Raw genomic sequence first — 143,169 nt, 5'->3', positions numbered from 1 at the left:
TTTACTGAAGTTTACTAAAGACCGGTCTACTTCAGTAAGTCTGGGCCATTCATTAGCTGTCTAGGTGAGGCCGACGGACACCAACATTTGAGAACGGCTGTTTTTCGACAACCAGAATGCCTGTAGCTGAGCAATCCTAAGATCATTACATGCACAATTAGTTTCTCTGATGGTAATGTGACACCTGGTTGCCAAGGTGACTGGCCTGGTTTGATGCCCTTCCCACTGGTTGGAATGCTGTAGAAATCCTACCCATCTTTCAGGGCCTACACGCATGACAATTTGTCTGCGAAGCGTCTCTAACCACCTCTACTGGATTGGGACTCTTGCATGGCTGTAAACACCTGCACTGACTCCTGCAGCACCTCGCCCCACACTCCCATTAGTGTTAAAGCTAAAACCAGAGACTGCATTTCCCATTTTTGTATTTGTCTTCCTTTCCTCTGAACCCTCCCTCCAATGACATGGATCTCTGTCCTCACCTTTGCCTACGTTGCAGCCCTTATTTGTTACTCGAGGCACGAGTATTCACGCCTTCATTAATGGGGTAAGTGAGCGAGGTGTTCCCGGGGGGCAGTGAGCTCTGGGTAGTGACTGCAGCTGGTTACATGTGCCGCATGGATGCAGGGATGCGGTCTTGCTCACACTACGTCCACCATACGCGGCACGCAGCACGTGTCCATATGTTGCTGTCGGTGAAAGACACAAGTGAAAGGGAACAAGAGTCAAGGCACAGAGAACTTTCATGGCGAGACAAGGATTTGAGAGCTGTTCAGTAAGCACTGTGATGCAACTTTTCAGCAGGGAAAATGTGTGATGATGATGAAGATTTTTAACACAGGGGCTGTGGCAAAAGCAGGGAGATGCTGGCCTGAAGAGGGAAGGGATCCTCCTGACAGTCCCATCAGGAGGATGTCATATAATCGAGGTTGGAGCAGATATGAAGGTATAAAACACAGGCTAATCATTTTATTGAGCATTTACTTTGTATTACTTATAATGCGAAGTACATACATGATCTTTTATCTTTATAAATGTGCCATGTGGTAGATATTCTCACTTTATAAATAATGAAATCTAGGCTCAAAGACATTAAGCCCCTTGTCAAAAGTCGCACATGGGAGCCAGAACTTGAACCCAAGACGGTCCCGCTCCAAAATCTTACTGCAGTAATCGCAGTGATGTGGTGGGAACACACAGCAGGTTCTGGAGATACTTCTATTCTGGGGAGAACTGACCCACTGGAATTACCGATTCAGGTTTGGGGAGACCAGAATGAGGCAGGAAGAAACAACATTTTGTAGCATGCCCTAATGATACGCCTGACCACGCCATGTCATTATGTGGTGAAGGCTGAAGTGACGGTCTGCGTACTCAGCATCTTCGTTGCAAACTCTTAGGAGGAATGTCTCAGGAGAAGCACACAGAATCCCCTGGTTACCTGTAATTCTGGCCCACATCTCCTCCTTTCCTTCTGGCTCCTGAAGTGCAATTTTCTGGTAGCTTGGGCATATTATAAAATAAAGGTGAGTGGCCAGGAAAAGACTTTCTGCTGATGTTTGGTGTGGGAGGTGGGTGCAGATGTCATCTTTTGTGGCTCAGTTTTCTGAGTCCATTAAATGCCCTGTTTTAAGAAAAGCGTAGTAAATACTTGTGCCTACCAGTACATTTTCAAATCATGAAATTAGAGCTGCTCTTAAGATCAATCAATAATAGAGAATTTGTTCAGAATGCGAAAAACTGAAAAAGCTCTACTTAATACCCACACGGTCCAAATCCATTCAGTTCTATCACAGCGGGAGAAGGCATGACATAATTCCAGATACGAATGAAAGTGGATTGAATTTTCTGAAAACTATAATCTGGCTCTAATTTAAAAAATATTACCTCAGTCGGTGGGCTTTTAGTTTTTTAAGCTCCTAGGCAACAGTGGCACAAATGATTGTGTTGTTTTTTTTGACATCTACCTTACTTAGGCCCGTCAAACGGCTCCGGACATGGCAGTGCCCCAGTCTCCGCACAGCCCCAAACCTAAATTGGAAGGAAATGGTTACTGCTGGTCCAGGAGATTCTGGATCCTTTCCAATGTGCTTGATTTTGTCATCACTTTTATTTTTAAAAATGGTTTTCGTTATTCTGAAAAAAAGATCTTAGAAAATATGTAAAAGCATAAAGAAAAAAGTCTCCTATAATCTCATCATTCGGTGCCAGCCGCTGGTAACCTGCTCTAACTCTGGAGTGCAAATATATGCATGCACTCACTCAACTTTGTGAGAGGACATCAAGTCCAGTCTTTCGTGGTCAGACTGCAGGAAAGTATTAAGAGATGCAGGAAAGGGGGCATGCTGAAGGGTGTGCTATGTGAGGCCAGGTGAGCCAATAGGAAATTGTATTGTTTCACTGGGAGGGCCCTCAGGGATGGGTTTGCCATCAGTGGTGGGCCAGTCAGGGTGTTGACGTGGCCTCCCTGCAAGCCAGGACTGACAGTAGGGCCGGAGAGCTGGGCCTGCTCATGGCAGCAGGGATGAGGTCGTATGACCACTAGCTGTCAATGATGTTGAACTTCCAGAAGCCAGGGGCCACGATTACTTGTGAGGTCAGCAAGGTTGCAAAGGCAATCACCAACGCGGCTTGGCCTTGAGGGAACTGTGGTCCCCAGGGGCATATAGTTGTGCCCCACATGCTAAATGCAGAGAAAGGCAAGAATACACGGGCAGGAGACTGAGGTCTGCCCCCACCCCACTACCACCAATAACAGTATCTTCCTCTGCATTTGGACTCAATCTGGTTCTCACACCTGGAACCTGTTCACTGATGAGGTGGGCAGTGAACCATTGCCAGCTAAAATACTAGATACCCAGTTAAGTTCGAATTTCAGATAAACAACGAATGATGTTTTAATGTAAGTATATCCCAGGCAATACTTGGGACATACTTATGCTAAGTTTTTTAAAATTATGTATCTAAAACTCAAGTTTAATTAAGTTCTTATATTTTTATTACTTAATATGGCAATCCTAGTTCTGGAGAAAGGATCCTGATGCCATAAAGAATTTACACTATGATGATTCTTCTGATATTTCCTCAAAGGGACCTATGTCTATTTACTTGGGTGCTGGTGCACGGATGTTCTGAGGACTATTCGACATAGGACTTGAGTTGACGTTTATACTCATAGACCAGAAGTTTCTCTGTGGCTTCCTACTGGGTAATGAGTGAAGTAGTAGCCAGGTTTCAGCTTAGAGTGGGTCTACTGAGCCCAGGACTTGGGGGACTGGTGATCATTTCCTTGGCTCAGGAACACACAAAAGGGATTGACATACGTAGCAGTTGGAGTAGCTAGCATAGTAGGCCTCGGCCTGTGGTGGGGGAGGCCTCTAAAAGTGCATGCATTCCTTCCTACCCTCTATGTTCTGCCAAGATAGTAATGAATTAAAAAAAAGTGTTATATCTCACATCTCAAGAGATGGGACAGACATTAGCCCCACCCTTAAGGATCATAAGGAAGCATGGGTGGTGGTCCCCATCACCCATCTGTTTATTTCACCTGTCTCTGTCCTGCAGAGAGATTACACAAGCTCTCCTAAGTATTAGCCTCTATTGAGGCTGCTGTGCTGGGTATGGATTCATTGGTAGAACATGTTAATAAGATCTCGGGCACATGGTATGCACACAGTGATTTGGCAAATACTTTCTTTTCTTCCTTCCTTTTTTTTTGTTAATGTTTTTATTTATTTTTGAGAGACAGAGAGAGACAGAGTGTGAGCAGGGAAGGGGCAGAGAGGGAGACACAGAATCTGAAGCAGGCTTTAGGCTCTGAGCTGTCAGCACAGAGCCCAACGTGGGCCTCAAACTCATGAACCATGAGATCATGACCTGAGCCAAAGTTGGACGCTCAACCAACTGAGCTCCCAGACGACCCTTGGCTAACACTTTCTTTGCTGCTCCAAGCAGAAAAAAAAAGTATTAGAAACTATTGGCATTCCCATGGAACATGCAGAAATGCACATGACAGTTTTGCTCTAGGGCTCTCTGTCAAAATACAGTCAGAAGAGATCTGGACCATCTGAACATCCCACAGAACATCACATTGATGACCTCATCTTGATTAAGTCAGACAAACAAGACATGGCTAGCAGGAGACCATGGTAAGACACTTTCATTCCAGAGCATGGGAGACAAACCTTTCAAAGACTCAGGAACCTGCCACGCAGGGAAATCTCTTAGAGTTCCAGTGGTCAGAGTCATGCTGGGACAGCTACTCGAGTGAAAGATAATTTGCTCCATCTTGCATCCTCTACTACAAAGAAAGAAGCACAGTATCTCTAAGGTCTCTCTGGGCTTTGAAAGCAGCACATTCTGTACCTAAGACTTGTATTCTAGACCATATGCTGCATCGTCCAGAAGGCTGACAGATTTGAGTAGCGCCCAGGCAGGAAGAGTTTCTGCATAAGGACTGGGCTGTAGTGCAATTAGCGCTTCCAGGCTATTTGGCTGACGGGATGATGTGGAGATGCCAGCTGTGGGCAGAGAGGTAGTGTGCAGTTTATGGCAACCCCCAGTGGGAGAATTAAATGCAAGCCCCTGGGTTTCCGTGGCAGAACCATGCCTTCTGTAGCAGAGATGTTTATGCCTTCCAAGAGACAGATCCTGGTGTGTTGTGTTACTAGACCTTGGCAAAGTAGAAACACTTGCCTGTTTTCACCAAATGACCATACTTCCAGAAGTAGCCATTATAATCTGATTCTCTTAGACGCAGCAAGTCGTAAGATTGATTTCCATCCTAAGATGGAAATGGCACGTCTGGGATTGAGCCTCAGCTGAACCAGAGCACATGAGTCAGTTGCAAGAGCAAGTAGTTTTTGGAGGTCACCGAGAGGACATGACCACCGGTTGACCTGGAAGCTGAACCTGGCAATCAGAGGATCCTCACCCCTGCTCCTATCCTTGGAATGTACATCCTGCCCACTGTTTCCACAGTGGGAGCCATTTTCAAGGACTCAGCTTTGAGATAGCAACGTGTTGAGATTTCTGGGACTGAATACATGACTGAACTCATTCAAGACCTCTATACAAACCATTAAGACGTGTAGGTGTGGAGAGTTACTCATTTTGCAGCTGCCCAAGACAAGGCTTGTATGCAAGCTCCCTTGGTTGTTAAAACTGCCACTTATCAATTTGGAGTGGCCTGCCTCTTTCTTTGGTCTCTCCTTGCCCTCCAAGCATGGGGGCCAGTTTGCAAACCAACAGTATCCCAGACCCCCTTGCCACTTTCAAGGTTGGTATTAGCATCATTCGTCAGCTTGCACCTATGGCCACCAGGGGAGTCACATACGCAAGCTAAAAGAGCTGGTTTATGGACTGGTTGGGTTGGTATGTGAGTGAGATCCAAAAATGAATACCTGGTACACCGTAGCCTTACTTAAGTGTGGATCTGCAAGACCGTGGTAGGGAAAATTTTCCTAATCGTGGAGTTTTGAGTATTGGACTTGATTGTTGCTATTGTGTAGAATAAGGGGCCTGAGGTGAGAAAAGGAGGGTGTGTATGAGTGCGAGTGTGTGTGTGTGTGTGTGTGTGTGCATGCACACATGCATAAAAACACATACATCCTCTCAGGTAGTGGTGAGTGGTCTGGCTGGTTGGTCAGAAGCCAGAAAGGGAAACAGCTGAAAGACTGAACACAAGAAAGCTTGTGAGAGGCTTGTGAAGGGACGTGTGGGAGTAGAGCTGAAGTGTGAAGGGTTTTACATCACGGGTAATGTCCTCCAGAAAACAAGTGCCCACCGTGGAAAAGACACTGAATAACAACACAGATAAAATGTTTTGATCAGTCGACATTAGCTCGCCTTGCCATTGGTCCCTCTGTACTGGAGTGGAGTGGTCATGGGGACAGGGATGGATGGCGTGACTCCCATTTATCAGTTGCCCCATGAATAGAGCAAATGGTGGCAGCCATGGAGTTCCGTGGCTTGGATATTCCTTTAAGAAGAAACCTGCTGACCAGCTGTGAGGAGTGCAGGTAGCTGATGGTCTTCACTGGCAGCACCTTCTGGATGCATCACAGCATCTGGATGGCAACCACCCCCTCTTCCCAGGCAGCTCAGGCACTGGCTGAGCCCCGCGGGAGTAACAGTACCCTTTCTGCCCAACACGGGACTCTTCTACCAGCCATCTTTGCTCTAGAGCTCAAAGGGGGCCAAGCGAGAGTTTTGCAGAGGTGCACCTCCGGCTAGGGCCTCTCTGCTCAATCCGCCTGGCTTCTCCCTTTCTTTTCACGAGTCCAAATGCTAGCATCACAGTCTGCTCCTGCTCCCTTTTCCATTTATTTTTCATAGACGCCTCCACCACCTCCTCCTCCACCTCCTTCTGGGCATCTGCTTCCTAGAGGACCCAACAGATGCAGAGGCATTTCTGCTCTCCTTTGTTGTAATAATGAATGTACCTTTAATTTTCAAAGTATGTGTTTGAATAATTCTCTTCCCTGCTGTTTGCTTCTTGGTGTTGAATAGTTTATTATGTGGTACTCATCTCACCTGAATGTACTTGAGTGCTCACACAAATCATTCACAAAGATATATTTTAGTGTGTCAAGAATAAGGTCTTAGTATAACAATTCCACAAAGGAGTGGCTAATGATATAATCTGTACTAGTTAAATGTGCCTCCATTCCATGATGTATAGCACAGGTAGTACAGACAGATCTGTTGAGAAGCAATACTCCCTCACCAAAGAAATAAAGTCACAAGATTTGTTATTTATAGATCTCAGATATGGGTGAGGGGAACTTCGGGAATGATCTGGGGGACAGCAGTCCTCTGTTCCAGGCCATGGGTCAGGAGATGGTAGAAAGCAGGGTAGCAAGTACCTCTTACTTATAAGGTGGTTGGGCAGAGGACACTACCTTTTCACAGGCTCAGTGCTAAGCAGTTATTTCAAAAGGTGCCCTGAAATCAGTAATCAAAAAACTCTTCCAACAAACAAAAGTCTAGGACCAGATAGATTTTACTAAACATTTAAAGAAGTTAATACCTATTCTTCTCAAACTCTTCTAGAAAGTAGAAGAGGGAGGAAAGCTTTCAAATTCATTCTACAAGGCCAGTAATACCCTGACTTCAAGATCAGATAGACATTACATAAAAAAGAAAACTATAGGCCAATATCCCTGATGAGCATAAATGCGAAACTCAACAAAATATTAGCAAACTGAATCCAACAATACATTAAAAGAATCAGTCATCTCGATCAAGAGGGAGTTGTTCCAGGGTACAAGATGGTTCAATATTTGCAAACCAATCAACGTGATACATCACATTAACAAAATGAAGGATAAAAACCATATGATCATTTTGATCCAGGAAAAGCATTTGACAAAATTCAACATCCATTTATGAAAGAAGTTCTCAACAAAGTGGGCTTAGAGGAAACAGATCTCAACATAATAAAGGCCATATATCACAAACCCACAGCTAATATCATACTTAGTGGGAAAAAGCTGAGAGCTTTACCTCTGATACCACAATTAAGACAAGGATGTCTACTCTCACCACCTGTATTGAAGTCCTAGACTCAGCAATCAGACAAGCAAAAGAAATAAAAGGCAACAAAATTGGTTAGGAAGAATTTAAACTGTCACTATTGGCAGATGACATGATAAAACACATAGAAAACCTAAAAAACACACTAAAAAACTATTAGAACTAATGAAATAATGCAGTAAAATTGCAGGATACAAAATTAACATAGAGAAATATGTTGAGTTTCAATATAATAATAACAAAGTAGCAGAAAGAGAAATTAAGAAAACAACCCCATAATTGTACCAAAAAGAATAAAATACCTAGGAATAAATTTAACCAAGAAGGTAAATGGTCTGTATTCTGAAAAATATAAAACTTTAATGAAAGAAATTAAAGATGAAAAAAATGGAGAGATATACCATTGCCATGCCCATGGAGTGGAAAAATTAATATTGTCAAAATGTCCATATTACCCCAAGCAATCTACAGATTCAATGCAGTCCCTGTCAAAATACCAACAGCATTTTTCACAGAGCTAGAAAAAATAATACTAAAATTTGTAAGGAACCATAAAAGACTTTGAATAGCCAAAGTAATCTTGAGAAAAATCTTGGGAGGTATCTCAGTCCCAAATTTCAAGCTATGAAAAGCTATAGTACGGTGCTGGCACAAACACAGATATATAGATCAATGGAACAAGATAGCCCAGAAATAAACCCATGCTTAGATGGTCAATTAATCTATGAAAAAGAAGGCAAGAATATCTAATGGGGAAAAGACAGTCTCTTCAACAAAATGTGTGGGAAAACTGGACAGCAGCATGCAAAAGAATGAAACTGGACCACCTTCTTACACCATACACAAAAATAAATTCAAAATGGATTAAAGACCTAAAGTTAGACCTGAGACCGTAAATATCCCAGACAAGAACACAGGCAATAATTTCTTTGACATTGGCCAAAGAAACATATTTGTAGGTATGTCTCCTTTTTAAAAATTTTTAATGTTTTATTTTATTTTTGACAGAGAGAGACAGAGACAGAGCTCGAGTGGGGGAAGGGCAGAGTGTGAGGGAGACACAGCATCTGAAGCAGGCTCCAGGCTCTGAGCTGTCAGTACAGAGCCTGATGTGGGACTCGAACCCATGAGCTGTGAGATCACGACCTGAGCTGAAGTTGGATGCTTAACTGACCGAGCTACCCAGGCGCCCCTAAATATGTCTCTTAATGCAAGAGAAACAAAAGCAAAAATAATCTATTGGGATGACATGAATATAAAAACCCTTTGTACAGTGCAGGAAATCATCCACAAAACAAAAGAGCAACCTATTGAATGGGAGAAAATATTTGCAAACGATATATCTAATAAGGGGTTAATATCCAAAATATATAAAGAACTTCTACAACTCAACATCAAAAAACCCAGACAATCTTATTAAAAACTGGGCAGAGGACCTGAATAGACATTTTTCTAAACAAAATACACAGATGGCCAACAGACACATGAAAATATGCTCAACATCACTCATCATCAGGGAAATGCAAATCAAAATCACAATGAGATAGCACCTGATTATCTGTCAGAATGGCTACAGCCCAAAAGACAAGAAACAACGAGTGCTGGCAAGGATGTGGAGAAAAAGGAACCTGTGCACTGTTGGTGGGAGTGTAAACTGGCAGGGCCACTGTGGAAAACGGTATGTAGTTTCCTTAAAAAATTAAAAAGAGAAGTACCATATTATCCAGTAATTCCACCACTGTGCATTTACCCAAAGAATATGAAGACATTAATTCAAAAAGATGCATGCACCCTTATGTTCATTGCAGCATTATTTACAACAGCCAAGACATGGAAGAGACCTAAGTGCCCACTGATAGACGAACGGATGAAGAAGATATGGTACACACACACACAGGAACACTACTCAGCCACAAAAAAGAATGAGGTCTTGCCATTAGTGACAACATGGATGGACTTGGAAGGTATTATGCTAAGTGAGCTAAGTCAGAGAAAGGCAAATATCATATTATTTCACTTATATGTGGAATGTAAAAAACAGAAAATGAACAAGCAAACAAATAAACAAACAAATAAACAGAAATAGACCCATAAATACAGAGAACAAAGTGATGGTAGCCAGAGGGGAGAGGTAGGGGGATGGGCAGAATGGGTGGAGGGAAGGGGGAGACACAGGCTGCCAGTGATGGGAGAACAAGTCACCGGGATGAAACGTGACCTCACGGGGAGGACACCAGTGCTGTGTGGTAGTGGTCCGAGTAGCCTTATGTTAGTGACAGGCCGTGTGAGCAGGGCGCAGCGTGTGGAGCTGTGTGTGCCTGAAACTCGTGCGACATAACCCGACTGTGCCTCAGGAAGACAAAGAAAGAAACTGAAAAAGGCCCGGGAAAGCAAAGCAGGGACCGGTGGCAGGGACCCTCAGCTCGGCGGTCATGGATGTCCAGACTCGGGCGCCAGCAGGTTGTCACACCACGATGCACACCTGGAGTTTTTCTCTGCACAGATGTGTCAGGTGGTAGAAATATCCAGTAACTGCAGAGCACACTGTGGAAACTTGACCTGCAGCTTGAATGTACTTGTAAAGGGTGGGCTGTATGTGCCTGGACGGTAGGTGTTCGGTACCTATTTGCTGAACGAACGAAGGGATAAATAACTGGTATACATCTACTAGCTGAACAGTTGTTTAGAAGTGTTAGTGTAGAATTGATTGACGTTATTTTAATTATTTTAGTGAAGTTATGTAGTAATTATAAACTATTATTAAAAAGCATGGCAATTCTTGGCATAATTCTCTGAGCAGCCCTTTGCACACAAATCTGTGGTCTCTGGTTCCAATTACCACCTCTTTGGCATATTTTCAGGCCCCGTGGGGGTTTCCTATGACTTCCTGTTAGCGTGGGACCCAGGGTACCAAAGTGGCCTCACTGAGCTCCCGGCAGCCTGTCCGGCCTTTGCAAGCAGCCTCCTGCCCCCGAGGACCCTACTTCCAGCATGCCGACCATGTTCTGCTGCCTGCACGTGACTTCCTGCTGATCGGAACATTCCAGTGTGCCGGCTGTCAGTGAGCTGAGGTGGGATGTCCTGGTGGCAGGGTTCTGAGGCCTGTGCCAAAGAAACTTCAGGGAAGTTCGGTGGGAACGGGACGCTGTGGCGTCACATGTGGGTTCTTAGGGCGGACGACACGTGCCAGGGGTCACGCCCTGAAATGGAACAAGAGAGAAGGCCACGCTGGGCCCGGGGAGAAGTGAGGCTTGCGTCCCACGTGTGCGAGGCCCAGGCCGGCGGGGCGTGGGCGCTGCTGGCACCAGTACCGTTGTCAGTGTGGCCCACTCAGCCATGGGCGGCAGGATGCCCGGGAGGGACAGGACTTGGGGCAAGCCAGTCCTTCAGGCCCTGCCTGGGCTTCGGAGAGCCGGGAGCCTGTCTGCAGACCACTCCTCATAGGTGGGGAGCAAGTCCTTTCTGGAAGGGAGGCTGGGTGGGCTTTCTTTGTGGCCGCAGCACCTGGTGTGTAGAGGGCCTCTTCTCCTTTTTTTTTTTTTTAAAGTAAAATCTGTTGTCTTATTGTATGTAAACTGTAAGTGTGCAATTTAATGCGCTTTGATATATGTAAGCAACCATGTAATAAAACTGTTCCAATTAAGGCAGAGGACACGCTCATCACCCAATATAAAATTCCCTCTTTTCCTCTTCCTGGTCCATCTTGTCTCTCTTGTGCACTGTGTCTTTAGTTGGATATGGTGTGTGTGTGTGTGTGTGTGTGTGTGTGTGTGTGTGTGTGTGTGTGTGATTTTAGAGACTGAGAGAGCAAGAGAGTGTATGTGAGCAGGGGAAGGGCATACAGAAAGAGAGAATCCCAAGCAGGCTCCACACTCAGCACAGAGCCCGAGGCAGGGCTCAATCCCATGACCCTGGGATCATGACCTGAGCTGAAACCAAGAGCTGGACATTCAATCAACTGAACTAGACAGGCGCCCCCCGATAGGCTGTTTTTGAAGTTCATACACATCTATGTTTTGGTAGTTTGTTCATTATTGTTGCTGGGCAGTTTTCCATGGAATGAATGCATTAAAATCTGTCCAACTCTACATCTGGTACAATATGTGAGTTGTTTCCTGGCTTTGTTCTGTTTTATTTTGTTTGACTCTTATGGAGAAAATAGTTATAAATAGACTTGAGATTTGTGTTTTTGTGGACAGATGTTTTCATTTCTCTTGGGTAAATGTGATACATACACACAATGGAATAGTATTCAGCCATAAAAAAGAAGAAAATCTTGTCATTTGGCAAAACCTGGATGGACCTTGAGGGCATCATACTGAGTGAAATAAGTCAGATAGAGAAAGACAAATACCACATGATCTTACTTATGTGTGGCCTCTAACTCAGAGACAAAGAGAACAGACTGGGAGTTGCTGGAGATGGGCTGGGGTGGGTGAGATGGGTGAAGGTCAAATGGTACAAAGGTTGGGGTAGAACACACTCCCTTTCCATAAGCTACTGATACAACATTTAATTGTCAGGATGAGGCCAGACGAGGAAGGATGTCCGATGTTGCGTGATGCTCACGTCCCTCCCTACACCCCCAATAAATATTCGTTTTACAAAAATAGCTACTGGCTCACAAACTATAGTTTGTTGACCCTGGCTGCAGGCAACACATACATTTGATTAAAAAGTTAAATATTAATCTTCAAATCTAAGTTATAATATGTTGCTTTTATTTTTCCTCTTCGAACAATTTTAACTGACACACAACATAGAAAAAACTATGTAAACACCAACATAACTATTTCCCTTAAATCTCTCCCTGTAGCTCTGGTGCTTCACTCACCTGCTCTCTGGGGAGGACAGCCCGCCCTTTTACCTCGTATGCTGATTCTGTACACAACGGGGTACGAATGAATAATCTGACTAAATCTATCCCTAAAAGTCTCTTGTTGCTATTTTCTCCCAAACAGCTGTGGGTCTTCAAATCACATGTTCACGGCATCTTTCAACCTCCCATTTCTGAATACAGGCAAAATCGTTGTGTCTGATCTGAGAATCGCGGCTCTGTGAGTCAACACTGCGTTCTAAAGGACTCATTCCACCCTTTCCAGGTCTTCTTCCACCATCTTTTCAAGCAGGCAGAAGTCATTTGAGGGAGGCACGTCCAGGCTGAGTGAGGTTTTGGCAGATGGGGGGAAAGGGAGGAGACTGGATTCCCTACCTTTTAATTTTTGTAACAAAGGAAACCTAGGCCCCGGGGGAGGTTAAGAAGTTTGCTCAAAGAAGATGAAGATACTTCCTGATTTCTCCTGTTTTGTGTCTTGTTCCTATACTGAATTTATTATGTTTGGGTTCTAACTGATATATATCTATATTTTTAATTTTTTTTTAATGTTTATTTATTTTGGTGAGAGAAAGAGACACACACAGAATGCGAGTGGGGAGGGGCAGAGAGAGGGGGAGACACAGAATCCGAAGTGGGCTCCAGGCTCTGAGCTGTCAGCACAGAGCCTGACATGGGGCTCAAACCCACAAACTGTGAGATCGTGACCTGAGCTGAAGCTGGACACTCAACTGACTGAGCCACCCAGATGCCTATATGTGTATATATATATATAGGCATAATATATGATAATATATAATATATATGTATGCATATATATATATTAATGGGAATGAGAAGCTGGAGGAAGAACATTTCTCTAAATGTTGGTGCACAGCTTCAGATATCTGTGGTTGGAGAAGTGCTTTACTGTGATGAAGGGGTAACGTGACCTTCCCGATACGAGTGCATTTGTGGCTAGTCCTCTGTTGTAGTATAAAGTTCATGCGTCCTCTCAGTTCCAAAATGCAGTGATCCAAAGACAGAAAGGACAAAAACATTTTAGTATTGTCTTAAAATAGAAGTTAATTTCATTCTTTTTTTGAAGCTTAAAATAGTATGTAATTACAGTCCAATCCATGCTAATTAAGAAACACTGGCCACAAGGATCTAGCTATCTACTACTAGCAAATTTAATAATAGAAGAGCAGAATTTTTGAGTAGAAGAGACTCCATAGATCATTTGTGTCAGGGGCTCTTATCCTTTTAGGATTATGGGTCACGCTATATACCTTATACTTTTGGATTCTATTCTCCAGGCGATATGTTCACATTTTTACAGTGTATGTGTGAGTCTTTGTCTATTTTACTCACCTTAGGGACAGCTGAACTTATTCATAGATCTCTCCCTTTGCTTCTAAGAATATCTGACACATTCATGATTTTGTAAAATAGTATTTGAAAGGCTTTTGAGAAGCAATTTATTGACATATGGGGGGCCTGTCCTTAAACCATTCAAATAACTTTTAGGCTATAAATACAGAGAACAAACTGGTGGCTGCTGGAGCAGAGGGGGTGCAGGGTGGGCAAAATGGTGAAGGGTTTCGGGTGGGAGACACAGGCTTCCAGTTATGGAAGTAGATCATAGGAATAAGAGGCACAGCACGGGGGACACATTTCATATGGTAAGAGTTGGGATGGTCACAGGTGGGGACATGTGTAGCAAGCACAGCATGGTGGACGGACTGGCCGGGTCACTGCGTCATGCACCTGAAACTGCCATGACATTATGGCAACTATACTCAAAAAACCCCCACGAAACAACCAAAGCCAAATAACTTCTCTCCTTCTTTACCAATATGTTATAAGAGAAAGAATGCAGTAATATGAGTCAGAATCAGCTGATCCTTCAAGTCACCCTGGGGGCCTCATCATCGTCATATGGGAGCATCACCCCAAACCCGCATCTGAATTTACACATGGAGCTGTCGGTAGTCTCTAACAACGTCCCTCCTCTGCCCCACAGGTTTGCCGGACACGAAATCTATCCACAGCTCAGACAACCAAACGAACCGTTGAAGCGTGTGTGGAACCGATTTGTCACGCTGTGTGTGCTTTGGAATTCTCATCAGGGCAGACTGTTTCCTCGCCTAAATTCCTGCACCTCCCGAGTGAGCGGCAGGTGTGGACGCAGATGCAGGCGGGTGGGCGCAGGATCTGCTCTTCACCATCACCCTGACCCCCACCCTGACCCTCCAGATCAGCTGACGCGGGGGCAGCAGGGGCTGTGGATCCAGCGGACCCTCGAAGGTGGAGAGTCAGGTGTCCCACGAGTGGGGAGGGTCCCGCAAGGAGGGCGCGCCCACGGGCGGAGACATAGGTGCACTGACGGGTGGCACCGTCTTCCTCCTGGAGTCCAGTTGCCCAGGACTTACCTGAATTCCAAAGACTGCTGGCCTCTGCTCTTTCTGCAGGCCGATCATAGCAGCTAACGTCTCAAAACTGCCGCTTCTGTTTCACCCAAGGCCCCAGTTTTGTTCAGGAATTAGTGCAGGAGGATCGTGTCATTGGGATCTCTTCCAGGTCAGAAGCACCACAAGCATATACACCTGGAAATTACAGGGGCCACAATAAGTCCTTTATTTTCTTTATTGTATTTTTTTAAATTCTTTTTTTTAAGTTTATTTATTTGAGAGAGAGAGACCGTGCACGTGAGCAGGGGAGGGGCAGAGAGGGAGACAGAGAATCCCAAGCAGGCTCCACCCTGTCAGCACAGAGCCTGGCGTGGCGCTTGAACTCACAAACCGTGATATCATGACCTCGGCCAAAATCAAGAGTGGGACGCTTGACGGACTGAGCCACCCAGGTGCCCCTCTGTATCCTATTCTTTATATACACCACAGAGAAATTAAGGTAGTGAAGGTTTTGAATTTTTGAGGCAAACATTACATTCTTGTGTCCTGGTCCTATCATTGGTTGTGAAAACTTCCATCACTGTGGGTTTCCTATTTGGGTAAATTTTGCATATGTTCTTTAAAAATATCAATTCCAGGGGCACCTGGGTGTCTCAGGGGGTTGAGTGTCCAACTTTAGCTCAGGTCATGATCTTATGGTTTGTGAGTTCAAGCCCAGCGCCAGGCTCTGGGTTGACAGCTTGGAGCCTGGAGCCTGCAGCCTGCTTCGGGTTCTGGGTCTCCCTCTCTCTCTGCCCCTCCCCAGTTCACACTCTGTCTTTCTCTCAAAAATAAACATTAAAAAAAGTAAAATATCAATTCCATTTCTTTTTCTGGCTTCATATCGAACAGTTTCACATTACATGGAACTCACTTGTGGAAAACACTAAAAACTGCTGCTTTGTGCAACTAAAATTCACAATGGGACTAGTGATGCTTTTATCAGGTATTTTAGACATTATTCAAATGTCAAACTAAAAAATGACAAAGGACTGGCAAAGGTACACTAAAAATATAAATATTTATAGTCTCTTCTTTGTGTAGGCCCTAAGCTCTTTGGTCACATTCTATAATGTCATTTTTTTTTTTTTTCAAATTATGTCACTTTTCTCTGATTCTCCCCTGCTCCTGGGAGGCAGGGGGTTCTCTGTCATCTCAACCCATGGTGCAGTCACTGCCCATAATAGGGAAGGAGGGAGGGAGGGATGGACAGATGGATGGGCGAATGGATGGATGGGTAAATGAATAAGAGAAATAAAGGGTGAGAAGGAAGAATTAATCTGCCTAACAAAATTAACTTTTGGAGAACTTTATTTTATCGATGTTTGCAAATACGTGGTGCCTTGAATATTGCAATTTCTCATATTGACTATTTTAATAAATGATTTAAGAATCCTTAGATTGCAAGGTACAAAGACATGCTTGAATTGCCTTGAAGATAAGGATATTTGTTTTCAGAATATTAAGTGGAAAACTTTCAAATATCTAAAGGAGTTATAGTATCTTTTAACTTGAAATTTAGAAATACCCAAATAAATGAAGTCATAAAATATAGATGTTTTTATATATTTAACCAATTATTACCCCAAACCCATTATTATTATTTCAGAATTCTTGAGTTTCTGTTTCCTCATCTAGAGAATGTTCCTCATCTAGAGAATGCCAGTCTCAGTGAGGTTCAAATGAGAACTTTTACTTAAAAAAACAACTCAGTGACTAAGTGGTAAACTATAATATTAGTTTTCTTTTACATTCCTCGACTTCAAAAAATAAAAATAATTATGTTTTTTGCCTGTGCAAAATTATGTGATTTGACGCTCACAAGAATAAATTATGTGAATGGATTGTGGAAATGTAAAAGCTTCATGAATACTTGAGTGGTACTCAAGGTAATAGTTAAGCAAACAGGACCCCGAAACTTCAGAAGTGATGCTCTTTTTTTTTTAAACTAAATCAAGGATATGAATTCATTTGAGTGCTCAAAAATGAGGATTAAACTCAGTTACATACAAACATAAAAATTAAATATAGTCTACAATGAAATATTTAAAATAAGTCACTAATGAACTTAATTTAAAAATAGATGGAAAACTGTCATTAATGCTTGTAGGCATTTCCTTAGTCTTTGATTTCTTAATAGGAAGTTGTCTTTCATTGCTTAGTTCAGAACAAACAGAAAATTCCATTTCCAATAGTGAGTTTTTATAAATAGCTTTATAATTGTTTCCAGTTTATATTTTTAAAAAGGCCCACTAGAATAATGTGCATTATTTGTGTAATTATTTCATGTCTGTGGCATTTTTGTAAAGTGAAGAATACTTAACGAGCACCAAGGAGTGCCTAGAATAAAGATGGCAGAGCCAGAGATAATCTTTTGCTTTAGAGATCACCTTTTTCAAACTTTTCGAATCATCTCTCTGAAACAATTATAGCTGAGGTGTCTGAGAATCTAGGGCTGTCTGAGTAATTACACAACCACAGAGCAGTTATGGAAACTGTAAACAGAACTCAGATGGTAGAATCCAGTTCTGAGGTCATCTTAAATCACGAAGAACTTGCAGTAATTTAAGCTCTGTGTCCTGGTCAGAGTCCTGGGCCAGCCCTGATGCTCCAACCCAGAGGGGACATGCCTCCATGCTCCTGGGCGGGTTCTATTCCCATGCTGCAAACGGTGGTGCCAGCCAGGTCTTCATGTACAACATTTGAGGACACAGCAATGAAAGGAAATTAGGTTTATATTCTTTAATTTGTAGGTATTGGAATATTTGCCTTCTTATGAGCAGAAGCATTGTCTACTGGACACCAAATAAACACAATCCCACATATTTTGTTCATTTATTTTTAGTGAGAAGATAATGTATCTGGCAGAATCCTAATAGTCAAGGGTTTCGTTCAATAAAGTGATGTGACTGTCTTTATCTTTTTATTTTGAATGTTTTATTATTTATTTATTTATTTTGAGAGAGAGAGAGAAAGCGCACACGCACGAGCAGGGGAGGGGCAGAGAGAGGGAGAGGGTATCCCAAGCAGGCTCTGCACTGTCAGCGCAGAGCCCCACAAGGGGCTCGATCCCACGAACCGAACTGCGAGATCATGACCTGAGCTGAAGCCAAGAGTCAGACGCTCAACCAACTGAGCCACCTAGGCGCCCCTGATGTGACTCTCTTTAAAGATTGGTTAGCTCCTATTCACCCTTGGATATTTTCACAGGGAAAAAAAAAAGCTTTTGTTTGTTAAATGGAGTTAAATTGTCTTGTTGAGTATTTCCACTGATCAACTTAGTTTTTTTTTTCCTGTTGTTTGTGAACAGAGTTACCAACCTGACATTACCTGGTCCAAACAATTAATTTATATGTGAAAATAAAATTAACCTTATTTATTCATTCATTTATTTTATTTATTTATTTATTTATTTAAGTTTTTTTTAATGTTTATTTATTTTTGAGAGAGAGAGTGACAGAGCATGAATGGGAGAGGGGCAGAGAGAGAGGGAGACACAGAATCCAAAGCAGGCTCCAGGCTCTGAGTTGTCAGCACAGAGTCCAATGTGGGGCTCGAGCCCACCAACCATAAGATCATGACCCGGTAACAATTTTTCCTAGATTCTGAATTCTGCTTTGTTGATTTGCATATTTATCTTCAGGCAAATTCCATACACTCTTGAGTCTGTGACTTTGTAATAAATTTTTAAATTTGGCACTGTAAAAAAATTTTTTTTGTTTTTCTTCACGTAAAACTTAATGCAAGTAAGTGTTAAAAATGTGGACAAGTAAAAAGAGTGTTAAAAAATTTTTAGTGTCTAAGTAGAGACTGGATGCTTATGGACTTTCACATGTCCCTATCACATTTTTAAAAAATTAATAATTTTGGGGCGCCTGGGTGGCGCAGTCAGTTAAGCGTCCGACTTCAGCCAGGTCACGATCTCGCGGTCCGTGAGTTCGAGCCCCGCGTCAGGCTCTGGGCTGATGGCTCGGAGCCTGGAGCCTGTTTCCGATTCTGTGTCTCCCTCTCTCTCTGACCCTCCCCCGTTCATGCTCTGTCTCTCTCTGTCCCAAAATAAATAAAAAACGTTGAAAAAAATTAATAATTTAGAGCATACTATTTAAATTTGTGTTTTAAAATGTAACACTCTCTCTTAAATATCTTTCTAAGCTAATTAAAAATTCTTCTACAATATTTAAACGCCAATATTAATGTACCAGCAATCTTTAAAGATTAAATCATTAGACACTCAGGTTTCTCCATTGTTTTAAAAGTAAACACTTCTCTGACAAATATCCAAGTTGCTACATGTCTGAAGATACATTCATGTTGATTTCCTCAGAATAAATTCCAAGAATGGATTTTCTGGGTCAAAAAGAATATGCTTTTTAGAAAGCTTTTGACTTATACGGTCAAACTCCCCTCCAGGAATGTTATAACCCGAATCCTCTTTAAATAAAACCAGATGAAACCTATCACTTTTATGTGGCTCTGATGGTGGTGTTGTTTAGTCAAAAACAGCAGCAGGAAGTTTCCACTGTTAGGAAAGGAAAGACAACCGCCACAGACCCAAGAGTGGAAAGGTTATTTTCGGAAGTAAGCCAAGGTTTCTCTCGTGGCCTGGAGCAGGTGGGGGCGGAGGGTGGCCACAGGTGAGACGTTGCTTCTCCAAGATTCTCTCACAGCCCTGCTTCTCCCTCATCTTCAGTTCTTCAGTTCATGCTCCTTCAGCTCATCTTCTTCACTTCATACTCCTCGTCGCTCCTATTCAGATAGTCTCTGCTTTGGGAACGGCACCAGTGACACTGGCTGGTTACCCACTCAGGGTCTTTCCAACGTGAAGCTCATGACACTGTAAGCTGACCTGGTACCCGGGGTTAGCACTAGGCACTTTACCACTGTCCCAGCAGCTGACCAATTACAGGATTCCTGACAGCATCTTGTATTTTGAAAGAATGAATTTGTAATCACCTAATATCAATTTCTCTTACCATCGTCAGGCCATCAGAGGAGACATTTTTCTTTTCCATTTAACTGGTAACTTCTCATCACAAACAAATCATCAATTTTAGAGAGTGATGTCATAAATACAGTAGTCTATTATTTAAGCCTCCTGTAATTCCCAAAGCAAGGTCCCTGGACCATCAGCAGCAGCATCTCCTGGGCACCTGCTAGGAATGTAAATTCTCAGGCCCCATCCCACTCCTAGTGAATCAGAAACTCTGGGCTTAGGGTTCATTGCTCTGTTGGAACAAGCCCTCCAGATAACCCTGATGATGCAGGCTGACGTGGGAGAGCCACCTGGCAAATACAATACTCTGAAGTGAAGTCAGAATGAATTTGGAAGAATGTAATTTAGTAGTAGGGAAGACTTCTTCCTCATCTCTCCATGTATTTGAATTAGTTGTGATATCCAAAGCCTCACTGCTCCCTAAAATATGTGTGGGATCAACCTCTTCTCCCTGGAACATAATAGGAACATTACTACTTCTAAAATTACTGGAAAAGTCATGTTTCTTAGGAACATTGTGATGTTGTGCTCCTCACTGAGCTGAGGGCTGCTGAGAGGATGTTTTCTGTTACTTCTCTCCGTTTTCCCCAGGGGCTCAACGTATCCTCTCCACCAGATTTCTGGTTGCTCTGAGTACAAGTCTGACATCCTCACTCATTCAAATTTTTCACTCGCAACAACATACAGTACCGTGAGAAACTTCCTCCGTTAGTGTTTTCTTGTAAGTGCTATCCAGTTAAGTCAGTGGAATGAGTTTTTGATTTATGAGAGAATCTTTGCTTGTGTTAAAAAACAAGGTTAAATACCTCTTGGAAAAGTGAAGTTGCTGCTAACATTTATAAGGTGCTGTGTAGCTCACGGACTGTAAGGGAACAAAAGTCAATGTGTGTGAGACATAAGGTGTATTTGGATGCTGCTCTTTACTCCTGAATCAGGAGAAAGGGTCCCAGGAAAAATCAACCACCCAAGAGAACAAGGCCTTTTCTATCAGCCGATTTTCCTAAGTAGGACTCTGCTGGTGATCACAGAGGAAGACATAGAAGGCATAGGCTTCGGGCAGCAGAAACATGAAGGCCGGTTATGTGAGGCAGGTCCCAGACCCTGCTTGTTGCCTGAACGTCTCTGGGTATTGGGGGTGTTCTGACGCTGACCTCGTTCTTTCCAGCTGTGTGGTCAGAGCTGCTCTTCCTACACCTGGACCTGAGCACCGGGCAGTGGGGCTGTGGTTGCCAGAGGGACAGAAATGGGAAAACGCGAAGAAAAGCGAGAGACGCAGAAAAGATGGTTTACTGCTCATGCCTTCCCATGACATGTTGTTTCTCTGTTGTTTATAAATGAGATTAACAACTCAAGGTGAATGAAATAAAACAGAGTAAAAAATCATGCTGTTTCATTTAACACACTATCATTTTACTTTTCTCATGGGGGAGCATATTGTCTCTTCATAAATGTGCACATTATCGAGCTAAATTTACCCATGATCACACACTATCAGCCTAAAATTGGTCTAAGTCTACTAAAGGGTGAATTAAACTATACAAAAGGTTTAATAAGAGGTTTAAATAAGAGGAACAAACTTATTTATTTTTGAGAGAGAGACAGAGAGACAAAGCTCAAGCAGGGGAGGGACAGAGAGGGAGACACAGAAACTGAAGCAGGCTCCAGGCTCTGAGCTGTCAGCACAGAGCCAGACGTGGGGCTTGAACCGCACACTATGAGATCGTGACCTGAGCCAAAGTTGGATGCTTAACCAACTGAGCCACCCAGGTGTACCTATGTATTGTACTTTATTTATCATAGACAAACATGGATTCCATTATTGGGGCTGGTTTTTGTAATCAGATTAGAATGTGAAGTCATGCATTCAACAAAAATTTAACAAGTATGGATGTACAGGGAGAAAGAAGTGAATTTGAAACTAAGAATCCATTACAATACCTATTGTTTTACTGAAAAAAGAGAAGAATTTATTGTTTCCTTAGTTATGATTCTCAGACTTGGAGTCGATTTCACCAGTCAGGGAAGGACTGAACCCAAATGGTACGAGACACCGGCACTGGTAGCGGGTATGCGGAGAGAGCACAGGTCTGGTAACAGTGCTTTGCTCGTGGGCAACACTGATTTCATTGTAAACGTAATATACATTGTGTAAAATGATTGATATGATCTCACAGAAATCATATGATGCCAGGGGTACATAAAGCATTACACTTACAGGGATAGGAAACCACAGCTGAAAATAATGTTGAGAGAAACTCATATTCTGAGACTACATTAATGACACCACTTAAAACAGGTCTTGATACACTGATACTGGGACCTACTGGGTGGTATCAAATTAGAAATTCCCCATTAGTTTATTAAAGAGTCTCTATTTGCTGAAGAACTGCTCACTCATATTTAAAAGAAATTGTTTTAATGTTTTATTTATTTATTTATTTATTTATTTATTTATTTATTTATTAAAAAAATTTTTTTTAACGTTTATTTATTTTTGAGACAGAGAGAGACAGAGCATGAACAGGGGAGGGTCAGAGAGAGGGAGACACAGAATCCGAAACAGGCTCCAGGCTCTGAGCTGTCAGCACAGAGCCCCATGCGGGGCTCGAACTGACAGACCGCGATATCATGACCTGATCCAAAGTGGGCCGCTTAACCGACTGAGCCACCCAGGCGTCCCTGTTTGTTTTATTTTTGAGAGAGAGAGAGACAAAGCTCAAGCAGGGGAGGGGCAGAGAGAGAGGGAGACACAGAATCCAAAGCAGGCTCCAGGCTCTGAGTTGACAGCACAGAACCTGATGTGGGTCTTGAACCAACAAACTGTGGGATAATGACTACACTTAACCAACACTTAACTGACACTTAACCAACTGAGCCACCCAGGCGCCCCTACTCACTCATATTTTTTTTTTTTTTAATTATTTTTACTTGAGAGAGACAGAGAGAGAGAGACAGAGAGAGAGAGAGAGGGAAAGAGAAAGAATCCCAAGCAGGCTCCATGCTCAGAGCAGAGCCCAACTTGGGGCTCGATCCCATGACCCTGGGATCATGACCTGAGCTGAAATCAACCAAATGAGCCTGGACACAACCAAATGAGCCACCCAGGTACATTAAAAACATTTTTTTTTCATATTTTTTGTGTGAAAATATGCAGACTGAGCTTCTTTTACATTATTGTCTCTGAATAGCAATCTGTAATAGTTATATAAAACTCTAGGATTGATTTGGTAATTATCTACTGCGGCTTGGCAGACCTGGGGTAAAGGGAAAGGAAACTAGTATTTATTGACCAAAAAAGCTTCCCAGTAAGGTTCTCACCACATTCAGCTCTTAAAGCAGTATTAGGTCAATGTTTACTTGTGATGCAGGAAGTTGCCTATGAGATTGCACTGAAGTTGTGAGACCGTCTACAGTAAGATGGGCACTGTTATTCCTCCTGAGAGATGAGTGCTAAGATGATCATTTTTATTCTAACGATTTCAATATGTGACCCTTTCTATGAAATAATTAATAATTTATGAATACATAGACTTAAAAATATTCCTGGAGGATAACACAGCTGTTACCTTTGGGGGCTGTCATGAGGGAAAGAGTGAGAGAGGGTGAGGTCATATGTCCAGGGTAACGTCTGGCATACAGTAGGGCTCCAAGAATTCTTTCCTTTTCTTTGCTCTGGGGGCAGAGACCCCTCCTTCCTTTGCCCTGGGGGCACGTACCACTCCTTCTCTGACTCCACTTTTGTACAAGTTTTCTATGAACACTTGTTCATTTATTGATTATTGAAAATATGTTTTAACAAGTTTTTCATTGCAAGTGTTCATTAGGAATTGGAAGAACTTGAAGTCATGCAGGGCCTGATGTAAAATGATTGCCAAGTGTAGTCTGACAACCGAGATGGTTTAGATATTTGCAGAACTATTTAGCATCTGAAGACTTGGCCAAAAACTAACGCCATAAGCTCATGGTATTTATGCAGTTGTATTAGTTATTGTGAGAATAAAGTGCCTTCTCCACCCCCCCCATCTTTAATACAGTCTCACGATCTTCTCTTCATATTTTCTACTGAGAAACTCAGCTAATCCACATCCACTAAAGACACGCAAACAGAAACACGTAACCAAATATACTTATGAATTGCATACATAAACTGGATATATACAAATTAAGTGTACACTAATATATACACTAATTAAATAGTATTATATGTATAAACTCTAATATGCCCTAAATAAACCAAATATATAACATCATAGTAAGCTACCTAAAGCAATCTCTACACTCATATCCATACCTGTATCAATAGCTCCATTATAACCGTGTTGACCAGGTGCTAGAATTCATGCTAGGTTTGTAAGAAGAATAAAATACAGTTTCTGCCATCATCAACATAACATTTTACGTGGTGGAGCAGATAAAGAAATACGTATTATAGGGTTTACATTGACAAAACAGAACTCTAACGCAGAGAAATAATAGTGGCCAGAAGAGCCCGTCCGTGTGTGGGGTGTGTGGATGAGATCTTGTGCACAGGTGACAGTGCACCTGTACGATCAAGAGGAACTAGGAGGTGGCACGGCCGAGTGTGACTGCGGGCAGAGCCAAGCAGTTTGGGTTGGGCGGTTGTAACAGTAGAAGCTGAGCGTGAAGACGAACGGAGGAGCCGTCTCCACTAAGCTGAGAGTGAAGATGAAGGGAGGAGAGGTCTACACTAAGCTGAGGGACTTTGGAACTTTATTCCAGAAGCAAATGAGAGATGATCGCTTTTCTTTTGGAAATCTCAATTGGAAACTGGAAGAGACAGAAGCAAGCTGACTTCATTACAGGTAAGACGATTATGCACAGAAGTCCACACCAGTGTTTCTCAAACTCTACTGTGTGCACAGCTGGCCTGGGGGTGTGGGCACAGTATGGATCCTGATGAGTCTGTCTGGGAGGCTGGAGCCTTTCCCAGCTGTCCAGGCTTCGGGTCTGCAGACCCCCCTTGCAGTAGTGAGGCCCAGGAGAGACACTAATCCCGACAGGAAGGGTCTGAGCAGACAGCACATGGGGACAGGGGATAGCTGGGGAGGAGGGGAGAGGGCTGGGGGCCATAGCCTCTGGGGCAGCCGGGCAGGGGGTTACTGGCAGGCTCTGGGGAACATGGGACAGCTGAGGGAGGGCTGGGGGCCAGCAGCCTCTGGGGGCAGCCAGGGGGGCAGGTGGGTGGGCTGAGGGCCAGCAGGCTCTGGGCGGCAGGCTGCACAGGCAAAGGCAGCAGGGCATCTTTGAGGAAGAATTAATTTGGAGACAATTATCAAAATTCATGGTGGGAGCAGTTTCACATAACCAGTGACTCACAGTGATTTTGCCTGTCCTAAGATAGCATGGTGAAGATTAATAAATTCATTTCCCGAAACACATGAGTGTTCTGTGGGGTAGGGTACTGTCCCCAGTGACAGACTGTTACTAATCTTGTCCCACAGGCCTTGTGTTCTCAACGTTAGGCTTTGATCTGCTTTTTGTTGATAGCGATTTTCTCATCCTTTGAACAAAGTCTTCCCATGACCCTGTGCGCTCAGATGGCTCTCCACCAGCCGTCTCTCCTCCTCTCCACCCATCAAAATAAACCCAGATTTTAGCATCTCCTTCCAATTCCTCAGTCCCCTGTTGACATGGAGACATCCTGAACCGGCCAGCCCTCCCCCTACTGAGGGCGACCCCTCACGGGTGCTTCCCCCCTTCAGGGATTTGCCTTGTCCCCTTCTTTTATGTCAAATATCTCCCCACATAGAGACTCTTGCTGTCCCCACTTGAGCTCAAATGTCTTTATAGTGATGTCCTGCTCCCTCCCTCCCCGAGGCGGTCTTGCTGTCCTGACACGCCCTCCCTCGCTGCCTCCACTAGACCCTGGTGCTGACTTCCACCCCTCCCCAAAATGGCTTCCCTGAAAGGACTCTTGCCTCGTCACCCTCACCGATGATCTGTGAGACGGACACCTGGCATCCTGTTTTCCTCCAGCCTCATTCTCTCATCCTCAGGCCTCCTCTCCCCTGAGAGCCTCCTTCCCTTGGCTTCTGTGAGACCACTTTCTCCTGTTGCTCTTCTGACTCTGTGGAAGTCCCTCCTCAGACCCCTTCATTTCCCATTTAGTCTCTAAAATTTGCTTTTTCTATGCATAAAATGTATAATATGAGGATTACATTTATTCCAGGGTCCCCAGTAGTGATTGTGTGGGACATACACGGCAGAGCATTTTGACACAGTTTGGATTCAGCGACTAGTTGTGGTAAAGGTAATGTGAGTGGTGGGGATTCAGACTCTGGACTCAGACTTCCTATGTTCAAATCCCGTCTGTGTACTTTCCAGCTTTGTGACTTTGGGAAAATTCCATAAGCTCTCTGTTCATTTCCTCATTTGTAAGACGGAGACCACAGTAGTACCTCCTTCAAAAAACTGTTAGGGTTCAATGATGTATGTGCTTGAGGAACTTAGTACAGTGCTCGGAAGTAATAAGTTCCAATTATTATTGTCTGTTAATAACAAATCTTATTATTCAATTTTGTCATAAAATGACCCTACACCAACTTTTACTTTCTACTTGTCATCTGATGACCCCAAGCCTTCCCAACCTTTTGTTTTTAATTTTAATTTTTTTCTTTGAGTAGCTTCAATTAATCTTTTAAAAAGGATTTAAGTACTGTGAGCCCATTTTTTACTGGTAGTCTGTACATCACTTGCTCAGGACCCCTTGTGCCCAGTGAAGCATTTCTGCATTTTCACATTTTGAAACCACTCAATGTGAGCGTGAGTGCAGGTGGGGACAGCCCCGGGGCTGGGAACCAGGAGCCCGAGATTCACTCATGTCCTGACTCCTCCACCTGCTCATCATGTGGCTTTGCTCAAAACCTAGCCCTCTGAACTTTAGTTTCTACAACTGAAAAAGGAAAATATCTGCTTAAAGTTTAATATGCATAGAAAAACATCCAAAAGTATGAATGGCAAAAATTTGTAGAGTACACATTTAGGAAGCACTCTGCAGATGTGAAATGTAGTCAGACTGCTTTAGTTACAATCTTCCTCAGTGTTTCAGTGATGTAAATTGTGGTTATTGTCATAAAATGAGCTTATGTGCTGTCGGGCTTCAGGTCCTCCCTCCATCTGCACTCCCGGTTTCAAGTCTGTGATTGCCCAGCTGTATTCCAATGGTTTTGGGGTCTTTCATGTCAAGTTTCAAAACTTTTCAGATAAAATGATTTTACCTCCTATCTTAATGGCCCATTGAAAGAATATCAAAACAAACAGTAACTGTCCTTGGAGACATATGTAACAACAACAAAACAGCCAGGAGCTGCGAGTGTCGCCTCTTTAAGCAAAAACAAAACTATGTCTCTTCTCGGTTCTAGCAGAATACTTTAAAGTTGGAAGAAAAATTGACATGAAAAATAAGACAGGCTAGTTGTTGATGCAAGAACATTTTTGATGAGCACACTGGCTGTAAGAGGACAATAGTGGCTGATGAGTTCCCACCTGGTGTCTAAGCCGACTGTAATTGCGTTGGCTCTAAGGATGTGCTTATGGTTGGCTCAAATTTGGATTGTACATGACTGCCACTTTTTTGTGTTATGCATAATCAAGTGAATGAACAAGGAAGAATATGAAATCCACTTAACACATGCAGTTTAACCAGGAGGAAGATGATTCTGCCAGCACTAAAATTTATCTCTAACGGGTTTTCAATCAGCTAAAGTGGGAAGCTAATAATTTTGTATCAATTTACACTCTTCTTCCATGAGAAATGAGTTTGGGGTGGCTGGAGACCCTCTAACTTAGCATCCACAACTTGCCTGTGCAGAAACTTATGCATATGTATTTCATGTTCAATTTTTTTGATGCAGGAAGAATGTCATGAGCTTTAAATGGGTCACGGTTTTCTTCTGCTTTTTTCCCCCCTTGGCTTGTAATTTACTAAAATAGTAGGATGTTTTGCAAAGATCATGAAATAGAATTTTTTTGGTTTTAGTCACATATTTCTAGTGTCCTTTTTTTGCAGAAAATCTTAAGTGTTCTTTCCCCAGCTGGAAGTGATATCTCTCATATACTTTTATTTTTGGCATGTTTCACTTCCTGTTTTAGCTCATAGATACCTAAATGTGTTTTATTTTTCCTATTAGAATGTAAAACAGCCTTGAGAAAAGGTGCTTTATAGATTGCATTTCCAGTATCTTGAATGGGTACTTAAGAAAATAAAACATATAAGTAAATCAATAAATATCTACTTTGAGTAACAATAACAATAAAATCCATAGTCCCTAAAAGTAGACAGAGATGCAGTGGAAAACATTCCTGAGTTGAGTAAAACACCCAACTCTGCTGTCTTCTGTCTACTGAGGAGGCTATGAGGTGGTGACTTGAGGCAACTGCTCATTCTAAGTGTTTTCATCTGTAAAATGAGAATACGTCCATCTCACAGAACTAATGAGAGGCTCTAAGTTACGAAAAATACGTAAAGGTATTTTGTGAATTCCAAAGCGCTAAATGTAAGAAACCAAACCATATTTGCAGGGGAATCTGGGGTTTTTAAAAGCTAATTCTCACATTTAACTTGGTTTGCAGTCCTCAGGAGAAATTAATGAGCTGTACGTACGTTAAGTGTATGGAAGAATGTCTGCCTCATAGTATGTGCTCAGGACACATCTGCTGAACTGAGTTAGTGTTAACCTCAATTACCCGAAGGGGTTCCCTTAGAGAGCGGAGGGGGTGGTGTGCCGACCTGGCACACAGGAATAGGAAGCTAACAGTTAGCCCTGTGACTTGGTGATCGCTATTGGATTTGTACTCAGATTACGAGTCTACAGAGCTTTGGGTCCACGGCCGAAGAGAGCTGTTGTTTGAAAGAGCTGCTGAGGGTTTTACCTGGAGGAATCGGCAGGGACTCTTTCCTGAATTGCTCAACAGAAGTAGCACTTAGAAATTCCCTCTGAGATACCAGCTGCCAGAAATCTAAGAGCTGTCCAGAGGCAAGAAATACCTAAAATTTAGAGCGGTAAAGTGGTAAAGTGGATGTTGAAGCAGATGTCATTAGTGGTTTCTGCCAAAGGGAGGGGTAGCAGTTGCTAAGATCTATTCCTTTATCTTATTCAAAACAGTTGATTGAATGCCTACTTCGTGACAGCCACTATTTAGACAGAGGGATTCAGGTGAAGGTGAGGAGGATGAAAATCCCTATCACAGATAATAAAACTTCTTAGTAGTAGCTGGGGGAAGGTACTCTCCCCAGAGCTGGTGTCAGTGGACAGCTCACTGGTGGTAGCAGGTACACCCCAGGACCCGTGAGCAGCTGCCCTACAGAAGCGCCTAGGGACTGAAACCAGAAGTCTCCCCACCATCCTGATGTGAAACATCCTAACCGAGGGGGGCGGGGAATAATGATCATGGAGCTCTAAAAATAAACGTTTATTTTCCTAAAAGGGAAGTTATGGCTTGATCCCGTCAATTTACATTGATTAATGTCCCACATCTGGGTGCAGTTCTCTCTTACATTACAGATCACTTTCAAGCTTATACTGCAGCTAACTTTTCTTAAAGAGAAGGCAGACTAGAACTAAGCGTTGTTGCTGGAAAACCTGTAAAAAAAGATACTCATGCTTTAAGAAGACGTCTAAAATAGTCTCTCAAAAGTTGGGTGACTCATTAGCAACATTCTCTTCCCATGGCCTCCTGCCATATCATGTTGACCTGCAGTGGCCTCCCTTGTACTTTTAGACATCAGCATTTAGTATTTATTGTGGTACCTTGAAATGATGCCAAAAGATCAAAGAGGGCATGAAAATATTTATAGGATGGAAATGCATGCTATAGACTCTAGAGTATCACTCTAAGAACTTGAATATGTTTGGGAAAAATGAGAGAATTGAGGCTAACTAAAAAAAAATAAGAGTTTTCCTTTAAAAATTTGTCATTCAGAATGGTTTACTTCCATTTTATGGACTTACTGGTTATAGCTTCAGATGAAAAGCAGGGACTCTGAGGTCAGCCTGCTTGGGTTTCAACGTCATTTTTGGTATTTACCTTATAGTTTGATCTGTTGTGAGAATCAAGTAAAATAATGCATGTAAAGCATTTAGTAGAGTGTCGTGCCTACATCCTAATAATCATATATAAATGCATATTTTTTGCGATGTTATCATTCCTAGTCATTTACATCTAAGCATACATTTGTTAATTCCCTACCAGATACTTCAGGGAATGGATCATTCAGGGTTATACTATCCTGCCCAGGGAACAATATTCTGCCAGTGATTGGCTGGTGGGGGGTGGTGGTGTTTAAAGGTTTGACCTCTTGGTCTCATTTTAGGACAGTTCTGAAAAGCCCTTCTAGGTTCAGAACAACCTGTCAGATTAGCTAAAGTCTCGTCTGTGACATGACTGACAATGGACCACCAGAAACCTAACCAAGTAAGATAACCTTAGGCAGCTGCTGTGCTGAACGTGGTATCTTTGCTAGAGCAGATTCATTGCTCTGCCTACATGGTGTGTGAGCCATTGATACAGTAAATGCATTCTGTTGCTTACTCATCAAGAAGGAAGATTAGAAACAGATGATATCACAAGAGAGGGTTAGCAGTATATAATATCTTACCCAAGGCTACATTAATTCTACTATTAGTCATAATTTAGTCCAAAGAGACATGGATTATCTGGACATTCTGCAGAAGACCACTGCTTCCCTATATTAATAATGTTATGCTAATGGGATCAGATGAACAAGAATTGGCAAGTATTCTGAAAGCTTTGGAAAAATATTTCTGCTCCAGAAGGCAGGAAAAACCACACGTGTTTTTCTAGAGAAATTCAGGGACATGACACATTAGTAGAGTTTTTAGGGATCTAGTGGTCCAGGTTTACCTTCATGTGCCTTCCAGAATATGGGACAGTTATGTCACCTTGTACTTCCTACTCCCACAAAGTTTGGTAGGGCTCTTTGGATTTTGTAGTCAACACATTCTCCACTAGGTGTTACTTTAATGCTCAATGTATTTAGTGAAATGAAAGGATTCTCTCCCTGAGAGGGACTCAGGTCAAGGTCAAGAAAGGACACTGTAGCTGGTCTAGTTTGCAGTACGAGCAGTTCTGCTACTTGGGCCACATGACACAGCAGATCCCACACTTCCAGAGGTATCTGGTAAAGAAAGATGGTGTTTGGAGTTTCTGGAAGACCAAATAGAGAAACGCATGCAGACCTATACAGTTCTGGAGTAAGGACAAGCCTTATAGAGCTCACAACTACCACACACCATTCAAACAGCTCCTGGTTCCTGGGCTCTAAAACAAATTGAGCATCGCACCCTGGGGTGTAAGTGGCCATGAGTCCAGCAGTGCCCATCATGATTTGGATGCTGCCAGATACACCAAGTCGTAAGATCAGGGGAATTGAGAAGCCTTCTGTGGTAAGATGGCAGTGGTACATCTTAGGGCCTGTGCACAAGACACAGGTAGGCTTACATGAACAAGTGGCCCGGACACTGATCACGTATCACCACTGATGCTTTTTTTCAGCCTAAATTTATATATGGAGGGTGGGGGGAGGGTTCCCTGTGACAAGATGATGAAGGAAAAGAGGTGGAACCAGTGTCACTGAATGCCTGTGTAATTCTCACAAAAATTTACGTGATTAAAAACTACAAACTCAGAATAAAGGATGAGTGGCAACATATTTTATTTTTATATTTACTAAAAGTAATTGCAGTATAGAGCCTCATGTACTCAGAGGCACCAAAGCTCGTGAATAGATAATAATGGTGATTTTCCGTAAAGTGGATGAATGGACCTTAAAAAAAATGGTTGCTGATTACCTGACTTGTGCCATATAAAATATATTTCCTGTTGCTAGGTGTCAGATGAGATAGACTATATGGCCAGCGATGTGTGCTATTTTAGGTGTTTGCCAATTATTTAAAAGCAGACTAGTAATGCAACTGAATTGGGATAGATGAAGGCAACACCAATCTGGATGTGGAAAAAAGGGACAAAGAGAATTATGATGTTTTAAATTCAGTTAATATAAACTCACAAGGAAGCTTCATGTGGTAGGGGCTACAAAAAGATTACACAATGATTCCTGTCTCAACGATATGATAATCATTGTGTGCTTGACATCCTTATCTTAAAGTCTAGAAGTTATTTATAGCAGAGCACTTATCATGTAAATGGTTCCCTCTCACCTCTCCATCTACAAATGCCAACTGTCCCTGCCGGTTGGGTCATTCACCTTATTTTCCAGAGTCTGTCCTTTTAGCTCTGGGAACTCCTATTTGTTCACTTTCTTCTGTTGGCTTAATTCAGGAAATCTGCAAACTGATAATTCTCCATCATACTCAGCTTCTCCTATTTGCTACAATAAATGCAAATAGATAATTAAGAATTGGCTCCCAAGCCAAGGACACAGTGCTCCCATCAGGTGTGAAACATGGCAAGACTTAACTTCCTGTGGAGCCTCCTGTAATCCTTATACTCCAGGATGTCAATTCATTTCTACTTTTTCCTTGGTACTGCCATTATTTTTTTCATGTTTCATGATGTTTTATTTAGAGAAGCAAGTGTGAAGAGTCAAAAGGCATCTGGTTCTCAAGCTTCTGGCAAAGGCTTGAGGCTGAAATGTAAATTCTGTACTTTGCTTGTGGGTCAGCCAACTCAGACTCTCCAGGCCCTCACGGGTTGGTCATTTAAAGGCCACATGCCATCTTGTGAGACTATCTATTTTCTGTCCAGCATGACTTTCTTCCCCCCTTTCTTGCTCCCATCTGAATCCCAAGGTCAGGGAGTGTGGCCTGGATCAGGGATGACCTTCCTATGATAGTCAGGTCTGGTAATGGTTTCCCTACTCTTTCAGATGAAAATAATAATTGGTGATTGTGACCTTTGTAAAGATAATGTTTCTGTTAGAGGGTCAGCCCCAAATCTTTTATTGCTAAGTGTTTTCACTCATGGTGTTCTTACCAGGAGCAGCTAATGGCCTGTCACCGACTGTCACTGTGGTCCCTTTCTAAATCCCTTGGTCTCCAGAAGCCATCATGAGTTATCTTCAGAAAATTGTAGGGATAAAAACCTTCCATGTGTAAAAATACTCACGGGAGGTGACACAAATGCAAACCACAATGGCAGGAATTCTAGGTTTTCAGCGTGCCCACAGCCAGACACAGCTTCAGAGTTACTCAAAACATTGATGAGAATGTATTTTAATACTCCAGGCTAACTACTGTAGGTAGATCTGGTCACCAAATAGCCAAGCAAAAGATGTAATAATTCTGCAAAACCTGCGTGTCTTTTGCATTCCTGCCTCTGCCCTATCCTCACCCCCTCCTCTTTTCCTTGTCACTTGTACTGAGGAGAATGTCAAGGCAGGGAAATTAAGCTCAGGTTATGAGGAAGCAGGGGCAAAACAGAATTTGGCTTTCTCTGGTGGCATCCTGATCCTGAATCAAAGACCCTGCTGTCCACTTAGTCCTTTGGAACTCCTGTGGAGCCTTCACCGGGCTCACCCAACCATCACCAAAACTTAGAGGTCCATCTCCTACTGAACACTGGCCCCTTCCCTCCCTTGCTTCTCTCACTATTCTTTCAGTCTTTGCTGTCAACAACATTCTTTACAAAATGGTGTTTCCTAAATCTAGAATACCCTTCCTTCATCACTTGATTAGGGTTTCCTTCTCCCATGAGTAGCCACTCTTGGGGGCAGGGGCTGTGAATGAGTATGTCACTTCTTGCCTGAGTCTGTAAGAATGACTGGGTACTTCCCAGCAGGTATTTGCAACAGGTCAGAGGCATAGGTGAGCACTGAGCAGTGTGGGAGGCTTAGGAGGTTACTGCCATTCTTTCATGGAGGCTGGACCAATGAGCGGATGGACACGTTTAGAGGACAACAAGGAGCTCTGGGCAGGAATCTATCTAGTTTGGGGAAATGGCAGAAATAAAGTTGGAGTAGATTCTGTAATCATTTATGCCATGCCAAACACGTTTACTTTTTCCTAATTAAAACTCAGTGTTTGTCCATCATCTTTAACTGTGTTTCTCAATCTTGAGTAATACAGAAATTCATTTATAGGGAAATATTTTTCAATGACTTCCACTGTTGATTTAAGTAATATGGTATTTCTTAAATATGTACACACATGAAATTATAATCCCTTCCTACTTGAGCTTTTTTAGGACTATCAAACACAAATTTACAAATTAAAACAAAACTACAAGTTTTATAAAAGTTAAATTAATGAGAGGAATTTAAAGCAGTAGGTGGTCATTGTAAAAGTAAATTGCTACTTTAAGCTTAATAGTAGAAAGATGTACTTGCTGGAATCTCTCTATGTATATATGTATTTATTCATTTTTTGAACCTCAACGGACCATTCTTTTATCATCACCATTGCTGGTGACATTAATATCCTTTTTAGCAAGGCTCTGGCTCCTGATACATTATTCTGTTGGGCCAATCAATGGAATATTATATACGTATAAAAACCAAGTAAGTAAGAAGAAAATTAAAAAAAAATAATAACCATTTACAGAACATTTTTTCTGCATATTTAACCATCAGTTATTTAGAACAAGTCAGGATCTTCCCAAGCAGCTGCTTTAAGAGATTATGCCACTCAGTGCTATAGAGCAGGTATATTTGTGTTCAGAAATCTCTACTACCACAAGCCACATGGCAGACTGAGTCCAAGACTTTCAACTGAATCACAGTAAAACCCTTGTCCATACCCTGTAACATGACTGGTACTTATTCATGAATAACATACTGAGTGTGGCAAGGTTTTTCCCTCATTAGATCCTAATAATCAGATAAATTACTATGGGGCACCTGGGTGGCTCAGTTGGTTATGTGTCTGACTTCTGATTTCGGCTCAGGTCATGATCTCACAGTTTGTGAGTTCGAGCCCCACATCAGGCTCCTCACTGACCGTGTGGAGCCTACTTGGGATTCTCTCTCCCTCTCTCTCTCTGCCCCACCCCCACTTGCATGTACACACTCTCTCTCTCAAAATAAGTAAACAAACAAAAAGATTAAATATATTACTATGACATACCATGACCATTTCCTGTTAAAATATCAACTTATTAAGGAGTTTAGTTAAAATGATTTTCAATACAAAGTATCTTAATGCAACAAGATCACTTCAGAAAGTAATAAAAAGTATAAATGTACAATGGCTTAAGTGGAAAAATTAGATTAGTTTGTCAGTCTCTGTTTCTCCAGGTATATTTTAAGCATTTTGAGATTAAGGATAGTGATTTTCACCAATCTTGAATTCAAGCACTCAGCGAATACTTAGTGAAAGCCAATTATTCATCAAATTTATAATATAGAAATATCACCCTAAAACAAACTAGACACTTGGAAGAGGGTGCAGTAGGAGGACCCTAAGTTCACCTCGTCCTGTGGATACGACTAGACGACACGCCCATCAGGGTGCATAACCTGGACGATAACCAAAGACCCGGCAGAGCAAATTCTACAACTAAAGGTAGAGAACGTTTGGTTTTGAAAGTGAGGGGGCTGAATTTTGTGCGTTCTTACACCAGCAGGACTTAACATCTGGAACTTAAAAAACTCAGTGGGTTTGGCTCTGGGAGAACCCAGAGGGTCTTAGGAAGCTGATCCCCCATCCTTAGAGACAGCACAACAAACAGTCTCTGGAGATACAGCATAGAAACCTCAGTTTGAAAAATGCCTGAGGCAGATGAGAGGGAGAGTGATTTACTCACTTCAGAGCACGTCTAGGAGAGACCCTCTGGGAGCAAGGGAGCTGGCAGGTGCCATTTCCCCCCCACCTCCCATCATAAACATGCAGCTACCTGCAGGAACCAGCAGCGCCAACGCTCACTACCTAACTTGATAACACCAAGCCCCAACCTCTGTGCTTCGGTGGATCTGCCCTTTCAGTCAGGCTTGTCTCGGTCCCAGGGCTGCAGGTCCTATCCTCCAGAAGACCTGCATAAACCTGGCCAAAGCACATCTCCTGACTGGTGCCTTTCGCAGGGCCTTGGTTCTGGCAGTAGCTGTGGTGGCAGGTCTCATTGCACAAGCAGACCAGAACACACCTTGTTAAAACACATCGCACCCAGCTGGGGACCAAACATTGCCCACAAAAGGCAAAGAAAGCCTCTAAAGACAGCTAGCCTGAAGGAAAAAAGAGGCCAGGACTCAACAGCAGAACACACGCAACACATATAGGAGACACTACCTGAAGCTCCAGGTTCTGGGGAACAAGGGACACTGCACTGCAGGGCACTACAGGCCTTCTTTTCCTAAGACCATTACTTTCAAGAGCAGGAAATTAGCTGACCTTAACACACAGAAACAGATACAGAAAGTTACACAAAATGAGGAGACAGAGGACTATGTCCCAAATGAAAGAACAGGACAAAACCATAGCAAGAGACCTAAGCACAACAGATATAAGTAATGTGCCTGATAGAATTTAAAATAATGATCATAAATATACTCACTGGACTGGAGAAAAAAGGGGAGGACATCAGTGAGACCCTTAACAGAGAGGTAAAAAAGAACCAATCAGAGATGAAGAACACAACACATGAAATTAAAAACACTTGATGGAATAAATAGCAGGCTAGAGGAAGCAGAGGAAATGTATTAATGACCTAGGAGACAGTAATGGCAAGTATTCAAGCTCAGCAGGTGAGAAAGAAAAAAATACGCAAACTGAGAACAGTTTCAGGGAACTCAGTGACTCCATAAAGCACAATAACACCCACATTACAGGGATCCCAGGAAAAGAAGAGAGAGAAAAGGGGGAAGAAAATGTATTTGAAGAAATAATAGCTGGAAACTTCTGTAATCTAGGGAAGGAAACAGACATCCAGATCCAGGAGGCACAGAGATATCCCCAACCAAATCAACCCAAGGAAGTCCACAGCAAGACACACAGTAATTAAAATGGCAAAAAGTAGTGATAAAGAAAAGAATTTAACAGCAGCAAGAGACAAGAAGACAGATACATATAAGGGAAACCCCACACCATGCTATCAGTGGATTTTTCAGTAGAAACATCATAGGCCAGAAGGGAGTGGCAGGATATATTCAAAGTGTTGAAAGGGAAAAATCTACAGCCAAGAGTACTCTGTCCAGCAAGGCTAGCATTCAGAATAGAAGGAGAGATAAAGAGTTTCCCAGACAAACAAATACTAAAGGAGTTTATGACCACTAACTAGCCCTACAAGAAATATGAAAGGGGATTCTTTGAGTGGAAAAGAAAGACCATAAGTGAGAGTATGAAAAGTAGAAGCACAAAAGTATAAAAATAAGTATTCCTGAAAAAAATCAGAGGATCCATAAAATAAAAGGATGTAAAATATGACACCATATACCTAAATTGTGGGGGGGGTGGGGTGGGGAATAATAAGTGGGTTAAACTTAAGTGACCATCAAATACAGTTTGCTATATGTAGAAGAAGTTATATACAAACCTGATGGTAACCACAAACCAAAAACCAGTAATAGATATGCAAAGAATAAAGAGAAAGGAATCCAAGTATACCACTAAAGGAAGCCAACAAACCATGAAAGAGAGCAAGACAAGACAGGGTCAGAGAAAAACTACAAAAACAACCATGAATATATAACAAAATGGCAATAAATATAGCTGTCAACAATTACTTCGAATGTAAATGGACTAAACACTCAAAAGACACAGGGTGACAGAGTGGATAAAAAAAATAACACCCATCTATACGCTGCCTGCAAGAGATTCACTTCAGACCTAAAGACGCCTGCAGATTGGAAGTGAGGGGATGGAAAAAACATCTACGATGCAAATGGAAATGAAAAGAAAGCCAGGGTAGCAACACTTATATTGGGCAAGCTAGACATTAAAACAAAGACTGTAACAAGAGACAAAGAAGGACATTATATTTTAATGAAGGGGACAATCCAACAAGAAGATCTAATATATGTAAATATTTATGCACCTAACAGAAGCACCCAAATACATAAAATAGTCAATAACAAACATAAATGAAATATTTGATAGTTATGCCACTACAGTAGAGGATTTAGCACCCCATTTACATCAATGGACAGATCATCTGAACAGAAAATCAACAAAGAAACAACGGATTTGAAAGACACTCTGGACCAGATGGATTTAACAGATACATTCAGAACATTTCATCATAAGACAGCAGAATACACATTCTTTTCAAGTGCACGTGGAACATTCTCCAGAAAGATCACATATTAGGCCTCAAAACAAATCTCAACAAATTGAAAAAGATCAAAGTTATATCATACATCTTTTCTGACCATGATGATGTGAAACTAGAAATCAACCACAAGAAAAATCTGGAAAGAGCACAAATACATGGAGATTATAAACAGCATGCTATTGAACAATGAATGGTTCAACCAGGAAATCAAAGAAGAAATAGAAGCTTACATGGAGACAAATGAAAATAAAAATACAATCATCTAAAACCTTTGGGATGCAGAAGTAGTTCTAAGAGGGAAGCATACAGCAATACAGACCTATCTGAAAAAGCAAGAAAAGTCTCAAATAAACAACATAACCTTACACCTAAAGAAGCTAGAAAAAAGAACAAACAAAATGTAAAACCAGCAGAAGGAGGGAAATATTAAAAAAATTAGAGCAGAAATAAATGGAACAGAAACTTAAAAAAAATACAACATATCAATGAGAGCAGGAAACTGTTCTTTGAAAAGACTGACAAAATGAAGATGTATTCATTTTTGGTTCTTTCAGGTGCTCCAAGGATGTTAAGCTGGAGATATCCTACTCTGATCCCTATGACACATGTATAGATCCACGTAGGAGTAGGAGAGACACCTGGCTTGACTTTGCTTAACAAATTTCAGCTCTTTGGAAGTGTAAATTTCCCTAAATGTACATATAATTTTTACTTTCCTTTCGCACATTAAGTTTTTGGGCACACTTTTTGAAAAGGAGACAGCTTATGTAGACTTAGAATTTGTTGCTGCAAATTTGTTGACAGAAAACAGAGGAAAAGTGCATTTATCAGAGGAGTACACATATAGTAGGAAGAGAAAAACATTTAAGAATGGAACTTGGGGAATTCCCCTTCATTCTTTAAACTTAAAAAAAATCGTATTTTTTTTTCAGTGAAGAAAATTTGGAAAATAGCAGAAGGTAGGAAAAATTACCTATATATCTACAACCTCAAACACAACCATTTTAACGTGACTTTGTATAGGGGCACCTGGGTGGCTCAGTAGGTTAAGTGTCTCACTTTAGCTCAGGTCATGATCTCGCAGTTCCTGGGTTTGAGCCCCATGTCAGTCTCTGTGCTGACAGCTCAGAGCCTGGAGTCTGCTTCAGATTCTGTGTGTGTGTCTCTCTCTGTGCCCTTCCCCCTCCCCCACTCATGCTCTGTCTCTTTCTCTCTCAAAACTAAATAACATTAAAACATTTTTAAGTAGCTTCTAGCATTTTCTTCTAGCACTTTCCCCCTACATTGAAAGATTTTTTTGATAATTAACTCCATATGGAGTGTGGGCAGTAATATGTAAGGGACAGATGGAGGAAGGGAAACCTCTGAAGACAACAGGGAGGTTGCGAGAGCAGAAGCAGGTAAAGAACTGGTAGAGAGTGTCACTGGAGAAGCTAAGGAAAAAATTTCGGCTGGTCAATACTGCCAGGACTGCTACTGAAAATGCTTTTATTGGATAAGTAGGAAGTCTTCAGTGATCTTAGGTAGAGCAATTTTACGTAAAAGATGACTGTAAGGCTCCATTTAGAGTCACTTAAATCTGCAGCCTATCTTCATTAAAATAAATATACCTTCAGCACATACTGTTTTGTTCAGTCATAAAATGCACGAACATCCAAAGAGACTAAAGGCCTACTGAAGAACCCATAAACAAAAACTATAGAGAAGATGAATACATTACAAATCTTTGCCAGAAAAAAAACCAAAAACACCGCAAATAATACATAATACTAGTTAACCATTTCATGCCTACCATTGCCTCAATTTTTCTGGGTATTATTTTAAGTTTCTGTATATGTTCTCAAGGGAGAACACCATTTTGTGGACATAGTGGTTCTGAAGGAGAGCTCCGCAGATCCTTTGTTCATCATGTAAATCACACGAAACCAGGAATAATGTTTTTCATGGCAAATCAAACTGTCAGATTAAAAAAAAACACTAATGTATAATTTTAAAGTGCATTAACACATAGGAATTTTGTTACAAGGCACAGACTGATGAGCTTTTCGATTCCACTCTTCAAAGTGTGGAAAACTTTAATTTATTAATTTGATTAACATGTTCTCATCTCTTTGGGTTAAAAAAACCCTTGATAACAAGCTAAGAACCTCAACTACAGGATTTCATTACCTCTTTGACTCTTGCTTTGAAGATATACTAATTGCTTCTTGTCCTTTTCTTGTTTAAAAAAGACCAAGGACACTTTTATAAGTGAGTGCATTTTACTCATTTTTTCATAATCCATATTTTATTATCATATGCACTGTGCAGATTTATTCCCCTGGCCATACTAGGGAGTATTCCAACCTCCATATCACTATGACCCCAACATCTCTCTCAGATGGAAAAAAGACAATTGGACAGGTTATTAATTGTGCATGACTCAGAAACAAAACAAAAACCAAAAGATGTTTGTGATGCTTGTTACTTTTCCCTAAATAACGTTTTCTTGGTACATACATTTTTCCAACTATTTGTTTTATTATATATTTTGAAAATACTTCAACCATTTGAAGCAAAATTGGAAAACATGTTGTTTTCTCAAATGTAGGTATGTGAGTCTAAGGTGCTTGGACTGGCTGGAGTGGAGGAAAAGCATAGATATGTAGTATGAACTTGCCTTTTTATGAAATTGATGACTTTTTTGCCTTGATGACACATTTATAATTTTGTCATTTATGTTATTTTTAGAAAACAATAGGAGCTGGAAAACTATTAAGAATATGGAGACTCATGACTAAGGTGGTGGTCTGTGGGCCTATCAAGGAAGATGATATCAGGGTATTTTGGGAATGCATCCCACTTGTCTAGCTTCAAGAAGGCTACAGAAGTAAAAGGTTATAATAGGGTTATAATAGGTTTTTTTTTTTTTCCTTCCCTTCCCTCCCCTCCCCTTCCCTTTCTTTTCCTTTCTTTCTGCCTTCAATGACTCAATCTTTAAAGAGTACTACCCTACTATCATTTGAGAGTTTTAGGTACATACATTATTTTATAAAAAACAAAAATAAATTTTAGAAATAAGTTCTCTAGAAGTTGAGGAAAGAGAGATCAGTGCATATGAGAGTGTTTCTCAAACTTCATTACGATGGCTTATCTTCACTTGGACCTAGATTCCAGAGGGATGAGTAGACGGATTGGTGAGAGGGAGGTAGGGCACACAGGCTGAAAACAGACTCTGCTGACTCACTGCTCCTCTCTCACCCATTGCTGCTGACCATGGGCAGCTGGTCGATGTCCTGTCATGTTAAAGTGGGCAGAGTGTTTTTCTGCCATCATCCCAAGCCCTGACTGTGGGTTTTTGTTCCAAGAAAGTGGTGGGATTTTGAGTGTGGAAGTGACACAAGCCTATATATAAATGGAACAGTGTTAAAGAGGTGGAAGCCCATGGCATTGAAATTGCTTTTGCTCTTCGGGTATGTGCATTTTCACAAATGATGCTGACATCTATTACAAACATTTCTAAATACATATTTAAATATATTTTGTATAAATAGATATGGTCAAGACATTGTGATTATCGAGACATATGTGAAAGTTATTATCTGGTGGCTGGTGATAATACTTACCAGTTTTTTTACCTCTCTGAAAGTTTCTATAAATCAAGGATGAAATTTTTAAAAACTACCAGGGAAAGTGATGTCAGCAAAGAAGACAGAGTGGGTAACTCCAAAAGCCCATCCCTCATGGAAATAACAAAAAATAAAGCAAAAACTGTCAGAAGCAATTCTGTCAGAACTCTGGAAAACAGCCAAAGGTTGACAGAAAGCAAGCAAATGTGGTACAAAAAAGGTGGTGGTGGGGAGGGCAACTTACACATAAGGAAAACTTTGTGGAATTTTGCTTGCTCTTGCCTGACTTCCCTTCCTGGCCTAGTGATGATCTTGAAGATAGAAGCCTGAGTTCCCAGGGTAGACCCCGGTCTCTGGTTCTGGAAGGAGCAGAAAAGATAATATCCTCAAAGAACTGTGTTTTGTCTGTTTTGACCCATCTGGAGACCACCTGAAGGGCTGGTGTAGGGTGGTTGCTTCTGTTCCACCTGACTTCGAGCTCTGTCACAGTGAAAGAGTGGCTATGTAGAGGGCATTCCTTGGAAACACTGTAAGGCAAATGAACAATGTGCTACTTCTGGGGCAAGAGACTGCATTTGAGGCAAAACACACAAACAAACAAACCAAAACAAAACCCCTGACACTCCAACAGTCTAGAAAGAGAAACTGGGGAGAGAGTTTCTTTGGGAGATTAGGGTATTGCAAAGTGTCTGCATACACCAGGGAATCTAGAAAGCCATGTGCACGCCCAGGGCAGAATGCACGCCCAGAAAGACCAGAGAACACCCGGAGCTTTCATCTCTCACAAAGTGCAGGCTAATGCAGAGCTGTAAATAGCCTGGCTACGCACTAAACTTAGACAACTAATCTGCAAACATTGGGAGAGGCTCTTTTTTCTTTCATTTCCTTTCCTATCTCTTTCAGCCTTTACCTTTCCTTCCTGTCATTTAGGTATTCGAGACAACCTCTACAACACTAGCTGACTATAAGCCAAAAGAACAGAGAGACTTCTGAGACTACACCCAACAAAGAATACAGACTTTACAAAAATAGTTTAGAAAAATAATAAACAAACCACTACAACCACAACAAGCAAAAATAAAATAAAATAAATTACCTGAGGAGGGGGAAGAATCTGATTTCTAGTTATCATAATATTCAAATATCCAGTTTTTCACAAAAATATGCGGTATGCAGAGAAAAGTAGAAAAGTATAGCCTATTCATGGAGGAAATCAACAGAGACTGTCCTTTAGGAAGCACAGACAGTGGACATATGAAGCAAAGATTTTAAACCAACTGACTTATTAGGCTAAAAGAGTTAAAGGAAACCATGGGCAAAGAGATAGAGGAAACCAGTAAAATGATGTCTCAACAAATAGAGAATATCAATAAAGATACAGAAAATATAAAAAGGACCCCAACAGAAATTCTGGACCTAAAAAGTACAGAAACATAAATGAAAAATTCAATAGTAGGTTTCAATAGCATATTTGAGTAGGTAGAAGAAAGAACCAACAAACTTGAAGACAGATCAACTAAAATTATCCAGGGTGGGGAGAAGAAAGAAGGAATGGAGAAAGATAGGCCTTTTGGATATCATCAAGCATGCAAACATACTCATCATAGGAGTCCCAAGAGACAGGACATAGAGAAGGGGACAGAAAGAATATCTGAAGTATAATGGTCCCTAACTCCCCCAATTTGAACAAAAATCTGCATATCCAAGAAGCTCAACAAACTCCAAGGAGGACAAACACAAGGATAACCATACTGAGACACATCAAACTGCTGAAAGTCAAAGGCAGAGAGTTTTGAAAGCAATGAGATAAGAAAGGCATTATGTATGAGTGATTCTCAAGATTAACAGCTGATTTCTCAGCACAATCCATGGAATCTGAAGGCATGGAATGACATATATAAAGTGCTGAAAGAAAAAAAAAACCTGCAAACCAAAAATTGTATATCCAGCAAAACTATACTTGAAAAATGAAGGAGAAACTAGGACATTTCTCAATAAACAAAAGCTGAAGTGGTTCATCACTAGTAGACCTGCCCTATCAGAATACTAAAGGGAGTTCTTCAGATGAAAATGAACCTGAAGCCATACAAAGAAATAAGGAACACTGGTAAAATCAAATACATAGGTAAATACAAGAGACAGCATAACTGTTTTATTGTATTTTTGGTTTGTAACTCTGTTTTCCCCCTGTATGACTTAAAAGACAAATGCATAAGACATAAATTATCATCTATGCTAATGGTTACACGACATACAAAGATTAATTCATGATGACAATGCCATAAAGGGGTGGGATAGAGCTGTATAGAGCCAGAGTTATAGCAGCAGAGAATAACCAGTAAGAAAATAACTAGAAATTATATAGAAAATAAAATAATCAAAATGATACATTATGAAAAACAACTAAACACAAAAGAAGGCAATAATGAAGGAACTAAGGAACAAAAGATGAAATATAGAAAACAAACAGAAAAATGTCAGAAGTCCTTCCTTGGTAGTAACCACTTTAAATGTAAATGGACTAACTCCAATTAAAAGTCAAAGATTGGCAGAATGGGTTAAAAATATTATCCAGCTATATCCTATCCTGCCTTAGATCCAGCATTAATACCAAAGCCAGATGATGGCATCATTAGAAAAGAAAACTAGAGACCAACATTCCTTATGAACATATGGGTAAAAATCCTCAATAAAGTTGAATCAAGCAGCATGTTACAATCATTATACACTGTGACCAAATGAGATGTATTCAAAATTCAAGTGAGGCTCAATATATGAAAATCAATATATCACATTAATACAATTAAGAAAAAAAACACCACATGGTCACCTCAATTCATGTAAGAAAACATTTTACAAAATTCAGCAGCATTCCATGATAAAGATAGCCTGACCAACTTGGAGGAAGGAAAATTCCTCAATCTCACAAAGAGAATTTATAGAAAATCCACAGCTAACATACTGAATGGTTAGAGTCTGAAAGCAGTCCTCATAAGATGAGGAAGAAGACAAGAATGCCCATGTTTGCCACTTCAGCATGGCATTATACTGGACATTCTAGCCAGAGCAGTTAGGCAAGCAAAAGAAAAAAAGACATACAAATCGGAGAGGAAGAAGTAAGGCTACCTTTCTCCACAGATGACATGATCTTATATATATAAAATCCTAAATACTCTACAAAATACAATTACAGCTAATAAACAAATTCTAAAAAAACTGCAGATCAGTACACAAAAATCAGTTTTATTTCCATACACTAGCAACGAATTATCCAAAGACAAAATTAAGAAAACTTTCACTTACAATAGCATCCAAAATAAATAGGTATAAGTAAATATAATCAAGGTTAAAGACCTAAATAAATGGAGACAACTTATGTTAATGGATTGGAAGACTTAATATAATTAGAATAGCAGTATTACCCAATGTGATCTACAGATTCAATGTAATCTCTATCAGAATTCCAATAGCCTTTTTTTCTCTCAAGAAATAGGAAAGCCAAATTTCAAATTCATATGGTATTGAAAGGAGCCAAAACAATTTTGAAAAAGAACAAAGTTGGAGGACTCCCACTACCTGATTTCAAAACTTAATAAAAAGCTACTGTAATCAAAACGGTGTGGTGCTGACATAAAGATAGACATGAAGATCTATGGAACAGGATAAAAAGCCCAGAGATAAATCTTCACATATACAATTAATTGACTTGCAACAGCAGTGCCAAGACCACTGTAAAGGAAACGGATAGTTCCCTCAATAGATGACGCTGGGACAACCGGGTAGTCATGTGTTGAGGAATGAAGTTGCACCCCTACCTCATACTATATAAAATAACTCAAAAGGGATAAACAACCTAAATGTAGGAGCTAATGTTATAAAACTCTTAGAAGAAGAGGTAAACTTCATGACCATGGATTTGGCAATGAATTCTTAGATAATTCAAAAGCATAAACAACAAAAGAAAAAGCAAATACATTAAATGCCATGAAAATTAAAAACTTTTGTTTTTAATGCATGAAAGGGCATTATCAAGAAAGTGAAAAGATAACTTTGGGCAAAGAAGCCGAATAGACATATATCTAAAGAAAATACATGAATGGCCAACAAGTATATGACAAGATGCTTAACATCATTAGTCATTAGGTAAATGCAAACTAAAACCACAATGAAATATCACTTCACACCCACTGGGTTGGCTATACTACTACTACAAAAGATGAAATTAACAAATGTTGACAAGGATGTGGAGAAATTGGAACCTGTGCACACTGCTAGTAGGAATGTAAAATGGTGCGGCCACTGTGGAAAATCATTTAGTGGTTTCTGAAAAAGTTAAACATAGAATTACCATATGACACAGCAACGCCACCCTTAGGCATATTCACCACCCCAAAATTGAAAAGAGGTACTCAAACAAAATCTTGTACAGGAATCTTCACAGCAGTACTTTTCACAATAGCCAAGAGGTGGAAAGAATCAAAATGTCCATTAGTGGATGAATGGATAACCAACGTGGTATGTACATACAATGGGTTATTATTTGGCAATAAAAAAGAATGAAGTATCTGTATATGTTATGATGTAGGTGAATCTAAGAACCATCGTGCTTAAGTGAAAGAAGCCAGACACAGAAGGTCTTAGAATGCATGGCTCCATTTACATGAACTATCCAGAACAGGTAAATCCACAGAGACAATAAATAGGTTGATGGTTGCCAGGGGCTGGGGGAAGGGAAGAACAAGGAGTGCTTGCTTACTGGGTTCGGGGTTTTCTTTTTGGCTGATGAAATGTTTTGGAACTTGGAATGGGTAGGCACACAATGTTGTGAATGCACTAAATGCCATTTCAAAATGGATTTTATGTTATGAAAATTTCACCTCAATAAAAAAGCACTGGACCCTGTGTTTCAGGCAAAATGAAAAAAGAAAATAGGGAAATTGAATTATTTTGATTAGCACTGTAATTAAAATTATGCTATTCAGATAAAGGGCACATGTGGTCATTCTGTTATTATTTCTTACGACTTTATTGAATGTCTAATTATCTCAAAAGTTTAATTAAAAAGACTGTTGGAGTTTGTTGAAAAGCTGAGAGATGGTTTTATACTTAGAGATATAATCAGTAGATACTCAGGACATAGTCCATTTATCTATTTTCTATTTGTTTAATGGGCACATACTACTCAATATATATTAGGCACAGTGCTAAGTGCTTTACAAATATTAACTCAGTGAATTGCTATTTCTAATAGCCACTTCCTGGAGCAGGTCCCCAGTGCCTGCAACAGCGCTCAGCAGTGGTAAGCTGGTAAGCGCTAAACTGACAAAGTGCTTAATGGTTAGATGACACTTTTTCCAAGTTGCTCTGTCTTTGACTCAGTATCTAAATTTCACGTCTAGATGACACTAGACTTGAAGGTATTTGTTGTCTTTGGCCTCTCCTGAAAGCGGAGCCTGAGACCAGAAGCTGGGAGCAGGTCCTCTGACTGGGAGGGCGCCCATGAGCTAGGCAGAGAGGAAGACCCACATCATGAGGAGTCCCTGAAGTCGAGGCCGGAGCAGTTTTGCAAAAACGTCTGAGAAACATAGGGAATGCTGCCTGGGACTGTGCATCTAAAGGGCCTTTCTCTGCCTGGTCCCACGCCCCGCTGGTTAGCATGGCTCTGGACATCACTGCCGCACGCTCCTGGGCTGTGCTGTGCAGGGCTGAGCAAGCTCTTTGCCTCTGAAGAGGCCTTGGTGTGCACAAGTGGAGATGAGATGCCTTAGATGGGGTGCTGGCAGCTGGCCCAGACCGGTCATCCCAGCTGCAGCTGTGGGGACGAGACACAGGGCAGTGGCATCTGCTATACCTGATGGGTAGAGTTTTCAATTTAGTGAAGAGTTTTTAAAGGATGATCGAAGGAAACACCATAAATTAAATACACAAATATAGCTATTACGAACTGAGCCGTGAGATATCTAGAAGCCAGCGTTCATTTTCAGAGAAAAGATCACAGCCTCGGAGGGTCGAAATATTCATGGTGAGGGCCACCACATGTACGCACCATGTACCCATGGGTCATGAAACCTGCTGCTGTCAGCCACCTTCTCCCCCGCCCCCAGACTCAAGCTCACGGCTGACTCACGTGTCTGTGTTTATTGAAAGGCAGCTCAAACATTCCCATAAATGGTCTGTGCTTCTCGAGAAAAAGGCTTTTCTTTCACTATCATTGGTGGTGGTATTGTGATTGCTCAAAGTTTAATGGAAGGATTATGATGGTTTATACTCTGATATCATTACTGGGCTGTGACCCACCTGGAGTTTGTAACACCACATTCTCTCAGAAATCAGTCACAGGACATGGGATTATTGAAAGAAAATGAACACACGTCTTTATCAAAGGGCATATCAGTGCAGATGGAAAGCTGTGTCTATTTTTGAACGTGAGCCTTTTTCCCACTTATTTTTAATCACAGAGTACTTCTCCCTGAATATAAAAAGTAGAAAGTAATTAATTTTCCGTAGAAAACTCCCTAAAGATCTCTGTTGTCCTTTTTTTTTTTTTTTTTTACCTCCCAAATGACTGGACATAAGGGAGGAAGAGGTGATGGTTCTCCTGTGGGGGTAAATGTCTCATGGTTCATGGGGGCGGGTGGGAAGTCGTCCCAGCTGGGGATAAAAATCATGGGGGTGAACTGGGGGTGGAATACGATCTAGCAACTCCGAAAGTGAAGTAATCTGGAATACGGCATGCTCATGGACGTGGGCAGGAAAGGGCATTTGGGTGTGCTGGGGTGTGTTACCTGGGGAGCCCCTGTACATTCTTTACCTCTGACTACAGAGCAGGAGCCTAGCCTGAGTGCAGGAGACGCCATTCTCCCAAAAGTAAGAACAGTGTTGATTTGCGATATTTCAAGTGGAGTGGATCCGTCCAGGCAAGTTGTGAGAGCAGCAAGCCAACTGATGTTACCCCAATGGACTTTAGAACATTTTCTTGACTAATTATAGGAAAATTTGGCCTGTTAGGGCCACACGGACTCACAGGGACACAGAAGCATCCTAGTCTATCCTTAAAGGATTAAAAAAAAGTGAGAGAAATCATCAGTTACCAATGTCTGCTTTCTCAAACCTAGGTGGCAGGTCAGATCGTGCCTCTTTTTCTCCTTTGTTAAACAACTTTGTTGAGATGATCTCACTTATGTGTGGAATCTAAAATAGTCAAGCTCGTAGAGGCATGGGGGTAGGTAGGGGATGAGGAGATGGTCGAAGGGTACCAATTTCGGTAATGCAAGATGAATAAGTTATGAAGATCTAATGCACAGCATGATGGCCACTGTTAACAATACTGGACACTTAAAACTTGCTAAGAGGCAGATGGTGCTTCCTTTTTTTAAAAAAATTTTTTATGTCTTTATTTTGAAAGAGAGAGAGAGAGAGAGGGAGGGAGGGAGGGACAGACAGCATGAGTGGGGAACAGGCAAAGAGAAGGAGCGAGAATCCCAAGCAGCCTCCACGCTGTCAGCACAGAGCCCAATGGGGAGGCTCAGACTCACGAACTTTGAGATCATGACCTGGACCGAAGTCAGCCACTTAACCTACTGAGCCACCTAGGTGCCCCTGAAGTCAGTTCTGAAGGCCACAGTATCTACACTGTAATTGGGAAGCCATACACTATAACGTGGTGATTAATTCAAGTCACACGAAAAAACATTTATCAAGTGTCTGTGGTGTGAGATGCCCTGTGCTAAATGCTGTGAGCTAACAAAGTGGAAAGGCAGTGATTCATCTGCTAAGGCTGCTATGACAGAGGACCATGGACTGGGGGCTGAAGCAACAGAAATTACTTTCCCACAGTCTGGAGGCTGGAGATCTGAGATTGAGGTGTTTGCAGGACTCCTGGGGCCTGAAGGCAGGGTCTGTTCCAGGCCCCTCTCCTTGGCTTGCACATGGTAGTTTTCTCCATCATTTTCCACACCATCTTCCCTCTGTTCATGTCTGTCTAAATTTCCTCCTCTTATAAAGATATGAATCATACTGATGTGGCGCTGGGGTAAAGTAGCCCAAAGCCACTGGAGTGTCGGGAAGGACAGGCCTTGCGGGGTCTTTCTGATGATGCTAGTGATTCTGGTGTCTATCCTACCCCAAAGGGCAGCCATCAAATGGATTTAAGTGTATCATGTGGTGCCTGGGTGCATCTATGCACACGCTTCTGTCCTGGGTATGACAGGAACGGGTGTGATTTTTGGAAAGGTCACTCTGACCGCAGTGTGATGAATTTGTTGAGGGGAAGCTGAACTGCTTGTCAGAAGATGCACTGGAGTTACTGCAGTGGAGACGCATGGAGGCAGTGGTGGTGGGGCCCACGTGGCCTCCTGCTATGTCGCTGTGAGCATGTCTATTGCAGCGGCCCTGAGATCTGAATCATGGCCCTACTAACAGGCACAGGCACCAGGGTCCCCAGAGCAAAGGCCGTCTCCAGGTGTGGAGAAGGGAACGTAAAACAACAGCCTGTAATACACTGTTGGGTCAGAAAGCAAAGAAGTGCTCAAGAATTTACGGCGGTGCGTTAAAACGATCCAGAGGCCAAGGAGTTCCTCCTGGTGAGACGTGAGGCAATCTGAGCAACAAAATCCTAACAGTGTAATGGATTATCCCACACTGAAGGCAGAACCAGAATCTGTGACTACAGCAATAGAGCTGTGTGTTCAGGGAAAACTCTTGCAGCTACTAAATGCAGAATGAGTGATAGAATTAGAAAATCATTATTTTGCAAAACGTATGTAATAATTAATTCAAACTAGATTTTTCAATGGACGCTAGATCCACTGCAATAACGGCACAATCAGTGTCAAACATCACCCCACAGATTACTTTTTAATTACAAACAGAAATCAATTATCTTCACAGGAGTGTTGTGGTAATGCTAACCTCATCAAGTGATCAGATTTAGCATCATTAATATTGGAACAAAACTGACATTATATTTTCCCTGCAGTGATGTAAACATCTTTTGAGACACACAAAATCATCTAAACGACATTTTTTGCCAAAAATATTTAACTTGCATCTAAAAGTGAGGAAACCATCAGACAAATCCTGATGGAGATACGTTTTGCAAGGCAAATTACCAGAACTCCTCAGAAATGCCAATGTCATGAAGAATTTAGAAAGTGTGTTTTGGGGGGGGGGGTCCCATCTAGATTAAAGAAGACTAAGGGGGCATGACCATCAAACCAAATGCATAATCCACTCACTGAATCCATGGGGAAAACAGGTATAAAGGACCCTTCTTCTCTAGGTAAAGGTTACACAAGTGCTTGTTGTATTATTTTTATCAAGTTTCCATTAGTTTCAAATTTAGGAAAGTAAAGAAACTAAAACAAAATCAAGGAAAAGGCAACAGCTAAAGTCCACACCTGCACCCATTATAGAATAGCATTTGTACCTCACAACCAAGGCACACACAGGATAAATGTATTATAAATGTTGTCCTAATTAGTATTAAGTGTGTTTCATTGTAAGATATAGCCTTTCCCCAAATTATTTTCCTATAGTCCCCTTCTTTTGATTTTGCTCCTCTTACTGTGCAATGCTCCACACTCCTAAATTTTCACTATAGCTTGAACACAAGTGTTTCTCTGATTGATGTCAGGCACTGTGCCAGGTGCTGAGACACAAAGATAAATCACATAAATGAAAAGTGTTTTGTGCCCCACAGGAATTTATAGGCTATGAAGGAAGAGAACAGAACACAGATAAACTACAATGCCTTCAGAACCTCAACACAAACTCATTCATTTACACTGATTCATTCTTACGAGCTTCAGTCTAAAACAGTGCCAACCATCATTACCAGCAGCCAATGCAGGTTATCTTGGATTCTTTTTTTTCTTTTTTTTTAAGATTTTGTTTTTAAGTATTCTCTACACCCAACGTGGGGCTTGAAACCGTGACCCTGAGATCAAGAGTTGCACACTTCCCCCAAGTGAGCCAGCCAAGCGCCCCTATGACTTCTTACAACCAAGTCACAGGAAAGGAGAAAAAGTGTCAGCACCATTTAAAACTAAGGCTTAGGAAAACTTAAGATCAGAATGTGGTTGCAAGTCCTCTGACTTTGAGGGAGATGACAGTGGCCCGAGAAGGACACACAAGCAGGGCCAATGGGCCAGATGTGCTGGAGGAACACAGGAAGACACTCTCTGCTCTGCAGTTGGGCATCCTGACTCAGACCTTGATCTGTACCTGCAGAAATATACGCCGCTGCCTTTTCTAAGGTGACTACTCTTTCGCTCTCTCCTTCCTGCACCAACATTTAATTTTATAGTTAATTATGAAGTACTAAAATCATATGAAAAAGTCAAGAGAAAGTTTAACAGAAATTCATGACCACCACGTGGATTTTAGAAAGTATCACATGTCTATGTAATGAAATGATACAGAAGTGAAAGCCTTCTCATTCCCATGTTGTTCACTCTCTCCAGTCCCAGAGGCAACCCTGAAGTTAGTATATATTTTCCCCTTCCATGTTTTTACTTTTTGGTATTATTTTTAATAAGGTTCATGTACATGAAATTAATATTGTTGCTTTCTGGGTCTTCATAAGTCATTAGAATAAACACACATGATTTGTAGCCTACCGAACTTGTATTTTCTAACCTGATTTTATTCACTATTTTCAGTATTTATCTTGTCAAGATGTGTAAGTCTTCTTCACTCTTTTTACAGATGCATGGGTCTCAATTCTAATAAAAAGCCATGCTTTGTTCATTCCCTTGCTCTCTCTAGGTCTTGAGAGCGCTCTGTCCTTTTCTGCACCTTTCTCCCCGGTAGGGAGGCTGAGTTCTTCAAAACACACCACCTCTGCTCTTTGTCATCTGGTTGGATTCAGCAAATAGGAAGCGTCAGCTGGAGAGCAGTGTGTAGAAGCAGAATGAGATCATGGTATTTATTGTTTATTCCCTGGGAGGCCATGGGTTTGTTCAGGTGGTCTTCCCCACGGCTACGGCTCTCACCGGGCACTGGAGACATAACACAACACTCTTCTGCTCCTGCAGGCTGCTTAAGGTAACGGATTCCCATCATTGCCAGTCCCTGGCGTCTTATCACCTCTTATTACATTCTTAATCCTGCTCATGCCTTCATCAAGAGACTTTTCTTAAAATTCTTATCAATTATCCATTTGAGTGTGCCATTTACTTTTCTGCCATGACCCCAACTAATGAAGCTGGTAATAAACAAACATACATGAGCCAGTGGGTTTCCAATATGTCAGCAGTGACTAGCAAGCAGTACAGAAAACATCTCAGGTGCTAACACAAATCTTTATCGTTACATAGGTGGGTATATATTGTGCAATGTGTGTATGTCTGTTTACACGAACCTATTTGCTTTTCTATATTGGCTTTCTATACTTCACTCTTTTTTTAAAATTTTATGTTTATTTATTTTCAGAGAGAGAGAGAGAGAGAGCGTGCATGTGTGCATGCGAGTGGGGGAAAGGCAGAGAGAGAGGGAGAGAGAATCCCACACAGGCTTTGGGCTGTCAGCACAGAGCCTGACACGGGACTTGATCCCACGAACTGTGAAATCATGACCTGAGCCGAAATCAAGAGTCAGACAGTTAACTAAGCCACCCAGGTGCCCCTACTCTATTCTTTAATATTATATTAGCAAGATGGATTTGAAAAAAATATACCATGGGCCCTAAAAGGTAGAAGTGATTAAATTATGCTGTATACCACATTCCTGAATGGAAATGCTAAATGTTATAAAAGACAACTCGTATATTAATTTATAATGTAATGCTTATAAAAATTCCATTAGAATAGTATTTTGAATAAAAAAAATTTAATGTTTATTTATTTTTGAGAGAGGTCTACCAGAGGCCCTACACACAGGTGATGAACTCTAAGCACACTAGGAAAGCATCGACCATGTAGGCCGGGAACTATCAGTTTCAGTAAGAGTGCTCTAAGATCTCTGAAAATGTACATTTTGCACGTGTCTATACAAGTTATATTTCTGGATGTGGAGTTTTTGTGTCAAAGGGCATATACTTTTAAAAAAATACTGTCAAGGGGTTGGGAAGATGGCGGTGTAGGAGGACGCTGGGCTCACCGCGCGTCCTGCTGATCACTTAGATTCCACCTACACCTGCCTAAATAACCCAGAAAACCGCCAGAAGACTAGCATAACGGAGTCTCCGGAGCCAAGCGCAGACGAGAGGCCCACGGAAGAGGGTAGGAAGGGCGGAGAGGTGGCGCGTGCTGCATGGACTGGCGGGAGGGAGCCAGGGCGGAGGGGCGGCCTGCCGTCCAAGCAGAGCCCCGAGTCTGGCTTGCAAAAGCGGAGGAGCCGGACGGAGTGTGTTCCGACAGCAAGCGCGACTTAACATCTGGGAGGTCATAAGTTAACAGCTCTGCTTGGAAAGCAGGAAGGCTGGAGGACAAAGGGAGGGAGAGTTGTTGAGCCCTGGAGGACAGAGCTCAGCTTGGCGGGGAACAAAGGCGCTCACCAGCGCCATCTCCCTCGCCCATCCCCCAGCCAAAATCCCAAAGGGAACCAGTTCCTGCCAGGGAACTTGCTTGCTCCGTGCAAACACCCAAGGCTGTGCTTCTGTGGAGCCACCCCTCCGGCAGCGGGTCTGACTCCCTCCCGCTGCCACAGGGCCCCCCCTGAAGCTGGTCACCTAAGGAGAAGCGAGCTAAGCCTGCCCCTCCTGCCCCCGTGCACCTTGCCTACCCACCCCAGCTAATAGGCCAGATCCCCAGCAACACAAGCCTGGCAGTGTGCAAGTAGCCCAGACGGGCCACGCCACCCCACAGTGAATCCCGCCCCTAGGAGAGGGGAAGAGAAGGCACACACCAGTCTGACTGTGGCCCCAGCGGTGGGCTGGGGGCAGACATCAGATCAGACTGCGGCCCCGCCCACCAACTCCAGTTATACACCACAGCACAGGGGAAGGGCCCTGCAGGTCCTCACCACTCCAGAAACTATCCAAAATGACCAAACGGAAGAATTCCCCTCAGAAGAATCTCCAGGAAATAACAACTGCTAATGAACTGATCAAAAAGGATTTAAATAATATAACAGAAAGTGAATTTAGAATAATAGTCATAAAATTAATCGCTGGGCTTGAAAACAGTATAAAGGACAGCAGAGAATCTCTTGCCACAGAGATCAAGGGACTAAGGAACAGTCACAAGGAGCTGAAAAACGCTTTAAACGAAATGCAAAACAAAATGGAAACCACGACGGCTCGGATTGAAGAGGCAGAGGAGAGAATAGGTGAACCAGAAGATAAAATTATGGAAAAAGAGGAAGCTGAGAAAAAGAGAGATAAAAAAATCCAGGAGTATGAGGGGAAAATTAGAGAACTAAGTGATACACTAAAAAGAAATAATATACACATAATTGGTATCCCAGAGGAGGAAGAGAGAGGGAAAGGTGCTGAAGGTGTACTTGAAGAAATAATAGCTGAGAACTTCCCTGAACTGGGGAAGGAAAAAGGCATTGAAATCCAAGAGGCACAGAGAACTCCGTTCAGATGTAACTTGAATCAATCTTCTGCAAGACATATCATAGTGAAACTGGCAAAATACAAGGATAAAGAGAAAATTCTGAAAGCAGCAAGGGATAAACGTGCCCTAACATATAAAGGGAGACCTATAAGACTCGTGACTGATCTCTCTTTTGAAACTTGGCAGGCCACAAAGGATTGGCAGGAGATCTTCAATGTGACGAACAGAAAAAATATGCAGCCGAGAATCCTTTATCCAGCAAGTCTGTCATTTAGAATAGAAGGAGAGATAAAGGTCTTCCCAAACAAACAAAAACTGAAGGAATTCGTCACCACTAAACCAGCCCTACAAGAGATCCTAAGGGGGATCCTGTGAGACAAAGTACCAGAGACATCGCTACAAGCATAAAACATACAGACATCACAATGACTCTAAACCCGTATCTTTCTATAATAACACTGAATGTAAATGGATTAAATGCGCCAACCAAAAGACATAGGGATCAGAATGGATAAAAAAACAAGACCCATCTATTTGCTGTCTACAAGAGACTCATTTTAGACCTGAGGACACCTTTAGATCGAGAGTGAGGGGATGGAGAACTATTTATCATGCTACTGGAAGCCAAAAGAAAGCTGGAGTAGCCATACTTATATCAGACAAACTAGACTTTAAATTAAAGGCTGTAACAAGAGATGAAGAAGGGCATTATATAATAATTACAGGGCCTATCCATCAGGAAGAGCTAACAGTTATAAATGTCTATGCGCTGAATACCGGAGCCCCCAAATATATAAAACAATTACTCATAAACATAAGCAACCTTATTGATAAGAATGTGGTAATTGCAGGGGACTTTAACACTCCACTTACAGAAATGGATAGATCATCTAGACACACGGTCAATAAAGAAACAAGGGTCCTGAATGATACATTGGATCAGATGGACTTGACAGATATATTTAGAACTCTGCATCCCAAAGCAACAGAATATACTTTCTTCTCGAGTGCACATGGAACATTCTCCAAGATAGATCATATACTGGATCACAAAACAGCCCTTCATAAGTATACAAGAATTGAAATCATACCATGCATACTTTCAGACCACAATGCGATGAAGCTTGAAATCAACCACAGGAAAAAGTCTGGAACACCTCCCAAAGCATGGAGGTTAAAGAACACCCTACTAAAGAATGAGTGGGTCAACCAGGCAATTAGCGAAGAAATTAAAAAATATATGGAAACAAATGAAAATGAAAATACAACAACCCAAACGCTTTGGGACGCAGCGAAGGCAGTCCTGAGAGGAAAATACATTGCAATCCAGGCCTATCTCAAGAAACAAGAAAAATCCCAAATACAAAATCTAACAGCACACCTAAAGGAAATAGAAGCAGAACAGCAAAGGCAGCCTAAACCCAGCAGAAGAAGAGAAATAATAAAGATCAGAGCAGAAATAAACAATATAGAATCTAAAAAAACGGTAGAGCAGATCAACGAAACCAAGATTGGTTTTTTGAAAAAATAAACAAAATTGACAAACCTCTAGCCAGGCTTCTCAAAAAGAAAAGGGAGATGACCCAAATAGATAAAATCATGAATGAAAATGGAATTATTACAACCAATCCCTCAGAGATACAAACAATTATCAGGGAATACTATGAAAAATTATATGCCAACAAATTGGACAACCTGGAAGAAATGGACAAATTCCTAAACACCCACACTCTTCCAAAACTCAATCAGGAGGAAATAGAAAGCTTGAACAGACCTATAACCAGCGAAGAAATTGAATCGGTTATCAAAAATCTCTCAACAAATAAGAGTCCAGGACCAGATGGCTTCCCAGGGGAGTTCTACCAGACGTTTAAAGCAGAGATAATACCTATCCTTCTCAAGCTATTGCAAGAAATAGAAAGGGAAGGAAAACTTCCAGACTCATTTTATGAAGCCAGTATTACTTTGATTCCTAAACCAGACAGAGACCCAGTAAAAAAAAGAGAACTACAGGCCAATATCCCTGATGAATATGGATGCAAAAATTCTCAATAAGATACTAGCAAATTGAATTCAACAGCATATAAAAAGAATTATTCACCATGATCAAGTGGGATTCATTCCTGGGATGCAGGGCTGGTTCAACATTCGCAAATCAATCAACGTGATACATCACATTAATAAAAGAAAAGATAAGAACCATATGATCCTGTCAATCGATGCAGAAAAGGCCTTTGACAAAATTCAGCACCCTTTCTTAACAAAAACCCTTGAGAAAGTTGGGATAGAAGGAACATACTTAAACATCATAAAGGCCATTTATGAAAAGCCCACAGCTAACATCATCCTCAATGGGGAAAAACTGAGAGCTTTTTCCCTGAGATCAGGAACATGACAGGGATGCCCACTCTCACCGCTGTTGTTTAACATAGTGTTGGAAGTTCTAGCATCAGTAATCAGACAACAAAAGGAAATCAAATGCATCCAAATTGGCAAAGATGAAGTCAAGCTTTCACTTTTTGCAGATGACATGATACTATACATGGAAAATCCGATAGACTCCACCAAAAGTCTGCTAGAACTGATACATGAATTCAGCAAAGTTGCAGGATACAAAATCAAGATACAGAAATCAGTTGCATTCTTATACACTAACAATGAAGCAACAGAAAGACAAATAAAGAAACTGATCCCATTCACAATTGCACCAAGAAGCATAAAATACGTAAGAATAAATCTAACCAAAGATGTAAAAGATCTGTATGCTGAAAACTATAGAAAGCTTATGAAGGTAATTGAAGAAGATATACAGAAATGGAAAGACATTCCCTGCTCATGGATTGGAAGAATAAATATTGTCAAAATGTCAATACTACCCAAAGCTATCTACACATTCAATGCAATCCCAATCAAAATTGCACCAGCATTCTTCTTGAAACTAGAACAAGCAATCCTAAAATTCATATGGAACCACAAAAGGCCCCGAATAGCCAAAGTAATTTTGAAGAAGACCAAAGCAGGAGGCATCACAATCCCAGACTTTAGACTCTACTACAAAGCTGTCATCATCAAGACAGCATGGTATTGGCACAAAAACAGACACATAGACCAATGGAATAGAATAGAAACCCCAGAACTAGGCCCACAAACGTATGGCCAACTCATCTTTGACAAAGTAGGAAAGAACATCCAATGGAAAAAAGACAGTCTCTTTAACAAATGGTGCTGGGAGAACTGGACAGCAACATGCAGAAGGTTGAAACTAGACCACTTTCTCACACCATTCACAAAAATAAACTCAAAATGGATAAAGGACCTGAATGTGAGACAGGAAACCATCAAATCTTAGAGGAGAAAGCAGGAAAAGACCTCTCTGACCTCAGCCGCAGCAATTTCTTACTCGACACATCCCGAAAGGCAAGGGAATTAAAAGCAAAAATGAACTATTGGGACCTCATGAAGAGAAAAAGCTTCTGCACAGCAAAGGAAACAACCAACAAAACTAAAAGGCAATCAACGGAATGGGAAAAGATATTTACAAATGACATATCAGACAAAGGGCTAGTATCCAAAATCTATAAAGAGCTCACCTAAGTCCACACCTGAAAAACAAATAACCCAGTGAAGAAATGGGCAGAAAACATGAATAGACATTTCTCTAAAGAAGACATCCGGATGGCCAACAGGCACATGAAAAGATGCTCAACGTCGCTCCTTATCAGGGAAATACAAATCAAAAGCACACTCAGATATCACCTCACGCCAGTCAGAGTGGCCAAAATAAACAAATCAGGAGACTATAGATGCTGGAGAGGATGTGGAGAAACAGGAACCCTCTTGCACTGTTGGTGGGAATGCAAATTGGTGCAGCCGCTCTGGAAAACAGTGTGGAGGTTCCTCAGAAAATTAAAAATAGACCTACCCTATGACCCAGCAATAGCACTGCTAGGAATTTACCCAAGGGATACAGGAGTACTAATGCATAAGGGCACTTGTACCCCAATGTTTACAGCAGCACTCTCAACAATAGCCAAATTATGGAAAGAGCCTAAATGTCCATCAACTGATGAATGGATAAAGAAATTGTGGTTTATATACATAATGGAGTACTACAGGGCAATGAGAAAGAACGAAATATGGCCCTTTGTAGCAACGTGGATGGAACTGGAGAGTGTGATGCTAAGTGAAATAAGCCATACAGAAAAAGACAGACACCATATGTTTTCACTCTTATGTGGATCCTGAGAAACTTAACAGAAACCCATGGGGGAGGGTAAAGAAAAAAAAAAAGAGGTTAGAGTGGGAGAGAGCCAAAGCATAAGAGACTCTTAAAAACTGAGAACTGAGGGTTGATGGGGGGTGGGAGGGAGGGGAGGGTGGGTGATGAGTATTGAGGAGGGCACCTTTTGGGATGAGCACTGGGTGTTGTATGGAAACAAATTTGACAATAAATTTCATATATTGAAAAAATAAATAAATAGAATAAAATAAAAAAATTCTGTCAAAATGCCTTTAAATTTTAATTAAAAAAAATCTTAATGCTTATTTGTGTGTGTGTGTGTGTGTGTGAGAGAGAGAGAGAGAGAGAGAGAGAGAGAGAGAGAGCATGAGGGGAGGGGACAGAGAGAGAGGGAGACACAGAATCTGAAGCAGGCTCCAGGCTCTGAGCTGTCAGCACAGAGCCTGACGTGGGACTTGGACTCACGAACCGTGAGATCATGACCTGAGCTGAAATTGGACGATTAACCGACTGAACCACCCAGGAGACCCCAATATGCCTTTATAAAGTTAATCCAAGGGGCACCTGGCTGGTTCAGTCAGTGGAGTGTGTGACTCTTGATCTCAGAATACTCAGTTTAAGCACTGATTGGGTGTAGAGATTACTTAAAAAATAAACTTAAAAAATAAAAAGAAAAATACATTTTTATTAAAAAAAGTTAATCCAGTTTAAACTCTAATCAATAATATATAAAAGGGGTAGTTTCTAGAAAACCTCCCCAATTCTAAGTATTTTGATTTCCTCTTTGCCTTCAACAAGACACGAAGTACCATATTATGACCTTTAAACTTTATTCTAAGATTCTGGGTAGTTTTATAACCCCTATTGTTCACTAGCATTGTGTGTGTGTGTGTGTGTGTGTGTGTGTGTGTGTGTGTGTGTGTGTGTGTGAATTTGTGTGAGGTCTGTATGTTAAGCTGATATGACTTTGTCATATTATACTTTCTAAAATTTTCTTTAAAAGCTAACCTCCGGAGTTTATGTGTCCTGCCCACAGGTGGAAGAGTCTGTCTCCACTACCTGGTCTCCTCTTAAAGCTGACTACAGGTAATTACACTATGTCAAATCACTGCTTAGATTTCAGAGCCCGAGCTGCAGCTTTGCCCAGAGGAAAGTGGTGTATTTCATAAATAAACAGATTAAAAGGAGGACTGTTATTCTAAAGCAAATATGCCAACTTTATGGTTGAAAAGTAATAAATTGAAATATGTCAAAGTCTAAGTTGACAATTTAAAAAGCCTATGCCCAGAATATTCCATCGCTACAAATCAGCTTTGTTCAGGGATTCAAGAGGAACCAGACTAAATTGAAAAACATGTTTCAGTCTTATTATCCTCCAGACTGATACATCCAGAAGTGGAACTGTGATCATATGGTGGGCCTATTTTTAGTTTTTTCAGGAGACCCTGTGCCGGGTTCCATAATGGCAGCACCAGTTAGGATACATGTTTGTTTTTCACTCATGTATTGGTTGCTGGATAAATGATCTTCCATGTGTTTTAGGAACCCAGATTCTTTCTGCCTGGTGGCTTCACCATCCCTAGGAACTCAAAGTCCTTTGTTGGATCCCTGTATCCATCCAGGAGATGAGGAAGAAGGTGCATGTTAAGGATCATTGAGAGGATTCTGACGCCAGGCTCAAAACTAATTTGCATTTATTTTGTCCTTATTCAATTGGCCAGAATCCAGTCGTTTGTTCCTGTCCTCTGTCTTGCAGTTTTCAGGGGTTGGAAAATACAGACAGTGCACTGCCCAAGGAAACAGAGACTTCCTTAACACTGCATCCTCAATGTCCAGAAGAGTGGTAAGTGTTAGAAGAAATGGAAATATTTGCTAAGTGAACGTTTTAATGAGTTGATGAGTGTGTGAATGAATGAATGAATGAGTCAATCAGTCTATGTCAGTACAGTAGGAAAAATCATGTCAAAGCAGGAAGTAGTAAGCAATGGAGGTCTTGGTGATATTAAAATCAATGCTGACAAGTTTAGAAGACAAAAGTTCTAGAGCAGATGCTTCTTTGGTCATGTAGAGGAACATGAGAGAGTTTGAGAATCCACTTAAGTATATACCATTTTTGAGGACAAAGTCTCAGATAATATAATGAGGTTATGCATTCAATATTATATAGCATACAGAATTTTTAAAAACTGTCTTTTTATTGGAATGGGATATTGGGAAAATTCTTAGCCATAAAGTCATTGTTTTGTCTGTATTATTTAAAGCATTTTTACTTTAAAACTTTAAAAGTAAATACATTCTTTTATAAGATTACCCTTGTGAATTTTGAAAATTTATGGGATAGCTGTTTTGAAGGTATGTTTCTTTCAATTGATTTATAAATACTTTATTAGGGCACCTGGGTATCTCAGTCAGTTGAGTGTCCAACTATTGATTTTGGCTTAGGTCACGATCCTAGAAGTGTGGGATTAAACCCCGTATTGGGCTCTGTGCTGAGTGTGGAGCCTGCTTAAAATTCTCTCTTTCTCTCTCCCTCCGCTGCTGCCCTGCTTGCACTCTTGCTCTCTCTCTCTCTCCAGTAAAAAATAAAAAAAAATAAAAAAAAATAAACACTTTCTTATCTTTTATTGACTAGTGGACTCATTTAAAATTCATTATACCACACTCAAAGGTTGAAGTTGAGAGAAATCAAATTTCCTCTAACTTGGTATTTTGTAATAGGAGTTAGTATTTGATTGCTAAAGAAATGGGGAAGCAGAGAGAACCAGCCTCTGGAGTTAGAAGCCCAGACCCTACCACATCTCAGCCAGGGGTCCATGGCTGTGTGTACCTGCTCCTGGCCCCTCCCCCCCCTTTTATCACTAGAATGAGGACGACACTCTCATGCTGGCCCTACATGAGGATTGAGTGGGATCAGAGATGCGAACAAGTTAGCAGTTTGCTGGTTGGCTAGTTGTGGGCTCTTGTGCCTTCTTCCCTCCCTACATGTGATGGTGTTCTTCAGACAGAGAATGAGAGTGGGCCTTTGGAGATGGCTTAGCATTGGCTTCTATCAGGCAACAGGCGTGCAGGATGGGGAGCAACTTTCTGTTTACTGGTCCTGATAGAGGGGTGATGGTGAGACTGTAGTCTCTTCCAGGTCCTGGGAAGACAGCACGTGGGTTGGGCCAGCTCTCCAAATTCTCATGTAAATCCCCCCCCCCCCCACCATGCAGTGTCTGCATCTCCTATTCCTACTTTCTTGTAAGTCAAGTAAGAATTCAGCACTGCAACACAATAAAGATTTTTATGATCTTGTTCTCTATTAAGTCATCTTCCCCGTGACAAATCAACAGCAATTTTACCTTCAAAAATCTTTTTAAGTTTATTTATTTATTTTGAGAGAGAGCACACATGTGAGTGGTGGGGGGGGGGGTAGAGAGAGAAGAGAGAGAATCTCAAGCAGGCTTGGCGCTGTCAGCACAGAACCCGATGTGAGGCTCGAACTTATGAACTGTGAGATCACGGCCTGGGCTGAAAGCCAGTCAGATGCTCAATCAGCTGAGCCACCAGGACCCACCTCAAAATTTTTCTTATTGAGTTTTTCTAAAGTACTCACGGAGTTGTTCAGAGAAACGATTTTCTTTTTACGCTGATAGTCCACCGTTTACCTAATATTTAATGAAATTATATGTTAATTACACAATAAGTACAACCTGCATAAATGCGTTTGGAAAGAAATAAGTCATTCTCGTTTGGCACAGGACTTGAGGGGGCTGCAGAGCAGGCACATGGGACGGATGTCCAACCGCCTCAGAGAGCACCCGTGAGCTTTACAGCAAGAGAGTAAGCTTGCGATTAGTCCACGGAGCGGGTGAAGTGGAGTTGATGAAAAGAGCATATCCAAACTGAACCACAGACTGCTACAGGTTTTCTCTCACAGAAAGTATGAAGTGAATATCAATATGAAATGTGGCTACTTCTATGCAGTGCTCAATGTTCAGAATAAAATTATACATCAACATCAGCTAGGCAGATGTTTTACTTTGTAAAGACATAATTTTCAATGCTTGAATATTTCAGTTTTCATCTGAATGTTCCTCTTTTTTTTTTTTTTTTTTTTTTGACCATGCCACTTCATTTTTGATGCTAAATAAATACTTGTTCGGTTTTCCAAAGTGAGCTCAGTGAAGTATTATTACGGTTTTGTGATCTTCAGTAGCTGTGTAACACGGGGTTTTATTCACAACACAACTAGCTTACGTGGTACAGAACAGATCTGTGTGGTGTGCTCCCACATGACAGCTGGACGACTTTCTCAGGTAAAACATGACTGACCGTGTACAAAGTAAGCAACACGAAAAAGTTTAGTGACAAAGAAAATTAGCCAAGGAGTTCAACCAGTTCAGACACACCCAAACGACACGGTGGCTCAGTAGGCTAAGCCTCTGACCCTTGGCTGCAGCTCAGGTCATGATTTCACAGTTCATGGGACTGAGTCTCACGTGGGGCTCTGTGCTGACAGCTCGGAACCTGCTTGGGATTCTCTCTCTCTCCATCTCTGCCCCTCCCCACTCACTCTCTTTCTCTCAAAAAATAAACTTAAAAAATAAAAGAATATATGGTACACTGCTTCCAGTAAATGAAAATACCTGTTTCTGCAGCGTGCTTCAGCCTCCTCTTCAGTATTGTCTAGCACCTTCCTCCTCAGGGCTCCTCTGTGCTGCTCAGTTAGAACATTTCCGACACCTTACTTGACATTGCCCACATCCAGGATAAGACAACAACACAGTCTGCACATTAGCTTGATTGTGCCACTTTCTTCTTACAGAGTGGCAGTTGCAGTTGGTAAGGACGAAACAAATGCAATTCCGTGCCACCAAATTGGAGATTATTGGAGTTTTCTAAAGCTTTCAGGCTTGGTGTAATTTCTGAGATAGGATATGCCTGTGTCTTCTAAATGGTACTTTTTTGGATTTTAGACAATGTGTAATTCAAAATAAATGACAACTTTTATTTAAAAAATAAAATGGGATATTAAAAAAACTGTTTTAATGTTTATTTTTTGAGTGAGAGGGAGAGAGAGAGCGTGAGCAGTGGTGGGGCAGGGAGAGAGGGAGACACAGAATTCAAAGCTGTCAGCACAGAGCCTGATGCGGGGCTCAAACCCACGAGCTGTGAGATCATGACCTGAGCCAAAGTTGGACGCTTAACTGACTGAGCCACCCAGGCGCCCTTAAAGTGAGATATTTAAAACATTTAGGCTTTGTCTAAGTAGTAGTTGTTGGAGCAGAATCCTTTGACCTAAAGATATTCCTTACGGTTTTGAGATGAAAGCTACATGTATACATAAAATAATCCAGGGAGCATAGGAGTGTATTTTAATTTGATGTGGGATGGGGAAGGCCTCTTGAGATAATAGGAAAACATAAAAAAAAAAGATATTTCAACTACATAAAATTAAACATCTCTGTATACAAAACCCGATATGGGCAATCAAAATGTGAGATACCAATTTGGAAAAGGACAAATTATAGCAAAAACTAAGGCAAATATATAATGTATCCTTACAGGTAAAGAAAAATATCTTTGAGTACTTCACTATAAGAATATTCTAATTCACTAAAAATCAAAACAATAATATTCAAAATAATGTTACCAAATTTTTATTTTTGGATTTGGTATAAAGCTTAAAAAATTATGATGCCCAGTGCCGTGAAGGTAAAGTAAGGTTTGTACTCTGTGAACTGCCTGGGTCAGTGTATATCAGTACCTGCTTTCTGCAGGGCAATATGGGGCAAGCTGCAGACATCTTAAAAATATTCATACCTTTCACCAAGTAATTCCGTTTTTAGGAAACTGTGTTTAAGAAATTGGAATATATACAAGATTTAGTTAAGATGCTATTTACTTCAGCATTATTTATAATATAACATCATTTAAGTAACCTGGAATCTAACAAGAAGGTATGATAAGATTAATCATGATATATCTATATGATGGAATATTATGTCATGTATTTAACTAACTTAATAGATTAAAATATTCATGGCATATTTTGAACGAATACAAAGTTCAAAAAATATATGCAATACACTTCCATTTTATATGCTTATATAAAAGATTAGGGAAACACCGCAAAATATAACTAGTAATACTTTCAGGTATTGAGATGATGGATGAACTTATTTTATCTGTATTTTTTTCTATAACATAATGTTGGTTAGGCTACACTTAACACATTCACTTCTGTATTTACATGTTTTTTGTAATAATATAACTAATATAAGAATTTTATGAGGAATGCTTCTCAACTGCACTGGGCAGATTTTAACTTTAGAGAGAAGGGGGAGGAGAAGGGAGGTGCAGCAGGAACAGATGAGAGAGGACGCAAAGGAAACTTTTCCTAATGGGCCCTGCTCACATTCCAGAGGCAGAAGATGTTAGTGAAAAAGAAACTAGAAGAAAAATATCGCATCACGTGGATTTGAAGACCCACTTAAATGGATTGTTGAGATCTGTGATGGCTCACTGCATCACCTATAGCTAGATAGAAATCACTTATTTTTTGAATAAAAATGCAAAGAACCTTTTATTTTTGCTGTACTTCTGCAATGAAATGCAATGGAGAAAAAAATACAATGACTGTTTAATGAGGGCTCATTCCACACTGTATACACTGCTTGTTAGCTAACCTGACAATAAATTAAAAAAAAAAAAAATAAAGAGGGCTCTGTTTTTTATCCTGATGTATTTTACATTCCTGTAATCTAAAAGATTCCATTCTAGGGGCGCCTGGGTGGCTTAGTCGGTTAAGCGTCTGACTTCGGCTCAGGTCATGATCTCGCAGTCCGTGAGTTCAAGCCCCACGTCGGGCTCTGTGCTGATAGCTCAGAGCCTAGAGCCTGTTTCAGATTCTGTGTCTCCCTCTCTCTCTGACCCTCCGCCGTTCATGCTCTCTCGCTGTCTCAAAAATAAATAAACGTTAAAAAAAAAAAAAGACTCCATTCTACAGGTTAAGTTGTGGGCAGTGAGGGGTTGGCAGCAAATGCTAAATCAGCTGTAGGCGAGAGTATAATGGTGAAATGAAAGTATTCTTGGGGCCAGCAACTCCATCCCTTCTCTCTCTGCTTCAGGGAAATTGTTAGGTCACTTTCTGTTGACATGTGTGCTCTGAATTCAGTATGTTTTGAGAGTACTCGCCTTTCTCAAAATTTAGAATGTCAGGCGTTTGTTTGATAGAACTTTTTGTTCTGATGTACAACTGCGGTTAGCAACGAGGTAGCCAAAAGCTGAGTTTAGTCTCGAGTCAGAGGTCACAGAGATAGCACAACGCCGCATCTTTTTCCCCATGGATTGAGTCACATTGTTTTGCCAAGAATATACTTGGAATAAAAGTTCTTGTTTTTTTCCTGTGTGAGCAGCCCATGAACTGTCACCTCCTTTCTTGTCTTCTCCAGGAGTAGAGCACAAGCACAATCATACTTCCCATAGTTAGAATAACTTCTGCGGATTTCTGTACCAGACTTACCTTTTCGTATCTGTTTCTGTCTCTGATGCAGTTTCAGCTACATTGCATTTTGTGAACTCCAGGCACTTATTTGTATTATCTGGGTTCCTAGACCTTCAACATATTTTTAATGCTGGTAAACTGCCGATGGCCTGAGTACGGTCTTGTTCTCCTTGCTTCCAGACTTTTGCCCCTGGCCCACTGAGCTATTTGTGGTCCTTGTAACTGCCCCAGGGCCTCACCATCTTCCCCATGGTCAGATGGTTATGACCTACATTCCACAGGTCCCTTCTTTCTGCTCATCCTGTCTTCACACAGTTTGGGTTTTCAATTGTTTGGCAATTTATGTTTTACAGCTAACAGTGTGATTTGGTGATCTTTTTATGATGGTGTATGTAGATACAGTTCATTGGTTCGGAATGCTGCAGACTAGCATTGCAGTGTCAGATTCCCCACATTCTTATCAGAGTGTCAGATTCCGCACATTCTTATCAACCCTGGTTATAAAGTCTTCTTAATTTTTAACAGTTGAATGATGGAAAAAAAAATCCTCTTTAAAACCTCCATATTTTGATTATTAGTGAAAGCAAGCATATTTTTGTCTGATGATTGACTCTTTACTTCTTTTTTGTGATGTTCCTGTTATTATTCCTTACTTATATTTTTAAAGTTATTTATGGGGCACCTGGGTGGCTCAGTCAGTTGTCTAACTTGATTTCAGCTCAGGGCATGATCTCACAGTTCATGGGATCAAGCCCCGAGTCAGGCTCTGTGCTGACAGTGCAGAGCCTGCTTGGGATTCTCTCTATCTCTCTAAATAAATAAATAAATAAATAAATAAATAAATGAATAAATAAATAAAGTTATTTATGAAACTTTATATATTAGGGAATTCATTCATTCAGATATTTTAAACCCCTTTTTATTGTAAACCATAACACAGACAAATTCATACCAAGTTACTATTAAAGAAAACCCTGTATCTACACGGGTCAGAACATGTTTTTACTATTAAAAACTATTTCTTCCTGCTTTTTTACTTGTCTGAGGTAGAATGGTTAACTGAAATAAACTTGTTGGCTGGAACCAGAAGAAAAAGTCTCTTGTTCCTCTCCCCTCCTTTTTGGAAGTTTTATGTATTCCTGTAGGACTGATTATGGTTTTATTGATACAGTTTGTCAGACCTACAGAAACTACAGATGAACCTTAGAAGTTTAACACTTATGAGTGCTGTCACGATAGTGGATGGTTAATATTTTGTTTTCCCATCTCCTTCTCTCTGGAGATAGTACAGACCCTGGCCAGAGGACCAGGGTGATGGATCTGAGATAAGGGAGTATGAGGTCATTTTCTTTCTCCAGAGGACAGGGAGGCTGAGAACCTAAGAGAAACAAGTGTGGGGGATGGAGGGGAGTGAGAGAAGGAATAAAATTTGAGTCCATTTTCCAACTTTTATTCTGAGGTCATGTAGCAATTCTGTAGTTGGATGCCATGATAATATGGTGTTGTTAAAATGATTTCCTTTTATGTTTTAAGCTCAAGATGGGTTTTTGTGAAATCCAACAGAAAGCAACCTAATAAATGTAGAATCCCTCCCCAGTTTTGATATAGATTATTTTATTTCTTTCCAATAAAGAGTTTGGATGTCAATTTCTAGGAAGGGCACTAACAAACCATCAAATAAGAAGCTATGTGCAGACACATTAATTGATGAGTTGCCAATACCCCTTGCTCCTTTTGTTTCCAGATTCCAGAGTTTAGTGAGGCTGGAGGATAGAATAATAGGAAGAATAAAAGGAAGGATGAGAATTGGGGAAGTTTGCCAAAAACCACTGGATAAAATGCATCATAGGGACTTAAGTTTCAGTTACTGTATCTTCTGCTCAAGACTTGCTAGTTAATTCTTTTTATGATCTGCCTCCTCACTTTTCAGTGTCTGATTCCTTTCAGTTATTTTAAAGATTAAAAAAATACACAGAATGTATAATTTCTAAATGAAGTGTTTATGAGTCTGTCCATTGTTTCTGGCTTCTCCTGCTCATGTCTCATGTTGTCCTATTCCCTTGCAAGTTGGTGGTCTTGTACGACCAATTACCCAAGTATAAGTGTTCAGCTTCCTTGTAATACTTGGGCTGCAAATCTGGAGAAACGCTAGCTCTTCCTCTGAGGGTCCCTATGGAAAGAGGGGACAGTGGTGCTCCTCAGGCTTCGTGACAGGTGGGCCCCGGCTGCCTTAGTTGCTGTGTTCTAAGAAGCCACTCAAACCCCAGTTCTGCTCACGGCTGTCTGTTCCTTTGGGCAAGTGTTTTCAGGGCCAAAATAGTTTGGGGAACCATTCGTACCTTTTTTGGGTGGGTTCTCACCTGTTCCTACATTTTGGCCTGGTAATTTTCATACAAATTATCATTCATCTGAACATCACACCTCACACACCTAGTGCTGATTTTCAGCTGTCCTCAGTGGAAAAGCTGGTTAAGTACCCAGTCCAACAGCCTGGCATTGGGAGTGCTTCCGGCCAGCACAGAGAGGACTCAGTGGGAATGAGACCCACTACAGATGAGCGTGAGGGAACATTTAGGTGCAGGTGCACTGAGCCTGAACCACAGTGTTGGCTGTGCACCCTATGCATTTATGAAAATGCACTGATCTGGGCATTACGAGGGATCAGTTTCATGGCAAGTGAATCATACGGCACTAAAGCTGTGTAAAGAAGGAAGGGTGGGGTGGATATCGAAGAAATAGAGAAATCTTAGGTAGATTGAAGGTTCTCAGGAAGGAGGCCCCTTCACGGGGAGTGAACACAACAGAAGAGAGGTGGTGAGCTGGCATGTTTGGACAGAGAGGATGCTGGAGATTGCTTCTCTCTCCAGCACAGGGGAGACTCAGATTCCCCAGCGCTCTCGTGCAGGACTCGACAGTAGCAGAGCGAGAACCCTCTGCTGAGGTCTGTGTGGGCCACACGGCAGAGGCCACAGTGCGGCCGGCTGGGGCCAGGCCAGGTGCAGAGAGCAAGGAGACCCAGACGGGGGTGGGGGTGACAGCCAGAACCAAGTGACATGAGGACAGCACAGGCCACAGTGATGTCAGCCGAGCACTCGGGGAGTCGGGTGGTGAGGACAGAGGCCAGCGGACTCAGCTGCGGGTATGTGTCCTCCACATCCTCTCCGTCTGGACCTCCGCCCAAGATGGCCTGGACCCCCTGCCCCCCAACCCCCAGGCACGTGGGACTTTCCCTTTGTGTGCAGAATCCATCCTGTGAAGGAGGAAGACAAGCCTTCTGGGAGAAGAATGGCAGTCCTGACAGATAGAATGAACTCCGAATTAGCCGAATATTTTCCTCAAAGGCACTTTAAAATAACAAAAGACCATTTTGGCCCGGAAGAGAGATTTGTTTCTAATCAGTGGCATTTCCATGCTCTGCCCCATCCCCTCCCCAGCCGTGGCTTCTGTGGTACCTCTGAGATCTAGGGGGCGAATTCTGCCACTTGAGCACCACCAGCATCAGTCAGGACTGTCAGGAGTGGAAAGTGGTCTCCCACGGGAGCGGCGGCTGTCAGATGACATGCACTTGCCTGCAAATCAGCCTGCAGTGTCCTCCTTTTCCACAAGAAGGTCTCGAGGCGCGGTGTGCAGGAGCAGTGTGCTTGGTCCCTGCCAATCTGGTTTATACGTCATTTCTGCCTAAAAGACATCATCACACAAAACTGGTTACAATGGGGCAAGTTTTCAGTAGTGTGGGTACCACTTCTTTTTGTTGTTGTTTATTTACTTTTGAGAAAGAGAGAAAGAGCGCCAGCAGGGGAGGGGCAGAGAGAGAGAGGGAGACAGAATCTGAAGCAGGCTCCAGGCTCTGAGCTGTCAGCACAAAGCGCGGCGCAGGACTTGAACTCATGAACTGGGAGGTCATGACCTCAGCCAAAGTCCCACGCTTAACCCACTGAGTCCCCCAGGGACCCCCTGGGGGTACCACTTCTGCCCCCTAGTTTCAGCCACGTTGGACGGCTCTGTCCCGGAAAGGCCCCACATGATGCCTTCTCCAAGTCCCTTCCGCTCCATCTTTGCCCAAAGGCTGAGAAGCAAACCCGGCACTTTAAGTTTTTTCTAATTTTTATTTTGTGAGAGAGAGAGAGAGACAGACACACAGACAGACAGAAAGGGCGTAAGTAAGTGAGAGAAAGAGAATCCCATCAGGAACAGAGGGAGGGAGAGAGGGAGAGGGAGAGAGAGAGAGAGAGGCGAGCGGGGCTCATCTGACTCGGGACTTGAACCCACCAACCCAGAGATGACCTGAGCCGAACCAGAGGGTTAACGGCTGCCCCCAGGTGCCCGCACTTAAAGGACATACTCGCGCACTGTCGCACTCGGAGTACTTGCCTGCCAGCGCGGACGTGGCTGCCCAGGGTGAGAACCCAGGGGCACGCCGGGTCCCGATGCGGGTGCAACTCCTCCCCCGGCTCCGCACGGTGCCTGCCGGCTCGGCTCTCCGGGTCATAGGCGGGTCACGCGCCGGCCCGCACAGCCTGCTGGGAAGACTGGCGGCGGCAGGCATGCGCACTGCTTCGCCCTGGGGGGGGAGGGGGTATAATCTCCCGCACAAATGCCCAGCTTCGGTTGTCGCCGCAGGAAGGCCCTTGAGGGCCGGGGTCGTGTGTCCCTTCCCCTGCTTGTTCGCTGGCTCTGCGGAGCGTGTCACCCCCGAGCTTGGCCGCTGGCATCGCCCGCCCGAAGGCTTCCGGCCTCCCTGCGGCCGGGCTGCGTCCAGCTGCGCACGCGCAGGACTTACTTTCCGGAAGCTTCTGTGTTCCCTGAGGTAAAACCGGTCACTGCGAGGACTGCTTCCAGCGCTGACTCCCGGCCTCCTCTTGTGTCCCTATTTGAGGGGGCAGGTATAGGCCGTCATCATCTGACATAAACACCGCGCTTCACCCCGGCTCCCAACACACTCTCTCCTGCTTGGCTTCATTTTCCCTCGCGTCATGGGTTCTCTCATGGATCATATTTTTATTTGTAACTTCATCTCCTTCCACGGGAAGGTAAGTTCCATGTGGGTAAAGTCCTATTTAAGAATGAATACGTTAATGAAAAAGCAGTCATTAATGGCACGCAGGGCTCTTGGGGGACTCAGTTGAGCATCCGAGTCAATTTCAGCTCAGGCCACGATCTCATGGTTGGTGGGTTTGAGCCCCAAGTCGGGGTCTACGTGGAGCCTGCTTGGGATTCTCCCTCTCTGCCCCTTTTACCTACTCACAATCTCCCCTCCCCCCCCCCCCCCGCCCTTTAAAATAAATAAATAAATAAATAAGGCGTGAACTTATACCTGTATATCGAAAAATCATCTGGTATCAATATTTCTCTAGGTTGGTGGGAATATGGGTGTTATAAGGCTTTGTTTTCTAGCTTGTCTTTCCTAGCTTTCAGAATAATGTGACGTAGTCTGTTAATTTTGCAAAATAAAAATTTTAAGCAAAAAAGAAAAGTCATCTGAATATATTAGCAACAGAAATGATGAGATATTTTAACATGCAACTTTATGCTATACGCTTCAAAGGTGCAACATATTTTCTAACTGAATTAATTCTAGTATTCTGTGAATTTGGACTGTGTCGGGGAGGCCATATGCATGATGGGCGTGTATTGAACCATTTTTGCTGAGTATATGGTGATCACGGGATTTCTGTTTGGAGCTCAGACACTGCTGCTGTAATTGTTGAAATCCATTATTAGTATCGTTTCCAGATTTCGCAGATAAAGTATATTTGAAATTTGAATTTCAGATAAACAACAAATATTTTCATGAGTATATCCCAAATATTGCATGGGTCATACTTATACAAAAAATATTCACTATTTCAAATTTGACTGGACATCTGTATTTTATCTGATGACGAAAATCACTGGCATGCATGTCCTGCCTGCCTGCCTCACAGTTCGGAATGTTGTCTACCTTTTGCGATCAAAGTCAGGCAACTCTAGCTGGGCCACCTCAGCCTGTGCTTTGCTGTTGATATATTTTACCACTAGAGGGATTATTTCCCCTTTGTTTTGGGCTATTTGTGGAAAGGTAAGAAAAGATAAGAAAGATGAAACGAGAGCCCTTTCTTTCCCCTGACTCCAGTAAAACAGAGGATCTGAGCACTCATGCTTTGGCTAGAACTTCACTCTGTGAGGGAGCTTTGTATGATGAGCTGCTCCCTGTAGTGGAATCAGCCACCCGTTTCGGTCTTTAAGTTGAGTCAGGAAGCAGCAGGTGGCCGGGAGCAGCGGGTGTCCACAGGGCTGCTCATGGGGGAACCTCTGTCGAGGGCTATGTTTGCTTCTCTGTTTAAATTATTCATTGGGCGGAGATAGTTTTGACATTTCCAGTGATCAGCATTACTGGGTTGAAGACTTGATTTTAAACCTGTGTGATTCATGTGGGCATCTAGCATCTAAACTCTTGGTTTTATATGGTTCAGGCCTTGGGTAATGTTGTCCACTGAGACCTGAGTAAAATAGTTTTTTGGCCATGAGCTACTTTATACAGTGGTGGCAATTGTTCTGTGTAAGAATGTACAAAAGTGTATAACTTTCTCTAAAAAGTTTAATTTCTTTTTTGCCTTAATATTCTTTACTTAGCAGACTGTATTTATACTCCCAATTTTAATCCCAGGCTAAAACACCATCAGTTGATGTGTGTGGGTTCCTTCATCTGACGAGGGGCCTTAGTTTACCCCCAGGACTTTAAGAGGCGGCTGCTGGATTAGAGCTGTGTGGCTCAGGAGGCAGAGTTGAAAATCTCTCAGTTATATGTATTGTTTTTTTGTTCTCCCATTTGGCCTATAAACTATGTCTAGTTTTGCTTTTCTAAAGATAAGTAGAGCTCTGTGAGGAAATTGCATTCTTAGAATTATCAGAGCAACGTGAAGAGCAAACATTTATAAAGAGAGTAAATATTAAAAGAACGGGCAGTGTGGTGTAGAGCTTAGATTAAATAGTATTTGGTTTGCTTTGTTCTCTTACCTTTCACATTTTGCTTACTCAGAGGCGCCGTATGAAACAGAAACATCCATTATTGTATACACTTTGGGTTAGCAAGAGAAAAAGTGTGCTACTTGAAGAATATAAGTGCTCAGCCTCTGTGTCCTCAAGGCTACTCCTCCCACCCCACTCAAATAGCAACAGTAATAGTAATAATAATCTTAGTTAATATTATTAATATTGATATTATTAATAGTTAATATTTTCAAGTAGTTACTATGTTCTAATCATTTTTATGCAACATTTTATTTATCCTTCCTATTTATGGAGAATTGCAATCGTGTTGTTAAACTTCTTTTACCAGATCATAAGGTACTTAAGGATGCTGACTGTCTTTGAATCCCTAGTACCTAGCTAGCATAGTGCCTGACTCAGTGTATTTCCACAGTAAGGGGAGAATAAATAAATAAGTAAATGAAAAGACTACATACTTATTTAAAATTACTAGGGGAGAATAATATTTACTGGGTAAGCCATAGTATTTAGTCAATTTTTAATCATATTTTAAAATTATTTATATATATTTTTTCTTTTAATATCGTATTTGATTCATATTAAAGAATAAATACAAAGGATAAAGCATGTGATTAACAGTTAATCACAGTCAACAATCCAAATCAGGTCCTGTATCATTACCAATAACTCTTATGTACTTACATGTTCCTCCCTCATCCAGCCTCCTCTCCCCCCCATTGTGGGTAATGACTTCTGAAATTTTGGTTTATAATTCTATCACTTTCATTCCTTATATTTTTATTACATGCATATATGTGCTTAAATAATGTGCTGTTTAGCTTTATTTGTTTTTGAGCTTTATAAAATGTGGTATCATACTATATGAAGCCTGGAGAAATGTGGTGTTTTTCACTCAACATCATGCTTCTAAGATTCCCCTATGTTGTTACATGCAGCTGTAGTTCATTCACTCTTACTATTGTATACTATTCCATTGTGCAAATAAACCACAACTTACTTATTTCTTCTCCTATCAACAGACTTTTGGGGTTTGGTTTTTCACCATTTTGCTAGTAAGAAGAATACTATCAATGTTCTTGGACAAGTCTTCTTGCATATGTGCTAGAATTTCCTTCAGGCATATACCTATAATTAGAATTACTAGGATGAAATGTATGTGATTTTTCAACATTACAAGATAATACCAAATGCCTTAATAAGGTGATCACCTTATATCATTGGGTAAACCAGAACTAAAAATTCAAAATTAATCTAGTTCAAAGTTCTTACCTTGTTTTCTATTCTGAACTTTGTCCCAGAAACCGTATATATTGTTAAAGAGAAAACTTTCATTAAAAAATCTGTTACATTTCTATACACTAATAATGAAGCAGCAGAAAGGGAAATTAAGAAAATAATCTCTCTTACAGTTGCACCCAAACCAATAAAATATCTAGGAGTAAACTTAACCAAAGAAGTGAAAGACCTGTACTCTGAACACTACATAACACTTATGAAAGAAATTGAAAAGGACACAAAGAAATGTAAAGACTTTCCATGCTTATGGATTGAGAGAACAAATATTGTTAAACTGTCAATACTACCCAAAGTATTTTACAGATTTAATGCAATCTCTATCAAAATACCAATGGCATTTTTCACAAAGTAGAACAAAAGTCCTAAAATATGTATGGAGCCACAAGAGATCTCTGAATAGCCAAATCAAACTTGAAAAAGGAAAATAAAACTGGAGGTATAATTCCAGATTTCAGGTTGTATTGCAAAGCAGTCGTTATTAAAAGGGTATGGTAGTGGCATAAAAATACACAGATCCATGGTGGAACGGAAAACCCAGAAATGAACCCACAAGTATAATGGTCAGTTAGTTTCTGACAAAGGAGGAATGAATATCCAAAGGTAAAAAGACAGTTTCTTCAACAAATTGTGCTGGGAAACCTGGACAGCAATATGCAAAAGAATGAAACTGGACAACTTTCTTTAAAAAAAAATTTTTTTAATGTTTATTTATTCTTGAAAGACAAAGACAGAGCATGAGCAGGGAGGGGTAGAGAGAGAGAGAAGGAGATACAGAATCTGAAGCAGGCTCCAGGCTCTGAGCTGTCAACACAGAGCCTGATGCGAGGCTTGAACCCACAAGCTGTGAGATCATGACCTGAGCTGAAATCGGGACGCTCAACCGACTGAGCCACCCATGCGCCCCTACTGGACAACTTTCTTACACTGTTTGCAAACATAAATTCAAAACGGATTATAGACCTAAATGTGAGACCTGAAGCCATAAAATTCCTAGCAGAGAGCATAGGCAGTAAACTCACTGACATCACTTGTAGCAACTTTTTTCCATATATGTCTCCTGAGGCAACGGAAATAAAAGTAAAAATAAACTATTGGGACTAACATCAAAATAAAAATCATCTGCACAGTGAAGGAAACAATTAACAAACTAAAAGGCAACGTACTGAATGGGAGAAGATATTTGCAAATGGTAAATTCTAAAAGGGTTAGTATGCATAATGTATAAAGATCTTACACAACTCAACACCCAAAAAGCAGATAATCCAATTAAAAATGGGCAGAAGACATGAACAGACATTTCTCCAAAGAAGACATCCAGATGGCCAACAAATACATGAAAAGATGCTCAACATCACTCATCATCAGGGATATGCAAATCAAAACCACAATGCGATATCACCTCACACCAGTCAGAATGGCTAAAATTCACAACACTGGAAACAACAGGTGTTGTCAAGGACGCGGAGAAAGGGGAGCCCTCTTGCATTGTTGGTGGAAATGCAAATTGGTACAGCCACTGTGGAAAACTGTATAGAGGTTTTGTAAAAAATTAAAAATAGAACCACCCTATGATCCAGGAATCACACTACTGGGTATTTACCTCACAAGTAAAAACACTGATTCAGAAGGATATATGCACTCCAGTGTTTATTGCAGCATTGTTTACAATAGCCAAATTATGGAAATAGCCCAGATGAATGGATAAAGAAGAAGTGGACAGGATATTATTCAGCCATAAAAAGAATGAAATCTTGCCATTAGCAATGACATGGATGTAGCTAAAGAGTATAATATAATGCTGAATGAAATAAGTCAGTCAGAGAAAGACAAATACTGTATGATCTCACTCACACGTGGAATTTGAGGAACAAAACAAATGAGCAAAGGAAAAACAGGGAGGCAAACCAAGAAATAGACTACAGAAATAGAAATAACTACAGAGAACACTATGATGATCACCAGGGGGTGGGAGGATGGGGGGATGGGGGGAATAGGTGATGGGGATTAAAGAATACACTTATGAAGAAAAACAAAACAAAACAAAACAAAAGACAACATTTTACTAATCTGAACTGAGTGTCCTGATGGTGGTATATGGTCTACAAAGGAAACTTACTAGGTAAGGTCATTGAGTGATATCTTTGTAAACTAAAAGTCTAAACTCTGTGGTGGTTGCAAAAATACGGAATGTTATAATTAGAACAGTCCTGAAGACTCTTCAATTCCCAAGAGCTACTCATCATCTAAATCCCCTGAGAACAGAAGCATTATTCTGCAATAAAATGGCAACAGTATTTCCACTCCTGCTAATGTGAATGGCACCTTGATACACAGTAAACTGAATGTGTCTCCTTAGTTATTTCTAGGACTTCCCTCACCCATAATTTACTGTTCTCAAGATTGTGGACTAGTCTGTAGTTATAAAATTTTTTACTGTTTATTTTTGAGGGAGAGAGAGAGAGGCAGACTGCAAGCGGGGAAGTGACGGAGAGGGAGAGACAGAACCAGAAGTAGGCTCCAGGCTCCGAGCTGTCAGCACAGAACCTGACACAGGGCTTGAACCCACCAACTGTGATCATGACCTGTGCTGAAGTTGGACGCTTAACCAACTGAAACACCCAAGCACCCCAAACTAGTCTATAGTTATATTGTGAGAATTGGAAAAGAAATATCAGTTTAGTGAAATTGACTTCTAAAAGAATATCCACATACGCTCTGAGAAAAAAGTACTCATATAGTTAATCACACACATATGGTCATGTCTTTATCAGGCAACTGGACATACCTGCTGCATATTGGACATTTTTGACTAGAGAAGAATCTGTATATTAATCCAGTTTTCATCTGAACTAAAAGTACTATGATCCATTTGGTAGATTATTTCCCAATGGGTTCTAATTGTAATCCAGATTTTTAAATTGACTGTAGTGTTTAGATTCAGAAAAAAAATGACATGGTGTAAATATTACCAGAAAACAGATCTTCTATGTAAGAAACCATTAGCACTCTGTTTGTACACAGATATTACTCCCTCAAGTGTTGTGTCTGTGTTACTGAATTGATCGAATTATTGGTCTTTTGTTTGAAATTTGTCACTGAGTTTCATATTCTCATCATTTTTAAAAGTTAAGAGGGCTAAACAAATGACAACAAACCTATTCTGCAAAATAATTTTATTAAGCACTATATGTGTGTGTGTGTGTGTGTGTATGTGTGTGGTGTGTGTGTGTGTGTGTGTGTGTATACACACATACGTATATATACATATATAGTGCTATTGAGCACATACCAGTGTGCCATGTTATGCACCAGATATTATGGATGCTAATGGCAGGGGATGCAGCTGGACCAATCCCTATGGAGCAGAGAGTGGAATTTATATTGTAATAAATAATGAATTCTATTAAATGCCAAGTGAAAACTGTAATAATTTGGGGAAGAGAGACTCATCTTTTGAACAACTTATTTGTCTGTATTTATAAATATTATAAATAGAAGCTCCAGAGAGTCCTTTCACTTTGTAGTTTCTTGTCATGAATAGCTAGATTTGCTAATATTAATGTGTTCAGATGCCGATTTCTAATTAGTAGAAACATTTTTTTTTGGTTTGGCTCACACCTTATCTTTACTGTTTATGAAAGTGTCTAGCATGCAGTAACTGCCCAGTTACTATGCACTATCACCATTTAAAATAATAACTATAAAAAATATAAAATATATTAAACCAGTACAATGGTATTCAATATCTAGTGCCCAGAATTAATGGGAAAAATTAAACTATCTGAAAATATTGCTTAATAACCAAAATGTCTATCTAATAGAGTTTAATTTAATAATATCTTCATCATAGCCATACTCAAGGCATGCTCAATATTCCTAAAATAATCTTGCAAATGAGAATTATGAGAATCTAATGACATGAAAACTATGAGACACAAGATTCTTCACTTGAGTAGTTGTTGGGTTTTCCTTAAAACAGTTCCCTATATTTCCATAAACACACATACACACACACACACTAAATCTTTGACCCAGATTTGAAAATTTGAAACTCACTGACATATACAGCATGCCTAATTTATTATTAATTTCTTAAAAGAGCAAAATAGATGACAAACTAGATGATAAATCTAATTATCTCTTATTTTTCCTCCTCTCCCTTCTCCACCTCCTCCTCCTCCTCCTTCTTTTTCTACTTCTTTCAAATGTTGGTTCCTATTTTTCTAGGGAAGTCATTAAGCCACAGATGAAATAGTCACTCATTCACAACATACAAATACTAGTAATCAGTGGAGATCATAACTCATGGTGAATCATGAAAATTACTGCTTATCATTTGTGAAGATCTTTGTAATTTGTAAAATGGTTTTTATATGTATTATCTGACTCACCTCTTCCTATGTGCCTCTGTAACTATAAATTCATTCATGTGTAACAGATCAGGTAACTGAGATTCATTTCAGTTATGACTTTCCAGTATTTCATGATGAATAACTTGGTATCACCCTTTCATAGTTAACTTACCTTAATATTGTTTCTTCCATTATTTGTATATGTATATATATATATATATTATTTACTTAGTTTAATGACAGTATACATACAAGATACATAAAAGTTTATATCCTATTTACTTGTTGCAACATATATTTATATTGCTACTTAGGCTTTTCAGTTATCCTAAATATATAATGTTTTATTGAGAAGATGTGAATCAGGTACTCCATTCAAAAATATTTTTTAAGTCCTTATAATTTGCTGAGCACTAGGTACTGAGAATGTAGCACTGAACTGGCATTTTGTTACCATCAGAAACTTTAAAGAAGTTTTTAGATGTTGTTTTCTAAATGTGATAAATATGAAGAAAAAACACTGAATGCACTATTCATAATAGTAAGCCTGGGGCGCCTGGGTGGCTCATTTGATTAGGCGGCTGACTCTTGGTATTGGTTCAGATCATGTTCTTGCGGTTTGTGAGTTCAAGCCCTGCATCAGGCTCTGTGTTGACAGTGTGGAGCCTGCTTGGGATTCTCCCCCTCTCCCCCTCTCCCCCTCTCCCCCTCTCCCCCTCTCCCCCTCTCCCCCTCTCCCCCTCTCCCCCTCCCTCTCCCCCTCCCTCTCCCCCTCCCCCTCCTCCTCCCCCCTCTGCTGTCTGCTGCTATCTCTCAAAATAAATTTAAAAAACTTAAAAAAACTGGACTTTTGCCCAAGATAATTAGTAAGGGAGCTATTTTTTAAATGACTCGATATATAAATTGCTTCCAAATAGGTTGTAAAATTTACACAGTTACTGTGTATAATAATGCTTAATTTCTCCAAATTCTTATCATTTCACACATACACTCATGTATGTACAGTATTATATGTGGTAAATCAATTTTTGCTAAATTGATGTGATAAATGATAAGTAGTATCTTACTATTAATTTATTCAATTTTTAAAATTTTGATAACTAATGAAAATATTTCACTCTATACTTTTTTATAAATTTATTTTTTCTCTTGTGTGAAACATCTGTTCATGTCTCAACCCATTTGGATTCTGAGGTATTACACTCTAAACAGAGGGGCCCCACTACATTTATGGAGAATCTATGTTTACTAATTTTACCACCTTTTCCACATCTTTAACTCACATATTAGCTATGCTTTAAATAAATAAATGTGCTAAATATTAAACGTGGCATAGAAATATCTGTTCAAATCACATATTCAAATGCATCTTAACATGTTGACCATTTGCCCTTTATTATTCCTTCTATTCAAGTGTTTATTAACTTCTCTTAGTCATTTCCTATTCCTTTTAGTGCAGCAGTTTAATTTTCTCCTTCAAGAATCTGTGTGTGTCTTGCTGAGGTTTTGTTGTTTTGCTGTTACTAATGGTCCCTTATGGGGACCTTATGGTCCCATAATGGTCCCTTATGGTTTCTGAGCAGCCAGGGACAACATGTGGGAGACAGACCTGCCTGCATCTTTTCCAACTGGCCACCTTATTTCTAGTTGGTTTTTAGTTTGATCATTGGTGTTTTCAAAATAATATCATCAGAAATTAAGGGTTTTCTCCTACTTTTCAATATTTATAGATGCTATTTTACTTTCCTTGCGTATTTGCTTCAGATAGACAAGATTTTGAATAGTGTGCAACAGCTTGTGATAATCCAGTCTTCGTGATAAAAACAATTTGGAAAGATGAATTAAGACACAAATTTCAATACTAGATGGCTTCTGACCCAATGAGGGCTGTAAGGGAAAAAATCCAGGTGAAGGGAGAGTCAGTGAACTGAGCTGATGTTCTTTCCTGAGTCACTTCATCCTCTGGGTTTGTGCTGACTGGTGGGATGGGGCAAGACACGGAACGCAGACTTTGCCTGGGAAGAGGAAGGCACTAGGTGCAGAGAAATCAGTGAATATTTTAGTTTAGATTTATGGGGCTGGAGAACAAAGTTGAAGACTGAGGGGCCACTAAGGCATAGCTGCTTTTTTGCCTAAAAACCTTTGCTGAATTTGAAATCGTATGTGGCAAGAAAAAACACGATGCATTTTCCTCTTGAGAGGTGTGGTCTATATTAACAAATGCTTTGAGAAGTCCCTCAGAAACAAGAGCTATTTAACTTTGCTATCCTGTAATTTTCCAAACTTACTTGCTTAAGGTGTTCTTTATTTAAAACCAAAAACATTCTTATCAAACAGTTTGGGAAAATGCTGCATTAGAATATTATTCAGTACATGATGACAAATTCATATATGTGTCAACAGACCACAGCATCTCTGAATATAACTTCTAAGTTAAACTAAGTTATCAAGTTGTACATAAGTTTATTTTAACACTAGAGGAAGCACAAATAATTATGAGACTGAACTCACGACCGAAGCACAAATAATTAGATTCTCAAAAAATGCACTTTACTGAGTTTAATTTTGACAGTAAAATAAGTACATATTTATATTTGTAATGATACCGAAGAACAGTATTTGATGCCTTTACCCACATGATTTTAATTTGTATAAATTAAATTGATATGAGTGAACTTCTTGGATAACACCCAGGGAAAAAAGCTATTAAGAATCACACATTTATTCAGAATATTTGCACAAAATATTGTACAATTGCATGGAGTTAATTTAATCAATTCTAATAAAATGAAATGTAGGTATATGAAAAAATATGAAGCAAAAACTAATGGTAGCAAAGTAAATAGGAAATGAGTGAGATAAACTTGAAGTTAACTAATTTAAATAGAACCAAGCAATGTATTAGAATCAACTTTGGATCTATATGCCAATAATGAAGCAGCAGAAAGATGAATTAAGAAATAAGTCCCATTTACAATTGCATCAAAACCAATAAGATACCTAGGAATAAACCTAATCGAAGAGGTGAAAGATCTGTACTCTGAAAACTATAAAACACTGATGAAAGAAACTGAAGAGGACACAAAGAAATGGAAAGATATTCCATGCTTATGGATTGGAAGAACAAACATTATTGAAATGTCTGTACTACCCAAAGCAATCTATACATTTGATGTAATCCCTATCAAAATACCAACAGCATTTTTCACAGAGCTAGAACAATCCTAAAGTTTGTAGGGAACTACAAAGACCCCAAATAGCCAAAGCAATCTTGAAAAAGAAAAGCAAAGCTGGAGGTATCATCACAATTCCGGACTTCGAGTTATATTACAAAGCTGTAGTCATGAAGACAGTATGGCACTGGTACAAAAATAGACACATAAATCAATGAAACAGAATAGAAAACCTGAAATAAAGCACAATTATATGATCAATTAATCTTCAACAAAGCAGGAAAGAATCTCCAGTGGGAAAAAGACAGTCTTTTCAACAAATAGTGTTGGGAAACTGGACACCCATAGGCAAAAGAATGAAATGGACCACTTTCTTACAATGTACACAAAAATAAATTCAAAATGGATTAAAAACCTAAACATAAAACTTGAAATGTTAAAAATCCTAGAAGAGAACATAGGCAGTAAACCTCTTTGACTTCAGCCGTAGCATCTAGATATGTCTCCTGAGGTGAGGGAAATACAGGCAAAAATAAGCTATTGGGACTACAAAAAATAAAAATCTTCTGCACAGTGAAGGAAACAATCTGAATAGAAAAAGATATTTGCAAATGACATATCTGATAAAGGGAAAGTATCCAAAATCTATAAAGAACTTATCAGACTTAGCACCCAAAAACAAAATAATGCAATTAAAAGTGCAGAAGACATGAATACATATTTTTCCAAAGAAGACATCCACATGACTAACAGACACATGAAAAGATCCTCAACATCATTCATCATCAGGGAAATATAAATTAAAACTACAATGGGATATCACCTCACACCTTCAGAATGGCAAAAATGAACAACACAAGAAACAACAGGTGTTGGTGAGGATGTGGAGGAAAAAAACCTCATCCACTGTTGATGGGAATGCCAACTAGTGCAGCCACCGTGGGAAATAGTATGGAGTTTTGTCAGAAAGTTTAAAGTAGAGCTACTCTACAATCCAGCAATCATACTACTAGGTATTTACCCAGACAATGCAAAAATACAGATTTGAAGGGACACATGCACTCCAATGTGTATAGCAGTGCTATCAATAACAGCCAAATTATGGAAACAGCTTAAGTGTCCACCTACTGATGAATGGATAAAGGAGATGTGGTATATATATGATGGACTATTACCCAGCCTTCGAAAAGGATGAAATCTTGGCATTTGCAATGACATGGATGGAGCTAGAAAGTATTATGCTGAGCTAAATAACGCAGAGAAAGACAAATACTATATGATGTCATTCATATGTGGAATTTAAGAAACAAAACGAACAAGCAAAGGGAATAAAAAAAGGGAGAGACAAGCCAGGAAATACACTCTTGACTACAGAGAACACACTAATGGTCACCACAGGGAGGTGCACTTGGGATGGGCATTAAGGAGTGCACTTGTGATGAGCACTGGGTGATGTATGGAAGTGTTGAATCACTATATTGTACACCTGGAACTAATATTACACTGTATATTAATTAAATGGAATTTAAATAAAAACTAAAAAAACAGCTTTGGGGATACAAAGTAAATATACAAAAATAAATTGCATTTCTTATATACTAGCAAGGAACCATACAGAAAGGAAATTACAAAAACATTTTCATGCACAGTATCATCAGAAAGAATAAATTATTTAGGATAAAAATAAATTATTTAGGATAAAAAAAGAAGTGGATGACCTATGTACTAAAAACTACAAAATATGGCTGAGAGAACTCAGGGCACATCTAATCACATTGGACTTTTTAAATAGAAATTTAGGAGGTGATCCTAAGAGTTATGTGGAAATTCAAAGAACTTATATTAGCCAGAACAATATAGAAAAGTAAAAAGTTGGAGGACTTATGCTCACCATACACTATACAATGTATGATGATATCAGTCATCAAGGATAGACATTTATGTCAATGGAATGGAAGAGAAAGTCCAGAACTAGCACTTATATTTATGGTTAGTTGATTTTCAACAAAGCTGTCAAGAAAATTCAATGGAAAGAGGATAGTCTTTTCAATGAATGTGACTCGAAAAGTTGGGTATCTTGTGTTTAAAAAGAAAAAAAAAACTAGCTTCTATTCTTACTTTATGCCATATACAAAAATTAACTCCAAATTGATCATCGCCCAAAAGTAAAAATGAGAACAATAAAACTTCTAGAAGAAAACATAGGAGAAGTAAGGACACCTTGAGATAAGCAGAGATTTCTTAGGTATAACACCAAAAGCATGATACAAAAGGAAACAACCGGTAAACTGGATCTTATCAAAGTGAAAACCTTACGGTCTTTAAGAGACAAAATTGGGGCGCCTGGGTGGCTCAGTCGGTTAAGCGGCCGACTTCGGCTCAGGTCATGATCTCGCGGTCCGTGAGTTCGAGCCCCGCATTGGGCTCTGGGCTGACAGCTCAGAGCCTGGAGCCTGTTTCGGATTCTGTGTCTCCCTCTCTCTCTGCCCCTCCCCTGTTCATGCTCTGTCTCTCTCTGTCTCAAAAATGAATAAACGTTAAAAAAAAAAAATTTTTTAAGTTAAAAAAAAAAAGAGACAAAATTAAGAAAATGAAAAGAGAAGCTAAAAACTTGTTGAATATGTTTACAAATGATGTAGTTGATAAAGGGTTTATATTCATCATACGTAAAGAATGCTTGCAATTGAATAACACACAATCTAATTAAGTCAATTAGAAATTTGTATTAATTGGCAAAATATTTGAACAGCCATTTTACAAAGAAGACATACAAACTAATAAGCTCATTAAAAGATGTTAAATATCATTAGCCATTGGAAAATGCAAATTAAGACTACAACAAGGTACAGCTTCACATCCACTGGAATGGTTACAGTTATGCTGACCAAACTCACAGCTGGAGCCCTCATACAATCCTGAGGAATGGAATGGTACACCTGCTTTTGAAAACAGTCTGCAGTTTCTTTAAAAAGTTAACATAATTTTACTATATGATTTAGCAATTCTAATCTTAGGTATCTGCACAAAACAAATAAAAATACGTGCTCCCCCGCAAATAGTTATTTGCCAATATCTATAGCAGTACTGTTTACCATTGTCCCAAACTGGAAACACCCACATATCCATCAGCTGCTGAATGGCATGTGATGTAGCCATAAAGGGCATACTACTTAGCAGTAAAAAGGAACAAATTACTGATACCTGCTACCACATGGCAAAACCTCAAGAATACTATTGCTAATTGAAAAAGCCAGACAGAAAAGACTATATATTGTGTGATTCTATTTATGTCATATTTCCAGAAAAGTCACATCTATAAGCAATAGAAAGTGAATCAGTGGTTACCTACAAATGGGAGTAATGATTGGGAATGGGCACCTCGCAACACTGTGGAAGGGGGCCAGAGGGAGTGAGGAAATGTTCTGAGATCACTGGTGGTGTGGGTGCACAGCTTTGTGAATTTACTAAAAATTGCTGACCTCTACAATTGCAACAGATAAACTTATTGGTATGTAAGCTGCTCGATAAAGATGTTGAAACAACCACTACCACCACAAGAAAATAGACTGTAAGGCAAATATATTTTTGTAATAAAAACTGCAAATGTAAAGTATGAATCCTATAAATGGACTATTCAGTATTTCTGTAACCTTGGGCCAATCACTTCATCTGTTGGAAGCTCAGAGATCTTGTAGTTAAAAATTCTTATAAGTGAAGAAACTAAATTTTAGTCTTATAGAGATCTGATGAAAACTCTCTATTCCATCCTGTTGGTCAATTTCTCTGTCCCTGTGCTGTTTTAACTACTATAGCGTTCAAAGTGAGTCCTGTAGCCTTTTGAGCAAATTCCAGCAGATTGCATATATATAGCAGGATACACGCTAAAAATTAAAAGCAGCTTTGGGGCACCTGGGTGGCTCAGCTGGTTAAACGTCTGACTCTTGGTTTCAGCTCAGATCATGATCTTGGGGTTCGTGAGTTTGAGCTCCACATCCAGTGCTCACAGTGTGGATCCTGCTTGAGACTCTCTCTCTCTCCCTCTCTCTCTCCTCCTCCTCTGCCATGTGTAGTCACCCTGTCTCTGTCTCTTAAAAAAAAAATTTAAAAGCAGCTTAAACAACATACCCCTAAAAAATATATGCATGATAAAATGTTATTAAGAATAAAGACAAAGAATGAGTATCAGCCGTTTGGGGGAAGTGTTAAACTTGAGCGGGGAAGAGGTGGTATTCCTGGTGTTCATTACATCAATAAATAAATAAGCAAGCACATATACACAAAAAGAAACTAAGTTTCTTCTCTGAACTATAGCAAGTTGTGTAAAATGTTGTGGAGGTTATAATTTGTAAAGGAAATAAGCAACAGGCACAAATTATTTATAGCTGAATACTTACTAATGTTTAAGTATGGAAAATGATGGGTAGAATCTAGAGTTTACAAAGCACTTGCTATATTCTTAGATCCCTCTAATCACTAGAATGCAAGCAACCTACATACTAGAGTCTCAGCTTTCTGCGTACACAATTGGGATTCTAACAAGTCAAGTGACTTCTCCAAAGTAATGCAACGAAAAAACAAGGAACTTGACTCAAACCCTCCCTGTAAGTTCCAGGTTCTTTTCACTGTCGCTGCCACCTCTCGAAATGCAGAGTGTGAAAGATGATTACACAGACATGTTATGTGAGAGTCAAAAACTGAAATGTTACAGTGGAATACACATCATTTTGGGCCCCCCTGCATGCAATACCTACACTGGTTCATACTTGAAGCATTCGGATGAGCTGAACCCGAGTGAAAATGTTTGTAACGGATTTTACTTGGAACGTGCTTTTCTGCCACTTCAGTTTTAAGTCTGAACTTTGCTATCAACAGAATGATCAGCTGCTTGATGACTGCCTTTCGATTGGCTCTTTATATAAAACATGAATTGGTGAAAGGAATATTTGGGGGCATTTTTCCCCCCAGGACATTTGGACTACTTTAGGGTGGGTGTTTTTCTTCCTCTGTTGGGAATAGGCAATTTGGCAGGATTCAGAGACCCTAACAGCAGCCCTGTGGGCCCTTGTGGTCAGTGGAGCTCTTGTGGTCAGTGGGCCCCCTGGTGGTTAGTGGGCTCCTGGTGGTCAGTGGGGCCCTTGCAGTCAGTGGGCCTATGAATGGAGGTCACTCCAGGCACTTGGCTTCCTTGCCAAGTTTATAATAATTGTTAATTTATGGAACATGTTCACACAAACTCTTCAATTATTCATACACCTTAGGGTAGGGTTGGGCAGGGAGTAAATGACAAAATAGATTTTTTCTTTGCAAGTTATGATTGAGAGACTTTTCTAGGTACCAGAGCAATTCAGAAATAGATCTGCATTCATAGTTCAGTTGTGTTAAATTATTTAACAATAAAATAGCTTCACACCAGATTTAACTTAGAGAAGGAGATGCATTTCCTAAAGTCTTAACAATGATTTTTAATACTGGATATATGAATTTATTGTATGTATTCAAGTTTATAAATGTGATTTTCTGCTTCTCTCCTTTGCAAAAAAAGTGATAGGGCTAAATTTATACCCCTTTCATATATTCTCCCTGCAAAGCTACTCTTAATTGGATACTATATACCGTAAATGATTGAAATATATTGTTTTTCTATTGTTGTAAGCTTAGTGGTTACTTTATAAATGTTTATTAACAAGTAGTAGAATTGTTATTTCAGTGCAAATGACTTGAATTCATGTTCCACCCAAAAGTTCTCATTTACAAGTAAGGAAATTAAGGTTGAGAGGTTAAGAGATGTGCCCAATGCACAAAAGTCCATAGCTAGTGGGTGAGAGACAGAGGATTATAACCGAGGTCACAGACCCCATCCTGCATTCTTCACACCCTAGCTTAATCCAGACTAAATGTAAGACGTTCACAGCACAACGTGGTTGCTGTCCTATTATTCTGTCAGTATTGGTGAAAAACCTGGGCTGGGAATTCATAAACGAAAACACACATAGATCTTAAACATCTTATTTTAAATTAAAACCCTAAATGTGCATTTTTTCACCAATCTTTTGATGTGGGAGCCAGATACGGGACTCTTGGTACAAGCTCATTAACTGGATTATTCACAGTTTTTCTTGAATAAGTCATACCAATAAGACAGCATTTACTCTTCCAGCATCCATTTCTCTAGGGTGTTGGAGAACTTAAACACACAAAGTCATCTGAGTGCTGAATCTTTCCAGATTTTTCTCCTTCTCCCACCCCATTCTTTTAAATTGTTAGCCCCACACAGTAAGGCAAATTCTGCCTACCTCCCTTCCTCCCTCCTCCCTCCCTCCCTCCCTCCCTCCCTCCCTTCCTTCCTTCAACTGACTAGACTTGATGGAGTCCTTTCAAAACCTTCAGTTTGGTTCTTAAAAACAGCAGCTTTCTTTGCTTCCCTGCTCCCATTTCAACTATTTATATACTAGTTAATTAAATTACAGCATAGCAATAATAAGTGCAGCTGGCATGCACAAACTTGGGAAACAACGCTCAACCCTTGTAAACATGACTTAACTGTTGGGACCATTAATGCTGGAGCATCCTGGAGAGCTTCATGCTGACTCTGAGTGCTCAGTATGTGAAAGAACCAGGAGAATATGGAGCAAGGGAACCGAGACTCCCATTAAGAGCTTTTCCTGAACATTGTAATTATAGTGCCTATATTGTGACTAAAATAGCTTATTTTTCTCCGATGGTAACATAACACGTTTTCCTAAGTTCTAGTTAACATACAGTGCACTGTTGGCTTCAGAAGTAGAATTCAGTGATTCGTCATTCACATGCAACACCCAGTGCTCATCACAAGCGCCGTCCTTAATGCCCAACACCCATCTAAGTGCATCCCCCACCTTCCTCCCTCCATCAGCCTTCAGTTTGTTCTCCATATTTAAGAGCCTCCAGTGGTTTGTTTCCCTCTCCCTTTCCACCCCCTTCCTATATCATCTGTTTTGTTTCTTAAATTCCACATACGAGTGAAATGATATATTTGTCTTTCTCTGATTGACTTATTTTGCTTAGTATAATACATTCTTCTAGCTCCATCCACATCTAGTAAATGGCAGGATTTCATTCTTTTTGATGTCTGGGTAATATTCCATCAGATATATACCACATCTTCTTTACCCATTTATCAGTTGATGGACCCTGGAGCTCTTTCCATACTTTGGCTACTGTCAATAGTGATGCTATCAACGTTGGGGGGGGGGGGTGCACATGCCCCTTTGTGTCTGCATTTTTGTATCCTTTGTAAAAATACCTAGTAGTGCAATTGCCAGATTGTAGGATGATTATATTTTTGATTTTTTGTGGAACCTCCGTACTGTTCTCCAGAGTGGCTGTACCAGTTTGCATTCCCACCAACAATGCAAGAGAGCTCCTCTTTCTCCGCGTCCTTGTCAACATCTGTTGTTAACATCCTGAGATGTTAATTTTAGCCATTCTGACAGGTATGTGGTGGTATCTCATTGTGGTTTTAATTTGTATTTCCCTGATGATGAATGATGTTGAACTTCTTTTCATGTGTCAGCCATCTGGATGTCTTCTTTGGAGAAATGTCTATTCATGTCTTCTGCCCATTTTTTCACTGGGTTGTTTGTTTTTTGGGTGTTGAGTTTGATAAGTTCTTTATATATTTTCGATACTAGCCTTTTATCAGATATGTCATTTGCAAATATCTTCTCCCATTCATCGGTTGCATTTTAGTTTTGTTGGTTGTTTCCTTATCTCTGAAGAAGCTTTTTATCTTGATGAAGTCCCAACAGTTCATTTTTGCTTTTGTTTCCCTTGCCTTCAGCGTTGTGTCTAGTAAGAAGTTTCTCTGGCCGAGGTCAAAGAGGTTGCTGCCTGTGTCTCCTCTAGGATTTTGATGGTTTCCTGTCTCACAGTTAGGTCTTTCATCCATTTTGAATTAATTTTTGTGTATGGTGTAGGAAAGTGGTCCAGGTTCATTCTTCTGCATGTCTCCATCCTGTTTTCCCAACACCAGTTTTTGAAGATACTTTTTTTTCCCATTGGATATTCTTTCCTGCTGTGTCAAAGATTAGTTGACCATATATTTGTGGGTCAATTTCTAGGTTTTCTGTTCTGTTCCATTGATCTGAGTGTCTGTTTTTGTGCCAGTACCATACTGTCTTGATGATTACAGCTTTGTAAATAGCTTGAAGTCTGAAATTGTGATGCCTCCAGTTTTGTTTTTCTTTTTCAGGATTCCTTTGGCTATTTGGGGTCTTTTGTGGTTCCATACAAATTTTAGGATTGTTCTAGCTCTGTGAAGAATACAGAACCTCTTTGATAGAGATTTCAGTAAATGTGTAGATTGCTTTGGGTAGGATAGATATTTTAACAATGGTTATTATTTCAGTCCATGAGCATGGAATGCTTTTCCATTTCTTTGTGTCTTTCTTAATTTCTCTCATAAGCCATCTATATTTTTCAGAATACAGATCTTTTACCTCTTTAATTAGGCTTATTCGTAGGTATTTTATTGTTTTTGGTGCAATTGCAAATGGGATCAATTCCTTGATTTCTTTTTCTGCTGCTATGTTATTGGTGTATAGAAATGCAACAGATTTCAGCTGGTTGATTTTATATCTCGCGACTTTGCTGAATTCATGTATTAGTTTTGGCAATTTTTTGGTGAAGTCTTTCAGGTTTTCTACATAAAATATCATGTCATCTGCAAATAGTGAAAATTTAACTTCTTCCTTGCTGATTTGCATGCCTTTTATTTCTTTTTGTTGTCTGATTGCTGAAGCACAGACTTCCAGTACTGTGTTAAATAGTAATGGTGAGAGTGGACACCCTGGTCATATTACTGACTGTAGGGGAAGGCTCTCAGTTTTTCCTCATTGAGGATAATATTAACTGTGGGCCTTTCATATATGGCCTCTGTGATGGTGAGGTATGTCCCTTCTATCCCTACTTTTGTTAGGTCATGTTTTCAAAAATATGAAGAAAAGTAATGTTGCCACTCTGAGATTGTATCATCATTAATAATTCGTTGTAGTTCCCTCCAGTCTTTTTGTGGTCATGTACATTTTTATTTATAGACTTGGGATCATATTGGACATATAATTTCATTTGTATTTTTTAATCATTGATTTATAGTATGGGTATTTCCTACGTTAACCATTTTTCAAGATGTACATTTATAGTGATTTCATAGGATTTCAATAAATTTCCTACCTGATTGCATATTATAGTATGTTTAATTATTTCTAAGCCCTTCCTTCAGTAATTTTAAAGAAGTAATGCCAGAATGAATAAAAACATGGACATTGTAATCAAACCCACTAATTATAGAACATGGCACATAGTGTAAATGCCTAAGCACATAGTGTAAATGCCTAAAAGTACTAGTGACAAATATATATATACATATAAATATGAAATACAATAATATAAGTATAAAACATGTATATGTATAGTTTTTCCATCCATAACACTTTGGGTATTGATTGGATTTGCATTATTCCTTCCCCCTTCCCAGAGGATGGAAGTCGGAGCAAAAGTTCCTGGCTTCTAATCATGGCTTGGTCTTTCTGGTACTCAGCCTTCATTCTGAAGTCATCAGGTAGCCCAACGAGAGGCATCTGATTAGAAGAAAATCAATCCTATCACTCAGGAAATGTCAAGGGCTTCAGAGCTCTGTGGCAGGAACTGGGGGCAAGACCCACACACATATTTTCTGTTTTTTCCCACTCGCTAAGTCAACAAGTATGATTACTTTGATTGTGGAGCTAGCTAGCTGATGCCTTAGTTTTACTAGTGTCAGTAAGCACCTCTTGTGATTTTTTCCTCTCTAACAATGTCTTTGAGAATCATTCATTGTGTGTTCCTTGTGTCACTCAGTTCAGGTGTGTCATCCACCCACTTGTCCTAGCTGGGACCCTGCAGGAGAGACTGTACCTGTCATTACGTGATAGCATCTGAATGCAGTAGTGTTCTTTGTTGTTGTTGTCGTCCTCTTTGGCTAATCTAGTTATTTGAACAGTATTACTGATTTGTCCCCTTATTTTCTTTGAGCTCATTCTTATCTTAACTGCTACAAAGATGAAACTTGAAAATCCTCTGTGACTGAAGTAATAAATAAATTGTCTGTGGTTAAATCCCCAAATGATTCTCATTGCTTCGCTGAGGTTGATTTGGTTCTCTGCGTTTAAGTAAGAATCTCATTAACTTTTCAAATACACATCAAAGATGTATATCATGTCACACTATTTCAATTTTTAATATCTATTTTTTCATTGTTTGAGTGAAAATATGAACAACAGTGTCAAATAGTAAATAAAATCTTTTAAACAATTTTCTTCAGAGAATCTCCTTATTTCCATGTTTAAGACATTCAAACTCTTCTTCAACGTCACTGCAGAGTCTACAACACTGCTCTTAATTGTATTAATAGCGCTGAATAGTACTCCTTGATTTGTGAAGCGTCCCATTTACAATCTTGGTGACTAAATGTGGTAAACGAACAAGGCAATGAATCTCCAAAATGCTCAGTGCTGCTTTTCAAAAGTTTGCTACACATTCACATTGCTAAAGATCGCTGGTGCTCCATTGGTTTTTCTAATGTAAAGGCATTAAACATTTTTTTCTATGAAGTACTTATAAAGATTTTAAGCACCTAAATTTTGATGATTCTTTTTTATCTATTTCAAGTAATTTTGAAAATTAACATTACCTTGCAAACTCTTTATTCCTTTATAAAAGCTAGTATGTGTGATTAAAAAAGCTTTATTATTACACATAATATGTTCATCCTGCTGCAAGGAAAATTCAGTTAATTGCAACACACTCCTAGTTGCTTTTGGGAACTTTTACTAAATCATTGATTCTTCTCGAAATGTTATATGGAGTAGATATTTCATTGAAATCTTCCTATCATTGCATTAGCAATCTCTCATGAGGCTGTGTGATTAGTTCTTCCTCAGAATCACATAGTTTACCTTCTCTGCAATCAATTGAGCCAGTGTGGAACTTCTCACATCCGTGGTGCCTGATCACTAAAAATCAAGAGTGCCCCTCCAATCTTTGTGATGTCCACAACCACTCACACATATTCACACATAATCATCTGCCCCCACCCCCGACAGGCAGCATCATTCCAACAGAGAATCAGTGGGCTGCAGTGACATCACCACAAGGGATTGGCTCACATGCTCACAGAGGCTGGGAAGTCCTACAATGTAGCATCTGCAAGTTCCAGAACCAAGAAAATGGGCCTGAAGACCAGGGCAGCCAAGGGCTGAGTCGCAGTCTGAGTCCAAAGGCCTGGAGATTGGGAATGCTGGAATCCCAGGACAATAGAAGATGGGTGTCTCAGCTTAAGCAGAGGAGCAAATATTTCCCGTCCCTGCCTTTTTGCTCTGTTTGGGCCCTCAGTAGATTGGATGCAGCCTGGGGCCCATGCTGGTGATGGTGGGTCTTCTTTATGAGGTGTGTTGAGACAGATGCTAAGTTCTTCTGGAAGCACCCACACAGAAACACCTGGAGATGATGTGTGAGCAGCCACCTGCACATCCTTTTTAGAAGGTGGCATTCATGACCTTTGTTGTTTTTTTTTTTAATGTTTATTTATTTTTGAGAGAGAGAGTCAGAGTGTGAGCAAGGGAGGGGCAGAGAGGGAGACAGAGAATCCGAAGCAGGCTCCAGGCTCCGAGCTGTCAGCACAGAGCCCGACGTGGGGCTCATACCCATGAACCATGAGATCATGACCTGAACCAAAGTTGGACACTCAACCGAGTGAGCCCCCCAGGCGCCCCCACCTGCACATCCTTGGCCCAGTCAAATGGACACACAAAATGAACCATCACACAGTACCTTCACACACCTCCCTGACGAAGTATCCTCAATCTCTAGCTTCTCCAGGACTGGCAGCTCAGGACCTCTAAAGGCGGCCCGTTCCGTGTCACAACATCTTACCTTTGCAAAGTCCTTTTCTAGCGTGAACCTCAAACGTGCCGGCTTGCAGTGCCCAGTTGGAGGACAAGGACCGAGCACACAAGAGGGAGTGGGTTTGTGTGTGGTGCTTTCTAGCTCTGTTTCACTTGCTTGTGTGTTTGTCTCACTTCTCTCGAACATGGTATGTTCTGTTGACTCAATTTAGATTTTTGTTTATGTTTTTGGAAGTCAGAGAAGTAAGTGGTTTTATCTGAACAGCTTCTTTCAGATCCTCTCTCCCTTTTCTTTAAGATAGTTTTTTAGGGCTTCCCACACATGTGGGCCAGCAGACTGTTGTCTAACACTCTTTCCAGGGCAAGAGTCCAAAGCTGTCTTTCTTCTTTTATCTTCTAAATGTCATGTTCCCCAAGCCTCCCTCTTTAGCCCTCAGCCCCAACTCCTCCACGCACGTGTCTTCCTTGGTCACCTACACACGATAACTCCTGCATCCTCATCTCCAGCTCAGACCCCTCTCTTGAGCTCAGAATCTGTGTGACATCCATTCTCATAACTGAGGGATATTCAGACTGAAGGTCTTCAAAACCTAGCTCACTTCTACCTGGAGAATTATCCCACCATCCATGCAGTGACCCAACCTGACACCTGCAAGTTATGTGAATCTTCTAGAACCCACAGGCTATGTTCATTTGGGTAATAAATCCTACTGGGACTCTCTCCTGGCTGTTTTGTTTTCTCCCAACATCTCCAGCATCCCCAGACCTTAGTAATAATGGTGTTCAGCAAATGAGAACTGTTGTCTGCCAGAAAAGTGCTAGACTTTCTACATATATTTTTATTAACCCTCACCAAACACTGAAGGAAAGTAATATTATTCTGTTACCCGTGAAGAAACCAAAGCACAGTAAGGTAAAATAATTCTCCAAAGGTAACTTAACTGGTGACAGATGAAACCCATTTGCAGTACATTTGTCGGTTATGGAGACTTGATGAAACAAAATTAAAATATTTTACCCATTAAATTTCCCAGGAAGTGAGATTGCTTCATTGTATGTCATATAAATTAAAGGGATAATTTCTCATAGATTTCTGGTACATATGCTGTTACTAAAAATAGAGACAAATAGCTCTTGAAACTCAAACAGGTTGAACAGACCATGGGAATAAATATTCCTGCGTAGCTACTGGCTGGTTTATTTATTTTTTCAGCTCTGATGAGGTACAACTGCATGTAACACTGTATACGTTTAATGCGCACACGACTGATTTGATACATTTCTATCTTGCAGAACGATTCCCATCAGACTGTTAGCTAACACTCGCATCACATCGCATAATTACCCTTTCTTTTTTTGTGGAGAGAATATTTAAGAACTCTTTTCCTGACTTTGAAGTATATAGTGCAGTGTTAACTATATCACCATGCTGTATGGTAATTCCCCATATTTTATTCATTGTATAAAGGAAGCTTGTACCCTTTGACCAACGTCTCCCCATTCCCCTCGCCCCCTTGTGCCTGGTAACCACTACTCTCCCCTTTGTTTCTAGGGCCTTGGCTTTTCTAGATTCCACATACAACTGCTATCATTCAGTAACTGTCTTTCTTGGCCTTACTTCACTTAGCACAAAGCCCTCAGGTTCCTTCCATGCTGTTGCAAATGGCAGGATGTCCTTCTTTCTCATGGCTGGGTGATGCTCTGTTGCAGATGGGAACACCACACCTTCTTTATCCATGCATTTGCTGAACGACACTTAGGTTGTGTCTCTATCTTGGCTATTGTGAATAAAGCTGCAATGAAAACATGTCTCTTTGAGATCCTGTTTCATTTCCATTGCACATATACCAAGAAGTAGGATTGCTGGATGATCTATTAGTTCTATTTAAAATTTTTGAGGAATTCCCATACTGTTGTCCACAGTGGCTGCACCAAATTACATTCCCACCAACAGTGCACGAGGAGTCCCTTTTCTTCTTAATTGTTTTTAATGTTTATTTACTTTTGAGAGAGAGATACAGCATGAACGGGGTGGGTCAGAGAGAGAGGGAGACGCAGAGTCTGAAACAGGCTCCAGGCTCCGAGCTGTCAGCACAGAGCCCGACGCGGGGCTCGAACCCACGGACCGCGAGATCGTGACCGGAGTCAAAGTCAGAAGCTTAACCGACTGAGCCACCCGGGAACCCCATGAAGAGTCCCTTTCTTGATGTCCTTCTCAACACTGGTTATTTCTTGTCCTCTTGATGACAGCCATTCTCACTGGTGTATGTTGGTCTCATTATGGTTTTGATTTGCATTTCCCCAATGAAGAGTGCTGTCCAGTACCTTTTTACATGCCTGTTGGCCATTTGCATGCCTTCCTTAGAAAATGTCTATTCAGGTCCTCTACCTATTATTTAATTAGATTTGTTGTTGATGTTGTTATTGAGTTGTTTGTTATATATATTGGATAATTCCTTATCAGATATATGATTTGCAGTGTTTTCTTCCATTACATAGGCTGCCTTTTTGTTGATAGTTTCTCTTGCAGAAGCTTTTTAGTTTGATGTGGTCCTATCTGTTGACTTTTGCTTTCATTGCTTGTGCTTTTGGTGTCAGATTAAAAAATAATCTCCTCCCCCCCCCCCCCCCACCCCCGCATTATCCTTGACCCTCTTGTTGAATATTAGTTGACACCATACACAAATATTTATTTCTGGGCTCTCGATTTTTGTTCTTTTGGTCTGTGGGTCTGTTTTTATCAATATACTATTTTGATTACTACAGCTTTGTAGTATAGTTTGAGATCAGGAAGTCAGATGTTTTAAGCTTTGTTTTTTTGTTTTTATCCTCAAAATTGCTTTTGCTATTTGGAGTCTTTTTTCCCATACAAATTTTAGAATTGTTTGTTCTATTTTTGTGAAAAATGTCCTTGGAATTTTGATAGGGATTGCATTGAGTCTATAAGATGGTTTTGGGTAGTGTGGAAATTTTAACAATATTAATTTTTCTGATCTGTGAACATGAAGCATCTTTCCTTTTTTGTGTCTTCTTCAGTTTCTTTTGTCAAAGTCTTGTAGTTTTTATTGTAGGTATCTTTTCCTGCCTTGGTTAAATTTATTCCCACATATTTTATTGTTTTTCATACTATTGAAAATGGGATAGTTTTCTTTATTTCTCTTTCAGATATTTTATTGTTAGTGTTTAGAAATACGACTGGTTTTTGTATGTTGATTTTGATTCCCGAAGCTACTGAATTCATTGATTAGCTCCAACAGTTTTTAGGATTTTCGCTATGTAAGATCACATCGTCTACAAAGACAACTTGACTACTTCTTTTCTGATTTGGATGCCTTTCCTTTTTCTTGCTGATTGATCTAGCTGGACTTTCAATACTGTCATGGGTCTGTAGCCACTGTGCTGTCCACTGCTTTTCTTTTTCAGCGGTGAAAGCTACTGGGCTTTCTGCTGGGTGGGCCATGACTGCTCCCACTGGGTGGCTGCTCTTGGGAGCCCCTACTTCCCTCCGGTGCTCCTGGCTCTCCCTCTGCTTTGTCTTAGCTCAATTGGGTGAGCTGAGGCCGGCTGTTCTGCACTGCCTGCCGGCTTCCTTCCCTGGTTAGGGAGTCTAACTGGGGAGTTCCCTCCTGCTGCCCAGCGGTGCCAGCTTCATGGCACCTGTAGGCACAAGGAAGCTAAATTCCTTTGCTTCTTGTGTGGTTATTTTCAGGTTTGTTTGTTTGTTTGTTTCCTATTGTTGTGGCTGAAGTTTCTTCTGTGGACTTCAGATTCTCCTGGTGCTGTTTTTGTTCCCAGGCAGCTTTCTAATTGCTTGTCCCTGTGGAGGGCAGGAGGGGCTCTCCTGCATCACCATTTTGGTCAGATTTTGCTACTGTTTGCTTTGCTATCTACTCCTCAAAATAAGGAGGATTTGAGATGCTGACAAGTGAGTCCTGTGAGGGATGAGGGTGAAGTAGTTGGTGTCAGTTGGGATTTAAGGTTTATAAGTTTAAATATCAGTGAAGCAGGTAGGATATGAGGGGCCAGGACTGTGATTGAAGTCAATCCTTCCACAGTGTAGTGAATGACAATGGCTTTAGTGTCCGTGAAGGTGAGTCTACCTGACCTTGGCGGTATCTCTCTCAAAACCCCCTTTAGGAGCTCACATCCTACCAGTACTAATACCTGATGGGGTTCAGAGGAATACTGGTTAATCAGATTTCAACTCTCTTTTACCCTCAGGGAGGCTCAGGTGAGAAAATACACAAAGGTGTGAGAAATCAAAGTCTTTGTTTTACTTTTAGGAAACAACCGGGTTAGATATTATGTCTTCAAAGCCCCTGCCAGCCTTCCTAAAACCTTCTCTCCACAAGCCTTGATTTGGGGACCACCAGTCTGATGGGGCACTAGGCCAGCACAGCAGATATGCTTTCCAGAGACAGACACGCCTTTGGACCTGCCTCTAAAAAGCTGGCCGGGGCTCGGGATGCCTGCGTGGCTCAGTTAAGTGTCCGACCTCGGCTCAGGTCACGATCTCATGGTTCTAGGCTTGGAACCTGGAGCCTGTTTCTGATTCTGTGTCTCCCTCTCTCTCTGCCCCTCCCCCGCTTTCTCTCAAAGATAAATAAACATTAAAAAAAAAAAAAAAGCTGGCCTGGGCTCTAATCGGTTTATCACACAAAGGTAAGGCAATCACCCTTTCCCAAAAGGAGGTAGATACGGAGAAAGAAGGAGTGAGAAGGAGTGAGGGCAAGGGAAAGAGGAAAGGAGGGAGGGTGAGGTGCTAAGATCTGAGCTTTGCGCGCTTGCTTCTCTCCAAGTTACTCACCAGAGTCTTCCTCTTCCAAGTGAAACACACAATGCACGGAAGTACTTCTCTAGGAGAAAGCTACTCTTGGCAGTTTGAGGCCAGAACAGCTGCCTCTCACTGTCCCTGGCATCTACCACACTGCTTCTTTCCTCTGTGTCTTTACCTATGTTGGCATTTCTGCCAGAAACAGTTTTCTCACCTTTCCTGGAACATGTGCCCCTGTCCTCTCCTCAGGTTCATCACCACGCACTCGTATCCACCGATGCTGGCTTAGGTGTTCCCTGGGACCTCAGCACAGCACAGTCTGTTGTATTGTAGGTGTATGCTGTCTGGTCTCTATTCCTTACTACTTCTCCATGCTTCTCTTTACTCTGAAAGTTCAATCAGACTTACATAGTTTATTGTTGCACACCTAGTACCTACCGTTGATTGGTGGGCGATCAATGAACATTTATTGAAATGGAACCTGAGAATGGGATGTCATGCAATAATTATTGTCTTTTAGCAGAGAGGTGACTTAAATCAGTGTTCCTTGAGATAAGTGTTTTATTTTATGGTGTTCAAGCTGTTCTAAGTTTGAATTCTCGATTCACCTTAGAAGGAAATTTATATCTTAAATGTATCTTTTAGAACAGAAGAGACTGTTAATGTGAAGGATCAAATCTCCCCTGGTTCTTCTAAGCTTGCAGGCATGCCTGCCAGGAAGAAGCATAATAAAGACTAGCTCCTCTGCATCTTTTAAGTCTCTAAAGAGCACTAAAGATGCCCTTGCTTACCTCCAAATGCCTTCATCTTGGCTGGGGGAGGGTAGTAGTTTCAGAAGCTTCCCATTGGTGCCTCTCACCCCACAGGTGAAGAAACCGACATGGGGTTTATGACTATTTTAGTTATATAGTTGGTGATCAGGGAAGTTAGTACCATATGGATCCGTAGACCTAGAGGACCCGCTTTAAGCCTGGCCAGGACTGTTTTATTTTCTGGTTTCCCGATGCTGTCATCTAACAGTGAGACTGTAATGATGCTTTGGGTGTCTAGGTATCAGTCTCCACTTGAGCCCTGTGTCTAATAGTCTTGAAGTACAGCTACAGGCTATAGAAACCTTGGGGAAAAACTGTGGGAAACATAATTGCATACATGCCGTGGTATTGAATCCTTCCTCCTGGGGATCCACTTGACAAGGTCACAGTGGCTTCCATCACCTCTGAGTTAAATTGTCTTAGTAAGAGGAATTACAATTTTCAGTTATATGTGGGTTAAAAACAATATCCCACCCAATGGTTAGTGTATTTGTATTATAATCTCATCTTTAGGGCTCCTGTCCACCCCCCCCCCAACCCCACACAACTCTTTTATTTATTTAAAAAGTTTCTTCTCTCTTCCTTTGGTTTGCTTTTCACTAGGAGTTCAATTCCTGATTTCATCAGAGATTACTAGAAAGCATAAGTAAAACTTCCTTACCTTATCTTCATCTTTTTTTTGAATCAGTATTTTTGTATTCTTTGCATACATGCCTGTTAGTGTGATTGCTGAGTCGTAGGGTAGCCTTATCTTCACTATTAGATGGGAACTATGCCTACCATTTCCATTACCTGAGGAAATGTAATGTTTACCTAAAAATATTTATTTGTATTTCTTTTTATGTCTTTAAAAAATTACAGGGAATCATATCTGGCCAGATGCCTTTTTAAGTCAGGGTGCACTATCTTCCTCGTTTTTCTTGGGCCTGCTGTGAAGCTGGCCTGTTTTCATGGTCAACCCCAATGGAAAAACATCGGAACATGGAAGAAGATAATGGTAATTGGATGTTGATTCGTTTGTATGAGTCTGTACTTTAATGGTGACCCAGTTTCCCCAGGGGAGCTGTTCCAGTGCCTTTGCACAGGGTTTTTTGGTGGGCATTTCTCTTGTTTCTAACGAATAGAATCATAAGATGCTGCAAGTGTGTTTCTCTGTTATGCATCCTGGGAGAAAAGAAGGGATGTGACTAGTGACAAGAACTGACTGAGCTTTAGAATTTGTTAGGTTTTCTCTCTTTCTTCTCTCAATCTCTCTCTCTCTCTCTCTCTCTCTCTCTCTCTCTCTCTCTCTCTCTCTCACCACCCCTCTCTAATCAGCACGAATATTGTAACCAGGACTTAAATAACTCAGAATTTTCACCGAGATATTAGACATATTAAAACTGCTACTAATTCACTGTTTAATACGTTAAATTACATCTCTAAGCCAATGAATGCAGAGTGGTCATGGGAATAATTGGTTTTGAAAATTTTCTTTTATATAAAAAAAAAAATAGCTGCCCAGAAGAAACTCTTGGAAGATGGATTACATGAGCATAGCCATGCCAGGTAATTCCTTTCTACTTCCCTCGTAGATGACCCAGCTTGACGGGCGGGGATACCTGTCCTGAGTGCCCATTACATGCTCTGCTTCTGTGTAGGAAACGAGCCAGGTTGCTTTGCTATGAGCTGCAGGTTTTATTCCAACAAATGTTCCTGCCTCTCTACCAGCTGGCCCCTGATTTCCTAAACCTTTTGCCTTACAAGTACCAGTGACAAGTCCCGGCCACAACGATCCTTTTACCTGCCCTGTTTGGATGAATGTGCTTCAGTCTGGGACCTTCTGTTCCATTTGCCATGAAATCCACAAGGGGTAGCTTGGTTGAGCCCGGGCATGTGGTCTCAGATCCAGTTAGGGTGTTCCGGCTCCTAGACACAGAAACCAGGATTTAAACAAGGGTGAATGCAGGCATGTGTTATCTCATGAAGGGAATTGTGGGGGGGGGGGGTAGTGCACTGTAGGGTTACTTAATAGATCAGCAACTCCAGCAACTCTATATCCCAAAGATGAAGACCATTGTGTCTTGTTTATTCTCTGTAAAGAAAGAGGAAACATTTTCCCCAAAGCATTTCCCACCCCCTGCCCTTTCACCCCCACCCCTACTTCCCCTAATGTGTCACCACCACACCTGCGATGCTTTCCTGCTCTACCCTGCCATTTCAAGAGGAGTGGTGAGGACTGCCCATTCAGGTGCCCTTGAGTAACAGACGAGGATGCCCCGACCTGCACACTGATGTGGGGAGGGTGGACACCTTACCAACACTGGGCTTTATCAAGGAAGGGGAAACGATGAGTACTGGTGGGTGGCCCATGGTGCCTGGCACGTCACCTTGCACTGCTTTGTCACACATACGAAGTCAGGCAGGTCTAGATCAAGCCCTGAATAAAACTTGGTCCTTTCAGGTAACTTGACCAAATTACTTAACTTTTAGGAAGCTTGCGGATTTTTTGTTTTTTGTTTCCATTTTTAAAGTAGATATAAATATAACTGTATTTTAGGGTTATTGAAATTATTAAATAAGAATAACAAAAATTATTAAGAATTTTGTTTTGTTATAAAACAAAAAAGATTTATAGAATTCTGGCCTCACTAACTTCTCAGTTTAGTTTTTACTCTTCAGTTCCTTAAACCTATCAGTTCCGCATCCCTGGCAAAATCACATCAAAGTCTATAAATTTCATTCACTGCTTTGTGGGCAAGATTTTGCCTGAGAAGCACAATATCCTAGCTCTTCCAACCCTACTATAGAGCATCCACTTCGTTTCCTTCCCACTGAGGATGGAAGTATTTGCTGAGTTGGAATGTCAGCAAAATTTTTATTTATAAAATAAATTATTAATGGTTACATAACCTAGAACAAAGACAGTGCCATGTTGTTCTGACTGAGGAAACTGTATATCATGTAGAAGGTGACAGATACACTAGACATAAAACACGTGCCAACTTGTCACAGAACCTGAAGCAGACAAGTAGAGACCAAGCCCACTACTGTGACATGTCATCTGACCTAGTTTCAAACAATGTTTTGAATTAAAGCTGGTTTCAGGCCAGTAATACTCAAATTGCAATTGAGCGGTAGCCATGCAATAAAATCCCATTCCAGTGTCCCACTGCAAATGTATTTGATTTTCAAGTTCATCAGTGGAAGGATGCAATCTGTGATAAGCTATGAGGGTAGATCGAGGGCAGGAAACCTACCTGAGACTAAGGCTTGTGTCAGTGAGCTCACTAACTGTTCACTTAAAATTTTCTAGAAAATATGCCTTGAGGGAATTGCTTCTCTCCTTTGTTAGGCTTGCACACTTTACCTTGCACTTTGGGGCAACCAAACACAGAACAAAAATGTGGCTTTCCAGTCTGTCTGCTTTGGGGAATGTGAGCTCTCAAAGCAGTAAAGAGGAAGATTCCCCCTAACTGTCCTGTGCAGGACAGCTACAGCAGATGGGAGCAGCTTATCTGTAGGTTATCTGGTCCGTGGTACCCACCTGCCCACTGCCCCCAGCACAGACCTGTGTCCTCCCGCTGAGAGTGACCTCCAGGTGTGGACTTGCAGCCTGTGCTTCCACCCTGTTCTCACCTCTCCAGCCTGTGCTCTGTTTCTTCTCTTTGCTGAGCCCTTTGTAGACCAAAGCTTGGCTGGATAGTCTCTCTGGCTTTCTATCTCAGGTCCTCTTAATGATGATCTATTGATTCGACCCCAGCTCTCAGATGCTGCCTTGGCCATGGCACAGAGCCGTGAAAAGACATCCTGTCACTGTGCCCCACCAGGCTCCCCTGGGGACAGCCCTACACCCCAGACCCAGCTCCAATGTTGCTATTGTCTTGGTGGGGAGACTGGATAGAACTAAAATGCAATAAACCATGGGAATGCTGGTGGATCTAGGTTCCAGTTCATATTCTGCCATTTTCTATGTGATCTTGGACAGGTCACACCCCTTCTGGAAGCCTAGACAGCCTCAGCTGTAAAATGCTAATGAACTGATTTCCCCTGCAAGTAGTCTCTATAGAACCTTGGAGATATTTTCTCATTTAATCTTCAAAAGTGATATGAAAATAGAGTGTGTAATAAGAGTAAGGACAAAGTACTACCTAAATGCCTTCAGTAATTCCCTGTTATCATCATGGAATATAGGGATGGATGCCTGAAAATCTGGATATTAAAACTGTACCATATTCTGAGTATAAGTATCCTTACTTCAACCAGCTATGATTTTATCTGTGTCAGCATTCTTTGGTACGAATGTACAGTGATTAGAAGGAAAAAAGGTGTTCAAATGTGTGTTATATTTTGCTAATGAATCAGCAACTCATGATCTGGAGCCTGGATACTTTAAGTTAAGAGTCTTCCATGTACTTGTGTCATAAAGAACTCCTCTGTGTTGGCCATGAGAACAGTCGCCCCCAGTACTGGAGATAAAGGTGACGCTGTCCTAAGCTAGAAGTAGATTGGCAGTGGAGAGCAGCAGAGCTGACTCCTAAAGAGCTGATTTTTGAAGTCATGGATCCAGTCGTTTGACACACATTTGTGAGCATCTACGGTGTGTCTAGCACTGTGGATACAAAGACGTGGCTCCTCCTTTTGAGGGTCTGGGCTTCAGCCTGAGAGTTAAATCAGCAAGTGCAAAAAGAGGGGGAGCACAGGATTTCTGTCACGTGACAGTGATACAGATAACGAAGTCTTGACGATTGCATAAAGGCAATATCCATTCAGCTCTGAGGAATACTGATCTGGGAGCTGTTCTAGACTCAGGCTTTCAGAAGGCGCATCAGAGAAGTCTGAGACAAGGGGCACAATCAAACTATGATAGAGTTAAGGTTTAATAGGAGAGGAGCTCTTTCCTAAAACCAGTTATGGTAAGAACAGAACAGGAGATCTACCCTCTGGACAAATTTGTAAGAGTACAATTATAGAGACAGTGTTGTGTGTGGATCTCCAGGACTTAATCCCCTTGTGTAAGTGAAACTTTACACTCGCTGAATAGCGAGTCCACCTTCCTGTCCCCCCGCCCCCAGCAGCCACCGCTCCACACTCTGCTCCTGTCTGACCACTCGAAGTGGAGTCATACCATCCCTGTTCTTCTGTAACCACTTATCTCACTCAGCATTGTGTTCCCAGGGTTCATCCGTATTGCTGCATGTTGCAGGATTCGCTTCTTTTTAAAGGCCGAATGAACACTCCACTGTATGCACGTGTACACCAGTTTCTTCATGTGTCATCCACAAGGGGTGTTTACACTATTTCCATATCTTGGCTGTTGTGAGAGGGCAGATATCTCTTCATGACCCCGATTTCAATTCTCCTGAAAGAAGTCCTAGAACTGGGGCTGCTGGATCATAGGGTGCTTCTAGTTTTAAGTTTTTGAGGAAGAGAGAGGCTTATATATTATTTTTAAGGTTATTTTTTGTTTTGAGAGAGAGAGAGAGTGTGTGTGTGTGTGTGTGTGTGTGTGTGTGTGCGCGCGCATGCGCGCGTGCCAGCGGTGGTGGGGCAGAGAGAAGAGGAGACAGAATCTCACTCAGGCTCTGTGCCATCAGTGCAGAGCTTGATGGGAGGTCAAACTCACAAACTGTGAGATCATGACTTGGGCTGAAATCAAGAGTCAGACCCTTTATCGACTGAGCCACCCAGACACCCCACTAACATTATATTCTTTACATTGCTATATTTTTATAAGAAAACTTGATATATGGTGAAGCCAGTTGCCCATTCTGTTCTACAAAATTGACTTAGATACAGATTTCTGCTTCTAGTCATGACAGAGTAATTGGGATTGGTTGTTCTCTCCTTCCTTAAACAATGAAATTATATGAAATGATGGATTTTACACATTAGACACAGGCAGCATAGAACAGTGATCCCTGAGAGAAGGGAAATGGAGAAATGAAGTCTATGATTGCCTCAGTTTACTGTCTGGAGGGAATTTCCAAAGTCACAGTGCAGAGAGGAGTAATCGAAACAGAGTGTATGATCTCCCCGAGTTGTGAAGACAGAGCAGAGAATTCAGGGAGAACAAGGCATCTGGAATTCTTCCTGGAATGCCAAGGGGAGGGAAGACCTGGAGAGATGCAGCACTGGAGATCCAGAGATGGTTTCTCTCCATTCTCACCCACGTCTGATTAGAGCATACACACGAGGAGACGATGTGGGGCCAGGACAAGAGCCACTGTGAAGGAGCAGGTGAAAAATTCCTGGAGCCAACACAGGGTTGGAGTGATTCATGTGCTCAAGAGCCAGAGTAGAGGAATCTCATAATACCTGTGACACTGGGTCAAGTACTCAGAGGGTATTTAAATGCAGTAAGATCTGAAACGCCCTGAGACTAGAGCCTGCCCTGGTCCCTAACAAATCTTAATAGAACCTGGAAGCTTATTTGTTTCCAAATAATTTTGCTGAGTCCTCGAAAAAAGCTAAAATAGTACTTCAAGAAATAAAAAGAATTTCACACCTAATAATGAAAATTTACAAGGTCTGCCATTCAGTGAAAACTACCAGTTATGAAAAGAAGCAGGAAAATATAATCTATATCAGAACGAAAATGAAATTAATAAAAATAGACTCTGAAATGATGAAAATGATAGAATTGTTAGATAAGGACATTAAAACAGCTATTACCAAAATATTATATCAAAAAGTGGAGAGGAAAGCATGAAGATACTAATAAAAGACAGAGAAGATGCTCCCTTCCAGAAAGATCAAAATCAAACTTCTAGACGTGATACACTCAATATCTGAGAAGGTATTAATCACAGGTCAGACAGTGCAGATGAGAAAATTAGCAACTGAAGACATAATAATAGAAATGGACTCAAATTAAGCAAAGGACTGAAAATAAATGAACAGAACATTAAGAAGCTGCCTAAGATATGTGTAATGAGAGGAGACTTTGGGGAACGGCAGAAAAAAAAAACAATGGCTGAAATTCTTCAAAATTCTTGGAAACTATAAATGATCTATGAATCCTCCAAACTCAACAAAGCACAAACACAGGAAACGTGAAGAAAACTACACCAAGCCACACTGTAATAAACTGCTGAAGTGGGTAATACAAGGCAACTAAAAACAGCCACAAGGGAAGAGCTGAGAGTGACATCTGACTTACCAGAATCCCTGCCCGCAAGAACACAGTGAACTAATCTGTAAAGGTCTGAGAGGGGAAAAAAGAACCTCTGCTGACTTAGAATTCTGTACTCAGCAAAAGAATCATTAAAAATGAAGGTAAATAAAGACTTTTTCACATATACAAAACATACAAGAATTTAACACCTGCACTACAAGAAATGTGAATATTAGTCCTTCAGACAACTTAAAAATGATGCCAGATGGTAATTGAAGAGCACAGGGAATGGTAAAAATAGGTGCAGATAAGGGAGGGAGAACTTCTCTTATTTAAAAAATAACTCAAAGATAATTGACTGCTTGAGGCAAAATAGTAACAGTGTATTGTAGGTTTCTATCACATAGAAGTCAAATGTAGACAGTGGCACAAAGATCAGGATTGGTGAAATGGAAGTAGCCTGCTCTTAAGTCCCTATATTATGGATAATGTGGTATAAAACCACTTAAAAGTGGAATCAGTTAAAGGTGTACACTATTACCCCTAAAGCAATGATGGCAAAAAAAAAAAGAGGTGTATCTAATAAGCCAATAAAGGAAGTAAAATATAATGTATTAATTTTCTATTGCTGCGTAACATTTACCACACATTTAGCAGCTTAAACAACCATATTGAGTATCTCACAGTTTCTGTGGGTCAGGAAACCAGGCACAGCTTATCTCAGCCCTTTGCTTGGGATCTGATGTGGCCAAAACTGAGAGGTTGGTTTAGCTTCATTCTCATCTGGAGATCTGAAGAGGGAAGATCTGTTACCAAGCTCGTTCAGGTTGCAGAATTCATTGCAAGCACCCCTCCTCCTCTGCCACTGTTCAGTTAGGGGCCACTCTCAACTCCCAGGGCTGCCCTTACATTCCTACTGTGCTGTTTTCAGTACCGCTCACGTCATAGGAACTTACATCGTTATGTCATGGGGGTCAGCAAGAGAATCTTTCTTACTTCTAATAAGAACTGGATACTTTTTTAAAAGACTCACCTGATTGGGTCAGGGCAACCAAGGATAATTTCATTTTTGATTAATTCAAAATCAAATCACCAGGAACCTTAATTGTAGCAAAATCTCTTCATCTTTACCATAGCATACCCTAATAATGGGAGTGAAATTCCATCATATTTGCAAGTCCTGTCCACACTCAAGGGTAGAGGAATATACAGGGTGTGGACATCAGGGGTAACAATCTTGGGCAGAACTGTGCCTATCACATGGAATTATAAAGAAGACTCAAGGAAAACAAAAGAAGGCAGAAAAAGAAAAAAGTGAACACAGAATAGATTGGTGAAATAAAACAGCTAGCAAGGTGGTAGATTTAAACCAAACCATATCAAAAATCACATTAAATTTAAATTATCTAAACAGCACAATTAACTGGTAGAGGTTGTTTGACTGGACAAAGAAACAGGATCAACTATGTACTGTCTATAAGAAACTCATTTTAAATATAAAGACACCAGCAGATGGAAAGTAAAAGGACAGAAGAGGACTTCCTAACACTAATCAAAGGAAAGCTGGGGCAGCTATGTTTATTATAAAGTAGATTTGGGAATCTTTCCAACAATAAATAGGGTGATCCAATAATGATAAGAGGGTAGCTTCATCCAGGGGACATAGCAATGTTTGTATATTGATAACAGAGATTCAAAATACATAAAGCCAAGTGATAGAATTAAAAGGAGGAATCGATCTCCAATGATAGTTGAAGAGCCCCCACCCGTGACTCAACTGACAGTACAAGTCCAAGGACAATCAGTAGACACAGAGAAGCCTAGAACAACACTATGATCAGTGTGACTGCACTGACATTTTAGAAACACTCTACCAAACAATAGCAGAATATACATTCTCAACCTTGGCACTACAGCATTTTAGATGGGATTCTTACCTGTGGGGTTGTCTTGTAGGATTGTGAATTATAGGATATTTGGTGGCATCCTAGACCTTTACCCACTAAATGCTAGTAGGACCTTCCCCCAGTTGTGACAAATAAAAATGTCTCCAGATGTTGCCAAATGTCCCCTCAGGGGGCAAAATCACCTCCAGTTGAAAATTCCTGATTTATAAGATAGCTCTGCCATGACATGTGTATTTAGGGGAGAGAGAGAAGGCTAGCTAGTTTTCTCATCAAGCCAGCCTCTGGGTCACAGTGGTCACAGGCTATCTTGAAATTAATGGACATTTCAGAATTTAGTAATAGTCTTCTCGTTTTCATTTCAAAATGTGGGATGGGCTATGGTTTATTCATGGATCTCCACTGATAAGTTAGTTAGAAATTGCCAAATTGGAAAAATAAATAAATTGGCAAATGTGAATCCAGTACTACTAGCTTTGTGCCATTATTCATTCATTTAATTCAACAAGTGTTTTCAAGTGTTTTCCATCAGCTAGTAGCTGTTCCAGCACTGGGAACATACTAGAGACCAAGTCAGTACTCTTGCTGTGATAGAGCCCATGTTCTTGTAGCAGGTACCAAACATAACAGAAACAAGTAAGTGTGCGTAAACAGGGTGTTACGTGGCCAAAGAGCTATGGAGACAAAACGGGATACAAAAGACAAGGAGTTGAATGGGGAAAGTGTTCAGGGATAATGACAGGAATAAAATGGCAGCTGATCAGAGGACCTGAAAGAAAGAAGAAAGTAAGACAGAATGTGTGCATTTCCATTTCAGGTAGAAGGAATTTCCATTTCATTGCACTGAGGCAAGAGCTTGCTTGAGAATGTTCCAGGACGAGCAATGAGGCTGCAGAAGCAACAGTGGTTGAGTCGGAGTGGTGGGGGGCAGGGGAGCAGGTGAAAGAGGCAGCAAAGCCCCAAATCACATAGAGCCCCTGGGTCATTGTAGGGATTACGCCTGCTGAGTGCAATGAAAGACCATTAAAAAAGCTCTTCAGAGAAGTGAGGCTGCATTGCAAATATTGTAAGAGAACCGCTTTGGTTGCGGGGTTGACCCTAGATTGTGGGGGACAGTTAGAGGCTGGGAGGCCAGTTAGGAGGCTGTTGTAATATTCCAACTGACCGTGATGGTGGCTCCATCCAGAAGTGGAAGCAGGGGAGGTGGTAAGGAGTGCTATATTTTGGATTTATTTTGGAGACCCAGGATTTCCAAACAGGTGGAGGGAGAGAAAAAGAGAGGAGCCAAGGATACAACTGAGGTTTTTAGCCCACGAAACTGGAGGAAGTGAGCTGGAGCTATCATTTACTGTTTCTGGGGACATGTTCAATTTGAGATGTCTTTTAGACACTTACGTAAAAATGTCGAGTGATCCATTGGCTATAATAATCTGGAGTTTAGGGAAGAAGTCTGATCCAGAGAGATGAATTTGGGAGTCATCAATGCTTAGCTGGTATTTTATTTTATTATTTCTTTTCCAGCTTTATTGAGATATAATTGATGTGTAACATTATATTAGTTTAAGGTATACAACATAATGATTTGATACATGCAGATACTGAAAAATAATTACCATGAGAAGTTAACAGCTATCACTTCACAGTTACAATTTCTTTTCTTGTGATGAGAACTTTTAAGATCTACTCTATTAGCAACTTTAAAATATATAGTATAGTAATCTTAGCTATGGTCTCCATGCTGTCCCTCACACCCAGAACTGATTTATATTATAACCAGAAGTTTGTGCCTTTTGACAACTTTCACCCATATCCCTCAACCCGCTCCCCACCTTTGGCAACCACTAAATCTGGCCTTTGATGCAGAGTTCTGTTTTTTTTTTTCTGGATTCTACATGTAAGTGAGATCATACAGTATCTGTCTAACTTCACTCAATGTGACACCTTTGGGGTCCATCCATGTTATCACCAATGACAGGATTTCCTCCTTGTTAATAAATGAATAATATTCCATCGCGTGTGTGTACACCACACATACACACCATATCTTCTTTGCCCACTCATCCATCAGTGGACACTTAACGTCGTTTCTATGCATTGGCTGTTGCAAATAACGCTGCAGTGAGATATTTCTCTGAGAAAGTGATTTCATTTCCTGTGGGTATGTTGCCAGAAGTGGTATTGCTGGATCATGTTAGTTCTATTTTTAAATTTATGAGGAACCTCCATACTGTTTTCCAGAGTGGCTGCACCAGTTTGCATTCCTACCAGCAGTGCAAGAGGGTTGCCCTTTGTTTCCTTGCCAACACCTATTGTTTCTTGTCTTTGATTCTAGCGATTCTCACACGCATGAGGTGATAACTCATTGTAGTTTTGATTTTCATTTTGATAGCTGGTATTTTAAAGCTACTTGGATATGGATATAGATAGAGGAGCAGGATGTCCTAGGTGTGAGCCTGGGGCAGACCAACATATGGAGACTGTGTTGATGAGGACAATGTGCTACTTTTACTGCTGCAACAAATTACCACAGATTTAGTGGCTTGAAGCAACATGTCTTGTAGTTAAGGAAGTCAGAAGTCCAAAATAAAGAACGAGGTAGAGACAGTGCTTCAAGAAGAAGGGAGTAATCGCTCTGCTAAATTCATTGATCCAGGAAGGTAAAGATGAGAAGAGACTATTAGGTTTAAATGAGTGGAAACCACTGCTGACATTGACAAGACTGTTAGTGGAATTGGTGACAGATGAAAGCCTGATTAGAGCAGGCTCAGAGGACAACAGAGCAGGCCAGCTTCATGGATGGACGACCCATACAGTCACACAATGTCCCACCTTTTTTTTTCCCTTGAGGAAGAACGAGAAAGAGAGAGAGAGAGTGAGCAGGGGAGGGGCAGAGAGAGAGAGAGAGAGAGAGAGAGAATCCTCTCAACTGACTGAGATATCCAGGTGCCCCAGACAATGAATGCCCCACCTTCAGAAGAGTTTTACCCATGGCTTAATGCCCTGCTATCACTGTCTTGAAATTCTTAATAAATTTGAATAAAAGGTCTACACTTTTATTTTACACCAGCCTCAGCTAATTATGCGGCTTGTTCTGCAACAGAAGAATTGGAGACAATGATTATGGACAATGCTTTCAATGAAATTTTCATACATATGATCAGAAAAATGGAGCCAGAGGAGGAAGTGTGGTCACAGGAGGGTTTTTAAACTTAAGATGTTGCTTATGACAGTGTGGAGGTACCTATGTAGCACCGGAGAGCAGGGTTGACTGGGACCATCTCCCTCTGTGACCAGATGTCCCACATACAGTGTAAGTGGAGTCTGCAGCATGATTTCACTGGATCCCTGCAGAGGAGGACACTCCTGTTTCCCTGGCTCATCTCCATTAGTTTTCCCGTGGGTTGGTGGTTTCATGCAGGAAGGGTCAAAGCCTTATAGACTTAACTACAACAGATCTTCTTAAACTACCCAACTCATGTCACTCTGGACTTCAGCATACAAGATTAATTTTACAACCTTTGTTCTTCACAGAGCCATGTTCTTCTAGATGCATTTACAAGTTGACTTTATCATGACTTGTTCTAGCATTTTCCCAGGCATGCCAGTGACAGTGACCCTGGCTCAAAGCCAGAGTCATTCATCGCTGTCCTCAGGAAAGACACATGGATGGCGTCTGTCCAAGCTGCAGGCATTTTCCCCATATATCACAGTGGCTGGAAATGAGTTTCACTGTGGAGCGCTGCTAATTACACTTAACAAATAACCATGCACACAACGGTACTAGACGGCAAACATACCAACTCCCCTCTGACCCGGTAAACAAACTGTGACACACCCACCTCCCTGGCCTGGGGAAGCAGTCTGAGCCTGAGCTCTCTGGGACGGACACTCCTGAAACTAGTCACTGGAAAAGAACGGTCTCTCGGACCATTTTTAATCCTCATCTACAATCGTTCATAGATTGAAATCTTGTTGGAGCAGATTATTTTGTGCCCCAAGTTCAGTTTTGCACGAGGGGCAACAAGTCCTCAGTGTACTCCACATCAGTAATTTCAGTGAAATTTAGGTGCTGAGATGTGTGAATTTCCATTTATACAGGACCTGCATCCCTTCCCCTTAGGTGACAGCACTCCATGCACTGTCTCCTCCTGGTGTTCACTCCAAACGTGCTTGGGAGCTCGGAAGGTGACAAGGGAAGAAAGATGAGATGGTGGGCAGGTGGATGGAAGGGCAGGTCTCAGAAGACAGAAACAGACTTTTCTCCAACTTAGTTGTTCCTTGCCAGTTATATACAGAAGCACGAGGTCAGGAAATGTAATTCTTGCTGGCAGGGTGCTTGCATTTCATTTAGGGAGACACACATGTGAACGGGCAGTTACACTATATTGTGGGAGGTGGTTTGTAATCAAAGCCCGAGTCTTTGGGACACCCCCCACCCCTTTCCTTCCCAGGTTTGTTTAAATCTTGAGTCTTCTCATGGTCTTTGAACTTCTCTTCTAAGTTTAATCTCTCCCACCTGCCACCCTTCTCGCTCTTACATCAATACCTAATTCCATTTTATGTTTTCAGAATCTGCTCTTTATTCTGAATTGATAAAAAACCACTCCTAATATGTCAGTAAGCAGATAGGTTGCCTTTTCATAGACAACATTGTTGAAAATTTTTAAGTTTACTTATGAATCTTAAAAGGTTTTCCCTGCCAGCTTTCACTTAAAAGTAAACTTCAAGAGTGACAACTCCAGGCATTTTTAGGCAAATGGGGCACCCTAAAAAACATCCTAGGCATCGAGGGCCAATTAATACCTACTTTGAGGGCATATGCAACTTACAATAGTTCTTTAATTTGTAATGTTGGGAAAATATGTAAAGTTTTGCACCGTAAGATGGCTGACGGGACTAAAACAAGCTCTAGTTCCTAGCTTACAGACTCCTCGTCCGGGTTCTTCCTGCCCTGTTTGCCGCAAGGCCACAAAAGCCTCCACGAATGCAGAAGATGATGCTATAAATTACCCTTCCCACTTGCATTCTGGGCTCAGATCTTTGGAGAAATGGTCTCCTCTGATCCCACTGGTGTTAAGTAAATCTCTGATCCACCAAGATCTCTGAGTGCCGCTTGGTTTTTCTGCCAGCGTTGCAGGCTGGTTCCGTAACAGTATAAGATTTTGAAGTTTCCAGAGTGTTTTCAGATATGTCTTATCATTTAATATTTACATCAAGTGTATAAAAAACTTTTGTTATTATTTTCATTTTATAGATGAGGAAAGAGAAGACCAGGCCAGAGTAGAACAGGTAGTGAATAGTAGAATCTCAATGGTAACTGTTTGTGAGTTTCAAACCTGGGCCTTTTCCCAAGACTTTTTTGTTGCCTTTCCAGTTCCCAAACTCACATTTCTGAAAGTGCTCAGCCATGTATTTGATTTGGGAGAAAAAAAGGAATTAAGGAGGGAAGGAAGAGAGGGAGGAAAGAAGGAATGTGTGAAAGTAAGAATAGCAGAAGGTGCAGGGAGGAGCTGACTAAGGAGCCTGAGGAGGCCAGTGTGGTACCCAGAGAGGTTGTCCTTTATTGTTCTTCCCATCAACAAGTCAAAAGTAAGGGAATCCAGGAAATTAAAATGGATGATTAAGTACAGAATTTCCTTTGTCCTACTGAGGCTTGAATTAACAAATGAGACCAATAACAGCTGGAGAGGCGTCTGTGGTCTAGGACCTCCAGAGCGGCTCCGCATACTAAGCAGGTGATTAACTAGGTGGTTCCCATACAGAGGCATGAGTTGTTAGGAGGCTCTTTGATCTATGCAGAATACCGTCAGCTTTGAAAGAGAAATTTAACTTAAAGTAGGTTTAATAGATTATTCATATCTATAAAAAGAACAGATCAGAGGTAGAATAACTTAGTGATTTGGGTACTAATCTGTACGAAAGCTATCTGTGATCAAACCAGCCACACTAGTATCTCTCTCTTGTTTTCCATGTTAATTATTGAATCTACATTATGGATTTAAGCATTTTGCTTGTAGTTTCTTGTGTTAATCTCCTTTCCCTTCTAGATATTTATCTTGATATCAATGATATGTCAAATTCATTTTTAATGAATGCCTGATAATATCTAGCCAAGTATCATATAAAGTAATTTAGAACTACCCACTTTAATTAAAATGGATAGAAAATTTATCAAAAGAATAACTTCTTTTAATAAAAAATCAAATAAAATCTCATATTTTGCTCTTTTTCTTATATAAGGAGTTTATTTCAAACAAAGATATTCGTAAGAGTTGTCTTCAACCATCTGATCTTTTTTTTTCAACATAATACTTAATTTTATTTTTTTAAATTTACATCCAAATTAGTTAGCATATAGTGCAACAATGATTTTAGGAGTAGATTCCTTAATGCCCCTTACCAGTTTAGCCCATCCCCCCTCACACTTCCTCCAGTAAACCCCTGTTTGTTCTCCATATTTATGAGTCTCTTATGCTTTCTCCCCCTCCCTGTTTTTATATTATTATTTCCCTTCCTTTCTGTTCATCTGTTTTGTCTCTTAAAGTCCTCATATGAGTGAAGTCATATGATATTTGTCTTTCTCTGACTAATTTCATTTAGCATAATACCCTCCAGTTCCATCCGTGTAGTTGCAAATGGCAAGATTTCGTTCTTTTTGATTGCCGAGTAATACTCCATTGTGTGTGTGTGTGTGTGTGTGTGTGTGTGTGTGTGTGTGTGTGTGTGTGTATACCACATCTTCTTTATCCAGTCATCCATTGGTGGACATTTGGGCTCTTTCCATACTTTGGCTATTGTTGATAGTGCTGCTATAAACATTGGGGTGCATGTGTCCCTTTGAAACAGCACACCTGTATCCCTTGGATCAATACCTAATAGTGCAATTGCTGGGTCATAGGGTAGTTCTATTTTTAATTTTTTGAGGAAACTCCATGCTGTTTTCCAGAGTGGCGGCACCAGCTTGCATTCCCATTCAATTATCTGATCTTTATTCATAAAATACTGTATACAGTAAAACCTCTTTAATATTACTATTCCAAATAATTAAAAAATAGAGAATGGGCTATGTATTCTTAGTTGATTTTTCCTATTATTCTTTAATAAAAATATTGATAATTTAAATCTACTTACGTCTAAATTTGCCTTATTTTCCATTTTCTTGAATTGCCATCAGTGTAATTTGTTGAAATATGTTTGGTGATGGTCACCATTGCTGTCAAACCAAGAAACTAAAGCAAAATGGTCTTTTCCCCAAAAATAGTATATTCTCTTCTCTTCGAAATAAGTTACAACATGTAGAATGGTTATTGTATTTCATAGTGAAAAAGAAACTAATGACTTGAATGGTCCTATTTCCTCTTAAAATGAGAGACTCTGATTAATTATATTTAATAATATTGCTGACACCTTACATCTATGGGGGAAGTCCATTTTAGGGAAGTAATACTTCTTTGTTTAAACATTTACATCTTTCATATATCGGTATGCAAATAGAGGCTTAAAACTATATTTACCAACTTAGATTCAACTCTAAATCCAAGTTGATAAATATATAAATATTTCAAGTAGTAACTTGGAATCACTGAAGGGAGCAGTTAGGTTTGTCCAAAAAACATCTGAATCACTGACTTGGTTATTTATTTTTTCAATATCGTCTTGCCAAATAACTATTTATCATTGCTTTGTTTTCAAGATGTTTTGCTTTTATGTCCTACGAGAAAGGAAAATGCTGCTCTGTGCAGCACACCTAATGGATCACACAGGCATAAAATGTAAACATTTTCAGCATTTGTCCATTTTAGGCAGTGCATCTTTCTGGGACTAATTTATCTTGTGAGTCATTTGGGTATGTTCATTTTAAACCAGTATGATTTCCACACTGAGTAGAAAAACTAGGTCATAAATTTAAAAATTATTAGCTACTACAACACTTTTAAAAAATCAAACTTCTGATTAGTGTTTGCTCAGTGGCTCAAGAGGCAAGAGCTCCGGCCGTCCACCCCAGTTCTCTGTACCTGTGGCGTGACATGAACTGCTCCCCTGATTTTGCTAAGATGGGAAGTCCCTTCCTGGGCCGATGACCATGACATCACAGCTTCATTCTTCATCCCTTGTTTTGTCCTCATTGTGAGTAGTCCAACATGCTTTCACAACAGCCCTCTTAAATTTAGCCCAAACCACCCAGACTACATGAAGGATATCCTAAACAATCGTGACTTGTAGGTTATAGGAGAATCACAGTCTTCCTTGTGTCTGTCACTGTTTAATCTGTTGATTAGGCAGCAAGGTGAATTGTGTCCTTGTGTCTGGATAAAATCTTTGTTTCAGGCAGGTCGAGTACTGAGACTTGAGGCAGTGTCAGGAACGCTGGGTAACGCTGTCCAGGGGTCAGGAGACTGTGTGTCGTGCTTGGGCACCTCACTTGGGCACAGAGTCTCTTGTGTCATGTGTCTTGGTGAAGACCTTGATGGGAAGGTCTCTGCCTTCACTGCTCTTCTGCCATTGTCAGGATTGATCAAGGTGACAAACCACAGCAGGTGGGTAATGAGAGGTGGAGTTTCAGCTTCACGAGCCTTGTGAGTCTTGACTTTGACTTAGGGGTGCGCCCTGTTCTTTGACTCTGCCTCAGACTCCTGTCTCTTCTCAGTCCAGGACTGTTTCCTGTTTTCCTGAATATCTCTGGAGAGCCAAAACCATCAGCTCAAACTTTATTCCAGTTTTTTATTTAAACATTTTTAATTTTGATTTTCAGATTCTATATAATCTATGTTGTCAGCATTGAAGAAATCAAAGGCTTACATGACACAGACTATACCCTTCAGATTCCTATAATATAGTTCATTTATTCAAAAGAACTTTATCAGATGCTGTACTGAAAAGTGATATATTTATACGTGAGAAAATAGAAAAAATAACACAACAGATGACATATTTAAGTGACAAAATATTGATACAAATGACAGCAGCTGTGGAAAGGAGAGAGGAGACTGCATGTAGTAGTGGAAAGATCACGGTATCCAGTCTGAAACTTTGCCAGTGAAAGTGTGAGCTACCTGGAACCGGAAATGTCAGCACCACCTGGGGATTGTTAGAAAGTGCAGACTGCAGCTACTAACGTAGGATCTGCATTTTAACAAATCTTCAATAAGCTTTGAGAAACACTGCTCAAGAACACTCAGATTAGGCTATGCTAATTATTTATTACTTACATACTTGGCCTATGAGATAGTCTCTCCCAAACTGTGAAGCTCTGAGCTCTCCAGGCCCTTCCTGCATCTCTTATCATAATATTAAGTAGGATGATTATGAGCATGGATATAGTCAAGATGTTGGCAGTCATGCAGGGGTTTCTTTCTGGAATTTTATTGAAATTCTACTGTGCCTTCACTTTATTTATGCATGCACACACACCCAGAAATCTGTGAAGCCTTAGGCTCATTGCTAAGAACAATAGTATAGACTTTCTATGGTGTTCCATGCTTTGTGTGAGATGCAATGATGTATAACATGGCCTCTTCCTTCAGGGTCTCCACGGAATAAATGTGTAGAAAAGGTCTACCAGAAGTATAAATAAATAAATAAATAAATAAATAAATAGATAAATAAATAAATAAATAAATAGATAAATAAATAAATAAATGCAATGTTAGAGGCCACTCTCAAAACAGTAAGCAAGAAGACATTTAAAAAATACTCCATGATCTTGTATTTTAAAATCAACTCAAGGGGCGCCTGGGTGGCTCGGTCGGTTAAGCGTCCGACTTTAGCTCAGGTCTTGATCTCACGGTTCGTGGGTTCTGAGCTGTCAGCACAGAGCCTACAGTCTACTTCAGATTCTGTGTCTCCTTCTCTCTCTGCCCCCGACCCCCATGCTCTGTCGTTTTCTCTCAAAAATGAACATTAAAAAAAATAAAAGCAACTCTATTGAGATACCATTTATATACGATAAAATGCACCCATTTAAAAAAAAACAACACTTGGAGGAGCCACTTATGAGTGTATGACCATGAATGCCTTTGACGGGAATGATTCATGCCAACTACACAGGTTCAGAATGACTCTCAAGCTTAAGATAATGGATGAGAAACTCCTCTATAAATTACCACATGCTATTCAATGTTATCTGTATTTTCAGAGAAAGTTTTCATGGAGAGTGTACACCTTTCGATGTAATCTGTGGGTTGAGCTTGCAGCCTGATTCCCCCTTTTGGTCCCCAGCTGTCATTCTTTGAACTTCCCTTTCTCTCTCATAAGCACACTGTCCTTGACCTATGTTCCTGAATTCTTTTTTTTGAGGTGTTTTCATTTTCATTTTTGTTTTTGTTATTTTCCACTTTAGGATCTTTGAGCCATTCTCCTTCTCCTGAAGAGTCGGCATGATCTTTTTAAAAACTCCTTATAAATTAAGACTTAACAATTAACTATTATCATTAATATAGACAATTATTTAACATAAAACATCATGCTAAAAAGGGACCAGATTCCCAAGCTCAGGAAAGATCAGTAATCTGGCACAAAATACATGAGGCTTATATGTTATCATTTGTCAGAAACTTAAAAGCATGTGGAAATTTAATTTTTGTAATATTAATCTCATGACCCACTTATGTTGGTATGAGTCAAACACCACCAGCTCAGACACCACGTTATTTCCCCTCCACTCCCAGTACATAATTTCTCCCAAAGTTACAAAACATTAACAGCTTATACCATCACCGACAGCTGAGAATGATGGTTAACCCGTTACCAGATGCGGAGGACTTTCTCACCAACCATAAGGCTTAGGGAACAGAATTAAGATGTACAGTTGTTGGCTGACACGTTTTTCCATTAAAATATTTTATTTCCAAAGAATCATATGGAATATTTAAGGATCAGCATAGCAAATTTTCTAGTTATTTGTTGCTTTTGGTGGGGTAGAGGTTGGAGGAGGAAGCGAGGACTGATGTAGATCATAGCTGAGACAAACTTGTAGTAGTAAAATTCCTAGTTGGAAAAATATTTTGAACCTATAAAATTAAGCTGCATGTCAAAAGATTTATTTTAGTTATAAATATTGGACTGATAACTAGCCCTTTCATGTATTTCGTCTCTAGTTGGGACATAGAGTGTGGATAATTAACATACTTAGAACTTCCAGGTCTTTTTTTTAATGTTTATTTATTTTTGAGACAGAGACAGAGCATGAATGGGGGAGGGTCAGAGAGAGAGGGAGACACAGAATCTGAAGCAGGCTCCAGGCTCTGAGCTGTCAGCACAGAGCCCGACGCGGGGCTCGAACTCACGGACCGTGAGATCCTGACCTGGGCCGAAGTTGGACGCTTAACCGACTGAGCCACCCAGGTGCCCCAGAACTTCCAGTTCTTGAAAAGTAAAAAAAAAATTAAATACAAACACCCATCACTCTCATACATGCCTGTTCTCCCCAGAATAACTTGTGGGAAAGCACTGGCTCACAAGTTGCTTTATTATTTAGAATTTATTCACTTTTTAAGTCAAGAGGAAGTGAATGCATGTCCTTTGCCTCTGCCTCTGTGACATTTATGTTATTCTGTTATGACACGGGGAGCAATTATGTTTGATTTAATGCAATACATTTGATTGGGGTGACATTGTTAGGAGCTCTGTGTTTACTGGGTCATCTGCAAGTTTTTCAATACCACTGAGTGTCAGGTGAGAGCTAGCGAATTGGATTACTCATATTTGGAAAATCAAAGGAAAATTCAATGTTTTGTTTTCCTTAAGAGAACTGTTTATTTAATCTAAATGTTATATAATGACTTTTATAATTGCTTCCAAGATTTTTCTCTCCTTGGAACCTGAAATTTTACAACTATGTTAATTAATAACGTTCTGCACTTCCACAGCGCCTTTTTGTCTGAAAATCTCAGTGTTTACTTGTCTTTATCCTGTCTTCGGGGAGAAGTGAATCTGTGTTTTTTTTGCTTTTTCCTTTTTAAGTATAAAAAGTGCATTGATTCAGAACGCCCACTTTTTGTCCAGCATCGCATTTGTGTGGCATATTGTGCCAAGAAAAGGAGGGTCTCACCTGCTGTTGTTCTCGAGACTGAACGGGCCCTGGCGACTTTCCTGCCCGCACTTGGTGATGGCGTTAGAGAGCATGCAAGAGCATTTCACAGACTTCTTGGGGATAAAGATCACACTTTCACTTTTTAATGTTTATTTAATATTTGTTATATTTTAGGTGAAGCCAAGTAACTGTGAACTCCACATCCACACATTCTGCAAGATAATGAAGTCATAAACTCATAGGCTAAGGCAAACGGCAACCACAAGAAGCTTTTGAGACCCGCAGATGAAATCTAGAGTCCTTGTGCTAGCAAGTTCCTGCGGCACCCACCCACCCAGGGTCTGAAAAGAGCACACGTTCATTATCTCACGGTGTCTGGAGGCCCAAAGTCTGGGAACAGCTTACCCACGTTCCCGGCTTAGGGTCTCCAAAAGCTGTGATCACAGTGTTGGCTAAGTGGCGTCAACGTCTGGAGGCCAGCTGGGGAAGAATTCACTTCCAGGCTTACTCAGGGTGGCCACAGTCCTTTCGGTTGTAGGACTGAGGACCCTGGCTTGTTGCCTCTGTTGGATGCCAACCGCTCTCAGATCCTGGACGCCACCCTGAGCCCCGTGCCAGGTGGGTACCATGCCAGCGTGGCCACTTCTTCACAGGAAGCTAGGGAGACCATCTCTAGAGTGACTCTGCTAACAAGACACAGTCTTATGAACATAATATAAACACAGAAGTGCATCCCATCACCTTTGCAGTTCTCGACTAGACAGAAGCAAATGCCAGGCTTTGCCCACAGGCAAGGGAGATAGCTGTACAAGGCCATGAGCGGCAGGAGGTGGGGATCATGCCCCACCCTACCCATAACCGGTCCTATCAATGCAGGTTAGGGAGAGAGGCATACAATGGAAAAACCAGTGGCTAAAGCTAGAAGGGCCTTATCTCTTTTTCGTGTCAACAAAGAAAGTAAATTCGGAGGAAGCTGTGTCGTGACGGGTCTGGCAGCTCCACCTGTGCTTCTGGGGCCTCTGCAAGTTTTAGTACATCTTTAGGCCCAGCTTCCAGTCTTAAGGGCACTTCCTGGCCCAACATGGCTGTTAATGGTTACAGCCGTCAGTAGCATAAAGAAGGAAAAGCAGACAGAGAAAAAGTTGGAGCGGCCGGAGCAGCCTCCATAGCTGTCCTGCAAGTCCCGCAGAGCAAGGCATCGGTTTGGACATATCTGACATGTTGCTGAGGGCCACGTGAGCGAGTTACAGCTGAGGGAGAGGCTGGGAAAGGCAGTTCCCAACTGGAGCTGTTGTAGCCAAATAATGCAGGGGATCTTTTACGAAGGAAGGAAGGGTGGTAACTTGCTGCTTCTGCCCAGCCGGCCCCGGGAGTCCCTTAAGGTTTGCTGACACTAAATGCTGAAGTGCCCTGTCCGATACTGACCTCCTAAGGAAACCATGCTCCGAGGTCGGCCTCCAGCCACCCCAAACACAGAAACCATGTTGATTCCTGCCCGTGCTGGCAGAGGCATCTTTGCCATGGAAGGTCCCATATGTGGACTTCCCCATCCTTGCCAGAGTTCCTGCCTTGGTAACATGTGCAGTGAATCAATCAACAGTACTCTGGGCTTGTCTTGACTGATTCCACCCTTCATCTCCACCCTCGGTTCCCAAAACTCGGGTTGGAGTCCTGGCTCAGTGCCCATCTCCCTTCTACTCAGTGATTTATTGCCTGTTCTGTGTGCTGGCTCCATTTCAGGACACAGATCACTCCCTTTTGCATCTTTCTGTTTTTCTTTTTAATGTTTATTTATTTTTGAGAGAGAGAGAGAGAGAGACAGAGCACAAGCAGGAGAGGGGCAGAGAGAGACACACAGAATCCAAAGCAGGCTCCAGGCTTTGAGCTGTCAGCACAGAGGCCCCCCCCCAATGCAGGGCCTGAACCCATGAACCATGAGATCATGACCTGAGTGGAAGTCGGACTCTTAACTGACTGAGCCACCCCGGCACCCCTCCCTTTTGCATCTTTGATGCCAGGTCCTTGTCTGGGCAGATCCCGTTCTCTGTCCCTGTGCTCCTGTTACCATCTACAGCTGGGAGTGACCCCAATGTCCTCCATGTCTCACGATCTGGATCTAGGTCCCATCATGTGCTCCACAGCCTTAGCCTTTCACTCTTACAGCAATTACCTGGGCCATGGGGAGGTCAAACAACTGGGAATACTAGCACAGGCACATAATACGTGCTCAGTGAAGATCTGAGCTGGTTTTAATGGGTACTGCATTTTAGGATAACAATCTTGGATCTTACTGATGTCAACCTCCCTCACATACTCAGGTTATGTTCTTTTCTCCACAGAGAATATTCCAGCACAAGTCTAAGACCAGTTAGGTCTCAGGCAACAGTCTTGGGACCTTACTTTGTCAATGCCAAAAATAATTTGGGTGAGAATCTGAATCAGTGGTGAAATATTTGGGGGAATATATAGGGCTTTGAGCCCCCAGGGACATGGCTGCTGGGGGGTGAAGGGAAGAGAAATGAGAATTCTGCTGAGCTGCCTGGGCTTCCTGCTCCCCTGTTTTTATCTGTGGCTGTTGCCTGAAATCCTTCCTCCTTACATTCCCAGCACTGTTGTTGGAGATTCTACAGATGATTTGCTTCCCTGAAATTACACTTCTCTGTTAGATGATTGCCTTAGCCTATTCCACCCTCCAAGTCATCTCTCTGCCCTAATGTCTGACTTATGTTGACCCACAGGTTCTGAGTCTGAAGTTACAGGCATATTGGCCAGTATTCTTACCCTCTTCTCAAAGCAGTTGGGACGCCACACTGTCACTTTTCATTGACACTACTAAGATTTATGAAACCTCTCTTTGTGCAAGACACTATTCTTGGTATTTGGGATAGAGGGATGAACAAAAGAATGTCCTTAATCTCTTGTCATTTGTAATCTATAAAAAATCACAATGAGCAAGTAAATCAATGGCAAACATAAAAACATGAAGTAATGATAAATGCATTGTAGGGAACTAAAATAAGCTATGGTATTAATGAGTAACTGAAGTTTACATGATTAAGAAGGGTCTCTGAAGAATTAAACTATATGCTGAGATTTATTCCCCACAGACAAGATGTGGAAACAACCTAAGTATTGTGTCCATTGACACCTGCCAATTGTGACAATATGCATGGAACTGGAGGGCATTGTGCTGAGTGAAAGAAGCCAGAAAGAGGGAGACAGATACTCTATGGTATCACTTACATGTGGAACCTAAAAAAATCGAAAAGTCAAAGACGTAGAAACACAGAGGTAGAATGACTGACGGTTACTGGGGTTGGGGGAGGGGTGGAAATAGGGAGAGGTTGGTCGAAGGGTTCACCCTCTCAGTTAAAGGATCAGTAATTCTGAGGAGCTAATGTGTAGCACGATGACCATAGTTGATAATACTGTATTGTACACCTGAAATTTTGCTGAGAGTAAATTTCTAAAAAATGCTTGAGGGATACATGTGCGAGGGGATGGGTGTGTTAATTAGCTACATTGTGGGATGTATACCAAATCACCATGTTGTACACTTTAAATATATTACATTTTTTATTTATATTTATTACATGTTGTAAAGTAAAAATATATTTGTTAATTACACCTCAACAACAAAAAAATAAGAATGAGTAAAATAAAAATTCAAAAATATATGTACTAAGATCTTAAAAAATACCTGTCACTAGAGGATTGATAACATAATGTTTAGTGAATCCATATAATACGCTGCCACTAAAACTAATGATGATGTACATTTGGTCAAAGTGGAAGCTGTACGTGCATCTGATGTGCGTATGAGTTTGCACAGCAGAACATTTATAACAACCTCTGGGTGGTAAGATGAAGGGCCATCTTCAAAAATATGCTCTTTATGTTTTTTTCTGCATTATTTTTTACAATGTGTAAGATTTTATCTTATGGTGAGAAAAGAAGAACAATAGAAGTACTTAATAAAATAGAGAAAAAGGAATCTGGATAGGCTACCTCTAAGCATCCTTTCTGCAGATGGAGGTTGATGACCTTGATCCTCACAGAGAAGAGCCGTTCTTCTTACTAACTCTGTCTCTGGCACCTGGACCAAGTACTACCTGAGACTGGGTTTATTAGAGGTCTGTCTGAACAAGGAGGGAGCCACTCGCAGCTGCCTACAGTCACAGGGAAATAGGACTTCAGACAAGCTAATGAGAGGAGACAGAAACAGGCCACTAGAGATGTCTGCTGGTCACTGAGCCATAAATCCTTTCCCCACTTACTCCCCTCCTGCCAGCTGTGCACTGTGACCTGGTGTCTAGGAGATCATCCACGTTCAGTGGATCGTGGGGCAGCAACAGAGAACCAGCGCAGAAGCACTTCTGTCTTTCCAAAGGGAAGGATTATGCAGGTCTGAGAACACGGATGGTTACATTGTGCTGGTCTCTTCTTTATGGTCAGACACTTACTTTGCTCAGTTGACTAAACAGTTAATTATCATGAAGACATAATACTCCAGACTGACTCTGAAAGTGGGAATCAGACCAATCATTATATGGGCACATTTATCCTATTTTTCCATTTTATTATACTCCTGGATAATACTCCATCCAGAACAGTCAGTATGCACTGAAGTACAATACATATTGTACTAACGTGACAATTTATAGCTCTTCAATAAATGCAGAGATTCATTTCTATGTACGTTACAATCTACTTACTCCTTGAAATTGGATCCAGAACACCTGGAATAAGAATGTCCCTTAGAAATCATCTTGTCTGATTCTGTTTCCAATAGCAGCAGAGAAGCTTATCTCAGGAATTTGAGAGTGACAAAGAGCAGGATAGAAACTGCAAATGATATCACCCTTAAAGGAGGAAAACCTCACTGGACCGGATACACTCTAATATGGCTTTTATCTGAGATAACTCTTTAGTCTGAAAGGCACAGAGCAGCTGGAAATAAGCTGAAGGCTCTTGCGTTATTGACTTGAGATATCCGAAGACAGAGTTGGGAGCCGCTAGAGAAGCTGGAAGTTGAGTTGAGAAATTCTGGCAAGAAGGAAGTCACAGATCTGTGTATAAAGTCCCCTCGAACCCTTGGCTAACTCCTGATATGCATCTGCCTGGGGAAAACCCGACAGAAAGCAACAGATGAAAGGTTGAAAGAAATTTCAGTTGCTGCTCTTCATAAAAGAGAGAGAGTTTAGAATTGGAGTCTGGCCATGTTGGAGGACTTGGTAAATTCACCCTATTCACAGAAACCCCCCAAGGTTCAAGCCGTGGGAGCAAAGACTGTGTCCCAGATCTAAAGGGTTTTAGGTCTAAGCATAAACCATGAGACCTACTCCAGAAAGTATAAAACCAAGTCTCTCTGAGTTCAGTGTGATCGGCCAATAACTGCCTGCCAGAACAAAAATCAACACCATCCCAAGGACGATAACAGAATCCAGAGTCTCTGCAATACGTCGTGCACAGGGTCTAGTACTTATTAAATATCAGTAGGTATGCAAAGGAACAGGAAAATGTGACTCACAGTCATGAGAAAAATGAGTCAGAAGAACCAGCCCTAAGATGACATAGATGTTGGAACTAGCAGACAAGAATTTTCAGCAGCTGTTGTAACTATGCTCAGTCTAGACGTTATCGACTTACCGTTTCTCAGCCTCGACTTTGCTTTTCTGTGACCTGCTTTGTGATGTTGGAGCAAGAGTCTGTAACATTTCTCTTTTGCCAGCTGTCCCAGTATTGAGCTTTGTTAACAGAAGGTCCTGAATGGGGAGGCTGCAGGAGGAAGGAGTTTCTCTTCCTGGTTCTGTTGTGCTTTTAATTAAAAAGGATTTCTGGCTCTTGCAGTATGAGGCTGCCAGAAGACTGCGTGATGCCCAGCAGGTGGCTTTCCCCGTGAACTTCAGCAGCAGGTCAGCAGGTATCTTCCCACATGTCTTCCCACTTGGGGGCGGGCACACCAGCAGGTGATTTCTGGCTTGCCATCCCTAGCCTGGAATACATTGTGAACTTACCTGCTGTTCTATGTGTTAACACCATAGCCTCTCTAATGATGTATGAATCTCAGTCTTGGTGGGGGCGGCGGGGGGGGGGGGGGGGAAGTGATTTATTCCATGTCTATTCATGCCTCGGCTCCCAATATCTGCTATTTATATAGTCTTTAGAATTCTCTTTACCTCTTAGTGGTTAATCCCCTGACACTAGTTAATAATACTTTCTATTATGCTTTTCCTATTCAAATTATTGGTGTGTTTTCTACCTCCTGACTGGACCCTGAACTACAAAATGTATTTAAAATGAACACACAATTGTTGTAAGATATGTTTAAGATGAGTAGGAAATCTCAATAGAGATTCTAAGCTAAAAAATAAAAAGACTGAAGTATAAAATAAATACTAAGATAATATAAATGATTTATAACATTTCTAAAACAAAATTCATGGCATGGACTTAATAGCATATTAAACGTCTTGATTGCACAACAAAAGAACGAGTCCCAAATTAAAATTGGATGATGACTATATTTCTCTGAGAAACTGAGAGAACAGAAAATGAAGAGGTAGGTGCTGAGCACCTTATGGACCTGTGGAATCCTGTCACAAAAGGAGACCATGTATATAATTGTAGTCTCAGAAAGAGAGAAGGAAGAGAAAATGGGAAAAAAAATATTTTTAAAAAATAATGGCTGGAACATTCCCAACTTGGGAAAACAGAAATCTATAGATTCAAAAAGTTCAGCAACTTTGAAGAAGATAAATATGGAGAGCATCGTCCTTAGGCACATGATAGTCAAACGGCTGAAAATCATGATAGATAATCTTGAAAGCAGACAAGGAAAAATGATTCGTCAATAGAGAGCGACAATCATATGCTGACCTTCCAGCAGAAATAGCAGAGACCAGAACTCAGGGAACAATATCTTTAAAGTACTGGAAGAAAAATAAAAGTCAATTCTGAATCCCTTCAATAAAATATCCTTCTACAATATATAAAGTTAAGTAAAAACAAGTAAGAATTTTCTCAGATAATTAAAAGCTGAGAAAATTCTTCAGCAGCAGTGCTGACACTACAAGAAATACTGAAGAGACTCTTTAGGCATAAGAAATTACCCAACATGAAAAATCTCATCTGCAGTTGGGAATGAAGAGCACCAGAGACTTTATTTATTTTTAATGTTTATTTATTTTTGAGAGAGACAGAGACAGAATGCAAGTGGGTTAGGGGCAGAGAGAGAGGGAGACACAGAATCCGAAGCAGGTTCCAGGCTCTGAGCTGTCAGCACAGAGCCTGACGCTGGGCTTGAACTCATGAGCTGTGAGATCAGGACCTGAGCCGAAGTCAGACGCTCAACCGACTGAGCCACCCAGGCGCCCCAAGCACTAGAGACTTTAAATATGCAGGTAAATATAGTAGAAACTAATTGTTCTCCTGAGCTTTGTAAAATACATACAATCAAGTAAAACAAAACAAAACAATTTATAACCTATGCAGATACAAAACATATGAAAACAGTAACACAGAAGAAGGAGTAAATGGAATTGTAATGTTGCAGGATTCTTACATTTTATAAAAAGCAGTAGAATTTTAAATCTATGTGGAATGTGACAAGTTAAAGTGCATGATACAGTCCCTGAGCTGCGATTTAAAGAGGAGATGTACACCTACAAAGGAGAAATTAAAATGCAACAATATGGTTGCCAAATTAATGCTAAATAAAGGCTATGGGGGAGAAATAAGTGAGACAAATAGAAATCAAAATGTAAAATGACAGACTTAAGCGCAGTCATATAAAGAATTGTATGTAAATGAACTAGGCACTCCAATTAGAAGGTAGAGATTATCAGATTGCTTTTTATTTTAAAAAAGTAATATCTGACTTGTAGTGTACAAGAAATACACTATCAATATGAAGACACAGGTATGTAGGATGTAAAAGAGTGGAAAAAATATACCATTCAAAGAGTAAGTATATGAAAGCTGGTGTAGCTATCTAAATACCAACACGCTTGAAGACAAGGAATAGTAACACAGTGCATTTCATAATGATAAAAGGGAAAACCCATCAGGGAGACATAACCATGTATATATATATGTACATAAAAACAGCTTTGAAATACATGAAGTGAAATGGACAGACGAATCGAGATGTAGACAAATCCAAGATCATAGTGTGGGATTTTACCATCCCTCTTTATTTAATTAGCAGGAGAACTGGACAACAAACCAGTAAGAATGTAGAATGTGTTTAACAACATGATCGGCCATGTGATCAACTGACGTGTATAGACCAATAACCAGAACGAAAGGATACACACCCCTTTCAAGCACACAGAACATGCATATCACTATAGATTATATGCTGGGCCATAAAAAAATCCTTCATTAGTTAGAAAAGATTGACTCTTATTGAGGGTGTTCTCTGACAAAAATCACATCAAATTAGAAATCATTAAAAATTAGTTATCTAGGGGCGCCGGGGTGGCTCAGTTGGTTGAGTGTCCAACTTTACCTCAGGTCATAATCTCAGGGTTTCTGAGTTAGAATCCTGCATCTGGCTTTCTGCTGTCAGTATAGAGCCCAATTCAGATCCTCTGTCTCCTCCCTGCTCTCTACGCCTCCCCCACTTGCGCTCTTGTTCTCGTTCTCAAAAATAAATAAATATTTAAAAAGTTAATTATCTAGAAAAGCCCAAATAAGGGAGAAATTAAGCGGCACACTGTTAAATACCCTGTGGATGGGGTGTCTGGGTGGCTTAGTTGGTTTAGCATACAACTCTTGATTTCAGCTCGGGTCATGATCTCATCGTTCATGGATTCAACCCACATGGAGCTCTGCACTAACAGTGTGGAGACTGCTTGGGATTGTCTCTCTCCCTTTCTCTCTATCTCTCCTCTGTTCTCACTCTCCCTCTCTCTCTCAAAAAATAAACTAAAAAATTAAAATTAAAATAAATAAATACCCTGTGCATAAAACGGAAAAAAATAGAATTTAAAAGTATTTACAATATTTTTTTAAAAATAGGCTTCATGCCCAGTGTGGAACACAGTGCAGGGCTTGCACTCACGACCCTGAGATCAAGACCTGTGCTGACATCAAGAGTTGGATGCTTAACCGACTGGCCACCCAGAAGCCCCCAAAGTACTCACAATTTAAAGATAATGAAAACAATATATAAAAATTGTTGGAAGCAGCTAAAATAGTGCTGAGTAAAGTTTGTGACATTAAATCCTTATATTGTGTATCATCAATTTCTTCAAAAAGGTGTGCACGTGAAAGCCAAATCAATAGAAAACAGACACAAAATTAACAAAACCAAAAGTCCATTTTTAAAGAGATTAATAAAATATATTTTTAAAAATCTGGTTAGGTAAATCCAGAAATAAAACAAAACACATATCTTCTTTTTAATTGCTGGTATTAGCAATTTAACTACCACTCTTACATACCTAACAAGGTAAAAAAGAGGCTAGCATAAAAACTATAAATTTGACAATAAGTTGGACAACTTACTGAATTAGAGAATTTTCTGGAAAAAACTTTTCAAAATAGACACAAGATGGAATTGAAATATGAATAGCCTTTTATCTGTGTGACACTGAATGTTTTTTAAACAAAATTCCAACAAGGAGAAAAACTATAGACCTAGATAATTCAATTGTGACAAACATGTAAGGAAGAAAGAATATTAATTTTATACAAACTATTTCAAACAATAGGAAGGAGTCACACTGCTCAGCTGGTTTTATGAGACCAGTACAACCCTGATAAGAAAAACAAAACTTTCCAGACACATGACAACAAGAGAAAATTATAGAACAGTATCTATCATGAGCAGTGAATATAATGTGAAAATCCTTCACAAGGTATTAGGAAACCAGCCCATTAATATATTTAAAAAAAAAAAGGCTAAGTCTCGTTATTCTCTAGGAATGCAAAGTTGGCTTAACAATAAAAAATCAATGTTATTAACCACATTAAACAATAAAGAAGTATTAAATCTTGTCAATAGATGCAAAACAAGCATTTGACAAAATTCAGCACTGTCCTCTCCTGGCATTTATGACTGCCAGCAGCTCCTCATTTCCTCAGAGACCCCTCCTCTCTTGTCTCTCCCTGTGGCTCTCGGGTCTCCATCATCCACCAGCCTCTCCTCTGAATTCCACACTTCGGTAGGCACTGCCTGTAAGTCTACTCTTTGGTCATCTCACACCTAGTGTGTTCAGAGCTGGACTCCTAAACCATAAATAAATATTCCTACCCCCCCAATCTATTTCTCCCCTAGGCTCTTCCTTCACAATAGATGTCATTATAATCTACCCAGCTGTTGGCACAATGGCTCTGATATCCTGCTTGATTCCTCCTCCTTACTACTCTCCCAGTCCACTCTATCAGAAAGAACTAGACTTTCTGTATCCACAGCACCTCTCTGCTTACGAGTCTCTGCTCACCCTCACTGACACCACCTTGTGGAAGTACCACATTAGCCTCTGTTCCTACTGCCCTTGCTGACTCCCCACTGGCTTTCCATGTCTACTTTTCATACAGCATCTGGCTTGATCCTATTATTCCTCAGTTTAAAGCCTCTAGTGTCTTCCTTTGCATGACAAATATAATCTGAACTTCTAGGGGGTCTTTAACGTCTGCTTAAAGTGGCCCTCGTTCATCTTTTCAACATCATTGCATTCGTCTGCACAGTCACTCTCCAGACTTTATCCACACTGGCCCCTTCGTTCCTAAAATAAAGTTTGGCCAAACTCAATCTGTCCTCTAGTAGAGATGGGGGGTGACTATTATAAATACTTTGTGAAAGTTTTCGAATCCATGTGACATACCAGTGTGATGTGTGTGTGTGTGTGTGTGTGTGTGTGTGTGTGTGATACTCCTACATTTATTTTCCAATGTTAACATGCAGTAGATTATTAATGCAAATGAGACCTTGTTTGAAGAGAGAGCAAGGAAGTGAGGGAACAATTCTACTTTGAGTCATGGGGGAAGGGGAAGCCCAGAGGGATACAGAAAATGGGAAGGGTGAATCCTTAGATGGAGGAAGGAAGGAAAGAGAAAGGAATGGGAAGGCAGGAGGCTGGGTTAAGGGGGTCTAGCCTGGATAGAGTTTGGATCTGAGCACAGATGAAAGTCTTAACTATCTTGAGAACATAGTATCTGGAATAGAGAATTTGTGATATGCTGTCAACAGGTGGAAGAAGAGAGCAGACTTGGTCATCAGACCTGACCCTAAGGTAATAGACAATCCAACAGAGCTGGCTGCTCCTTGGGAACAGACACAGTGAGGTGATGAGGGGCAGTCCAGCCAGGCCAGAATAGCATGGTTTCCATGGTAACACACAAGCAGCTGATCTAGGCTGGTTCCATGGGATGACCTGTGGACTCTCTGGATAGGCTGGTGACCAGTGAGTCGAAGAGCTCAATGCATGTAAATTCTGGCCACCTAGAGGGGCCAGGTTGAATAGCAGAATTTGGCACATCCCAGCTAAGAGGGTAGGACCAAGGTCCAAATCCAGTGAGACTAATAAATAGCAGGGCAGGTCACGTGTGGGGGAACGTGTGGAATGAGGCAGTTAGTGGCACACGGACTAGGGCTAAGGGTAGCAAGATTTTTTAATGTGCAAATTGAAAAGCAGCTACGTCAACAGAGGAGCAACATCAGAAACATCAGTAGCATGAGGGCCTTGATGCTGTATCACTTGCACCCGTGCTCCTTATCATTTTGGGCTGAAAACCAGTTTGTCTTCAAACAGCTCTTAAGGTGACATTCACAGTTACTCATAATTGAGACGCATATCTACAAAAGGAAAGGACTGCCAGGCAACACAACTAAAACCTGACTGATGGTCTAGTGCCCCAGCACACAAACATCAATGATGTTAAGATAGCAAGACATAGGGGCGCTTGGTGGTTCAGTCAGTTAAGTGTCTGACTTCAGCTCAGGTCATGATCTCATGGTTCATGGGTTTGAGCCCCGTGTCCTGCTCTGTGCTGACAGCGTGGAGCCTGGAGCCTGCTTCACATTCTGTGTCTCCTTCTCTCTCTCTTTGCCCCTCCCGTGCTCATGCTCTGTCTCTCTTTCAAAAATAAATAAACATTAACAATTTTTAAAGAAGAGGTAGCAAGATGTAAACATCAAGATAGCGAGAGACAGACATCATCACGAGGAGAAGAAACCACCACACCTGAGCGTCCTCCCATGAGTGAGGTTGGCCAACTGCAATTGCAGGTAGTGAGTGATAATGTGAATATTTACGTTGGTCATGGTCTTTTGAAGTCATTAGATCTTTAACATATAATTTTTTAAGTGTTTATTTATTTGGGAGGTGGGAGGGGCAGAGAGAGAGAGAGAATCCCCAGCAGGCTCTGCGCTGTCTGTACACGGAGCCCTGCATGGAGCTCGATCTCATCAACTGTGAGATCATGACCTGAGCCAAAATCAAGAGTCCCACACTTAACTGAGCCACCCAGGGGTCATGACAAATTACTGTTTTAGAGATCTAATGACTTCAGGGGCCCCTGGCTGGCTCAGTTGGTTAAGCATCTGACTCGGCTCAGGTGATGATCTCACGGTTTGTGAGTTTGAGCCCCATATTGGGATCTTCGCTGACAGTGCAGAGCCTGCTTGGAATTGTCTCTGCCCCTCTCCTGTGCATGCTCTCTCTCTCTCTCTCTCTCTCTCCCTCAAATAATAAATAAATAAATACATACATACATACATACATAATACATAAATACATAAATAAATAAATAAGTAATTTGTCAATTGATGATTTGTATCACCTTCCCCTGCTCTCAGTTCTTCGAGGCAGAAAGGATTAACTGCAGGCATTCTATAAAGTGGCCATGTGCAGGGTTGAGTGGACTTAGGGACCACCAGCAGACCATTAGACTTCTACTCTAAGAAGTGAACCCTTAAGAAGTGAAGTGTTCTGGAAGACTTTAGAGAGGAAGTCAGCCCTTTAGGGTGACCATGTTTACTCATTGCCTTAGTTACCTGTAAATGTGCAACAAAATATCCCCAAACTCACGTGGCCGAAAGCAGTAAATGTTGATTACCTGGTCAGGAATCCCGTGTGACCTGGCAGGGTGTCTCTGTCCTGGGTTCTGTCGTGCAGTTATAGCTAAACTGTTGCCCAGGATAATAGTCCTTTCAAGACGTGACTGGAGCTGAAGGGTTCACCTCCAAATCACTTCTGTGCCCATTGGCAGGCCACATCCTCACTGGACGTTGTCTAGTACCTCGCCACATGGACCTCTCCTTGTGCTGCCTGAGTGTCGCTATAAATGGCAGCTGGCTTCCCTCAGGGCAAGCAATCCAGGAAAGAACAAGAGAATGTTCGCAAAAGAGTTTCTGAGGTGAATGTCACAGGCTTTTTATAACTGAATCTGGAACTGATACACCATCACTTCTGTTATATTCTATTACTTAGATGCAAGTCACTAAGTCCCACCCAAACTCCAGGGGAGGGGGTCACACATGGTGTGAATACCAGGAGAGAGGGGTCTTGGAGGCCATTCCAGAAGCTGCCCACCAGAGTTATCATTTAACTCAGTAACAGGCCTTACTCTCTGAGTGGCAGGTGGCCCTGAGTACTGGGTGGAGAGGGGAACAATGAGGACACTGTGTTGTAAGATGTTGGCCTGCCTCTGACATGAATCCTAGAAGTACACCACAAAGAGTCATTACAGTTCCAATGTTACGATAAATCTAGAAAAGCATTGAAATCATCGGTGTAATCAAATTAGAGCAAAAACATGTACAACCTAAATAATTATACCAAAATATATCTTCACACATTCTGGAATATAACAAATTATTTTTAAAAATTGCCATGAATATATATTTATAAATAGCAACTGTAAAAACACTTTTCAGAACATAAACAGCTTAGTGTAGGATATTTTGAATACACACATAGCTCACTTACCTTATCCTAATATTAAATATTAATAAAGAAAATGGTAATTATAATTTTTTTCTTAAAGAGATCAACTTTCTAAGATAGTATCAGCTTAACAACTTTCTAAGCTAGTATCACAGCTTAACAGATACTATCTCAGTGTCGCCACCTCAGGCCCCAAATAAAACCACTAAAATAAATGCTCATGGCTGTTAATTTTATAGTCACTATTTGGGAATACTTTTAGCACAGGGTTAGATTGCGTGAACACTGAGACATGCTGGTAGCTCACTAAGCTCGTAACATTTGGAGCAAATAAGGGGACGTAGGGAAGCAGCAACAATTAGGAATCGAGCCCGAAAGGGTCATCACAAACTAGGCTTCTTTCTAGGTTAGTCATGGACACCGAAGCCTGGGGATGTGAACGAGGCAAGTGTGTCATTAGAAGTGTGTGTGCAGGGCGCTGGTCGTGTTGGTGTCAGTTATCATGCTGGGCCAGTCAGTGGAGTACACAAGGTTGAGTCCTGGTTTCCTACAGCTTCAGGAATGAGTCTTTTTCAGAATTATTTGCTGGCCCCTTCTCTTTGGCTTTAACATTTATTTTTTTTAAAAAAATTAAATTTGAATACAGTTGACACACAATGTAACATTGGTTTCACTGTGGTATTTTAATGGGGATTGCGTTGAGTCTGTATATGGCTTGGGTAGAATGGACATTTTATTTATTTTTTTTTTGTTTTGTTTTTTTTTAAATTTTTTTTCAACGTTTTTTTTATTTTTATTTTTGGGACAGAGAGAGACAGAGCATGAACGGGGGAGGGGCAGAGAGAGAGGGAGACACAGAATCGGAAACAGGCTCCAGGCTCTGAGCCATCAGCCCAGAGCCTGACGCGGGGCTCGAACTCACAGGCCGCGAGATCGTGACCTGGCTGAAGTCGGACGCTTAACCGACTGCGCCACCCAGGCGCCCCTAGAATGGACATTTTAATACTATTGATTCTTCCAATCCATGAGCATGGACTAGCTCTCCATTTGTGTGTATTGTCTTTAGTTTCTTTCATCAGTGTTTTATAGTTTTCAGAGTACAGGTCTTTCATCTCCTTGGTTAAGTTTCTTCCTAGGTATTTTATTCTAATTTGTGCAATGGTAAATGGAGTTGTTTCCTTAATTTTCTGCTACTTTGTTATAGGCGTATGGGAACTCTACCAATTTCTGGGTATTAATTTTGTATGCTACAATTTTACTGAATTCATTTATTACTTCTAATAGGTTTTTGGTGGAGTCTTTACGGTTTTCTATATATACTATCATGTTACTTGCATATAGTGACAGTTTAACTTCTTCCTTACCAGTATGGACGCCTCTTATTTCTTTTTCTTGTCTGATTGTGTTGGCTAGGACTTCCAGTACTATGTAATATAAAAATGGTGAGAGTTGACGATCTTGTGTTGTTCCCGATCTCAGAAGAAAAACTCAGTTTTTCAGCGTTGAGTATGATGTTAGCTATAGGTTTTTTATATATGATCTTTAGTATGTTGAGGTATATTCCCTCTAACTCCACTTGGTTGAGAGTTTTTATCATAAATGATTGTTGAATTTTGTCAAATTCTTTTTCTGCATCAATTGAGATGATCATACAATTTTCGTCCTTTGTCTTGTTGGTATGGTGTATCATGTGGATTGATTTGTGAATATTGAACCATCCTCACATCCCTGGAATAAGCCCACCTAATCATGGTAAATGATCCTTTTAATGTATTGCTGCATGCAGTTTGCTAAAATTTTGTTGAGGATTTTTGTATCTATGTTTATCAGGGATATTGAACTGTAGTTTTCCTTTTTGTGGTGTCTGTCTGATTTCAATATAAGGGTAATGCTGACCTTGGAGAACATATTTGGAAGCTTTCCTTCCACTTCTATTTTTTGGAATAGTTTGAGGAGAATAGATATTAACTCTTACCTAAATGTCTGATAGAATTGACCTGTGAAGCCATCTGTTCCTTGACTTTTTGTTTGTTGGGAAGTTTTTGATAACTGATTCAGTTCTGTTACTAGTAATTGTTGTGTTTAGATTTTCTGTTTCTTCCTGAGTCAGTTTTGGAAGACTGTATGTTTCTAGAAATTTATCCATTTTTTCTAGGGTGTCCAGTTTGTTGGCATATAATTTTTCATAGTATTCTCATAATCCTTTGTATTTCATGGTATTGGTTGCTACTTCTCTTTCATTCCTGATTTATTTATTTGGGTCTTTTCTCTTTTTTCTGGATGGCTTTTGCTAAGGGCTTATCAACTTTGTTTATCTTTTCGAAGAACCAGTTCTTGGTTTCATTGATTATTTTCCAGTTTTTAAAGTCTCTTTGTTATTTATTTCCTCTCTCATCTTTATTATTTTCTTCTTTCTATTCATCTTGGGCTTTGTTCTTCTTTTTCTAGTTCCTTTAAGTGTAAGCATGTGTTGTTTATTTAAGCTGTTTCTTTTTTTTAAATTTTTTTTCAAGTTTATTTATTTTTGAGAGAAAGAGACAGAGTGTGAGTGGGAAAGGGGTAGAGAGAGAGAGGGAGACACAAAATCCAAAGCAGGCTCCAGGCTCTGAGCTGTCAGCACAGAGCCCGATGTGGGGCTCAAACTCACAAGCCATGAGATCATGACCTGAGCTGAAGTCGGACACTTAACCAACTCAGTCACCAAGGTGCCCTTTAAGCTGTGTCTTGTTTTTTGAGGTAGGCCTGTATTACCAAATATTTCCCTTTTAGAACTGTTTTCACTGTGTCCCAGAGATTTTGAACCATTGTGTTTTCATTTTCATTTGTCTCCATGGAGTTTTTGCTTTCTTCATTGACCCATTGGTTGTTTAGTATCATGTTGTTTAATCTCCATGTATGTATTTTTTCTAGTTTTTTTTCTTGTAATTTATTTCTCGTTTTATACTGTTGTGGTCAGAAAAGATGCATCATATGATTTCAGTCCTCTTGAATGTAATGAGACTTGTTTTGTTGTCCAATGTGATGTATTCTGGACAGTGTTCCATGTGCTGTGGAAAAGAATGTGTATGCTGCTGCTTTAGGATGAAGTGTACCATACATATCTGTTATGTCCATTCGGTCTAACATGTTGTTCAAAGATACTGTTTCCTTACTGAATTTCTGCTCTTTGACTTTAACATTTACTATAGTAATGCTTCAGTCATGAAACTGAGTCATGAGCCTTCTTTCCTTCTTTAATTATGTCTTTTCCAGATTCAATCTTATTAAATTCCATTACTTTAAATATTATGATATTCTAATGATTTCCAAATTAAATACCTACATAAGACAGCTCTATTAAATTCTAGACTTGTGTGTCTGATAGCCTATACAACATCCCTATTTCTGTATCTAGTAGGCATCTCAAATTTAATTGATCAACATAAAACTCTTTTTTAAAAAATTCAGGTCTACTGAGGTATACTTGATGTATATTGTCAGATATTTAAAGTATAAATCATGGTGATTGAATATGCCTACATAGTGTGAAAGGATTCCCCTTATCTTGTTAATACACTCATCACGTCCATCACCTGACATATCTTTTTTTTTTTTTTTTTTTTTGGTGAGAATTCTACTCTTTTGGTGAGAGTTCTACTCTTTTCACAAGTTTCAACTACATGGTAGTGGTAGTTGACTATCAACTATAGTCCCCATGTTTTTCCTTGGATCTTCAAACATTTTTCAACTTATGGCCAGAAGTATAGACCCTTTTACCAACCTCTCCTATTTCTCCTACTTCCATGAAACTTTTAATCAGTCCTTCCCTAAAATCTGTTTCTCCTGGAAGCTTCCCATCTCAGTAAATGACATTATTCATCCAGTCACTCAAGCCAAAAAACTAGGAGTTTTTCTCACTTCCCATATCCAATCTGTAAGTGATGTTAGTTTTATCTCCAGTGCCACCTTTAGACCTAAGCAAATGAGGTGACCCTTTTCCTTAGGCTTTTGTCTCAAGAGACCCCACTAAAAGTATTTGCCTGGGAAATTTTCTAAATCTCCCCCAAGTGCCTGGGACAAACATGGGAAGGCAGTGCCATGCTGACAAGGGTGCCTCAAGCCCAGATTAGGATGTATATGGTCCCCAATCCCCTTTCCTCTCCTTTAACCATCCAACACATGTGGGTTCCATCTATTGCCCCCTGACCTCTGAAACTTGAACTTATAGAGTGATTCCAGAGCCCTTTTGCCACCTCACACCTGTCAGAACCCTTATTCCAGCAGGCCACCTCTGATTCCAATCTGCTGAGTGGATCTCTCTCACAGGCCTTGAGATTAGATCACCAGAACCAAACCAACACACTGATTTGGAGCTACTTCCATTCATGCTGGACATGGGACACGTTAGGGCTTGAGTTGTGTCATAGGTTTATGCATGGGCTCGTATCATCTGTGGTCTGACCAAGATTCCACCTGGTCTATACCAGCTGGGAATGCGAAGGGTAGTAGTAGGCATCCATTACCCTGTGTAAGTCTTCAGGGCCAGAACCAGTGTGATCACACACCCACCCTGCAGGCTGTGTGGCACATCCGACACACAGTCTTCCAGAGGTGGCTGCATTTATTGCTTTCTAGGGCCTCAGGACTATTGTCCTGCAATGGCAGTGACTGATCCTCTCTTGCCTCTGATTAATATTCATCAACAGGAGAATGGGTATTGGTGTGAGTATACTGCAAACAATTGATACATGAAAAAGCATGGAAGAATCTCAAAACATTATAATTAGGGAAAGAGGCCAAAGGGGTACGTAATATGTGATTCCTTTCAGATGAAGGTCAAGGACAAACAAATTGATCTGTTATGATTTTTGATTAGGATGAAAATGTTCTGTATAACTTTTCAAATTGAGGTGGTGGTTACGTGGATGTACACATGAAAATTCACTGAGCTATGTAATTAAGATTTGTATATTTTATTGCATGTATTTATAAGGCATTAACAATTAGACCAAAAAAAAAGAAAAATATTTACTGAGTGATAGAATAAGAAAATTGTTTAATACACACAAGAAAATGTCCAACAAAGCCTACAATACACTTTTCCTTTAGAATGACACTAATCTCAGTGGATTTCAAACACTTACTAATGCTGCATATTTTAAAACAGTAATTATAAGTGCTAATGAAACAACATCAATTGCTATTCAGAATTTCAAGCCAAAAGTTTAAACTCTTATTAACCAAAGAAATTTAAAAAAAGCCATAATTTCTAGTCTACAAACAACAGAAATTGCCCTAATGTCTGCCTATTGCAAGCAAACTATATCACACTGTGAGCAACACTTATGAACCTATGGTAACAGCAAGATGACCTTCCCTTCTGGCTCCATGAGATAAACAGCTTAACATCCTAAATAATGCCACATGAATACTTATCTTGGATAGCAGCAACAATGGAACATATTTATAAACCATGGTTTGTAAGTTTCATATTCTGCTATTTATGGTTTTCAAATTCTGTCATTTTTCTTCTCACTGTATATTTCCTATTTAGTCCCTACTTCTCAGTTCCCAGGGTTGTACCATAATTTAAGACTTGGCACACTTCTCATGGAGAGTGAAGATGGCATAATAAATATGAGGACACTTACCCAGATTGTCATTTGATTCTACTTTCAGTGATGGCATCCACAGATGGAGGGGCCTTTTGACTGACCAACTCAGCATGTGTTATGACCCATGATGTTAAACCCCTTCCCCATTTCATTCCCTGTCTTCTTCTCATGCTCCAGCTTTTTTCTCTATCATTTTTCTTATGATTCCCTCAGCCATACTCTACAATTCAAGGTAATGACTTCCTACTGCATTTTCTACTGCGGGCTTTGCACTCAGTCTTCCTGGATCCATCTGGCATTCTGTCCTTAATATGTACTACCAGCTCCATAGGTCGTGTATATATAGGATCACCTGTTGGGGATATTTCTGTTTGCTTCTGCAAGTCAACTGACATCTTTGACTGTTTCACTCACACTTGTTCACTGTCTAGCTTCTGACTGGATTTTGCAGGTGACTCTTACCAGCCAGATACTGGTAGTGGGAAGGGAGAGGGAGAGAGAAATGGGAGTATTAAGTTTTGTGGTGGAGGGTTTGCAGTAGCTGCATTCCACTAAGACCACCATTATTTTCCAGTGACTTCTCTCCCACAACTATACATTTTGCTGAGCTCCGGTAAAAGCCACCCCCTCCACCCCTTCAAGTCAAATTAGGGTAGATGCTTCTCACCATTTCTAGTCCCAGATTCTTCGCCACTTGCACATTCCTGGAACCTGCCCAGAGCCTCTCACATCATCTCTTCCTAAAATTCTTTTTGCTTTCCTCTTTGGGTGTGGTGTCTCCCAAGACCCTGTCTGATACACCTGCTTAATGTAAAACAAAATAAAACATGAGCCTTGAATACTGTGACCATCTCAGAGGACATGATTGCTTTCTCGGTTTTAAAATAATTCGTGTCTGTTGCATCTTACAGGATGTGTGTATGGAGCTCAGTAGCAGCCCGGCAGCCTCGTGGACTCTGCTGAGTGTTTTCTTACACTGGGATTTCCCTGGCCTAGAGACTGAAATCACAGAACCATGGAATCCAAACCAGAGGGGCTTTTTCTGTCATCTGAGATAATACTGATTTTCGGCTACATGTACTGGAGCCAGGCAGGGCCCGGGCTGTGGGGCTGACAGAGTAGGGAGCAGGTAAGACTCCATGTCCCTCCCAACCCACTCTGCACAACTGGCTCCACTCCTACCTGTTGTGGTGTTTGACCTTTTACAGATGGTTGGGCCTGAACTCTGTTGTTTAAGGTCAACCTCTGGAAACAAGTATTATTGAAATAGTAAACAACAGCTGGCTTTTCACAAATGTTTGCTAAATGGTGGGATAACTGCTTTAAATTTGTTATGTCATTTAATTAGGACCCTTCCTCCTCCCCGTCCCCCCAGAAAAGTAATGAAAGCTCCTCCTCCCCCTAGACTCAGATTTTCCCACATTTGAGTGTATCATTCTGTGCTGTGATGTTTGGCCCTTTCAGCTGATGGCTCTCAAGAGGATGAGGAAATGAGAAGGCCACATACCAAGGTATCTTTAAGGCTTATTCACTGGAAATATTTTATTTCTCTAATCAAATCAATCACCTGAAAGGGTAAACCTGGCTGTTTTCCTCATGGTGAACTGACTTGTGATGAGGGATTGCTTCAATAACATCTACTAAAGATTCCCTGAATATCCGCTATGTGTGAGACATTGTTCTTTCAGTGACAGAAGAATGATCAAGGCAAAGCCTGTGTTCTCAAACAGCTCACCAACATGAACACCCTCAAAGTGACCATGCAAACAAAGTTTTACCTATGTCCCCCCGATTGTAGTTCATGAAGGGCCCCTGGAAACCATCTGATCCATCCCATTCATTTTATACATTAAATCCAATTATAAACGGTGTAAGCAGGTCACAGATCTTAAATTCATAGACTCTTTGGCTTAATATTTAAAATTTAGGGGCACCTGGGTGGCTCAGTCGGTTAAGCGGCCGACTTCAGCTCAGGTCACGATTTCACAGTCTGTGAGTTCGAGCCCCGCGTCGGGCTCTGGGCTGATGGCTCAGAGCCTGGAGCCTGCTTCCAATTCTGTTTTCCTCTCTCTCTGCCCCTCCCCCGTTCATGCTCTGTCTCTCTCTGTCTCAAAAATAAATAAACGTTAAAAAAAATTTTTTTTTTTTAAATAAAATTTAAATGGCTGGAGGTCTCCATCCCTTGTATCGGGGAAATAGTGTGTCTTGCCCAAGGTGTGCAGTTTGTCAGGGATTTAAATTTTTATGGGCCAGTTCCACTCCAGACTTGTGGTTTTTAAGCCCTTGGTCTTATTCAAGAGTTCCCTCCTGCAACCATTCTGTTGTCTGTCTCTGAGATGTTCGAGACCGTGAACCAGGTCCCCACCTGTGATGTCTCAGAAGCATCACCTATGCAAGTCTGTCTTCAGTTTTGAGGGTGGGGGTGAGATACATTGCCACAGACTGAATCATGTAAAATTTAATATTAAACGTCCTGATTCACAAAAGTCACTT

General features: G+C 40.7%; 3 long non-coding RNA genes across 5 annotated transcripts in view; 1 reads left to right on the top strand and 2 right to left on the bottom strand.

The window, feature by feature from the left end:
* The window catches only part of LOC122231165, a 15,678-nt gene extending 724 nt beyond the window's left edge, over positions 1-14,954 (bottom strand). Inside the window, exons 1-4 of the long non-coding RNA XR_006208338.1 lie at positions 14,785-14,954; positions 1,968-2,031; positions 1,442-1,624; positions 1-689 (exon numbers count right to left, since the gene is read on the bottom strand). The exon at positions 1-689 is cut by the window's left edge and continues 724 nt beyond it. This is a non-coding gene — a long non-coding RNA (uncharacterized LOC122231165). The remainder of the gene's footprint in view (positions 690-1,441; positions 1,625-1,967; positions 2,032-14,784) is intronic.
* Positions 14,955-71,428: 56,474 nt separating this feature from the next.
* LOC122231164 lies at positions 71,429-108,191 on the bottom strand. Of its 2 annotated transcripts, none has more exons than XR_006208337.1 (4): positions 107,893-108,191; positions 101,937-102,061; positions 99,556-99,727; positions 71,429-71,702 (listed from the first exon to the last, which is right to left on the bottom strand). It is a non-coding gene; the product is annotated as an uncharacterized LOC122231164 (long non-coding RNA). The 2 variants fall into 2 exon arrangements; XR_006208336.1 differs by lacking the exon at positions 71,429-71,702 and adding an exon at positions 96,079-96,360.
* On the top strand, positions 71,639-142,590 carry LOC122231166. Of its 2 annotated transcripts, none has more exons than XR_006208339.1 (3): positions 71,639-71,865; positions 141,588-141,805; positions 142,082-142,590. It is a non-coding gene; the product is annotated as an uncharacterized LOC122231166 (long non-coding RNA). The 2 variants fall into 2 exon arrangements; XR_006208340.1 differs by lacking the exon at positions 71,639-71,865 and adding an exon at positions 101,079-101,150.
* The last annotated feature ends 579 nt before the right edge of the window (positions 142,591-143,169 follow it).

The sequence above is a fragment of the Panthera tigris genome, chromosome D1 (genome assembly GCF_018350195.1).
Source record: "Panthera tigris isolate Pti1 chromosome D1, P.tigris_Pti1_mat1.1, whole genome shotgun sequence".
Classification (NCBI taxonomy): Eukaryota; Metazoa; Chordata; class Mammalia; order Carnivora; family Felidae; genus Panthera; species Panthera tigris.
The sequence above is the reverse complement of the archived record's forward strand: the minus strand, read 5'-3'. Positions and strand labels throughout refer to the sequence as shown.